This window comes from Heloderma suspectum, chromosome 17 (genome assembly GCF_057233095.1).
Source record: "Heloderma suspectum isolate Gila_16-S chromosome 17, 16-S_ref, whole genome shotgun sequence".
NCBI classification, from domain to species: Eukaryota; Metazoa; Chordata; class Lepidosauria; order Squamata; family Helodermatidae; genus Heloderma; species Heloderma suspectum.
Genome location: NC_139474.1, coordinates 18039185 through 18181125, shown reverse-complemented (window position 1 = coordinate 18181125; position 141941 = coordinate 18039185). Strand labels below are relative to the sequence as shown.

At 47.4% G+C, this 141941-nt stretch overlaps 4 protein-coding genes across 4 annotated transcripts; 2 read left to right on the top strand and 2 right to left on the bottom strand.

Moving 5' to 3' along the window:
• The first annotated feature begins 15969 nt into the window (after positions 1-15969).
• Positions 15970-30270, top strand: ENSA (endosulfine alpha). The gene is made up of 3 exons (XM_084824350.1): positions 15970-16147; positions 25344-25472; positions 26231-30270. Exons 1-3 carry the CDS (start codon positions 16091-16093, stop codon positions 26399-26401), a joined length of 357 nt encoding a protein of 118 aa, XP_084680476.1. The 5' UTR covers positions 15970-16090; the 3' UTR covers positions 26402-30270.
• Positions 30271-43021: 12751 nt separating this feature from the next.
• Positions 43022-48964, top strand: MCL1 (MCL1 apoptosis regulator, BCL2 family member). The gene is made up of 3 exons (XM_084824349.1): positions 43022-43788; positions 46579-46826; positions 47328-48964. The coding sequence occupies exons 1-3, from the start codon at positions 43065-43067 to the stop codon at positions 47442-47444; spliced, it is 1089 nt and encodes a 362-aa protein (XP_084680475.1). The 5' UTR covers positions 43022-43064; the 3' UTR covers positions 47445-48964.
• Positions 48965-87157: 38193 nt separating this feature from the next.
• RFX5 (regulatory factor X5) lies at positions 87158-101588 on the bottom strand. Its single transcript, XM_084824346.1, has 12 exons — positions 101540-101588; positions 101219-101267; positions 100524-100575; positions 98705-98841; positions 97701-97734; positions 97430-97512; positions 96392-96511; positions 96028-96144; positions 94145-94226; positions 92085-92283; positions 90541-90635; positions 87158-89153 (listed from the first exon to the last, which is right to left on the bottom strand). Exons 4-12 carry the CDS (start codon positions 98827-98829, stop codon positions 87957-87959), a joined length of 2052 nt encoding a protein of 683 aa, XP_084680472.1. The 5' UTR covers positions 98830-98841; positions 100524-100575; positions 101219-101267; positions 101540-101588; the 3' UTR covers positions 87158-87956.
• Positions 101589-107345: 5757 nt separating this feature from the next.
• On the bottom strand, positions 107346-134055 carry LOC146334631 (methanethiol oxidase-like). The gene is made up of 11 exons (XM_084824348.1): positions 134006-134055; positions 133409-133521; positions 121034-121219; positions 116266-116386; positions 115462-115644; positions 114011-114189; positions 112942-113020; positions 112504-112625; positions 111057-111149; positions 109931-110049; positions 107346-108250 (listed from the first exon to the last, which is right to left on the bottom strand). Exons 1-11 carry the CDS (start codon positions 134010-134012, stop codon positions 108088-108090), a joined length of 1365 nt encoding a protein of 454 aa, XP_084680474.1. The 5' UTR covers positions 134013-134055; the 3' UTR covers positions 107346-108087.
• Positions 134056-141941: the final 7886 nt, after the last annotated feature.

The following is a 141941-nucleotide window of genomic DNA, read 5'->3' as shown; positions in this document are numbered from 1 at the left end:
TGCCTCCTACAAAGAGGGGGGAAAGGGAGATTTTAAAAAGGGTTAGATGACTTCAGAGAGGATAGATCAATGGCAATTGGATATGATTTCTAAAATAGAACTTCTGGGTTCTGGGGCAGTCTATCTTTGAATATCACATGGTCGGAACAAACAACAGGAGAGGGCTATAGACCATGCTCTGTTTATGAACTTCCTGTAAGCATCTGTTTAGCCACTTTTGAAAATGGGCTTCCAGGTTATATGGACATTTGCTCTGATCTATTTTCACATCAGTTTCAGATTATTTCTTCAAGTTTGCACAACAATTCACATTTTCTGCTTATTTCTCCCAATACATACACTTTTGTACATGAATTTGCTTATATATGCATTTTTGCAAGCCGTTTCCCCCAATACAAAGCATTTTTACACTATTTTTCCTGGTAGAACTATTTTTGTGAGCACTTTCCCCTAACATAATGCATTTTAATGTTATTTTCCCTAATAGATGCATTTTTCTATGCACTTTCCCCTAATAGAGGCATTTCTGTACACATGCTTTGATTGGAGGGCTCCATCACAAAATTCAGAGAAGTGTGAATTTTAAAGGATAACTGAGTTTCGGTTCATGTATACAGTTAGAAGTGCAAAGTTAGGGAAGTTTTCATTAAGAATACAAATGGAATGAATTCCTTTCCCATCCCTAATTTACACATCTCCAAATGTTATGACTTGAGATGCCACCCAATTAAAAGAAAATTGGTCTATAAATTGTGTGAGGTTCAATGGATTTAAATCAACTGATGGAGTCTACATAACTGTGCCAGTGAATGAAAGCCAGGTTTCCAAAGAAAAGAGCGTACCTTGGTTGTTTTTAGATGGTGCTCACATCTGTTACAGTCTCCACCATCTTAGAAGAGGCATTCTTGTGTGTGTGTGATGCTTCTTATCAAATGGTATTAGAAGAGGCATTCTCTCCTGTGTGGGTGAAAAAGAAAAATACCACTTCTAATATGCTGAATGCTAACTACAAGTTTATTTTACTTATACTTCCTTTAAAATGAACAACACCCTGTGGTCTGCTTAACCTCAGCCACCTTTTCCCTTGATGAAAGAGTTTTAAAATGTACTTGATGATTTGTTCATATTAGATCCACATCCTGCTGCACGACCAGAATGAATCCTAAATAGGGCTGAACGAGAATTTCGTTTGGTCTGCTTTTTTAAGCAAACCTTCCTAATTCGCACGTCCCGGACTGATACCCAGATCAGTTATCCTTCGGAGTGCTCCCGTCTCTGAATTTTGAGATACGCTCCTCGGCTCAAAAATTGCGTACAAAAATGTATGTATGTGGAAAAGTTGTGTGCAAAAATGTATGTGAGAAATTTGCGTGCAGAAATGCATGTATGCTGGAAATATATGTATGTTAAGGAAAATTGCATGTGCAAATAAGTGCAACTTTTGGTGTGATTTAAAAAACAAACAAACCCACACAGACTGATGCAGACATTGGATGGAACAGGTTTAGGGTTGAATCCAGGCGAACCTAACACAGACTGGATAGACTGATTCATTCATTCCCAGTCCTCGAAGCAGCTTTTAATATACAGTATATATATATTTGCTGTGGAATCTAACTGATGGATCAGCTAGACGCTGTTACCCTATTTGCGACTTGCCTTGAGTGTTTGAGATGATAAAGCAAGCGAAATCTCTGGCTCAGTCAATATACTAATCATCAACCCAAGTCGCTGTATATATAACCCGTTGACTCCAACGTAGTGGTGTTGTGCAGAAGCCATCAAGGCGTCAAACAAACGCATAGGTGAGAGAGAGAGAGAGAGAGAGAGAGAGAGTGTGGGGTGGGTGGGAAATAGCAGTTTTGCCCGTTGCCATTCCCAAAAATCACACAACGAAGTGGAAGTAAATACAGGACATAGGAGAACCCTGGACTGCCGCCAACTGGGTATCAAATGCCACCTACATTCTTATTATCCGCTGAGTATTGCCAACTTTTTGCCCAGACCTGCGCTTCTACCTTAAAGAACAGCCGGACATGCCAGCATTTTGAAGGTGAAGCTTTTACTGACATGGGGACAACTAGGAAAACAGCTTCCCCTGTTCAATTTCTGCACGTTGGGTACCTTTTTGAGCGCCAGGACCAGGGCCAGCCAAAGCGGCCAGCCTTCTACCTGACAAGGCCTTGCGGAACCGCTGCCCAGCAGTTAGGGTCAAACAACACAGTCCCCCAGAAATTTCGGGACTTCGGCTCACAAATAAATCAGCAGCTCTCGCAGGGCAGAGAGCGCCCCCTGCTGACGGTCACCAGCGGAACCGCTTGCACCGTGAGGCCTGCCCACGCCACACCGCTGGGAGGTCAGCTGGCTGCCTGATGGCAGGGGCTGCGTTCAGGGGGACAGGGGCGTGCGTCATCTGAACTGTGCAACCACTCCTGGGCAAATGCATTTTCACTCATGCGGCCTCCCGGCACAATATGTGCTCTGTCCTCCCCCCACAAGCCCCTGACTCACCTGTGCCTCAGTTGCATCTAGAAGGAGGATCACCAAGGTGGGCCGAGGAGACGGAGGATGATATGCAGAGGATCCAGCCAGAGCGCACGATCGTGAGGCTGAGCATCAACGGAATCCCCCCTTAACCTGCCCGTGTATCTCCTCTCATTTAAAAAAAACACAGCCCACTGATGTAAAGCACACACAAGCATCACACACGCACACACACACATACACACACAACACACTCACTTTGTCCTCCTGGCAAGTTAAAACGGCTCCAGCGTGGCACGGGTGTGCAAGCGAGTGAGTCCTCGAGACCCAGAAACATATTGCAGGGTGGTTATTGATTTTCATCCCCCCCCCCATCCCCTTCCAGCAGATCAATGCGGCCCCAATCAATACACCAAGCGGGAGATTCACCCATGTGACACACGCTCAAACATGCGCTCTTTTTCTCTCTAATACACACGCACCCGTGCTCATGCACACCCGGGCATGCAGAGAGCGGTGGAGCTCTCGATGACAAGGACAGCCTGTGTCTGGGGGGGGCGGGGGGGAGACACACCTTGCCTGTCCCGCACCGCAAAGGCCGAGCGTTTCTTAACTCGCACTCTCATACTGCCCAGATAAATAGGACTGTGCCGAATTAATTGGCACAAAGCACACAGCTCCGATGCAGCGAGGGCCACACCGGCACGAGGCACAGTGCCACGCATTTGAGACATCTTACTCATTAAATGGTTTGGGACCAGGTTATCTGGAGGACCGCCTGCACCTATACTAGGGACGTTGAAACTCTTTCAGCCTGAGGGCCAAAAGCCATTTGGGAGAAGCTCTTGGGTGCCGCGTTCCTGCGGTGGGCGGAGCCGAAGGCAAAACTGCCGGTAATGAAGACGTTTGTCCCCAGAATCTGGTTGCTCATGATAGACTGCCTCAGAACGGGGAGGTTCGGTTTAGCAGTGATGGTTAATAACTCTCAATAGACCTTTCCAACTCCATGAATTTCACTAATCCCCCCTCTCCTGGCTGCTTTTTATTATTTGACCTTGTCATGCTGCTCTAAGGCCAGCCCTACCATTAGGCAGAGAGAGGCGACCACCTCCAGCAGCAGATCTGGAGCTGGGGTTGCACAGAGAGTGGCAGCGAGGTGTTGCAGGATAGAGCTGTGTGTGCCACGCAGGCTGCCCTTCTCCCCCTAAGCTATTCTGCTGCCCTCAGGTGCCCTGTGGGACACTCTTCCATCACCAGCGTGGAACTAAGATTCAAGATGGCTGGCCATCTGATCAGCTACTGTACGCAGGATGGAGGCAGCGACACTATCTTGTTCTCAGGCAGCAAAATGTCCTGGGCCGGCCTTCTTAAGCTCAGCTTTCCCCAACCTGGTGCCCTCCAGATGTTTTGGACCACAACTCCCAGCATTCCTGACCATGCTGGCTGGGGCTGATGCGTGTTGAAGTCCAAAACACCAAGATGGCACCAGGTCAGGAAGACTGCTATAGCTGTTCTCAGTTAAAAAGCTGTTCTTTTTATCATGAGCCATTTTGGATTCTATGGGAAACAAACAAGGTCTACAAAAAACAAATGTTTGAACGAGCCATTGCAGGAGACCGACCATCACAGACCGACGCATTTTCACATCGCTTCTAATACGGAGAGCCGGTTCGCATGTTCAGCCAAGTCCCACCGTTCTCATGTGGAGCTTTCCAAGGACTTTGTCAAAAAACCTCATCTGCGATAGCTAGATAAAAGGGGTGATTTGGGTGGGTTCGTTTTTTCTCTCTCTCTCTCCTTCAATTGTATTGATTTTAAGAGCCATTTCAAGTGAGTCTTCCAACCGTCTCAGCCCCAAGGATCTTAAAACGGTTGACTGTTTTTATTTGGCCCCTCAATCTATTTTAAAATTTGCGGTGCTCCGCACCACCCAGCCTTTTGCAAGGAGGTAAAACCAATGATCAGGATATATCCGCCGAAGGCTTGTGGAGAGCCATGGATGGAGAATTGCAATGGGCAAGTTTCTCTCTCTCTCTCTCTCTCTCTCTCTTTCTCTCTCAATCTCTCCCTCTCTCATTTCATATGTTTCAAAAGTCACGATGCACTTTCCAAGGTGGGGAGCAGGGGAAGCACTCCCATGATGGAAATAGCACACAGTTTCCACGTATTTTGCGTGTGATCAAGTATGGAATACCAAAATCAGTTTCAGTGGTGGCACAGAAGTGACATGCTAGGTTTTGTTTTAATTGCGGTGGGAGGGGACACTGTACTTCCCAAAATGCTGTCAAAAGTTGTGGAGGCACAGACAGAGAGGTGTAGGGCCTCAGATCTACATGGGGTTCCACTGCCATCAACTTTGGAAAGGGTCTCCACTCCGTAATTCTGTGTGCGCTGGGGTGGGCTAGGTCGCAGCCGCTCAGTGCAGTGAGGGAAAGGCACTCTGGACATGCTCAGAAGTATGGAATAGCACATATCTGTTTCTTTGGGTGCTTCCAGATGAGGCTTTTAATGTGCCAACGCCCTCTTTTGTTCATGGAATGTTATGGGGTGTATGTGCCAGACATCATGATCTTCCATTTGTAGCCCTTCTGTGTTTTCTTAAGGGAAGAAAAGATAGAATAGCGGCACAGTGACTTTTTATTGTTAGCAACAGGAGCCCTCCGTCTCTTCAACGGAGAGACAAAACCCCAGTAAATGCATGTGTTAAAAGAGGACACATGAAAGTGGTACATTCCCTCCATCTACTAGGTAAAGCTACCCAATTTAGTTCTGTTGCCTTCTTTTCTTTCTACCAAGTATGTCATCTAAAATGATCTCCAGCTTTGTTGATCATAAAAACTGTCTATTTTTTTCTCTCTACTTCAGTTTTCCACCTACCCAGAATCCTGTGTGTTCTGCCAAAGGACGGAGACAAATCTGGGTAATGACTGGATTTTATATTTTCAAAAGGCGGCCGGGAGTGGGGGGGTGGGACGACACAAGTATTATTTCTTTCTTCATCCCAGCCACCCTAGAGAGAGTCCTAGGTGCAACCAGACACCATTACAGCACTTAGTGGAACCTAATTTGAACATCTGCAACCTCCTGTCATGTTCAGACCTGTGACTAAGTGCACAGCCATTGTGGCTTTCAGTATCAGCCACATTTTTCCTCCCCATGCGTTAGACTTAGAGCCTATAACTTGTGTATAGGCCTATAACTTGGTATAGTTAACTTAGGGTGCAATCCTATGTGTGCTTAAATAGAAAAAAAAGTCCTAAAATTCCCAGCATTCCCCAGCCAGCTATGCTGGTTGTGGAATGCTGGGAGTTATAGGACTTTTTTTCTGCCTAAACTTGCATAAGATTGCACCCTTAGTTAAGCGTGCTTTTTTTTTTTTTCTTTTTAAGAATGTATGTGATAACTGAATGTGAAATAATATTACTGGCTGAAGGCAGAGTTAAAAGTTGGCCAGAGAGGAATGAGCTGCAAACAAGAGATAATAGAAACAACTTAGAAACAAGTCATAAGCTGTTCTAGCAAAATGCTCTCCGAACACCATCATCCTCTCCTTCAAAAGATAATGACCGTTGCAATCCTGAGGGCTTGAGAGACCAACGTGGACACTACATGATCCCTGTGTGAGTCCCTAAAACAAATGACATAACCAACCAACCAACCCAGGAGCAAAAGACTTTAACTGACCACCTAGAAGGAAGGAAGAAGAAGCAGGAGAGAAAGAGGCCAGGAGGTTTATCTACAAACAGGGCTGGCTCATGCAGCTGACTTTTCTTCTTCTCCCAACACATTTAGCTTGGATATGGCCATTCTAGGCTGTGTATGCGAGTATGAAAGAGACTAACCAGCCCATAGCTTAGGGAAGCAGACTTGCTTGTTCTGTTTTGTTTGATCCCTTTGTGTGAAATGCCCTCAATAAAAGTTACATGCATAGTGTTAACTGCAAATACACGTGTTGGTATCTCGTTCTTTCTAATAAGGTCCACGCGACTGGGTAACATGTAAAGCCGCTAAAACTAGTGCGTAACACACTCACCCTTTTTACCAGCTAACCTGATGAAGAGTTCTGGAGAACTCGAAAGCTTGCACACTATTTTGTGACCTTTGGGTTAGCCTAATAGGGGGGGCCGCGGTGGCTTAGTGGTTAAGACGCTGAACTGCAGACCAGAAGGACAGCAGCTCGAGACCCGAGTGCTGCATGACGGAGTGAGCTCCCGTCTTCAGTCCCAGCTCCTGCCAACCTAGCAGTTTGAAAGCAAGAAATTGCAAGTAGATAAATAGGTACCGCTTCGGCGGGAAAGGTAACAGCATTCCGTGCACCTCGGTGTTCAGTCATGCCGGCCACATGGCCACGGAAGCATCTTCGGACAGCGCTGGGTCTTCGGCTTAGAAACGGGGATGAGCACCGCACCCTAGAGTCGGACACGACTGGTTGGGGACACCTTTACCTTTTTACCTTTAATAGGGGGCTGGATTTTGCTTTTCCTATGGTCAACACAGCTACCTTTGCTTTTGACAGGAACAACAGTATCTCAAAGAACGTTTTTTTTTTTCTATTTATATTGTAGGAGCATGAAAAACACTCCCCATTAAACATTTGGACACCCTTTCTTTCTTTCCTTCCTTTCTTTCCCTTCCTTCCTTCCTTCCTTCCTTCCTCTCTTTCTCGTTAACTATAGCTTCATCAGTCAACATGACACCTTCCAAAGTTACATAGGCAAACACAGTCAGTACTCTGCCTCCAAGGATCTTACAGTCTTTGTTGTTTCGGCTTGTTCATTCTTTTGTTCTCGCAGTGCTGACTTCGAGAACATCCTGTCCATCCTAAGCGTCCTGCTAAGGAAAGGTGCAGTCACTTCATCCCAGCAACCTGTTTGTGATGCCTAGGGGTATCAGGCCTGGATGGTGCAAAGTGAACAATGGCGAAGACAGGAGTACTTCTGAGCATGGCCAAAGTGTTTTCCTCTTATCCCTGGTAACAGCCACAATTGCTCTTGCAGATGTGGGATTAGAGTGAGCAAGCCTTCTGGGACAGTCAAGTGTAACCACCACCTAGGCCCATCTTTCAGAAACAGAAGTGCTACAGGAAAGCCTAGAGAGAAAGATACTACCTTGCAGTGTCCCCTGCTTTTGGTGTCTGATGCAGGCATGGAAATGCAACATTACCACTGGAAAAAGGGAACAGATCCTGCAAGAAGAGAGGTGGGTGGCGTAGAACCCCCTCCCACACACACAATATTTATTTAGGGAATGTCTTTCTCTCTCTCTTTTTCTCTCTGTCTGTCTTCCCCCCTTGCTGAAAATGTTTTATCGAACGTCCCCCAGCAGCCAAGAACTTCGGAGCCATCCAGCAAACAGTCCTAATTCTTGTCTTCCCCGTTGCCATAGCTGCAGCGCAATTCCGGGTGTATTGATGTTCTCCCATTGATCTGTGCGATGGTGCGGTGTCTGGACATGAGGCCTGGCCATTGTGCTGGGGAAGCTGACAGACACCAATCAATACCACCCTATGTCTCCCCTCCCTGCCATTTTACACACACACACACACACACACACGTTTGCATCGCCATCGCCTTAGGTAAGCTCTGCAGGCTACTCCCTCACCTGCGCTTGATGTAATGTAGAGAAACAGGGGGCAGATTTTTTTATAACTGGGGAGGGGTTTCTTGTGCAATTCCTTTCCATTTCTCCTTCTCTTCTGCTTTCTCGCTTCCAAAGGCGAGACTGCATTTATCCCCGGAATATTTCTTTCTCTCTTGAGACCTAGCCTGCTAAATACATGAGTTTATCCTCTCTACATGCTACTCCCTGGCTCCTGGCTCTTGGTCGCATGCTAGCATGACCAAGGATCAAAAGCCAGAGCTGGACCATGCAGACAATGGGGCTATGCACATAGCAGCCACTTCAGTTCCCACTGGGTCCTGTTGAGTTCTGAGGGGCAAAATAAATTTACAAGGCTTTGTTGGGGGGGGGGTGTTCCAAAAGCAGCCCCCACTCACAAGAAACTGGGATCATAGGTCTGAGGGCAGCTGTAGCTCCACATCCACCCTCTTACTATATGTTCTCCTATATAAGTGAATGGATGTTACTTATACCTATTGGTGGAAAATGAAAACGTGGTATTGGGGGGATGCTCTTTTGGGGCAGGCAAGCCCTGTCCCCCAGCCCTGACACTGGGCTGTCCAGCCTCCACTTAGGGGCACACCCCATTATAATGATGGGCATTTTCCTAATAATAAATTAGACCTCTGAGCATAGGCAAATCCTGTTTCCCTCTATTCCACTCTAACCAGCCCCAGCATATCTGGGAGTTAAGCTAGATTTTAAAGCATTGGACAGAGCTGATACTTTCCAGAAAACAGCAGCTGGCATTCCCTAAGGCCAGATTTAATGGACCAAAGCCATGGCAGAAGAAATACACTCTGCACATGCTCTGGGGCATGCAAATTAAATGGCAAATTCAATCCAGTTTGCACCCTAGTGCCTTTTTGAAAACCAAAGTGCCCCATTCCTGTTTGTTTTGCAACATGCTGCTTTCGCTTTCTCGGTTCTGGCAGGGCAAAACCTGGTTGTACATTGTTTCTGCCGCATCTGGCAAGGACAATGCTTTCCGCAGCCTTCCCTCCCTCTCAGCGGCTAACGACGTTGCTAATAATAACGAGCCACTCATTAAAAACCTATCCTCGATTTTTGAGTGGTAACAGTGGGAGAGCCTCCTCATCACAGTTTGTTTCTTTAATGGCCATCTACAGCAGACTTTAACGTCACCCGCAATGTGAGATGGAGCTGCACAAAGGATGTGATTGGACCAATTACGCAAGATTATGTATCCCGCCCCCCCCCCAACCCAGCATTCTGGCCTGATTAATCTGGAATAAATACCTCTCCCAATTTCTGTCCTCATAAGCACTCAGAATCCCCTAATCAGACCAAAGATCCATCTAGCCAAGTATCCTGTTTCCAACAGTGGACAGCCTGATGGGTCAGGGAAGCCCGCAAGTAGGGACACGTGCAGAAATGCGTTTGGTTCATATTTTAATACAAATGTAACTAATTTCGCACTTTCAAACCAAAACTCGGTTACCCTTTGAAATTTGCACCTCTCCAGATTTTGCAGTGGGGTTCTCCAATCAAGAAATGTGTACAAAAATGTGTATATTAGGGGAACGGGCATACAAACGTGCACAAATTGGTGGGAATTATGTTAAAAATTAGTTATAGTACTTGCAAAAATTGTGTATATTATGCAAACCTGCGTACAGAAATGCATTTTCTTGATGCATGTATTTTTAAAGACCCCCTTAAAGAAGATAACTCACGTCGGGGGCCCTATTTGGGGCAAAAGGTGATTCCTACGCTTATAAATAAAGGAAAGAAAATGTATTAGAAGAAATATGCACAATGATGCACATGAATTTTCATGTAAACTTGTTCTTTTAAAAAATCCTCAAGATGGAACCGAACGGAAGATTGAGAAAAATTTTCAACGTTCTGGATGACCGCAATTTATGATTGGAGAATGAGAAAAGGAAAGAAACTGAGATTGACAAATTCATTCACCCTGGCTTGCAAGAAGGGGACAAAGGTGAAAGCCAAACCCCTGCTGCTTGTCCCCGGGACCTGATATTCAGAGGTAGACTGCCACTGTATATGGAGGTTCTATTTAGCTATGGTAGCTAACAGCCATGGAGACGTGGGGCTCTCCTCCTCCTTGAATCTGCCCATTTCCCTTTTAAAGCCATTTAAGCCAGCGGCCATCGCTTTTTCCTCTCCTTGCAAGGAAGGTGCTCCAGCCACTTGATGCTTTTGGTTGCCCTCTGTTGTATCTTTTCCCAGCTCTCTTAACCCCTTTGCACATGCAAGCTACCACCAGTTGCTGCAGTCATCAGATGATGGCCTGTCTGAAAACAGGGGTGGGCGATCTAGGATAGGAGTGGAAAGCAGGTGGATCTGGATCTACTGGGAGATCACTGGGAGATCTCCCAATTGTGTGACAATAGCAGCACTGAAATGATTTCCCATTCTCACCCTGCCCTAAATTATACTGCTGAAATTAAGAAAGCTTGGCGGGTGACCAGAAGCAGGCTTTTGCTTGGAAGGAATGCAAGCTACTCCCATTTAATTCTGGTCCTCAGAATAGAATTCCTGGGCTCACAATCCTGTCTTTTGCACCTAGCTCCAGTTAGATGCTGGGTTCTAGAAAAAACACACCATAATAGATCCCACAGGCCTGCTGTCTGCCCACCCCTGCTCTAGGAGACCCATGAACCAGTGCATGCATCAGTTCTCCACATCCTTGGCTTCCTTTTTATTTTATTTCATTTTATTTCATTTCATTTTTAGAGGAGGTTTCTACACCTTATGGTTCCAGAAAATGGCGATAGGATTTGCAGAGTCTGATACAACAGAAGCTTCACTGGGACAGGAATAGGCAAAGAGTATCCCGTGGTCTTCTGACCATTTTCAGCAACTGTTGTTTGCTGGCAGAGGCAGACTTGGTTCTTTAATAAATGGGAAACACTTTGGAGGATCACAGGGACTCTAGCCACAAAATAAACCAACCAAGATTGAAGTCAACACACCCCGGACACAGAGCATGCATTAAAAGGGGGGGGGGGATTCCACGCTTTTACTGCTTTCATCATGGCTAGCGTCAGAGTACTGCCTTGTTTGGCCTCAGCTCTGAGCTTAAGTACTTCCCAAGCTCCCCCCTGTAAAGCAAGAGGGGGCAGCAATGGCCAGGTTGGGTTGGGGGCTCGCTGACTTACTTTTTGTAGGGGGCTCACAAAAAACTGGAGACTGGCCCTTCCCCTGAGGGCAACAAGAGCCACCAGTTCATTTTCTGGCCAGCTTTATTGAACCTTTCATGCGTGGCGGGCAGGAACACCACCGGTGTAGATCCCCTTGGCATGCAGTTGCAGAAGTAAGGGAGCAGCTGAGCCAGTTGCGTTTCGGCCTGTCAGCTGTCAAAGGGAGTCCTGCCCAAAGAAAAGGGGAAGACGGAGAGGAGCAGGTAAAGGGAGGCTAATCTGACTTCTCAAGAGGTCGCCTGGAGCGAAGGCTTCTGTATAGCTTCGGTGCTTGCCAGTGTTCAAGCCAATTATGGATCGAGCTACGGATCTTCGTCTGCCTTGCATTATTGAAGGCAGTCTAAATTTAGGCCCTCGACTGAGTGCTGAGCCTCTATTTAGCAGTTTGACTCTGCGTTCCCCTGAATTATTAACTCCACTTTCTATCTGCCTGGTTGCACCTGCCCGGTAGCCCACTAATAGCTGGCTTTTAATTTGTGTCTATCTCAACTCCGAGTTGAATAGGAGGAGTTCCTCATTTCTGACAAGCTGCTGTCAGCTTGCAAAAGGATGCTGGCCCCCTCGGGCGGCAGGACCTGAGACTGCAGCCTGGAAGAAAGACGGCTGCGGCTCCTTCCAGAAAACTTTATTTGAACCTAGTATTTTTTTGTGTTCTTTAATGGTGGGAGCAAGTTTCCTGGTTGAACAGAGTTCTTATTCAGGCAAAATCAGTGAATAGGAGGCCAATTATTTTAGGCTGACATTTAATTAGGCATGCGGCATGCTTTTAAGACAAAAAGAGAGAGAGGAAGTAACACAGTATTTGTAAATGGACAACTACATTTCTTCTAATAGTGAACTCAGCTGGTGGAGTGCTGACAGCAAAAGCGGAACCACTGAGAAACAAGAGCGAGGTACCAGCAGGCTCAGGAGAACCCCAAGGTTTGCAGAAATGCAAAAGTGACTGTCTTGTTTCTGTTGTATGTAAGCCACTCCGGGATCATTTTTGGCTGAGAAACGGAGTAAAAATGCTTTCAATAAGTAAATAATAACTACTCTGGGAATTACTGCACTAATCATTTACTTCAGGTCATCACAAATCAAGATCCAGGATGCAAAAAAGTGATACAAAGAGTTATACCCCACTCTTACCTAGGGCACCCACTTCAATCTTAGGACAGTAAATAACCAAATGCTGACCACAAGGCTGAAATACCTGGAGCATGTTTTTTGGCTTTTTTGTAAATGATGGCCCGTCTTTTCTGGTCTCCATTTTGCCCTAACGGCCAACAATGAGATCCCAGCTCCACATCTAGCATGGACCATTAAGCACAGATTGATTCTCCCCCCTTTCTCTTTCTCATTCCCCACTCATGCGGAATGGTTGAATGAGGTGGCGAAATCTCTCCCACCGGAGAACTTCTTTTCACTGTGAAGAGGCGGCTCTCTTTGATGCGGTCAGAGGATGTCCAAAGGCTGCTTCTCTAGATTCTGCTTCTGCTCGTGGTGTGCCCGGTGTGCTGATGGGCCCGAGCAGAGGCCGTCTGCAAGAAATAAATGGCAAAACAATCCCTGTCAAAATCACAATAAAAATAATTAGACAAAGCAGTTGCGAAAGTATTTTGTCCTCCCGTCATTTCAGAAATAAACAAGTACCAAAGAAACTTTCCTTGCTTATGCTCAGGGGCACACTGGGTAGCATCCAATGTTAGTCCTATGTAGAGTAGACTCATTGAAAGGAATGAGACTTAAGTTAGCCATGACTAACTGAACTTCCATTCGTTTCACTGGGTCTACTTTATGTAGGACTAAGATTGGATGCTACCAGTTGTCCTGATGTCATTAAAAACATATTTTCATTGGGGGGAAATGGGCTTTGTGTACACCCAGAGGCACATTTCCCTGAGATTATTTAAAACGGATGCAGAATCTCAGGCCCAGAAATCAAATGCAACCCTCCTGGGGTTCAAATCTGAATATTATTTTATTTCATTTGTGTTCTGCCCTTTCACAGAATCATAGAATAGTAGGGCTGGAAGGGGCCTACAAGGCCATCGAGTCCAACCCGCTGCTCAATGCAGGAATCCAAGTCAGAGCATCCCTGACAGATGGCTGTCCAGCCTCGTCTTGAAGGCCTCCAGTGTGGGACAGCCCACCACCTCCCCAGGTAATTGGTTCCACTGTCATACTGCTCTTACAGTCAGGAAGTTTTTCCTGATGTTCAGCCGGAATCTGGCTTCCTGTAACTTGAGCCCATTATTCCGTGTCCCGCACTCTGGGATGATCGAGAAGAGATCCTGGCCTTCCTCTCTGTGACAACCTTTCAAGTACTTGAAGAGCGCTATCATATCTCCCCTCAGTCTTCTCTTCTCAAGGCTAAACATGCCCAGTTCTTTCCGTCTCTCCCCACGGGGCTTTGTTTCCAGTCCCATGATCATCTTCGTTGCCCTCCTCTGAACCCTCTCCAGCTTGTCTGCATCCTTCTTCAAGTGTGGTGCCCAGAACTGGACACAGTACTCCAGATGAGGCCTAACCAGTGCTGAGTAAAGGGGAACTAGTACTTCCCGGGATTTGGAAGCGATGCTTCTATGAATGCAACCCAAAAGAGCATTGGCCTTTTTTGCAGCCACATCACATTGTTGGCTCATATTCAGCTTGTGATCGACAACAATTCCAAGATCCTTCTCACTTGTAGTGTGGTTGAGCCACGTATCCCCCATCTTGTAACTGTGCATTTGGTTTCTTTTTCCTAGGTGCAGAACTTGGCATTTATCCCTATTCAATGTCATTCTGTTGTTTTCTGCCCAGCACTCCAGTCTATCAAGATCCCTTTGAATTTGGTTTCTGTCTTCCAAAGTATTAGCTATCCCTCCCAATTGTGTGTCATCTGCAAATTTGATCAGCATTCCCTGCACCTCCTCCTCCAAGTCATTAATAAAAATGTTGAAGAGCACTGGGCCCAGGACTGAGCCCTGCGGTACCCCACTCGTTACCTCTCCCCAGTTTGAGAAGGTCCCATTGATCAGCACTCTTTGAGTCCGATTCTGTAGCCAACTGTGGATCCACCGGATCGTTGTTTCATCTAGCCCACTTTGAGCTAGTTTGCTCATCAGGAGATCATGGGGCACTTTGTCAAAAGCTTTGCTGAAGTCCAGGTATATGATGTCTACAGCATTCCCACGGTCAACAAGGGAGGTTACTTGATCAAAAAATGAGATCAGATTTGTCTGGCAGGACTTGTTTCTGACAAATCCATGTTGGCTTCGAGTAATCACGGCATTGTTGTCAAGGTGCTTCCAGATGGATTGCTTTATGATCTGCTCCAGAATTTTCCCAGGGATTGATGTCAGACTGACTGGTCTGTAGTTCCCAGGTTCCTCCTTTCTACCCTTTTTGAAGATAGGGACAACGTTAGCCCTCCTCCAGTCATCTGGCACTTCCCCCGTCCTCCGTGATTTCTCCAAGAGAATAGACAGCGGTTCTGAGAGCTCTTCTGCCAGTTCCTTTATGACTCTAGGATGCAGTTCATCTGGCCCTGGGATTTGAACTCATCCAAAGTAATGAGGTGTTCCTTGACCATATGCCTGTCGATCTCAAGCTGCAATCCTGCCCCTTCAGCCTGTACTTCGCCTTTGCCAGCGGGGTCATAGACCCTCTTTGGGGAGAAGACTGAGCCAAAGTAGGAATTGAGCACCTCTGCCTTTTCTTTGTCATCTGTTATCGTTTATCTTTTTCTTTATCGTTTATCTTTTTCTTTGTCATCTATTATCCTAAAGGTTTTCATCTGTTATGAAAACCTTTAACCAACTGGTTTTCAAGGTGGCTAACAACAAGATCAAGAACAAATAACAAGCAATACAAATACAATAAAAACAGCAAGAGCAGCAGATGAAAACAATTAACAGTACAATCCTCTGCATATCTACTCAGAAGCAAGTCCCACTGAGTTCAGTGGGGTTTACTCCCAGGTAAGTGGATATAGGATTGCAGCCTAAAACTCCAGAGCTTAAAAGGCCTGGGCAAATAAAATTTAAAATATTTGCTAGGAAAGCCTCTCTGAGGAAGGCGTCCCGCTCAGCGAACAAGCTCTCTGCGCACGCTCAGATACATTTTGCATCGGGTCATTATGAAAAACTGGTTCTGCCGCGTGGGGAAGCACTCTGCACATGCCTCTGAGGCACCTTGCCCTGAGGTCGTTTTAGATGAACTTACTCAGCTCAGGGGGGCATGCACTCTGCACACACTCAGAGGCAGTTTGCCCTGAGGCCATATAAAAGCCTCCCTTCTGCCTACTCTGTGCATGCTCAGAGGCACTGCACCCAGTACTTTTTCTTTACACTCTTACTGACACTTTCTGTCAGTTGGACCAATCGGATGATGCCCCGCCTACCGGCGGCTCCCTTATTGCCCCTCCGAGCCACTTCCCTTATTTCTATTGGCTGAGGAAAGTGCCCGTCTGATTCGAACGTTTTCTTCCCCCCCACTTTTCAATTTTTTTCCCATTCGGGGCTCATCTTTTTTCGACCGCCCTGCCAATCATGGCACAGAGCCGTACTTGATTGGTCGGCCGTGATGTCGCCCGCCTCCTGGAGTTCGCCTCGCGATGCAATAGGCCCGCGGCTCGTCGATCACGCTGGGGCTGGGGCGGGGCCAGCGTTAGAAAGGGGGCGGCGAAGGAGGCGGCGGCCATTTTGGCTCTGCTGTGAAAGTGACAGGAGAGCGGGGAAGAGGGCGCCGGAGTGGAAGCGCCGGCCTCGCCTGGCCCCAGCGCTTCGACCCCTCTCCTTGCTCGCCCCCCCCTCTGCTCCCCGCGCCCCGTCATGTCTGACACGCGCGGCGGCGGCGGCCGTTCTGACGAGACCGGCGAAGAGAAACAGGTGAGGCCGGGGCGGAGGAGAGCGCGCTGGGTCCGACTTGCGGGCGTGTGTGTGAGGGAGAGAATCCTAATTGGTGTGGCGGCCGCCACTCCTCCCAAAGCTGCCCTCTGGTTGGTTGTCCCCGCGGAACGCTCGCTGCTCATTGGTTGGCGCGTTGCAGCTGCGCGGCCCTTTCCGGTGTGTGGGCCCGTTGGGACCATAGAGATTAGGCGGGCGGGAGGCGGCATGATAGACGTACGGAGCCCGTGTTTCCGGTTTGAAGAAACGCGCCCATCGATTCTTTCTATCCTTTCGCATCTCTATGATGAAAAGCTCTATATACTTTTTAATTAAGGGGTGGAAATCCAGTTCCGTTTGAGGCTGGAAGTGCGGATAAAGGCTGAGATGGCAAGCCTAAATTTTTTTTTTTAAATCCTACCTCTGTACCAGCCCCCCTCTGCCCCAACTTGGCGTCCCCCGAGTGTGTTGAACTAGAACTCCCATTATCCCTGGCCAGGGCATGATGGGTGTTGTAGTCCAACTCACCTGGAGGACGCCAGGTTGGGGGGTGGGTGGGTGCTCTGTATGGTAAGAGCTCTAACATGGGCACTGTGTGTGAGGTGGGGGTATAGTTCCCTGAGTGGAGTATTATGGGGTAGTGAGGGTGGTTAAGCATTTAGAATGCCCTTGAGCTGCAGGTTCGAATCCCCAGGAGGGAGATGCTGATGAGGGAGAGAAGAGAGTTGGCAGCAGCGTCGTGGGAATCTGAAATAAAAGATTAATCGTGTCTTATCCTGACTTCTGTTGCAATAGTATCGTATGTAATATATCCGTGCTGTATTGTTATTATTGGTTCTGCAGTGAAATGGAAAAGCCTGGAGGGTGGCGTGGAGCAGGGTGGGCAGATGGTGGATTGGGATCTACTGGTAGATCTTTGGATCAGTTGCAGTACATCAGCAGCAATTCCTGACTCCTAATTCTTTAACTATGGCAGCAACAAAATGGACCTTCCCCCTACCTCCTCCATGCACCCTAAACTGTACTGCTGAAAAGACGCAAGCTTGGGGTGATCAGGAGTGGGTTTTTGTGTGGAAGGGCTGTGAGCTGTTCTGTAGTGGTACTCAGAACAAATTCTTGAGCTCATAATTCTTCAATTGTAAGTATATATATTTTGCGCCACCCCCTGCTTGGTGGATATTAAGATTCTAGTTAAAAAACAAAGCAAAGCAAAGTAGATCCTGCAAGCCTGAGGTCTGCTCATGCCTGGTGTGGAGTCTGCAAGTCTCTTCAGTTGTCTGAGTGTTTAAATTTATAACCCAGGCCTCTGCAACATGGCCAGAGGCTTCTGAGTGGTGAAAGTAAGGGCTACTTGTTACTGCAACCCCAGAATGAATTAGCAGACGACTTGATCCAGCTTATTCATTCATTCATTACATTTTTATACCACCCATTTGCTGAAGCTCTCTAGGTGGGTTACAAGACAAAACTTAAAACCATAAAATACAACAACATAGTAAAGCATAACATAAAACCATAAGTTTAAAACAGAATAAAACCAAAGTAGTAACCAAGACAGAAGGCAACAGCAGTTCAAAGATCTAAAAACGCACTAACACCGCTTTTAAAACTGAAGGGCTAAAAAGCCTGGGAAAATAAAAAGATCTTCACCTAGCACTGAAAAGACCACAATATAGGCACTCTCTAGGGAGGGCATTCCACAACTGAGGAACCACCACTGAAAAGGCCCTCTCCTTAGTAGCCACCTGCCTCACCTCATTCGGTGGGGGCGCCCAGAGAAGCTTAGGATAGCATCACACTAGGCAACCCACATGGACAATCATAAAACATCAGTTCAGTCCTCCAGAGCAGCAGTTCATGGTCGGAGTGCCCTTTTTGCTTCTACTCCCCCCATTTCCTTACTTGGGGCGGGGGGAGTTCTATAGAACAGCTTTCCTGCATTCATCATAGGCAAGGAGAAGCCAGTAATCCATCACTTTGGTCAGTTAAGGCATACATTCAGAGCTAGAATACCTGCAAGACAAGGCACGGCGTGAAAATTGTGTGAAGTGAATAGAAGTGGATGTGTCAGCAGACAGGTGAAGATGGGACTCTACGTTCTGCATGGCTTAATGGCTTAGGTGAATGCTTCCGAGGAGCCCCGCCCCCCGCTCATTTTTTCCACACATGTGCATGCACAAAATAAGAGAGGATGGATCCTGCATCCTTTTTCCTTGCTTTTTCCCTTCCTCTCTGTGCTAGGCATGTGAAAGCTATCCCATACCATCCTAGAAAAGTTAAGGAAACTAGAAGTAAACATTTCCAGAAAATAGCTGAGTTAGCCTATTGCAGCAAAAACAACAGAGTCCGTGGCACCTTAAAGTCTAACAAATTTATTATGGCATAAGCTTTTGTGGACTATCGCCCACTTCATCAGATGCATAGAGTATTATGGAGGGTTCTTTGGCCAACTGAATTCATTCACTGGCCCATGTTATAGAGGAAGACCAGGTTTACAAATAAAGCCACAAGTTACTAGTCCACAAATAGGCTTTAATCTACCCACCTCACAGTTCATGCCTATGGTAATTTATGGCGCATCGACAGCCTAAGAGAAATGGCTGCCTTCTGATTTACAAAGCTTAGCTGTCTGTTCACCTGGAGGGGACTCTTTATTTGTTACAGGTGACCAGGCTATTTATAGTATAATTAGGTGGGTGTCAGCACTGTGTCATGGTCAGCTTCCTAGTGTGGAAACATTCTGGGGGAGCTAGCAGGATTTTGTCCCAAGCTATTTCCTGCACGTGACAGTTCTGTGGAAGTTCAATTAATCCTGTTTTTCACCTATTTTTTTCTTTATCCACCCTGGGCATATCTATACTATAGACATATTTGGCTTATGCTGCTTTTTCTGTCACGTTTCTTTTCCCCACCCCCCAAATAATCCTGAGAATTGTTGTTTAAAGAGGGTGCTGGGAAATTTCCTCTGTTAGGGGGTTTTTAGTGCCTCCCAGAGAACTGCAGTTCCGGTTTTTAATGTCTCTGTGTCCACTGCATTCCGGAAAGCTACTCCAAACCTGAAAGCTACTCACATTGTGCATTTCTGCTGTGGCTGCCCAAACTCATTGGCTTCTTTTGCAAGACTACTATGCAAACGCTGGACATCACGCAGAAGATGAAATGACATTGATGTTCACTGCTCTGCCTATGGTAACACAAACTCCCTAACCCTTTGAATGGGTGAGAGATGCCTGCCCTTAAGAGCTAGCCAAGAATCTCTCTTTCAGACGATGCAGGATTTTTCCAGTTTCGTTCCTGCCATGGCTGGGAGCCCTTGTGGGACTGGAATCTGTGTGCCTAGATCAGAGGCCCTGATTTGCCCTCAGGACCCAGTTTCAGAAGTATTTGGCCACTCGCTGGCCCTTTGTCAGTAGTGGGCTGGTCTTAACATGTCCATAGCCATCTTTGTCCAGCGCACACCTGAATGGCAATCTTGGCAAAGGGGGTGGGGGGGATTGATCTGAAACTGCCTTATGCCAAGTCAGACAGGTTGATCCACCTAGCCTGGTACTGTCAACTCGGACAGGCTCTCCAGGGACTCTTTTCCTGCCCTGTTAACTGGGAAGGCAGGTGACTGGACCAGGGATCTTCTGTGTGCAAAGCAGGTGCTCTGCCACTGAGCGATGAGCTTGCCTCCACGTATGCTGCTTTCCCTATCATAAATCAGGCCGTTGCTTCATCTGGATCAGCCTTTCCCAATCTGGTGCCCTCCAGATGTGTTGAACTACAACTCCCAGCATGCCCCAGCCGGGTGGGGGATGGTGGAAGTTGTAGGCAAAGACATCTGAAGGATACCAGATTGGAAAAGACTGACCTAGCAGCGAGACTACCATGGCCTGCTCCCAGCAGCTCTCCCATGACAGCTGGGCATAGTGGGAATCGCACTCCAACCCATCTGGAGGGCACCAGGTTGGAGAAGGCTGTACTAGGAAAGTTCTGCAGACTCTAAGGTAGGGGTTGGTAGCTGGCGGACCTTGGGTCAAATCTGGGCCTCATACTCCCAGCCTAGATTTCTCCCCTCCCCTTGCTGGAAATGTTTGGTTTTGGACGTAGAGAAGGGGGAGATGTGCTCTGACAAAATTCTGTTTCTCTGCAGGGAAGAAAAGGGGAATGTGTCTAATGAATCCTCTGGTTCCAAGACAATGTGTCCTCTGATGCTTTGGGGTGGGGTGGGGTGGGGGAACCATTTGAGCATACAAAGCTGCGTTATACAGACTCAGACCATTGGTCCATCTAACCCTGCAAAACTGTCTATGTTGGCTTGGCAGTGGCTTGCCATGTTCTCAGTGAGACGTCTCAGGCTGGCTAGATATTAAACTTTGGACCATCTACCTGCCAGGCCTGTGCTCTGCCACTGGCCCCTGGCCCCTTTCTGGCTTGCCGCTGCTGGGGACAGAATACTGGGTCCTGAAGCTGAAACAAACAGCTTGCCCAAAGACAGGCTCAAGTGTTTCTGGCAGAGGCAGAGCAGGTAATTGCACTTAGCCCATTCAGATGTGCTCTCTGTTTCTGGTGTCAGACTTTGGCATATTCCTCTCATTTTCGGCAGAGACCCCGTCTTCATCCGTAGGTGCTAACTGGGAGTCCAGCCTCCAAAGCCAGACCATTGGAGCTGGGGGTGGGAGCACCTGATGGGGCCTGTCAAGCCTGGGTGACTCATTTGCCCCAAATAAATGGCTCAGAAGCCCTGCCAAGCTCAGAATGCCTTCATGGAGGGCCGGGCAAAGCTCAATGCCACGGCAGCGTTTCAGGGAGCAAGAACCACCAGCAGGGTGTCCAGCTTGACAGGAGCAGAATTGACATCGGTCAGCCTCTGTTCTCTGGCTTCTTCAGGCTGTCAACATCATCAACTTCACTAGGACGAGGTCAAGGTTGTGTGATAGGAAGCTCAACTTGGTTTGTTTGGTTTAAGGAAAACAAAGCAAGTTTATCAAAGTGAAGGTCTCAGTCCCATTTTCTAAGGGCATTTTGACCATGTGCCCCCTCCCACCGCAAGATAAAACGATCTTGGAGTTTCTGGAGAGACTTGGTAAAATGTCATCTTGTCCAAGCTCTTTGGCCCACTTAATGTTGGCACCTAGGAAGCATTTTCCCCACCCCCACCGCCCTTATCTCTGCACAGGGCCTGCTCCCTAGAATCTGCAATATTTTTTCCAGTCTTGTCTCTGATGTTGGAAGGACCATAAGCGAGGTAGAATTTAGCATGGACACTTGGAACAACATTATCAGCCATTGCGTCTTTTTTAACAAACTAAGTTTCTAGCCGTTATGGATGTGGAGAAAAGTTCAGAACCTTGTGCACAGACATTGTGTGTCAGTGACTCAGAAACTGAGGGTGGGGGGAGGAGGAGAGAGGGGAGGAGGCAATGGCTGGGAACAGTACCATCGGTGCCTTTAATTTTTTGGCCTCTTTGCCCATTCACAGCCAAACCCCCTCTCGCTGTGTCCCACTCCCGTTCCTCTTGCTCTACTCCTAGCTTTGAAAAAGACTTAAGAAATTCTGTTTGACCCATCTCAAAAGGATAGCGTAGAGCCAGAAAAGTTGGAGAAGGGGGCAACCAAAATGCTGAGGGGGCTGGAGCCCCTTCCTGATGAGGAACATCTGGAGCATTGGGTGGCCTTCGCAGTTTTTCTTGTAAAGACTACTGAGGGAGTATGGTAGAGGCATATACAATTGTGCATGGTGTAGAGAGGAGATGTTTTTTTCCTCTCTCCAAACACTAGGGACCACCCAGTGAAATGGAATGAGCGCAGTAGTTGCAGGATAAAGAGAGAGGTCTTCACACAACTCACAGTCAACTTACAGAAGATCCAGGAGATGGCCGTTAACATATGGGGAAGGATAGATCTGTCAACAGTGATTGGCTGTGATGGCTAATTGCAGCCTCGCTCAACCTGGTGCCCTCCAGATGCGTTGAAATGCAACTCCCATAATTCCCAGCCAGCATGGAATTATAGGAGGGTTGTGGGGGCAGCGGTGTCTGAGTCATCTGCTTTTTCGGAACACTGCCCACTGTATAGCAAGGAGCTCAGCCGCAGCCTGGTGATGGAAGCAGTCAGCCATGCCCCAGAGATGGGGTGTCCTTCTGGCTGTTTCTTTTCATCCAGTGCTTAAAAGAGAGGAGATGCCTCTGGTTTTAAGGATCGTGCAAAGCATTCAGTTCTAGAAGTACATCCCATTTGCCCATGCCCAATCACAGACTATTCATCCATCACCATTATCAGACAACAATAAAATTCTTGCCTTTTGTGCTACAAATTAGTAGCAATGCCCCATCACCATTGGTTGAAATGCTGTGATGTCATGGAGTCCTAAGGGGCTTGCAGTGTTGGCAGGAAGAAGAGTAAACAGATGACGAGAGCTGTGTGGGCCAAGGAGAAAGCAGGAGGGGGGATTTTACATATGGACTGGCCCTTGGAGCCAGATGTTTGACTGCACATTTCCTTGTTAGAGCCTTTGAAACCGTACAAGGTGAACTGGAACTAAGGGCAGGATATGGCTGATGGTGACATTTGAACTTGGATATGTTTTCCGGGCACCGACATGGTCATTTTTGGGGTGCCAAGTGAAGATGTACTTTTTTCCCCAAGCATTTGGACATAAGTTATGGGCCAGTTGTTGTGGGCTGCTTTTGTGGTGTTTATTCTAGGCAGGCAGACAGGGCAGGGAGTGGAGATTTTGTCTACTGTATTGTTTTTAGATTATGTTTTTATTACATGCATTTGTATTACTGTGCTGATTATAGCTTACGTTGTTTTTCTCTGTTCCATTATGGATTTCTGTATGTGTGTGTGTAAATCACTTTGAGACTGCTTTTTGCTGTGGGAAGCGGAATTTTAAGCATAAGCATAATCTGTTGGATGCAAGTCCTGCCCTCGTTGCAGTGATCTCTGCTAGGAGGTGTAGGAGGGTACACAAGGCCTGCGGCGTCCCTCTGGAGTTCTGCTCAAGTCCAGCATCCTAACCCTATTTTTCAACTTGTCCTTGGCAATGAGAGTCCCTGAGCTGAGCCGTTTTCAGCCCATCGGGGCTGGCCGTGGGGCTCTGTGGCAAGGAGAGAGAAGAGAATCATTGTGACCTTCTTCACAGGGGTGTCATGAGAATGAGCCAGGGAGTGAGCAGGATAATGCATGTTGCCCTTCAGAAATGCTTTTTAAACAGTGAATAACACATTACAATCTTGAGAAAGAATATGACAAGCTTTGGGCTTTCATTTATGTTGGGACTTTTCAAAGTGACCAGATTCTTGTCTTAAGACAGCACATGGCTTTGTTGATACCTTTCCTTGTGTGTAGGTCAATCTAGGAATCGGTCTAAACTAGCCTTCCTCAACCTGGTGTTCTGCATATGTGTTGGACAGCAGCTCCCATAATTCCAATGGCCATGCTGGCTGGGAATTATGGGAGTTTCTGTCCAACACATATTCACGGCACCAGGTTGAGGAAGGCTGGTTTAGATGGCCTTTGCGTTCCATCCACTTCTGTGCTTCCACTGTTGTGGAGAGAAGGAGGTCACCTTACCAGGCTGATACTTTTTTTCACAATTGTGTGCTTGTCTTGTAGCCTTGTGTAGGATTTATGGCTCCCTTTTTTCCATACAGAAGGCTTTCTGGTTTGTTTAGGGATCATGTGGATCTCTTGCTTGGTCTTTCATGCTGGACTGGCTGGCCTCCTCCTTGAGTCAAGAAGGAAGCTGGCATGTGCAGTGAACAGCTGTTGTCACTGTGTTCTGGGATTTGTTTGGGCGGGGGTGGCTGCAAAGTGATATGAAATGTCAGCCTGTCCTATCCCAAATCATCCAGGTAGGTAATGACAGATTTGTAAAAGGCAGTTCTTCCTTCAACAGACTCACACGCAGACTCACAGCCCTCTATAACATTGAGAAAAGGCAGTGCACACTCAAAGATGTCGGGATGAGCTGGGTTTGTTAGACAAGGGGCAGCTCACTCAGTTGTTGGAAATGCCGCCCTCCAGCATGCCAGTTTGTGAATAGTTCAGGATGTTGTAACCGGCATCCACAACTCAACAAAGGGCCTTCTGGCTGAGAGGTCTGTCATGGACATGCAGCGGTGGCCAGTGAAAGCGGAACTTGCTTCTGTCTGGGTTTGGTAGTACTGTTCTGCCTCTTCATATCTCTTCCTCTCTTGCAGTTAGTGGAGCAGAGCAGATTTGCTTGATCAGAGTGGGGGCGATGAGAAATCAACCTCCATATTTTGTGTTTACATTGTGTTTTGATTCCAACCTTTCTTGAAAGAGCCGTACAAGTCGTTACCCCACCGGGATCCTCACAGCAACAGCAACTCTGTGAAGTAGGTTGGGCTGAGAGGGAGTGACTGGCCCAAGGTGGACTTCATGGCAGTGCAAGGATTTGGACCCGGGTCTGTGCCCAACACTCCAATCCATCTTGTGCTGGCTGGGGATGATGGGAGTTGTAGTCCAACACATCCAGAGGGTGCCAGTTTGAGGAAGGCTGATTTAATTGCTAAGCCACAGGGGATTTCCCCCCTTACTCTTCCCTCTCCTAAGCAAACTTAGATGGACCCTCATCTCTTGGGCAAACTGCATTCTCACAGACATCTTCACTCTGAGTAATGCCTATGCGTGAGAAGGTTGGGGTGTAAGTCTTTAGTTAAATATCTAGTGCGGATATAACACTTGATTTCTTTGCAAGCCCTGGTTTGCTCATTGAGAACCAGCCTCACAAACGCTCACTTCGCATTCCCTCTTTTCCCCTTTCAAAATCAAAATTTCTGTCCACTCTTCCCTTATTGGAGTTAGCCTTACATGTGCCTAGACATGAACCATGTTTAATTGCTAACCGAGTTCTCTTGTAACCATAGTTTGCAGATTGGGAATGGATGTTTCTTCCCCTGCTCTCCTCTGTTCCAGAGCAAAAAGTAATAATTCCCCTCTACTCCCGTGTACACATTTACCACTTCATGGGTGAGGAAGTTAACCATGGTTAATGCTAACCTGCTTTCCTCACAGTCATGGCGCGCAAACCCACGTCAAGCCACACTCTCTAGTGGAGATTTGCAAGGAAGCTACGCTTAGAGTTAACTGTTGTCAGCTTTAGAGCAGTTGCAACGTAAGTTCTGTTTGCATGGGACTTAACAGTTTGAATTCGTCTCTTGATTTCTTGTGCCTTTTTTTCTTTTAGGATACACAAGAGAAGGAAGCTGTCATCCCAGAGAGAGCAGAGGAGGCGAAACTAAAAGCCAAATATCCAACCTTAGGACTTCAGAAGCCTGGCGGTTCTGACTTCTTAATGAAAAGACTCCAGAAAGGGGTAGGGGTGCCCCCAGAGGCTTCTTTTTGAAAGCTGGGAGGCTGAGGGATCACTCTAGGACTGGTGCTGGCTACTAGCCTCGATAAGCTGGAAGCACAGTGTCTTCTGGATGGTGCTATGGAATGCTGGAGAGTGATGTTGGGGAGGCACAGGGGTTGGGGGAGGTGTTGCTGTGTTGGTCTGCTTGGGCGCTACTTTGGGGTAGGTGGCTGTTACAAGAGAACCTTCCAAGCCAGTCGGATCGTCAGTCCGATCCGACACATGTTACACCTCTGTAGGCCCCGTCCACCAGGAAGTTCCCCTGCGCAAGCCCCATTGAGATGGACATGCCAAAGCATCTCTCAGGGTTAGGATCCCCTAAGAGACCCAGAGGCCATTTTGCTTGCCCCAGGGACTTTCCCTGCCCCCCAGCAGCCTTGACGATAAGCAATATTACCGCTGGCTCTACTAGCAAGACAGTTACTCATCAAAAGGATGATGGGGGAGTGGAAGAATCCTGCGAGTCGTTGCTAAGCAACTGCACGACAGCCCCCTGATGCTTTTGGGTTGTGGCAGGTTAGCTCTGAATCCTCCCTCCCATTCTTCCTTTCAATAATTTGTGACAGTGTGGGACTGACTGAAGGGCTGTTCTTTTGCTGGTGGGCCAAATGGTGGTGTTTCCTTGGGCTGAATTTGGCACCCTCTGCTTGTTATTGGTCTCCCTTCTGGATCTAAATTCTTCTTTGTATTCCCCCCTGCCACCCTTCTGCACCTTTCAGCAAAAGTACTTCGACTCCGGAGATTACAACATGGCCAAAGCAAAAATCAAGAACAAGCAACTACCAGCTGCTGGGACGGACAAGAACCTGGTGACGGGCGATCACATCCCTACCCCGCAAGATCTCCCGCAGAGGAAGTCATCCCTCGTCACCAGCAAGCTGGCAGGGTAACCTGCCATCCCAATGGGGTTTTCGCTTTCCGTTTCTGTTTTGAGGGTATTTTGGTTTTTATTTTTTTGTCAAACCGATTGAACTTTGCTGTATCATAGGGCTGGGATGCACAGAACTCTCATAAGCTGTTGGAAATATTTGTGGCCATCAGAACCAGAAGCTGGAACAGGGACTCATTTGCAGAACTGACTTGGATTTTCTTGCAGCCAGCGCTGGGCAGGGCACCGTGCAGTGGATCCCCGGGTCAAAGTCTGCTTTTCTTTAGCTTGCAGTTGCTCTTCCCTATGAGGCAGAGGAAAACCACACTGAAATAGGGCCCTGCCTGTAAGCCTGTCCTTTGTTGCGGGAGCTGGTCTGCAAGCAACAGAGGGACCCTAAGAACAGAATCACAATATTAATCACAAGAATAAGACTTAACATTTATATAACACTTTGCAGGGGTACCAAGCGCTTCGTACACATGGCTGTAATCCTTACAACAGCCCTGCGAGCTAGGTCAGTATTTTCATCTCCTTACGGCTGGGGGGCGGGGGGGGGGGAGTGCCTCAGCTAAGAAAAAGAGGGGCTTACTAAAAGGTCATGGCAGAGACAAGATTCAAATTGGGGACTCCTTGAGCCACATCACTATACCAGCTCTCTTAAGGAGAGCCCTGCTGGTTTAGTCCAAGGACCCATCTAGCCCAGTATCCCCCCCCTCCCCCCAGTGGCCAGCCAGCACGCATCCAGGAAGCCCGTAAGCAGGGCATGAAGCCCAACAGACCTCTCCCGATGTTCATTCCCAGCACATAGTGCTCCAAGATAGTCTGCCTCCAAACATGGAGGTTCCATTGAGCACTTCTGGCTAATAGCAGTTACGAGGCCCTGTGCCCCCCAGAAAGCAGCCTGAGCTGCTCTAAACCTTCTCGAAGCTAGAAGTCTTGCACAATGTCCCCTTAAGTGCAGGGGTGGGCAGAAGGTAGATCTCTAGATGTTTGGGACTTCCAACTCCCAGAAGGCCCTGCCAGCATGGCCAGGGGTAAGGAATGCTAGGAGTTGAAGTGCAGAACTTCTGGGGATCTACCTTCTGTCTTCCCCCTGCCTTAAGGCACAGGTCGAGATGAGCGTCCATCGTGCCTCGTGGCCTAATATGGGCACACACGCTGAAGGAGGCATATCCCGCGCCCACTTCCCACGCCACCCCAAGGAGGGCCTGCATCTGCCCTCAGAGGCCGCCCGACCTAACCTTTGCCCACATGGATCTTAAGATGGAAGCTGCCTTCCCCAAGCTGGTGCCCCCAGATGTGTTAGACTGCAACTCCCATCATTCCCAGCCAATATAGCCTTTGTCAATATCACTTCTGCAGGCTCTAAAGGACATAAGATCCCTGATAGGATAGCTTTTATTGGGTAAACATAGGTAGGTGTAGGGAGCATATGGAAAGTTCTCAGGACTCTTCAACAACCAGAAGCGGAGTGCTTTTCCAGCCCAGGTGAATAACTAGTTCAGGCTGGGGGTAGATCAGGGTCTCATCACTCCTCCACAAACTGCAGATGACTTGCAGCCTGTTCCCATCTCTAGAGCTCTCGCTCAGCCACAGCCATTGTTTGCCTCCGGGGCAGACACTTTGGCGGCCGGATGTACGCTGAGGTCTGCCAGCTGCCAATCCCTGTCCCACATCTGTCTGGTCTGGTCAGTTTTGTTCCCTAGACAGCTTTTGGGGGCAGGGGGTTGGACAGCAGTTTGTAAAATCGGGCTATGCCCTCCCGCCTGTTTTTGAAAATAATAAAGTTCTGTGCCAAGAAAAACAGGGTTCTGCATTCTGGATCAGTCATGGGAATTGTAGGGCCACACAAATTCTCAATGCTTTTCAGTCATTATGATTATTGGGTGGGAGAAATCTTAGTCAACCATCCATTGCCTGGCTTCTGACATTGCACCAAAATATTGCCCAGCGTCCTTTTGAGCCTATTTTCGTAGCCTTGAGGACTAGGAACTTGATTTTGTTTTCAACTGAATTCTGGGATTCTCAGGATACTGAATTCTACACCCACTTCCCAATGCCACCCTGTACCAGATTACAGGATTTGTACAGCCCTGTTTAAAGGCCGTGAGACTGACTTGGTCAAAAGTAACCCTGACACCAATTTTGTTCTTTAAAAGTCAATTTTAAATTGGTTTTTTAATTGGTTACAAATAAATATATATCCAATGCAGTTAGTAATCATCAGTAAAATAGCTCTTATGCCTAAGGAAAGCAGGTTAGATTCATATTTGAGAAGAAGGAATAAATAAGATAATCATGGTCAGTATAATACAACCACTTGAGATTAGGGCATGGATAGTGGTTGAACACTGTCCACTGGCAAGCATCTTGAAGGGTGTATATGTCAGCTTGCAAAACCAGATTCTTTTCAAGATATTTCTGGATATTTGAGAAATCAGTTTGGCTGTCACCACGTGGCTTTGTGGTTGTCTGCACTGTGATGCTTTCAGTTCTCACTGTATTGAACTCCTTTCCCCAAAGATCTTTAGCTGAGTGTAGCCACCACATGAGAAAGTGCTTCCTTGGCTCCTTGCACCCCCTCCAGCACTTACTGGATTTTCAAATGAACAAAATTTAGTGCCTTAACTGGGATGAGTTGTCACTGAGCTGGGACCTTAAAAGTTTGTTTCTGGCTCTGACAGCTGTCATCAGACCTGAAGAAATTTCTCCTCCAAGCTGTTGCTTTCCTATCACCTGCCCTAGATCTCTGTCCCAGCAGGATCTTTTGAGTTCCCAGAAGTTATAGGTTGGGAGGACCATGCCGTCAGCCTGTGGTGAAGTAGAGAGAAGCAATTGTTCCTGATGACAGTCCATAAGAACCTTGGGATACTTAGAGTAGGAGTGCTTTTAGTAGAACAGCTCCTGCTCTAAGAAAGCACAAAATACCAATGTGCTGCAGAAAAATATTAATGTGCAAGTTGCTTTTCCCCAAGGCTTTATAATGGCCTACGGTAGTTGGGCAAGCAGAATTTTGCCTTGTTCGGCACAGAGCTGAGCTTCTGAATGAGAAACAAATTTTTTAAAGGCAGGGAATCATGAATCCTATTACACTCCTGGGCTATTGCCTTGTAAGGACATCTGAAAGTTCTGCAGCCAATTTCCTTAGAATGGGAGTGACTTGTTGCATTCTGCCTTCTTAAATTGGGGACTCTTCAGGCTTATCCTTGACAGACGAGCTGTGGGGAGGACACCTTGTCCCTGTGACCGGTAGCAATGCCGCCCAGCCCCTCACTATTGTGAGGGATGTTGCTGTATAGGACCACCTTTCTCGCCAGCCTGACTTCTTGCCCTTAAGGACTAGAAACTTTGAAATTAAAGATCTGGGAGACTATATTCTGCATTTGCTTGCAATCCATGCAGCCCACATGCTCTGTGTTTTGGTCCTTGCTGGTTGCCTGCCCCACCACCCGGTTGGCAGGTGAGATCCCAGGGCCTGCGCAAGCTGGCTGGTCTGTGGCCTGGATGGACTGCTTTCCCCCTTTCAGGGACATATGCCCCTCTTTCCCAGGGGTTGCTTCCCCAATGCCTCTGCCCCAGGAACGTGCTGTCAGTCTGTGTCTGAGGATCTCCTGGGCTGCAGGTTGAACCCAAAAGGTTTTGAAGTGTTCAGATGGCTTTGGCTTAGAGGTACAAGAGGAACGAGTTTTCTACCTTTGGGTTTTGACATCTGTTCTTTTTCTAAACTGAGCAGGGGCAGGCTGAGTACTAAGGTGTGTGTGCTTGGGGAGTCTGCACAAAAAAAGCAGTAGAAAAGCAACAATAGATTATTAAAAGAGGATTGCAAAAGTGGCTTGCCTGAGCAACCAAAAAAAAAAAAATATTGCCTTGCATTGGCCCAGAAGTCCCTGTGGGTCTTTGTACCCTGGCATGTGCTTACAATCGGGGACGGAGAGCCCCAGGAGTGGAACCAGGCTCTCCCCCATTCCCCCACATCGGTCTCTTTGCAGTTTTCCTCCGATGGCCCCTGTTCATTCTCCCAACCCCAACCCTGGCTCTTTAGTCTGCATCTCTGTGGGATGTGTCAGCTATAGAGCCTCTGTGAAGGAGGCTTCCAGAGGCAGGGGGATGAAACCAGCATGGGAATCCATCTGAGGAATGCTTTCACCCCGTTTTTGCATGCCGTAGCAGCATCCCCCTCCCACACATACCCCAAGCAAGCCGGCGTTTATGCAAGGAAGGGGTGTGTGCATGAGTGGAGATGTGCTGGCCTTGGGTGTGTCCATATTTTTCCTCACCTGCAGCGGCCAGGAAGGTCATTATGTATGAAGCCCAACTGAAAATATGAGGCCGTCAGGTTCCCCTCGCAAACGCAAAGATGTTTCTGAGCTCTGGATAGGTTCTCTTAGGATGCAGGACTGCACCTTTAGCCTAGGCAGACAGCCCAGGGCTCACAATGGATTAGCTTTCTATTAATGCCCCTATTGGGGAGCTAGGATCTGGGGTGGGGAGACTCAGGATCTGGAAGGCATCTCCTCTTTTCTAAATTCCTTTTAACGCCACACTCTGTTGCTCTCTTTTCAAGTGTCCCATCCTGATTCAGATGCGGGGAGTTCTTCCGTCTTTAAATTTTAATTTAAAATGTATTTGACTGCTCAGGCACAATAATGAACTTGGTCGGTGGAATAACTCCCAATTATTACCGGAACACTAACAAAAGCATTAGTTTCTCTCTGTGTTTCTGGATTACAGCACTGTCTTCCCTACCTCCTACCTTCCCTCTTCCTGTTCAGGTACTTCTGTAGCTGCTGCCTCTACGTCTGTCACATCGGGTCAGGCCTTCTCCAATCTGCAGTCCCTCACGATGTGTTTGACTACAACTCCTACCACCGACAGCCAGCATGGCCATGTGGATGGTGGGAATTGTAGTCCAATGCAACTGGCTGCATTAGATTGACCTGTCATGAAGTTGTCCTCCCTTGCTCATCCAAGCTGTGCATCTTAACTTTTCTGTGAGGCTTTTAGAACTGGTCACATTTGGAGGTGGGTTCTTGGTTTCTTTCTCTTGGCTCTTTCACAAGGCTTCTCTTCTCTCCTCAAAAGGCATCCCTGCTTCCTGTTCCTGTCTGTGTCCTTGGAGCCTGTGTAGTCTCCTTAACCAATCCTGCTGTTTGTCCCAGCCATATCTGTAAATAGATAAGAAACATATATATAAATATAAATATATATATAATTTTTTACATCAGCTTCATCTCTATCTTGTAGTGATTGCTTTTTTCTAAAAAAAAAAAAAAAATGCAAAAAGCCCCATCCCAACCGCCCCCAGCAGCCACCGCAGCCCTCCATAGCACGTCACTGACTATCTGTCAGCTGTTCCATTAGGCCTTCATGCCACAAGCTTGAAGCTTAAAGCTGCTCTTTTGGGCGAGGTGGTGGATTTGGGGTCCTCCAACTTAGTTTGGGTGTTGGGCAATTCTAGATTGTGTGTTACAGTATCGAAAGGGGAAAGAAGGGCGATGGGCGTGAACATTTGAGTGTGATGACGTTTGGAAATAAAGTAACCTTGTCTCAACCCATAGCTGTGCCATTTTCTGTGTTATCTCCTGGCATAGACCCTGTTGACGTGTGCCTCTTAACTCCTGGTTCTCCTTCTGAGGTAGCTTCGGCATTAACTGGGATAGAATGCCCACTTGGTTCTGTTAGGGAGTAATCCCTATCTAGACAGGCGGCCGCCTCCGAACTTGGAGGCAACCGCCTATCCAAAGTAGGGCAGGAAAAGCATGGAGGGGATTGTTCCCTCTGCGCTTCCCCTGCCCCGCTTTTTTGGCTAGACAGCCAATTGTGGCTGTTTAGCTGCGGGAGGACGGAGCGGGGAAGGAGGCTGCTGTACGACACATAGGAAGTGTCGTACAGGCAGTTATGCTCTCCTCACCCCGGAATGCCTCCAGCCATGCCCCTTTCCGGCCAGTCTGTGCTCCCCTTGCAAATGTGGAGGATGGGGCTGTTCCATGCTGCCTTGGAGGCAGCGCGCAAGTGGGGGGAGGTCAGTTCTCCAGGAACCGACCTTGGAGCACAGGCTCTGAGGTTGGTTCCCAGAAAACAACAGATCCTATGGCCGTTTAACCGCTGTCTAGCGGCCACAGGATTGCTCCCTTAGTTACTCAGGGTTTCCCATGCTGAGAATTTTATAGCTTCCTCATACTTTGGTTCCAGCAATACAAAGGAGAAAAGATGCCCTTCCTTCTAGGGCAGGTTATAAAACAACACTCAAAATTTAGTAAAATGACATATACCTCATTAACAGACATATCCATAAATGAGATAAAGCACCAGCAGCAAACATTTTAGCCTAAACTTTTCTATAGTCACACCTGTGTGTTCCTTACCTAGAGCCACTGGCAGCGATGGGCTCTACCAGGCCTCCTTGTTAGGAAAGAGCTCTCAGCAGCGGCCCCATCTCATAGAAGTCCTTGCTCCTTCCCCTCACAAACTCGTGAGCAAATCGATGCTGGATCAAGACCTCTCCTAGAGACCACTTCACACATATTTTTAGGTGTACCTCTAAAGACTTCACACACGAATGAGACCATAGTGCATATGGCTGCGGCTCACTGTTTTGTGCTCCTGTTGCAGAGAACATGGATTTGCTGCAGTGTAACGGGAGGAATAGCCCACGGAAATCTTAATTAGGCCAGGCCAAGGTAAGGATTTGTAAGTAATGATGAGTGTATTCTGAGGCTGTATCTGAAAAGAAGTCTCTGGCAAACTGGAATCCTAGGGCGGCACCTTGAGCTGCATGTCCAAGCCATCCTGTGAGCCCCCAGCCCTGGAAGATCAAGATGGTATGCAAGCCTGTGGTTCAACACCCCTGTCCTGAGTGAGCTGGATCGGCTTTTAACCCTTAAAACACTACTGATGCAATCCCTACACCATGCTAATTGTTGAAAACGAATCCAACAGAGAGCCGTTGTAATTGTCCTTGTGTCCAGCAGAGGGTGGAAGTGGCTGTCTGACGTTACATAAACCTCAATCATCCTGGAGCCAGGAAGCCAACATCAGCTGGAGGTTGCTTTGCATTTTCGAATGTTTAGGTCATCACATTCTGTCTGGGAAGCGTGAGGATAAAAGGGCAGAGTGCAAAGGGCTGGGAACTGCTCCCTGAGCCAAACTTCCTAGCTTGTTTGCAATTTGGGATGGGTGAGCCACATGGCTGCATTTGGAAGCAACTTCTGATCCTGACAATTCAACCTCCTCTCGAGACAGCTTTTTCTGCATACCAAAACATCAAGTTGTTGTTTAAAAACCCACACATATTCACCGTTTCTTTTGTTGGCCTACTCTCCTGATGAAACTCCAGACAAACAACGGTCAGCTGTAAATCTAGAAGTGTGCACCTGTCCAGTTTTTTCAGGCTGAGTCTCCCTTGAAATTTGTTCCCACCTGCTAGCAAACTTCTGCTGCTCTCCTCTGAAGAACTGAAATCTCTCCCTAAGCCTGTTGTGTGTACAGTGTCAGCAACTGCATCTTTAGAGGCAGGGCCTGGACAGTGGCCTGCTGTGTGTGTTTGTGTTTTAAAAATGAGCCTCTCCTGTTTGCTTTCAAAGGTTTAACCACTGTTTTCTTTTCCCCGGGTGCTTCCTTGAACCCTGTGATTAAGCCGGAGGGTGTAATGCTTCTCATACCACACTTGACCAGTGCAGTGTGCTAAAGGGAGGGGAAGGTGCGGGGCCGGGGGTGGGGGAGGGTCACCCACCCAGGCTTGTAAACGTTTGAAAACCAAATTGCTTAGGACCAGCTCCTGGATCTGCAACAGGATGGGAACTCCATGCCCAATGGTTGGGGGATGGGGGACAGGGACTCAGCCTTGACCCACCCATTCTCCCTCCCTTGGGGAGAAGCCCAGATAGGTAGATGGAAATGGCTGTGGTTCGTTGGGAACCTCTCTCTCTCTTTTTTTTTTTTTTTTACTTTTGGTCCACCCAGCCCAATATTGCTGACTTCCCATTCTGACTGTGTATGTATCTCTTTCAGTGAGTATACTCTGACTGGGAGCAGCTCTCTGAGGTCTTAGACAAGGCATGCTGAGATCCTTTAAACTGGAGATGCAGTCCCAGCTTCCTTAGGGGAGGGGCCATAGCTCAGTGGTAGAGCTCCTGCTTTGCATGCAGAAGGTCTCAGGTTCGATCCCCAGCATCTCCAGGTAGGTCAGTAAAAACTCTTGCCCGAAACCCTGGAGAGCCACTGCCCATCAGTGTCGACAGTACTGAGTTAGATGGAGCAATGATCTGAGATGCTATAGGGCAACTTCCTCTGTTCCTAAAGAGGATCCTGGGAGTTATAGTGTGGAGGGGGATGCTAAGCATTCTCTGAAAAGTCTGGAGGGACATGGAGCACTGTCCTTTTACGCTCCACTTGACCACAGCTGTGTACATGGCAGGAAAGAAGACCACACAGATATGAGAAGCAGCTCTACCACCTCCCCTGCCCCAATTTATAGGGATCAGAAAATATGGACTGTTCCTGGGAAGTCAGAACAGCTGGGAAATATGTGGTTCAAGAAATGAAACTGCAATAAAATTGACAGCACAGCCCCTCTATATGTTGACCCCAAAGTAAGCCCCACTGTGCTCAATGGAACTTAGTCCTGCGTAAGTATGTAGGGTTTCCGTCAAAGTGTAACCCATAATATGGTTCCCCTTCTTAGTAGGTGTCACATTGCACTAAGGTTTATATGAAAGTGAAACTTGCATGCAAGGCAGGTTTTTTCCACCCTTCATTTGGTTTGAGAATACACTCTGGCATCAGAAACAAGGGGTCTCAAGGTTGGGTAAATCTGAGGGGTTGGCTTTTGCCCCTCTACCTGCCCCAGCTTTGTTTGCATTGCGTTACCTCTTTGACAGCGTTCAGCAACTTTTGGAATTGGGGGGAGGGGGGGTATTGCAAGATCACGCCATTTCTTCCCCCAAGAAAAGGAAGGAAGTGTCTTTCTCTGATCTGCTGACTCTGAATCCCTAAATAACTCAAATGGAATGCATTGTCCAAGGCCAGCCTGGTGATGCTCCAGGCTCTGACATTATAAATCAGAGTGCTTCAAAAAAGAAAAGAGGACTGGGAGTGAAACCCCAGCTCTAGCAAAAATAATGGACATTCCGTGGCACCTTAAAGGCTCAGGAATTTATCTGAGCATAGAGGCTTGAAACGCATTTGTCCAATTTACTGTATCTAATTGAAATGCATTTAATACAAGATAGATCTGAAAAGCTGCATGTGCTCCAAATGTCCTTCTCTACGAAGGACACTTATTTTACTGGTCCTTGACCCTGGTAAATCACTCCCTATTTTTGGTTTCTGTTTCAGGTGGGGGGAGGTGGGCTTTAGGGGATGATAATACTTTCAGGATGAGTTGTTATAGGATTCTTCCTCTAAATGTCTAGAAGTTAAAATTTCTGAGAGGGGAAGAGGTAGCTGCATCTTCAATGCACATGCATTTTAGTGCATGTGCATGAACTCTAAGGCGTGGTGCCATTTCACATCCTGCAACTGCTGAGGTATATTTTGAATTCTTGGTAATCTGTTGTAAGGCAATTAGATTTTTCTCATATGATCTTTTAACCAAAAGAACAAATTCCCTCTTGGCTTCTAAACATGACTTAACCCAACCTTCCAGGTACCCGCCACATGCTTTGGACTACAACCCCGAACAGAGCCATTTTCAGGATTGATGGGAGGTATAGGCAACCCCATCCGGAAGGCACCAGGGTGGGGAAGGCTGACCTAGCTTCTTTAAGTCTGCACCTTCTGCATAGTACCTCCTCTGCCCAGCCCGCAGATGATTTGGCCTGCAGCAGAAGGGGGAGGGGGGACCAGAGATGTCAGAACAGGCTTCAACATTTCAGGCTGCAGGTGGGAGAATCTCATTTTTGAAGGCTCCCTATGTCAAAAACTTCTTGCAAGTAAGCTAACACTTAAAGAAGAACGGCACAGCAGGAAGTAGGTAGGGATACAACCCTTTCCCCCTATGGGATACCATTTTGTGGACTCAGGCCATCTGAAGAAGGTTGCTGCAGTCCACAACAGCTACCACGATGAATCTCTTCATCTTTTACAGGGGTGGAGAACGTGTGGCCCTCTGGATGTTGGTGGACTGCAACTCCCATCAGCCCTTGCCAGCAGAGCTAACAGCAAGGGGTGAGGGGCGTTGCAGGGCCAAACGACAACTGCAAGTCCAAACATTCCCCACCCCTGATCTTAAAGGTACTGCATTCAGTTCTGCATGCTGCACTTTCAAGGATATAGACGTGGATCAAATTCAGAAGGGGGGATAGTAAAGATGGACAGGGGTATAGGAAACAAGTCTTATGAGGCAAGGTTGAAAGAACTGGGTATGTTTAGCCTGGAGAAGAGAAGGCTGAGAGGATGTAATAGCCTTCTTCAAATCCCTAGGTTTGTTTCAGAGAAGAGGGCAAAGTCTTTTTCTCTGCTGCTCTAGAAAGCAAGACTCGGTCTGATAGGTTTAAATGACAGGAGGGTAGATTTCAGTTGAGCATTAAGAGAAACTTTCTGATGGGAAGAGCAGTTCAGCAGTGGAGCCAATTACTTAGAGGGTGGTTATGGGATCTCCCTCAGTGGAGGTCTCCTATTGAAGGTGCTCGGAATGGATTTCTTCGATTGAGCAAGGGAGTAGACAGCCTTACAGACTGTCTCCAAATCTCTGATTCGATGCCACGAGACTCTGTGTCATTTCAGTTTTACTCTTTAAGGCTAAAAGGGCAACGGACAATATACAATCCATTATCCATGCATCCCAGTCCAGATTTTTAAAATTCCCACATGTTTGTTCCCACAAGCTGAGAATTGCCTCCAGGCAGCTTCCCTTTTAATGGGAAGTCACACCTTTGTTGGTTCCTATGTTCTTTCTCTATACTGGTGTGCCACCAGTATAGACTTATTGGCCAAGCTGGCTCATTCCCATGGAAGTCTAAGGGTACAGATGAATCCAGGGCCCAATTGACACTGAGGGGGACCCAGGCCCGTCTGTCACATGCTAGAAGAATAGGTATAACATCATCTAGGGGACACCTGCTTTTTTGGCACTGCAATAAAACATTAAATGGTTTAGTTTAATGAACCATTTAGTTCATTAAACTAAAGCGATGGCTCCTGTGCAGGGCTGGATTAACCATCATGCTAAATACTCTTCAGAGTTGAGACCAGCCAGATAAAGACCTCGAATGGGAAGCATTTCCGGCTCATTCTCAACACACAGGGATTCTTGATAGCCTAAAATCTAAGCCATAGCGGAAGATCTATTGCTGGATGGAGAGGGTGAGAATATGTAATCCCCCCTCCTGCAGCATAATTTAACTAGTTCTGCTTGGTAGAAGTTCTTGAGTTACTGGTCCACACCCAGGGCAGGGCAAACATTCCCACAGGAGCAGTGCTATTGCTTGGTCAAAGATCAGCAGTAATGTCCCTAGAAATGATACTTCAGAGTAGACTTTGTCCCTTTTGTAATAGCTTTTCTGATGAGTTGGCTTTAAAACATGACTGATAAAGAGGTTTATGAGGAGCTATTATATATTTTATTATTAAACAGCTTGTTAAATTTTTCAATATAATACAAACTGTAAACGCTTCCCCCATCTCCCTCCCCTCTTAATCAGTCTGCTTTATTGTTGCTTTCTTTTGAATCAGAAAAACTCTAGATCCAGGATTAGAGAAGAGGAACGGGGATTTGAATACATGGGGTGGGGCAGAGAGTTGTGCAGAGCACACAACTCAGTCAACCTGTTGTCCAAGCGCAACCCAAGGCCCCCTCCAGTTTCACATGCTTCTCTGCCACCATGAGGACCAGAAATTTGCTCCACCCTCCTTGTTGATGAAACATAAGATTCACAAACAGCTCTTCTTAAAATATCAGATGGTGTTTTCCTGCTGTGCGTGGGGGAGAGGGAGGAGAGAAAAGAGCAGGTCTATTAAATGCTTCCAGGACTGTGTTTTGCTAATCTATTTGCATCTTTCCTAAAATAGAAATCAAAAATTATGACTGGCAGTGCCAAAGCACAACCCTACGCAGGTTTAGGCTTGTTGTGCATCATCTTTATGACACATGAACACAGTATGTACTTTTTAAAAATTAGGTGTGTGTTGCCATTTATTTTTCTTACTGTTCTCCAGGTACTCTCCCACAAAAGGATTATTATGCAATCTCAAATGACCTGTTAAAAATGCTTACATCACAGCATGGTCTTTCAAAGACACTCTCTGAGCTTGCTGGGCAAATAAATGGCTGATTTGCATCACCTTTTGCAGGGAGAGGTTGAGTCGCAACTGAAATTCCAGGTGGACCGTCCTTTCTTTCTTTCTTTTCTATACTGAAGCTCTCTGGGCAGTTCACAAAAACCTTTAACAGAGGTGGGTCTCAGGAGGAGGGTTAAATCTGTGTGCCAGTGTCTTCTCTAGAGATCTAACAGTCCTAGAACAGGGTTCCCCAAGCTTTTTGGCTCGGTGGGCACATCTGGAGTCAAAGACAATGCATCCCACCAACGTGGCCTTCTACCAGGATCTTTTGTCATACTTACAAAAGTTCTTGAGCTTGTTTCATCTGCCAAACCTGTCTTCCCAAACTCGATGGAAAAGAAATATTTCAGATTTTACTGAAGTATTTAATTGACTTTTATTAGTATTTTTTAAATTGCCTTGCTGCTTTGAATATATTTTACATATAGAAAAGTGGGGTCTAAATAATATGGAAATAAATCATTAAAATAAAATGGCCTTCTAATAACATTGTTTGCTCAACTACTCTAAATGTATGGTTTTTAAACATACCTTTATCGAAACATTTATTGATTAGCATATCAAACAAGAAATAGTCTGCCTTCTTTTAGGAGTCTCGAGAAAACCATCTTTACTGAAGTTTTGAGATGCGTCCATCTGTTTATTGGCAACTCATTTTGGCACTTTGGGAGATGAAAAATAGAGTGCCGCCCCTAAAGTGACCTGCCAAGGAGAAGCATGACCATAATATCTGCTTATTCCCTCTTGCCTTTGGTTGGCAACCCGGAAGCCAGCTAGTGGTAATGAGCAGGCTGGACTTGGTCCTGAGAGACTCCAGTGGCTGGCTCCAAATATTTGGATGTAATGGCCTAGTCAAGCAAAAGCTGCTTAATTTGTTAAGATTTCTCTATTTGGTTGCCGTCCCCAATGTCTCAAATACCCCATGGTATTAGTGTTTCATGGAAGGCCAGGCATGATTGACTATTTGCATGCCTGTTTCTGCGGAATCAGCTGGTACTGTTATAAGAAAGTCAGCTGTGGGGGTTGCACAAGTATAAATATATGTCAGTTCCTACAAAGTGGAGAAATCCTGTTGTACCGCAGAAAGCTACTGGGTATGCACGGCATCTTGCTGCTTGGAAAAACAACAGCAACTGGTCGTTCTCCTGAATTCTGGTGGATGGGAGTCAGTGTTTTTCCATTAAAACCATTGAGTCCTGGATGCACACCTGGCAAAGGGACAGAACATTCTACATTGGGGTGGGGAACCGCAGGCCTGTGGGCCAAATTCAGCCCACCTGGAGTTGCAATCTGCCCCTCAGGGGTTCCCCATCTCGCGCTCTCTTTCCTCCGACTGATTTTGTTGTTTTCCTGGCTTTTGTGTGCTTTCCCACCACCCCCATTCTAAAAAGTTGAAATGAATCTCCTAAAGCTTAGTGACAGGCAGTAAAAGCCTTAAAGCTCAAAACATGCTGGTATTTTTGGCCCTGCTCTCTTTCCTTTCAACCCCACCCACCGCTAGTACGTGGCCCCTGACAACTTCTCCAGAATTGAATGTGGCCCTTGGGCTGAAAGAGGTCCTGGGTTGTGTGATGCTTTTGTGCGACAGCAAAACAAGGCACCCCCAAGTGGGCATGAAGGCAACAGCTCTCCATGGGGGGATGCCTTTCCTAACAGGTATGAAGGACCTACTAAGAATGGTAGTAGCAGCCCTCTCCTGTGGCTCATCCTCAGCAATCGGCCATTCAGTGGTAGACTGTCTCTGGACTTGGAGGTTCTGGTTAGCCATCATAAGTAATCATAGCGTTTGCTAGACGGCTCCTGCTGCTGCTGCTGCAGGAATGTGTCTAATCCACTTCTAAAGCCACCTCAGCCTGTGGCCATCACCGCATCTTGGGGCAGTCATCTGACCCAGACTTGTACACAACAACTCGGCAGAACAGATTTACTGCCCAATTGGATCCATATTTACCGAGAAGTCTCTCTCTACTTGTTTATCCTTTTAAGCTGAAAACAGAAGTCATCCTCACTGTGGCTCCTGATGCTGTCAGAAGCTGCTGCTTCACCCCACCCCACCCCAGTCATTCTGTGGATTGTGCAATTACTGCAAACTGGGGGGGAGGGAGAGAGAATGGAGGAGGGGGAAGGCCAACCAACCATGATTGAGGGTTAGAGTTTTGGCTGTCCCCCCTTCTTACAAGTTTTCATACAAAGCTGCCAGACCATGGCTACCTCTAGCCCAGGCTCGTGTTTCCTGCCTGGCTGTCGTAGGAGGTTCTCTCCCCGCCCCCCCCCACCCCAATCCTTTGAACTGGAAATGCCCAGGATTGAAACCTGGCACTCCCTGTAGGCTAAGGAGGTGCTCTTTCATGGATGCATGGCCACTGGTTGCGGTAGCACAGCCTTCCCCAACCTGGTGCCACCCGGATGGGTCAGGATGACTGCAACTCCCATTATCCCCAACCAGCAGGGATGATGGGAGTTGCAGTCCAAGCCATCTGGAGGGCACAGGCTGGGCCAAGCTGCTCTATGGCCATTGGTCTCTGTTGCCTGGGATCTGCTGCTCTGTGTGGTGGGGGCCTCCCCCGCTTTCATCTAGGAATGTCGGGCAAATGCACCTAGGACCTTATCCGAGCAAATGCTGTGCTCTTCCGCTGAGCTGGCCCCCACACGCATTAATGCACACTCATGTGCGTGGTTCTATCTTTTGCTTTGGGGTTGTTTTTTAACGGTGAATTGACAGCTGGAAATTTCCAGAGTTTGTTTTTGTTCTAATTTCTTGAAGGAGGCGGGGGGGGGGAGTTTCCTTCCTTCTCTTGCTCGGTTCTTCTTCTTTGCCCCCTCCCCTTTGCCGTCATAACGTTACATAAGAACACCCCGCCTGCATTTTCTGTGCATGAGTCACGGCGAGGAGTTTTTGCAGGGTGGGTTTTCCCCCTCCCTGACCCGTGCTCTGTTTTCTGCCCCCCCCCACCCAACCCTCTCCTCGCCCCTTTCCTTCGATCCAACATCCCCGCATCCTCCATCCATCCTTCGTGGGGGGTCTTCCTTCCTCCGTCACTTAACAAAAGGCCACCTTTCACCCACTGAGTTACTTCCCCTCTCTATCGTCGGCCCCGCCCCTCTCCCCTGACGGTCAATCACTGGACATCTGTCAATCACCGAATGCCATTTAGCATCTCCCCTCTGGGTGGAGATCCGCCCAGGCGGCGGTCCCGCACGCATCCACCTAGGAGTCAGCCCCACTGAACTCAATGGGGCTGGCTTCTGGGCAGGCATGGGTAGGATCGCGCGGTCAGTCATCCGTCGGGCCGGTCCCACGCGTGCAGGCGGTTTTCCCCTGCCGAAGCGTGCACAGGATTGCCCTGCAGTCATGATTGTCCGTAGTCGTAATTAGCGCAGGCTCGCTGGAATCAGCGGGGCGCAAGTCAGCCATGACTCATTTAAGCCCCGCTGCTACGCGTCCGCTACTGCAGTATGGCCAAGTCCGGATCCAGCCCTTACAGCGCAGTCCTCCGCAGTGCACGCCTACTCACGCAAGTAAGCTCCACTGAGTTCAGTGGGATACACTCCCGGGCCAGAGTGTATGGGGTGGAAGCATCAGATATTCGAGTTAAATATTTGCTGAACCCTGACGGGCATTTTTTACACGGTGGTTAGGGGCCGGAAGTCTTCACCAGCCTCGCCCCCCCCCCCCCCGTCCTGAGATTTTAACAAGGGCTTACACTGCAGGGCTATTGTAAGCCATCCTCACTTTCAGTCGCTCCGCTGCCCGTGTCTGCGGTGTGGGAATAACAGCACCGGTCAACACTGCGGGGCCGTTGTAAGCCTTTCTCCTGGCCTGGCCTGGCCTGCAGTCTGAAGTTATAACGGGGGGCTGCACTGCAGGGGCGTCGTACGCCACTTTTCCCTTCTCCCCGACATCGCCCCACCCCAATGTAGCGATAACAGCCTGTATTTGCAGGAGCGGTTTTTAATAATGTTGCATCAAAAAAAAAAAAATGCTTCCTATGAATTAAGACCCAAGCCAGAAAGAGCATACGCTCCTCCCTTTGCTCGTATCATTTGGGGGGGTGGACACCCTGGCGTCCAATCTCGCAGCTCCCCCGAAATCGGGGGCGTTAATCTCCATTAATATGAACGGGACCCATGAAAAAGCGGCGTCTCGATGGGGACTAGGAAGTGACCCGTGCAGGCAACAGGTTGGTCCACTCTACCAATCCGGGCGTCTGCGGCGGCCCATCCTTGGCCCCGCCCCGCCATCTCCCGGGCCCCGCCCTTCAGCTCTGCCAGGCTGGCGAGAGGAGCTCCTTAACTTACGTAGCCCGTGACGTCAGACGCCATTCCTGATATATATAGGTCCCGCCGGGCAGGCGCCACTCCCCTCTCCACGGCGACGCGACTGGACCTCCGAGGCGGCCGCCATGTTGAATAAGGCGATGGTGTTGTATTGCGGGGACGCCGCTAGCATCGCCCCGGCCTCTCCCGCGGCAGGCGGCGGAGTCGGAATGAGTGGAGGCGGCGGCGGCGGCGGAGTCGGAATGAGTGGAGGCGGCGGCGGCGGCGCCCCCAGCCGCCTCCCCGAAGGCGCCGCCGCGCTGCCCGGCCGGCTCCCTTGGGGGCCCAACGGTTTTCCTGAGGGGGGCCTCGCGCTGATTGGCGGAGGGCCTCGCGCGGGGCCCCTGGCGCTGATTGGGCCCCCGGAGGGCCCGCCCGGCGCGCGGATTGGCGCGGGCCCCGCGCGGCCCGGCGCGCTCGCGCTGCCTGAGGGGGAGCTCGACGGCTGCGAGCCGGACGGCCCGCTCGTGCCGTCGCCCACCCTCTCCCTGGCGTCCTCTCAGGGCGGCGACGCCGAAGCGGCGGCGGAAGACGCCGGCGGCCTCCTCGCGCCCCGCCGCCGCCCGCGCCTCGGCGGCGGCGACGACGACCTGCGCGACGTGACGCTGGAGGTGGTGGGCCGCTACCTGCGCGAGGCCGCCGGCCAAGGCGCCAAGGGGAGCGGCGGCGCCGGCAAGTTCCTGCAGGGGCTCGTGGGCCGCTTCGGGACCGCCCAGGGCGGCGGCGGCGGCGAGTGCGCGGCTCAGGCGCTGGAGACGCTGCGCCGGGTGGGCGACGGCATCCTCGACAAGCACCAGCTGGCTTTCCAAGGTGGGGGAGGGGCGAGGGGGCGGGGCCCTGTTTGTTTGTTCGTTTATTTATTTATTGCGTTTGTGTCCCGCTTTCCCACTCCTGTGTAGCCCTCGAGGCGGCGAGCCGCAATAGGGAGTATATCGTTTTGGGGGGGGGGGAGGGGGGGCGCCTGTTGGGGGGGCGGGGGGGAGGAAGCGAGAGACAGCTCGTTTGTTTATCGCATTTGTAGCCCGCCTTTCCGCTGCAAATGGCGCTCCAGGGGCGAATAGCAATAAATTATATAGGCATTGGGGGGGGGGGGGCCGCCGCCGCCGCCGCCTGTGGGGTAGTAGTAGAGAGGAATCCGGAGACAGGTTTTATTTATTTATTTATTTATTTCATTTTATTTCTATACCGCCCAATAGTTGGAGCTCTCGGGGCGGTTCGCAAAAATTAAAACCGAAGAGCGCACAATAAAACAATACAAAATACATAAAACGTTAGAACTACGGTAGACAATACAGCCAGAGCAAAACCTAGCAGCAATGCGGGGATTTAAAATACAGATTTAAAACAGCAAAGCCAGAAGTCTGAAGAGCTAAAATGTTAAAATGCCTGGGGAAGTAAAAAGGTCCTCACTTGGCGCCGGAAAGAATACGATGTAGGTGCCAGGCGATCCTCACGAGGGAGCGCATTCCACAGCCGGGGTGCCACAGCAGAGAAAGGTAGGGAGGAATTGGTGGGCGTTTTTATTTATTTCTAATGGCGCTTGTAGTCTGCCTTTCCACTGCAGTTAGTGCTCAAGGGCATGAACAGCAATAACAGTCAGTTTTTATAATTCTATAGGTGGCTGTGACAACCGCCTGGGTGGTTATGTGAGGGAGTGGAGAGAAAGTGGGGGTTGTGAAGGGCTGTTAAGGAGTGAGTGATAGAGTGTGGGGGGTGCCTGAGGTTGTGTGGGTGGAGAGAGGGAAGAGTGTGTGGGGGGAGTTTGTCTGGAAGGGTACGTGATGGGGTGTCTGGGGGGAAGTGGTGGAGGTAGGGAAGGAGCTAAGCATAGTTGAGGGGGTGTTGGGAAGGTACCAGTGGGTTTGGGGTAGCAGAAGTCATCTATAAAGGGAGGGACAGAAGAAGCAATGGAGTATGTTGGGGTGCAGTTGGTTGTCCGGAGGGAGGGGTGGGGGTGCTGTAGAAAAGAACTGGAGGGGTGGCTGAATAATTTAATCCACAGATCGTGCATAGTGGAGAGAAGGGTCACTGAAGGGATAGCTCCAGATGCTCCAGTTGGAGAGCTGTGGATTTGAGCCAGGTTGATAAGAATTTTGTGCAATAAAGAGGTTTTGGACTGGATCTGATCTTGAGCGGGCTTCAGTCTTGTGAGACCACCCTGATAGCCAGAAGAGGCTGTGTGTATATGGAGGCTCAGCTGTAGCTCAGCCTCTCTTTCCTGGCCTCCCCCCTTCCATTTTGCTGCAAGGAGTCATTGTGAAAGCACCAAGCCCAGCAGAAACGAAACTGAACTTCGTACTCTTGACAGTGGGGGAGGTGGAAAACCTAGCATGCAGAAAAGATAATCTGGTTATAGATTAGCTTTAGCTCTTGCTCACATCCTGCCCTGCCTAGCAAGTGAAAAATAACTCACTGTAAACATGGCGATAAAAGATTAGTGCCTGCATATGAACAACTAACTTCCTTCTAAGTTGCTCTGGGGCAGGTTTGCTGTTCACTAGTAGTTTGCTTTTTGACCTCATTCTCTTTGGACTGATCTTAATATGTTAGAGCAGCCTTCTCCAACTTGGTGCTCCCTGTAAGTTTTGGGCTTAAGTCTCATCAGCCCTAGCCAGCATGGCCAATGGTAAGGAATGCTGTGAGTTGTTCAAAAATCTGAAAGGCATCAGATTGGAGAAGGCTGTGTTAGGATATTAAATATTTAGAGTTGTAATGCAGCCTTAATGGGACAAGAAATGCTTCTTTTGAAATTTGACAGCTGTTTGAACATATTTTCTGTATAAAACATATGTTACATCCTGAAGTCGTAATGGCATAGGCTTCACACAGAAGGTCATATTTGTTTCCTGGATTAGAAAGGGCTAAGATTTGGCTCACTCAGTTCCATGGGAACAAATTTCATGAGCATATGTTTACTGGCTGGCCTTAAGCCTTCTGAATAATTGCCTCACCATAGTGGAATAAAGAAGCTGCTTTGGGGCAACTCCCAAATATGAATTCTGACTTCCCTGTTCCTGAATCTTGAAAATGGAAATGAACCGGTTTAAATAACTTCCTGTTAACTTCTGAATTTCATCTGTCCCTGAGTTCCTTAAGTGGCAGTAGCTAATAGCTTGTAACAGCAGTTGAGTTCTGCTTAACTTGGGGAGCAAAACTTATTTTTAACAGTAACAAGATGTGTCTTGAAAACAAATCCAAAGCATTCTTACCCACTATGTGCCCATAGTACTGGAAATAGTAGAAGCTACATTGCCAGATGCTAGTATGGGATTTTGGATTAGGCTGCAGCTCTCAGTTGGAATATGTAGGAGATCTGTGAGTTTTTGAGTGTTGCAGAACTCTTTGGCAGAAGTGGGGAAGCACTGATCTGTTAGTCTGATGCAGCTATCGAACGTTCTGGAAGTGCTGGCACTTAATTGTATTCTTGGATGGTTAAACTTGTGCACACTTGAAGTTACAACCCTTACAGCCTTCATTCTATGTGGAAGACAGGGTGGTGTTTGATTCAGCAATATTTAGAACAGGCATAGTACTTTCCTCTTCCATGGTCTGTATTCCTGGAGTGGTTGTTTAATGCTCACTCTATCCTTTCTCATTCAGGAATGCTTAAAAAGATGGAAATCAAGAAAGAGGATGACCTGAAGACTATGTCAGAAGTTGCATCACAAGTTTTCAGTGATGGCATAACAAACTGGGGGCGAATTGTGACTCTCATCTCTTTTGGTGCCTTTGTTGCCAAACATCTGAAGAGCATAAACCAGGAGAGTGGCATCAATACTTTGGCAGAGATCATCACTGATGTGCTGGTGACAGACAAACGAGAATGGCTAGTCGACCATAATGCCTGGGTAAGTGAGTTGCAGTGGGGCTCAGTGCTCTTGTGTTGCCCCTTCATCTTGTAACTCTTCCCAGGTGGAATCCTTACATGGGAGACCCTGAGGCATGTCTGTATTTTGATCATCCAGGGAATGCTTTAATGCTCCAGCCAGAAGCAGCATAGATTTCAGGGTTGCCTCCCATTTTACTCACGACAAAGGTGTGAACACCTATGTCTGGAAACGTGTGTGGATGTTGCATAAAAAGTCTACACTTCAATTGGTTTCCCACACAATCTGTGTACAATCGCAGAAAATGCATGGAGAGGGGGAGAGTAAGACTCCAGTGTAGATCTTTTTCTTCCCTGCAGTTTCTTGGTATACAAAATGTCTTGAACACTGCGCAGTATCTTGTCTGTCTGACTGTCTTGTGGTAGATAATTGCATATTGCTGTGAATTCTCTTAAGCCATCTGGATCACACTTGGTGCTGTAGGTGCTTAAAAGCAATTAACAATTCAATTCTTTTTTCCAGGAGGGGTTTGTTAAATTCTTCCATGTAGAGGACATAGAAGGCAGCATCAGAAACGTTCTGATGGCTTTTGCAGGCGTTGCTGGAATAGGAGCAACATTGGCATACATGATCCGGTGAGCCAAAGAGTGCTCCCAATGTGGAGCTAGCTTGGACTATCCTGTTCCTGCTGTGACTAGAAAACTGAGCTGTTCTTTGAAAGTTGACGGGAGAATAAACACCTGGAAATCCCATGGAAGGTTTGGTTTGAACTGTCAGTTATAGAAGGTTACCAACAAGAATGTCTTTGCAAATGGGCATAGATCTTTCAAGGGAAGAAATGTGCACTTTGCTTCCTCAAGAAGCAACATGATGAGAAGCTAAGAGGACTGAATGCCTGTGTAGTGCAGTTTTGGTTGTGAACTAACCTGCACCTGCATTGGGCTTAGTATAAGAACTGTCGGATATATTAGGGAGTGCTCCATTTGCACAGGACTGTGATCATAGGCCAAATGGTTTCTAAATTACCAACTTCTGAGGAATAGTGTTAGGTCCGAAGTACAAGATGCTTTATCCGGTGTGCAAAATAAGGACCTTCAGGTGAACACTGAAAATGCCTTTAACATAGTCGGCACAAGTGTGATGTGTCTGCTGTGAAGAGAGAAGGCCTGGTGATCTCCAGAATCTGACCATCTCATTGTATCCTCATAAAGGGCTGCCCCTGTTGTGTGTACCCTTTCAGTTTTGTTTCTTGTCCTCTTCTACCCTTCTCTTGGAAGCGTACACTGCCATAGCTCCCAAGATCACATTGAGCTACATAAAACATGGAGCACAGTCTGTAAATATGTATGAAGATTCAAGGGCAAGTCTGTTGACATAATGTAATGTAAATACATGACTGAAACTGTACAAAGTGTACACTCTTAAAGAACTTTATCTTTGGGAAAGGTTGTAAAGAGGCTTTTTTAATAAGATTAAATTCAGGTTTTCCAATTCTCCATTCTTTTGCCCCCTTAGAAGACACATGCTCTGAGCCTTTCAGAAAGTTCTCTTATTTGCTCAAGTTCCACCTTGTTTCAGTGAAGTGATTTCACTGTATTGACTAGCTGGCTCCATCGAAAGACCTTTTCAAAAAAATGTTTTTCCTTTCTCTGGGTGGGGAAGGAAAAGTATTTTGGATTAAGCTTTTTTGTTTTTACCTTCATGCTTTACTTGACCCTTGCTTTCTTTAAAGTCAGTTTTTAAAGCTAAACTTGCAAGTGAATGATGTACTTGTTTCTAAGAATGAAATGACTCCAGTGAGTTAGCGATGTAAGACCTTAAGACACAGGCACAAAATGAATCTAAATCCTTGAGAGAATATGAGACAGGCTTGTAGACTTGAGTTCCTTGAACTCTATTAGGCAAAATGGCTTCAGTTATAGGAGCAAAAGTTTTAAGTTTTGCAGTTGGGCTAGATTGCATTTAGTCTTCACTGTACTGTTAGCTTTGTTTAGACCAAATTACAGCAGATGTGCGAATCTAAAGCAAAGCGTGGACTCATGGTGCTATGATCAGACCTGCTTGTTTACATAAACCATGTAATAAAACAATTCACAGGTGCTGTGGTGTGTGCCTTCTGTTGAGGCAGAAACATGAAATAAACCATAACTGAATTTGTATCTTCATACTGTTATTGGCCGGCCTATCTAAGCCTGAGTGCAGTGTCCTTCTCCTGCTCCTCTTACTTGTTGCCACTAAAACTCCAAGATGGCTGCCTACAGCAGCCCCAGGCTGGCCTGCTGGCTTTTTCTGGGGAAGCAAACAGGGATTGCCAGAAATACTTTGGTGCTAAAAGGCTCTTTTAGCCACTAGAAGGGCCTTACTCCTTACACTTGGCTCTTACTCAGACCTGTTGATCTAGGATTCCCACACTGTCTGGCTTTAACTTCAGCAGTATGACTGGTTCTTGTGCCTTCAGTGAATAGTGATCTGCTTCCTGGATTTGGTTGCTAATTTTTATCACTGCTGTTTCCTTTACCCATAGTTCTTGCAGCATAATTATGCCTGTCTTCCCCTTTCTCTGTGCCCATAGGGCAACTTTAGTGGGTCCAGGGCAGAACCCCATACACACAACCCCCTAGGAGCTGTGTGTGCTGCCCAGCAGCGGTGACCAAAAGCTGTGCCATATTTTCAAGCCAAATCGCAGTCCCAGGAACCTTTGCTTGAAAGTAAGGCACAAGTTCCCCATGCAACTCAGTTTCAGGCAAAATAGCCCATTTTTTCCCCTACCACTAGTGGCAAATTGCTACTTATTTTTCCAATGTCCAATTGGGTCTATAGGGATTGCATAAAAGGCCAGCGGGTGCCTGTGGCTCACAGGCTGCCCACCCTGTTCTAGGGCAAAGAATGTGAGTGGTGGGTGGATAATATGCTGTTAAAAGTGTGATAAGTACTTGGGGTAAACTCAAAAGAATCAAAGTTTTCCTCAAAGAATCTTGGATTAAAGTCAGTTACCCTTGTACTTTAAAAAGTATTTTCATGTACTTTGATCACAAACCAGTGTGTTTAAAAGCCTATGTGCCTATGGCACATTATGGCATTATGCAAAGCTTTGCCCTGGAAACATGCAAATCTACACTTTTGTGGAGTTCTGTGCTGTGTGTGTGTGTGTGTGTGAGAGAGAGAGAGAGAGACAGAGACGCAGAGAGGGAAAAGTGGTTTCCTGGATAGTCTAGGCCAAGCAACCTTTGAAGTAACTTATTTCACGTAATGGGAAATCTATGTCAAATGGGGACACAGCTCTAGCCAACTGTTTGCACTAGCAGGACAAATACGTACTCCCAAACCATCCACATGAAGTATCCCCAACCAGTCAGCAATACATTTCTGCGTATCTTGCCAACTCTAGTAGTAGTAATAAAGAGTTGCTGCCATACTGCTGGTACTCATCTTGCCTTTGAGACACTATGACAATATTCTCACATTTAAGTCTGCAAAGGTTTTCACCTAAAAGAAGTGATTCATAGCTACCAGGGGGGGGTTTGCCAAAAGAGAGGCCATCACTTCCCTCCTATGAAAGTGTCCTCAACATCTTTAGCTGGTAATGGATGGATGAATGCTGTTTCCATGGTAATATACTTCAGCCATAAAAACATAACTGATGCAATCAGTTATTCTGTGCCACCTGCAGGAAGAGTTGTCATGTTGCTGGACTACACAAACAACCTGCCAACTATGAGCCTGCCTGCGCCATCTTGCTTAAGTTGTGGGAAATCCACGAACAGCCTTTTGGACAAACAACCTTTGTCCTGAAATCACGGTGATCTTAGGGATTCGAAGTAATTTTTGATGTGATCTTGAATATTATCCTAATGCAGTTCATTTATCCCATATCCTTTTTATGTTCACCTTTTATGTTAACGATATACTAAAAGGGGAAAGTTTGTTTTTCATAACTACATGTTTACAGCTAAGAAGAGGGATTTTGTGGTTATGAGTTTTATCAGGGAGTTCCCAGTGTTACCAAAAAAAACCCATGTGTTATCCAGACCCATAACAAATTGACACTGGCACCTAGTCACTTGAACAATTTTCCTGGCCTTCACTGCTGTCTGGTCTAATTAACATTGACTGGAGTTTTTTTTGCATTTCTTCTCCGAACCAGGTCTCTATAAATCTGAGCAAATATTTTTCAGTCTTGCAGTACACAGATGGCTGTTTGGAAAATTGAGTTGGGTGTGGTGCTTCAACTTACTGGCCATTCTTCAGAGCAAATAGCAAGGTCATAACTTTTTTTTTTAAGGGGGAAACATGCACATTGAGTGCGATAATCACATGAAAGGAAGCAAAACCGGATTTCTACGGTCTGGCCCCTTTGCAAGGTTTTTCTATCCTCCACTCCTAATGTAGCCTTTGCCAAAATGAAAATCACTTTTGTTCGCTAGAACTCTTCAGCATCGGTTGAACTGGTAATAGGTTGTGTTCATCTGAACAAAAGCTCTCCAGTAGGAGTTACAGAGTGTATCTGCTTTCTCTGCTATTCACACATTTACACACCCAGTTCACTGTGTAGAGTGTATTGATCTCTGGGTATGTTCATGTAAGTGAAAAAAAAATCAGTACAGTCTTCTTTTGGACTCCAAGATACTTTTACTACTACTAGAGCTTTTTGTTGCCATAGCACTCATCTCTGTAACCATGAGGTCCAGATACTTACTGCAAAGATGAGATTCTTAGAAGTCCAGTGAATGAACACTACACTAGAAACTAAATTCTGTGCCATGTCTACGTAAAGAAGTCTTAGCATTATCCTAGCGATGGAAGAGGTTAGCGATTTGACTCTAGCCAAGTACCAGGACTGAATGTAACTCTTCTGCTATTTGGGGGAATAGTTTTTTGCTGTAAAGTTGGCTGAACACATCTATTTTTTTTAGTGTCTTGACAAGATTTTTAAAAACAGTCTATCATTTTCTGTGGCCCCAGTGAAGTTGTTAGGGCATAAGGCATTCCTGTAGGCGTTACAAATATTCTTCCCTGTTAATGTACTTTGCTGGGCCATTTTCTCATTGTGCCTTTTAACCCAGCCAGGTTAAATTTTAGACACTCACACAGAGCAGCTGCTTTTAAATGTCCACCTCCATTGCCAGGGTTTTCCAGTTCAGGATTGGCTGTGAGGATGACGGTCTAAGGCAGACAGGTGGTGGCCATAATCCCTGATCCCATAGCTTGCCTGACCTGTATAGATTATTATTGCATTCCCATTTTATACAGTAGATTTTGCTTCTGTAACTCATAGCTCCTCTCCTCTTAATCACACATAGCCTTCCCAAATTTGGTGTCCTCCAGATAATTTGGACTTCACTTCCCATCAGTCCCTGACAGCCTGGCCAGTAGTCAGGAATTCTGGGTGTTGTAGTCCCAAACATATGGAGGACATCTTGGGAAAAGTTGAGCTATACAGAGCACTGAAACTCAAGCCCCAGCTATGGCAAATCTTATTCAGTAATACTTCTGTGGCCTTTGATTTCGACAGTCTTTGTCCACAAACTTTCAGCCATACCCTTGTAGCTGTCATTAATTTAGTAGAAAGGCAAGCTAAAAAAAAAACCAATAGAAATAAACCATAAGGGCTAGAAACTTGATATTTAAAAAAAGAAAGAAAGCTAAGGTGATCAGCTGAATTCTGCAGTTTACATGCTGTAGAACTGTGACCCTTACAGAGCAGCCTTTTGCAAATTGATTTTGCAGCCTTGTTTTGCTTCATTAGCAAACAGTTGAGCAGATGGCTGGCACAGGAAGCATAGCTTTCAAGCGATGCTGGACTTCTGTACCATCTTTGAAATCTAAGGGAAAGATCCTAAAACAAAGATGCCTTTCCATTTGCTTACTTAGGGATTCATTTAGATCTTGTTGATCCTTTTCCAGGGTTCTCTGTCTTGGACTGTTTCTTCCTTTCACCTTGTCTGAGATCTAGCTGATTCATAAGGGATCCAGCCGTTTCCATAGATGCCTAGTGCAGCTGCTTTTAGTTTTCTGTTCCAAAAGCAAAAATAAGCCATCCAAATGTTAACACCATTCCTCATTGGTGAAGTCATCGCTGTTTCTTTTCCTGTAATAAGAGGACGTGCAAATAAATGAAAGGGAAGCTTTTATCCAGGCAAGCAAGGATTCAATGAGTCCTTCAGGGGCTGCCTGAGAGGGTGGGGAGCATCTTTGCTAGTGCAACCCCCTCCCTGCCCCCCCCCCACTCAGTTGTTTCTCCCTGTTAATACTTCTACGTGAGCTTTATGCTGGACTAAATTGGGAAGTCATACCAGTGCACTCGCCATCTAAAGTGTTACCCAAAGTTTAGATAGCTGAAGCATATTCCTTGTCGGAATTATAACTGGAGGACTCCTTCACTCTTATGCCTCAAAAGGTTTGCTTGACGTACGTGTAAGAATCACGCAACAAGAGCTCTGCCAGATCAGACCAAAGGTTTTTCTAGGCCAGCATCCTGTCTTCAATAGAAACCAGCCAGATGCCTCTGAAAAGCTTAGGGCTGGGGTATGACGGCTGTAGCCATCCTCCGTAGGTCTCCAGCATCAAGTACTCAAAGGTATATAGTCTTTGTTCATGGAGGTTCTGTTCCCAATGTTCATGAGAACAAAGAGTCAGCCTAAGTGTCCATCAGGCCATGAAGGCAACAGCCCTTTCCCATTAGTGTCTGCCCCCACAACTGGTTTTCAGAAGCACAAAGCCTCTGAACACAGAGCTATTATGGCGAAGGCAGTTGATAGACCTATCTGCCATGACTTTGCCCAATCCCTTTTTTAAATTAACCTCTCATAGCATCTTGTGCTCTGCTGCATTCCATAAGTTAAATTCTTCCATTTTAAATGCCTAATGATCATCTGGGATCTATCATTTCCGTTTTGACTGTGTCCTTGTGTTACCGGCTGTCTTGACGATATTCACAAGTTGAAAGTGAGACTGACAGTGGAGTGTGTTTCACTTCTGTGAAAGCACCCTGGAGGGCTGAGGAGAAGAGGTTTCAACCCACCAGGCAGATGTCTTGGGAGGCCTTATGGTCCTGGGGGTATCTCAAAGAGGTCTGTGCTGTGTTACTGGCCAAATTCTTTCCCAATACTAAATGCTGCATACCAAAATCTTCATATGGCTGATAAGGCAACCCTCACTGATACCGTTTCTGTCTCCGTATAATAATAAAGCCTCCCCACCACTCACTCGGTGAAGGAACTGGTTCAGTTAACAACCATTCAAATGAACAGTTTGTTTATTATCAACAGTTTGTTTATTACCTGTGTCTCCGTGGGGCAAGCCCTATTTGCTTGGCATTGGCTGCCACCTAAATGGCTGTTTTGAATTTCAGGCAGGAAGTGCCAGTTGAATGGCACTGGGGCTGGAACCTCTTGGTTTATATTTGGGCCCTATTCAAGATGGTGGAAGGATGGAGAGGAGCCTGGACCTCCCCTGGCAACTGGGCTTGCCTCCCTGGAAATGAGTAATGACTGTGGAGTTTCTGCAACAATAGGACCTAAACCACCAGGATGGGCACACGGAGGTGGGGTGGGGGGATGGCTATGAATGAGGCCGTAAATGTCTCAAAAAAAGATGTCTGAGCAGACAGCAGGAGACGGCATTCCGCAAACATGAACTCACTCTTGGGTCTTGGCCAGGTCTGAAAGGAGAACAGCTCTCCTTTAAAAAAAAATAAATCTGTTTTTCTGAATATAATTGGTTGTCTGAGTTGCTGAGGTTTTAAAAAAAAAAATCCTAGCCATCTTCTTCTTTTCTGGGGTCTGTGGTGAATCATCCTCTTTTGTTGCTTGCTTTTTTAGATGACAAAGCAACTGTTGCATTTAAAAAGGGAGAGAGACATGTGCAAATGCGGCCCCCTTTTCCTGATGGCTGCATGTACTATCCAGATGGTGTGGAGTGGCTTCCTTCAATATGGCTAATAGGGCCAGTCTCTAAAGTGGCGTTCATCAGCCCTTGCTCCGTTAGGATCCATGAATCTGCTTTAAACAGCTAATTTCATGTCTTCTCCTTTCTTAGAACAGTATTCTCTGTCATGTTCTCTTTTTCTTTAGAGGCTATAGTCTCATGATAGAGACTATAGCTTCTATAGTCTATAATTCTACCAATTCAGTAGAAAGCTGGCGCTGTATTTAAGAGCCAATGTGGTGATATTTTCTAGTGTGCTAGACTGTTGAGTTTGGGTTCAAATCCCTTGTCAGCTCTGACACTCGCCAAGCGCCTTTCACAAGTTGCTATCCCCCAAGCTCATTTACCTCACCAAAGTGTTGCCACAATAAAACCCATGTTCGCCATCTTGAGCATCTTGGAAGACAGGCCCAACATAAATATATTGTTTGGGTTACCAGGTCCCAAGGCACGTTCTGAAGCCTTTCCCAATTACAGATCCTATAACTTGTGCACTGAGCCTAGGCCAGACTTCCCCAACCTGGTGCTGTCCAGATGTGTTGGACTGCCACTTCTATCATTCCCAGGCAGTGCAGTCCAACCCATCTGGAGGGCCCCAGTTGGGAAAGTCTGGCCTACAGTGACCACAAGGCTGCCAGTTGTCCTGTTAACAACCTCAGTGAGAACAGAATGGAAGCTAAAGCACATGCAGGTTTTTTAAAATAAAGGTGCTCTTGGTACAACTACGGTGTCTTCTGAGGATTCAAACTTGATTCCCACTTATCCAGTCTTGCCATCCAAAATATATCCCTACCAAAGATGGGTTTTTTGTTGCGTTGCAGAGATCTTTCCCAGCTGTGTGTTTGTGTCTTCACATGTTTTGGAAGGCCATCTTTTTTTTAAAAAAAAGTTGTTTAGTAAAGACAGTATTCTTTTTAGTTTCCTGACAGCCATCTGACGTCACCACCATTGAGCATTTAAGGCTTTGCTGAATCGGCAGGGCTTTTGCTAAAGGCTCATTGCAATTGGAAAACATACAGTTACGTAGGTCACAGAGTCTGCTGAAGGGGGTTATCTAAGTGCCTTGTTCTCTACATTTGACTACTGTAGCAAAATCTCATGCTGCACTGCTTCTGTGACGCAAACCCCAGTTCCCCTGGAAAGATCTGAAAAGGATGACGAGGCTACCCGGGAGGCAAGACTCATTCATCCTGGAAGATGAGACTGATTCATCTCTTGAATGTTGATGAGTTTGGAAGATTTCCTCAATAAGGGATGGAATAAAGCTTGCACCGTTGCATCAGGATGAGACTTTTGACTTGTGTGTAAATAAGTTGTAATACAACTGAGCATGGAAGGCGCTTTAGTTTTTTCATGGCTGTTCACTTATGATTGGATCCTGATTTAGTCGTATTTACACGTGACTAACTTAATTCCCTTTGATTTCACTGGGTCTTCTCTTAAGTATGACTAAATCTGGATCCAACCCAGAGTCAGTTGATAACAATGGTTGTTTGATCAGGCTCCAACTTGTTTATATAATCTGTTGAAGAACAGAGCCCCCTAATAACTGGGGACTCTTTTTCTCACCAACGCAGCACTAATTTGTCTAGGGTTTTGTTTGCTACCCTCCTGGTCTGACCTTAGGGTATTTTTGTTACAAACTTCAGACCGTTTCACTGGCAAATTTCTCCTTCCAAGGGCCTCTAGGAATTATAGTTTGATGTGGATCCTGGGTGCCCATGCTAGAAAATAGTCTGTGCCATTCCAAAAGTACAGTGCCTAGAGTTGCAGGGCAGGGGGGAAGCTGACATAGTGGACTGGAATTTCTAGCTTAGGTGTGGCTTAAGGCAATTAGGCAAGACAGAGGTAGATAAACCCAATATAGAAGCTACATCTCCCCATGTATAAACTCTTGGATTACTTCAAGAGGTTATCTAGCGATGACTATCACCTGTTGGATGTTGCTTACGATTTTGGCTGGGCTTTTTGGTTGTTGGGATTAAGCCGCTGTCGTGGGGAGAGCTGTGGAGGATTTATCTATGGTCTTTTGTTCCTCTGATCGTTTCTAGGGAGAACTGTACCATATTGTCCTTCCAAAGCTGGGCTGTTTTGTTCCAGCTAGCAAATCTCTTGGGTGCAAGTAAATATTTAGTGTTTTCTCGAATTTGGTATGAGTCAGAGGAACATCATTTTCTTAGAAATAGGGGGGAGGGAGAGAGAGGTTCTGTGAACCTAACCTTCGGGACGTGCACAGGATCCAGCTGAGCTCAAGGAATTGCGCCTCATTTAGCAGAACAGGGGAGATAAAACTGCTGGTGAGGCTTATCAGCCGCACACATAAGGGGAGTGGGAAGTGAAGTTCAGCCTGCATATTTGATGCTGCTGGTAGCAGCTGAGAACAATTTGCTGTCTCTAAAGAAACACAGAAATACAACTTTCCCTCCTGGATCAGACCCATTCAGCCCATGGACACGGTAAGACTGCAGGGAAACCCAGAAGCAGGCCAAGATAGCAGTGGTTTCTTCATCGAATCTTATACCAAGGGGTATGTTGCCTCGGAACGTGCAGGTTTCATTTAGCTGTCATGGTTAACAGCCGTCAATAAACCCACCCTCCCCGAATGTGTCCAAATCCTTAATTAAAGCCATCTTAGCCAGGGGTCATTGCCGCATGTTGCAGGAGCACATTCCACTACTTTATTCTGTATCGTGTTGTTCTGTGTCATGTGAAGATGCTCATCCTTTCGTCCACTACCAATCACTTCCATAGATGACTCTCGGTTCTGGCAGGTGTTATGGGGAACTCTCCTCTGTGTTGCTCCTGCCACAATTATGTACATCCTTATAAATTATCTTCCTCCCACCCCATAAGCTAAGAAGCCGTTCACTTCTTTTCATAAGGAACATGCTCTGTCCCCACTCCTAGCTAGCTCCTTTTCTGACCCTTTTCCAGTCCGACTCCCTTTTTAACCAGGTGAGCAAAACCGTTATACCCTCTTCTATGCTTTCCTGCAACACTGCTCTGTGTTTCACTTCTGCTTCTACAGTGTTCATAACTCTCCTGCCTTGCTCCAATCCTGCCCACACCCCAACACAAAGTAGCTAACCAACTAATGTGTTTGCTCAATTGCATCCCAATCGTCTTTATGTTTAGAGACAAAGGACCAAACATTTCAGAAGCAAAAGCTAGTAGTGTGTCCACAGGCAGGGCAGATGAAAAGGAAATGGCCTTGTTTGCTCCATAATTTGATAACTGGGGGAAGAGCATAGAAACAGTAATATACAAGATCACCCAGAATGGCACCTCCAGGAGCCAAGGGCTTGGAACCCAGTGCCTGGAATGACTTTGCCAGTCCCCAACTCTAGGTAACTGAATAGATTCCGTTCAGGCCATTTCAGTTGTAAGAGAGACTAAACGTTGATTTAACATGCTTTTATGCAGATTTTAGAAAGTATACATGAGTGACTCCACAGCTGAGCTGTGGAGGCCATTTAACTTGTTTATACAGTCAGGTGTAGTAACAATGGTTATTATATCAATAAGTCATCTTGTTTACATAATCAGTTAAGGAACAGAGCCCCTTAATAATTAGGGGCTCTTTATTTTCTTTGTTTCTACTATTTTAAAAAACTAAAAATGCAAACTAAAACAAAAACTGAGTTGTAATTTTTCTTACAGTACATGATTATATATTTAAATCTAGCTTGCTTGTGACCCACCAAGTCAAATACAGCCCACCGACCATGAATTGTGGCCTGATGGGTGATTGACAGCATCCCCTTTTTTATCATGCCAGCCCAGGGAACAAAAAAAGGGAGATTTACTGGGTTGCATTTAGCTCAGTGGGTCACAGGTTGTGCAGGCCTGCTGTTACCAGCCTGATCCAGATAGTGAGCACAGCAAAGCTGTGAAAGGTCATTTTCATGTTACATGATCTCAAACATGTCTCCCCAGAGACTCAGTTTCACAGTCAGAGGTTTGAATTCGGGTCCCTTGCATTGAAAGCAGACACTCTGTCGGTTGCACCACACTGACTCCAAGTTGCGCAGTGTGATATCAACTTTGCTGACATCCATCTGTTCCAGGGTCGAGCAGAGTTTATCCTCGTCCTGCTGACAAGGAAAGGGGATACAATTCCAGATCATGCAGAGAGAAAGTCCCTTTGCCTCACATCCCTGTTGTTCCAAGCCAGGGGGGAAACACATGCTTACAACAGATCCTGAATCAAGTGAGGAACTGTCCTTACATTTCCCCATTTTACAGAGGGAGAGACTGAGCTTTTCCCACAACTCATTCCAGGACCACAAGCAATGTGTTTTCCCCCTCCAAAACTGCCCTGAGTGATGACTCAGCTTATGCTAGAATGCCGAGGTATCAGGGATGCCAGCTGGGTAGCATTTCCCACCACAAGAGAATTCTTTTCGGTCTCGCTCCGGATTTCCTCTGCTGTTTGTTCAGCCCCTTGGCCACCCATCTGCAAGAATGAGGTTAATTGGGAGCTAAAAAAGAGCAGAGTCTGGAAGTTTCAAACAGAAAGCAGGACAAAAGGAGCTTTTTTTAGAGAGCTGGCTGAACCCAGATTGCAGATGGCAAGAGCAGGCCAAGAAAACGGTTAAGCCTGGCCCTGCCATCTGCTCCACTCTCTCTTTTGCCCCACAGCTCTGTCTCTGGCAGCTGCTCCTTTTGTCTGCCCCTCTGCACCAGAGGCGTAGCCTTGGCACCAGTACACTATCAGTTAGATGCTCCCTGCCTTCCCCCTCGCTCCAACAAAATGAAAAAAATTCTGTCCCTATGAAAGAGCACAGCTGGCTAAGGCCTCTTGAGCAGAAAGAGAATAGCCAGGTTGCCAGGTGGCCCCCCGTGTATAATAATGAATATCAGTTTCCTCAAGAAGAATTTTCACATCTCTCCCATCTCTGCACACCTGCCCAGCATTTTATTTCAGCCACTGTTTGTCCCTAGAATTATCTAGGGACAAACACCTGGGTTAAAAAACAAAAAAACATACAGTGTGAAGGGGTCCCAAAGCTCATCTAGTCCAACCACCTGCCGGTACAGGAAATTTGCTGTCGCTGCTGCAGCCCTGATAGGTGTCCATCCAAGCTCTGGCTGAAAACCTGTACCGAATGAGAGTCTACCACCTTCCAAGAAGTCGGAACAGCTTGAAATTCCCCTCAGTCCCAGTACATGTGAAAAGAAGACGCTTCAAGTGCCTCTGAGCATGTGCAGACTGGCTTTTCCACGCCGCTGATGTGACACAGGTAGATCCCACCTGAGGAGGCGGGGTGTTTCGTTCAACCCTTTCCGAGTACCCTTCCGTCCTGTCGTATCATGAGTACCTTCAGCCAGTCAAAGCACATCTGGGCTCCCTAAGGGAGGCTTTTTGTGGGTAGGGCATGGCCCCAGTGCCTCCTCTAGTGTGCCTTCCGTTCTGCGTGGATTTGAAATATCCCTCTGAACGCACCACGCGTGCACAGGGGCCTCTCCCCACATCATGCGCCACCACACGTCTGCTGCCCCAAGGACAAAGGGGAGGCTACATCCCTTTCTCCCCTCCCCACATGGTGCACGTGGACAAAGTGCACCGGCGGGGGAGTGGGGGAAGCAGAACAGGTTTATAAGGGGTGTCCCTCCTCCTCTAAAGCAAGGATCTCTGAAACAATTTTGATACATAGCTAAGAGGCAAAGGGGTCTTCCGCTACTCGCCTGCACCTAACTTTCCCAGATAAAAGGATCACAGTGCCATGTAAGAAGGGTGCCTTATCGCGTTAGGGGTTCTTAACCTTTTTCCAGATCAGAATGTTAAAACGAGAGGACATTGTATCTCGCAGAGATCTTGCATATCTCATGGAGAAAGAGGTCATTATTTCAAGGATATATTGAAATAATATATTGCATTGCTTATTAAATGCAAGAGCCCTCTTGTCTTGTACTTTTAAAGTGGCATGCACAGTGTAATAATAATAATAAGCCGCCATCTATTTCTGACTCCCCAAATGCCCTTCCCTATATCACACCTTATACCCTAGCCTTCTCCAACTTGGTGCCTTCTAGATGTGTTGGACTACAGCTACCAGTATCCTGCAGCCAGCATGGTGGGAGTTGTAGTCCAACACATCTGGAGGGCACCAAGTTCGAGAAGGCTGCTATAACCCATTCCTTCTCCACAGGATTCCTGCCCCAGAAGCTCTCCATCAACTTTTCAAACATGCCATCAGGGCTTTTTTCCAGAAGTAATTTTATGGCATCTGAAGCCCCACATGCTCAACAGCACAGCCTTGTACTCTTTGCTAATTAATTCAGAGTAACTGGTTCCTGCCTTTCCACGTTCTGTATGCACTCCTGTAATTCCCTGTAAAAATCTTAACGGGGGGGGGGGGGGCAGCTTCTTACCACCTGGTAATAACCAACATGATTTTGAGCATGGCACTGGAAGAGACACAGCTAGGAGCTGTAGTTCAGTGGTAGAGTCTCTGCTTTGCATGCGGAAGGCCTGAGGTTCAATCCCTGGCATCTCCAGGTAGGCTGGAAAAAATCTGTCTCTGAAATCCTGAATTGCTGCTACTAGTCAGCATCAACAACAGTGGACTCTATGGACCATGGTCTGATGCAGTATAAGGCCACTTCCTGTGTCTAAAGGCTAATCTGCATTAAATAATCTTGAATATGTGCATAGGATCAGTGGTTAATTATGGGGACATAAAACCATAGGAGGATCCCAGCTGGCTCAGACCAAAGGTTTATCAAGGTTTATCAAGCTCCACCCTCCTGCAGGAAAATAAAACAACAATATTGGAATGCCTTAGTGTAAACAAATCTATGGCACGATCAAAATTGGGTGAAGTGGGTGCAACTAATATTCCTCCACTTCTCATACTGGGGAGACCATCCCCACCCCCCAATATAGCTCTTAAATTACATTTCATCTTCTTGTGCAATCCTATGCATGTTTAGACAGGAAAAATCCTACAACTCCCAGCATGCCCCAGTCACTGCCTTGCCCTTAACGCCTTTAACCTTCAGCATCCACTTAGCTCTGATTGGCTGACTTCTGGCCAGCTGTTCTGGCCTCCCTTGTCTTCCTTGCTTGCTTCACATCTGGATTTGGCTCCTAACTGCCAAAGCAAACCTCAGTGCTCTCTCCTTCTCAAACCCCCTGGCTTAAAAAATAAAGAATATTTTACTTTTTTTTCATGGCGCTTCTGTTGAGATGAATGCCTCCTTGTCACAAAAAAAAGAAGGGGGCACTGGAGGTCTTGCTTCTCCAAATTGTAATAAAACCTTATTAAGGTGCTAGAAATCTGCAGCTCTGATGCCAGGTGGGTGATTGGGATGGGAAAGAGGCTGTGGTTCCTTGTTGGTGAGGGCACACCATATGGGGATCGGGATGGTCTTGTTTCCTGATTATTGCTTCACTTCTTCCAGAATTGACCTTTGTCTTTGACAGCAGGTTCTGTGGTTGCTGGGCTCTTGACTTAAATTATTCCCTTCTAATTTAACAAAACAAACTTCTATTGAGTTATTAAAGGAGCAATTCTGTGCATGTTTTTAGACAAAAAAATGTCCTACAACTGCCAGCATGCCCCATGCTGGGAGTTGTAGGACTTTTTTTCTGTCTAAACGTGCATAGATAGGATTAGCGTCAACCAGTTCACATTCCTTGAGTTATCATTGTCACATAGATGAACAGAAGAAGACAACGTGTGCATGCACAGTTCTGACAAACTCTATCGAAGCTGTTAATGGAATCTCAAATAGTTTATACCCCAAAGAGGTCCATTGTATCTGTTAAAGCAGCCTTCCCTGGTGCCCTCCAGATGTCCTGGCCGGGGGATGATGGAAGTTGTAGTTTAACACATCTGGAGGGCACCACGTTGGGGAAGGAATGTCATTTATGTATGTTTCAAAAAAGCTGCCTAATTTTATTTTTTAAAATATATTTCTGGGGTGCAGTCTGAAAGAGGCACCTCATTCAGCCACCTTCCTGAAGCCAAGCTTGTCTGCATTCAGTCAGTGCCTGGAGAGAGGGAGCTGGTTTTGTGCCAGCCTCATGCCGTTTCTCACAAGGCTTTTCCAGGCTCGGAGAGAGGGCCTGAAATCCGCCCCCACCCTGTCTCCATCCTGCATTCTTTTCCTCTTGGCTAAGCTTCCTCCTCACTCCAGCCTCCCATCCCTTGGCAGGCTGGTCTGTTTGTCTAGCTCTGGATGGAGGGAGGAGGACGTGACCTCTCCTCCACCAGGCCTCTTGAATAAATCAACACTTGGCAAAGCCTGAGACTATAGCAGAGGCTTCTTTGATCCCTTCTCTGCCAGTGTTGGGGCAAATACACAATAGGACATTAACCGCAGCCTAGAAGAGATGATGGAGGGGGTGGAAGAGAAGGGGGAACATTCCAAAACCAGGAAAATCAATGCTTATGCTAGTGGCTGGCTGCTTTTAAAAAATGAGCCAGCTTCAGGAATGTCATTAATCTATTTCAACTGTATTTTATGTCAACTTCTCTCCCACCCCTTCTCAAGGCAGTTAATGACACTTTAAGAAAAGGACAACGGAATGGGGTCTTGGGCCATTCACAGGGCCCTGAACCAAGCCTTAAAAGACAGTCCAGAGAAGAAGTGTTTTCTGGTGCTTCTCAGCCATGAAAATGAATTTTATTTTTTTGGTTTATTGTATTTATGAAATACCTCATAAAATTAATTTTCTCTAAGCATTGTACAATAAGAAAATTGATACAAATAAAATCACACTAAAATCGACAAATGTGCCAACACGGCATAAAATACAATATCAGGTACGAGAGGTAAAAACACTGCAATAATAACACAAAAATACTAAAATATTTTAAGGGATGTTAAAAGCCTGGAAGAACAGGAAAACCTTAGCCTGACACTGGAAAGATAGCACTGTGGTCACCAGCTGAGCTCCCCTTCAGAGAGCATTCCAATGCTGGGGAGCCACCATCGAAAAAGCCCTCACACCCTCCAAGCCTCAGAATGAAAGAGGAGCACTTGAAGAAGGGCTTTCATGGATGACCTTCAAGTATGGGCAAGTACATAAGGGAAAAAGCGTTCCATCATGTACCAGGGTGCCAAGCCATGTAGAGCTTTGTAAGTCAGAACCAGCACTTTGAATTGGTCCTGGAAACTAACGGGGAGGCAAGAAGGCACCAGTGTAATATGCTCGTAGCACCTGGTCCCGGTTAGAATTCTCGCAGCCATATTTTGCAGTGCTGCCCCATAGACTGATGTGGAAGATGCAGAGTGGCGGAGGATGGGCTTGAGGCGGAACAGGAGTCCCCCTGAGTCCATTCCTCCAGAAACCGTAACATTGGGCCTCTCGGCCCAGAAGGATACCATGGCTGACAATATCGAAAGTCGCTGAGAGATCCAGGAAAACAAACAGCAGGCCCCCATCCATTCCATGGCATGGGTCATCCACCAGGGCAGCCAAGGCAGTAAACTAGAAACACTTGAAACAGATCCAAATATAGCACTGTCAATGGCCTTGGCATTTTTAGAGAGTAACGTAAGCATGCGTGTGTGCGTGCGCGCGCGCGCACACACACACGGGAAAGGGCCTTGCCCCAACTACCATCCAAATTTCCTTGCAAATCACCCCTAGCATACAGAGAAGGTTCAGGCCATCAGTTGTCAGGAATGTGCAGTCCTGGCGTGGAGGCTTTCCATGCCAAAAGGGCAGACCCGTGTGGCAAGCGGCTCTCTGCACGTGCCAGTAGACTCCCGCATCCTGACTGCTTCCAGGACCGAGTTTGTCTTTAAACCAACCTCTGCTTTTTCTGAAATCGAAAAGAAGGCAGTATCTGGTTTACCCATCGCATTAGTAACTAGCAGTCCTAGCTAAGAGGGAGAAGCCCGCTGTTGTTTATAAATAAACAAAACACCCGAAGAGGTGTTCTCTGTCCCAGTGAGCTTACACTCTAAATTTAATCACAACAGTTGGGCAGAAAAGACAGACGGGGGAAGAACAGGGTGACAACAAGACAATGCAAGACAGGGTGAGCCCCCAGAGCTATTAATATATGTTTGGAGAGAGAGGACCGGAGGATATTTCATGGTGGCAAGTGCTGCCCAGCCATCTATGTTTAGGTAGTATGTCTCTGTTGCTGTTTCCGTCTGTCACCCTTTGCATTTAGGCCTCCTCTGTCAGCTGCAGGAAGTCAGTTTCAGATGTGCAATTTGTGTCTCCAAGCGAGACTGCATTTGCAGGGGCTTAACTTGAGCCCCCTGGGAATCTATTTTGATAGCAGGGCTCCGTCTTGAGAAATAATCTTATTATTGTATATTATTTATACAGCACCATTTGCGTACGTTCCAGAGTGGGGGGATAGTTGTGTTAGTCTGTTACAGTAAAACCAAAAAAAGGTGTTTTGTCTTTATAATAGTAATAATAATAATAACAACAACAATCATCATTATTATTAATGATGTAAGGATTTGTGTTGATTTTTTATGCTGTAAAGCATCATGTTTTTAATTTATGCAGTAAAGCATTGTATATACACTAACATAGGCAAAAAGGACCAGTTAAAGTTTCCAAACTGTCTTTAAAGTTAGCCCCACTAGAGCCCAGTTCTGGCCACTGCATTTTAAGAAGGATATAGACAAATCAGAACAGATTCAGGGGAAAGCAGTGAAGCTCCCCAGGGGAATGGAAAACAAGTCCTATAAGGAAAGGCTGAAAGAGCTAGGTCTGTTTAGCCTTGAGAAGACTGAGCGGGGAACGTGATGTTTCAGTTCCCTGAAGGGCTGTCCGAAAAGAGGAAAGATTTGTTCTCTGCTACCCAAGGCAGCAGGAGTAGACCCAAGGGTCTAAAGTGACAGGAGGGTAGATTTTGGGTGAACGTTAGGAGAAACATCTTGTTAATAAGGGCACAATCCTATGCATGTTTAGACAGAAAAAAGCCCTACAACTCCCAGCATTCCCCAGCCAGCATGGGGAATGTCTAAGCATGCATAGGATTACACCCTGACTGTGGAACCCAGTTACCTAGACAGGTGGTTATGGGCTCTCCCTCTCTGGAGGTCTTTGAGCAGTGGCTGGACAGCCGTCAGTGGGAGATGCTTTAGTTCTGGATTCCCTTCATTGAGCAGTGGGGCTGGACTCGATGGCCTCCCAGGCCCCCTCCACCTTTAGGTTTCTTATTCTATTAGCTGTGTGGTACTTTGAAGACTACTGATTTATCATGGCAGGAGCTTATGTGGGCTTGAGACCACTTTTTTCAGGTGTAGAGTGCTGTAGTCCATAAAAGAATTCCGCCCCAGTAAAGTTGGTAGTCTTGAAGGTGCCAGAAGGCTCCAATTTTTCTTTATTAGTGTACACCAGCCGTCCCCAACCTGGTGCCCTCTAGAAGTTGCAGGAAGGCCTGTCTATGCAGTGGTTTACACTCCCCCCATTTTAAATGGGATGTATTCTGAGGCCAAGAGGTGTGCATGTTTGGAAACAAGGCCTGTGAGCTCCCAGGAGGGTGACCGGGGGGGGGGGGGAGTGCATTGCAGGACCAGGGCCCCAGGAGCAGGAGGGAGGCCTGCCCTGGAGCACAATGTGGGAGGCTTCCAGCAAGCTTGCCTACTACCGACCCCTCTCATTTTCAAAATCAAGGGTCCTTAACGACACCTTCTTACATTATTCCTGTTTGTAATAGAAAATGTAACATGCCCCTTTATTCTGGGATACCCCGTCTCTGACAGAGGGAACCAACTGCTTATTTGAAGGGGCCAAGAGGGACATTTTGCTGTACTGGTAAGTCTGGCCCTGTTTGGGGGGCTGTGGGGATGCAGACTGCTGAAATACAGGATGTAAACTTTGTAATACAACTTCTTACTTCCCGTTGCAAGACAGAGCGGTGGCTTTTGCAAAACATACATGCAAGGGCTTTTGCAAAACATACACGCACACACTTTCCGTGAATGCTTCCTATAACTGGCTCAGTTGCTAGGCAGAGCAAGCTGTGTTGTGCTGGGGGGGCGGGGGTGTTGTAACCAGGCTGATCAGAGAAAACACAGACCTATTTTTGCAGTGGTCCCCCCGCCCGGCACCCATCCCATTTGATCCTTTCCTTGGCATTATTTGGCCTCACTCTGAAAGCAGCTTGATGGTGGGCATAGACAACTCCTTTTGCCTGAAAGAAAGCTGTGAACAGCTGCATGACAGGCAGAAATGCAGCCGGTGCAGTTGAGTTTACCGGTATACTGCCTCTGTTCATGGTGGTTCTGTTGAGCGATCAAGTGCAGCTTTTCCCTAGTGTAGCAGCGAGGCAAAGGAATAAAACTGCTTCCATTTAATTTCTGCCTGCCCTACAGCTGTTAAAGGCACAGAGGCCCCCCCCCCCCCCAGGGAAAAGGTGGCAACCAGACACCTAGCATGGGGCAGGGATTGGAGTTTTGTGGGAGAGAACAGGGTGCAGCTTGGAGGCAGGACTCCTGGGTTCTCTGGAGTGGGGGTAGTGGGTCTGAGAGGAGAGAAGATACTACTCCAAATCTCCTTAAAATAAAACAAGGCTCTTGAGTTAGTGGTTGGGCAAGACTAGAATCATAGAATAGTAGGGTTGGAAGGGTATTTTCTTATGTTCTTTTAATCTTCACACAATTTATGGAATTTGTTTGCACATGATGTGGTGACCGACACTAGCTTAGGTGGCTTTAAAAGGGAGTTAGACAAATTCACGGAGGCTTGTCTACTGTTGGCTATTCGTCATGATGGCTATGTGGAGCTTCCAAGTTCAGATCAGTTTTCTCTTTGAGCCTCAGTTGATGCCAAAGAATAACAGTGGGAGAGGGGCATTGTTTCGATGCTCTCCTCGTGGGCTTCCCAGAGGCGGTGTCATCCATCCAGGCTCTTCTTGTGTTCTTACGAACAGGAACGGGACCCTTCCAGGGATGAGGTCGAGTCCTGTTTGCGTAACTTCAGTGTTGATTGCTGATGACCTTATTGAAGATGGAGGCAAAATTTGGAGACTGGGGAGTGTCTTTTAATTGCACATATGGGGTGGGAGAAATGACAAGAGAAGCAGCGGTTAATTATTATTTTTGACAAAGCAGTGCCGGGGCTCACATCTGCTAGGAAGCCATACCATCTGACCTCAAAGCCCAGCCCCCTTATCCCAGATATGGGGTTGGGTGCCTTGGTTATTTGGCAGAGAAGAAAATTCATTCTTCACATGCTTGGTGGTTTTCCCTTCATCTTGCCAGATGCATCCTGGCATGTAAAAAAATAAACAAGTTCTGGGGCTGAGCCTCAGGCATTACGTTCCCCAGGACATTAGTTCCAGGGCCTTGGCCAGACCTCCCAAGTCCTTATCACAGGACTAAAAAACATGCCCTGACAGCTCAGAAACCAACGTTCTTCAGGAGCGCTATTAACTTTATTTACCCTAAACTAGAAAATCTGGGTGCATCCTTCACCTCCTTTAAAGATACTGACTTGATCAGGGGGAAAACCCAGTCTGCCCAGACCGGGTCCTGTTCTTTAAACAAAATTTTAATGTGCAGGCATCAGCAGATGAAGCTGTCCAGAGCAGGCAGCTGAACACAGACACCTCCTTTGCCACAGAGGCCCAAGTGATGCCTTCCGAGAGGAACAACAAAAACCCTCATCCTTCCTCCCTCCCCACCCCCTGCTCTTTTGGTATTGATTCGTTGTCTGGTTTCATTTGTGCATTAGCTCCTTTGCAAAATCCTCAATTTGTAATGACAGGGTAGGATTTTATTTTGTAAAAGGAGGTGGACTGGAACTCAAACCTGCCTCAAGCCCCCCCCCCCCAATCCGTCTCCCTAATTGCAGATGCATAGGAGCTGGTTGCAATTGTTTGGGGGATCATTGGTTGGTTTGGATTTTTATCCCACTTTTCAGCCCAAAAAAAGCTCCCAGAGCAGCTCACAAAGATCAGTAATAAGCAAGACCCTGCCCTCAGGCTCACAATCTAAGAGACATGACACAAAAAGAAAAATAATTGGGAGAGAGGAGGAAAACAAGCAAACTTGGGTGCTAATGCTTGGTTAAAAAATTCTTACAATGACCAACTGGAATGGAAAACCGTTCCAGAAGAGGAGCTGAGCTGAGCTGCGGGCCCTGCTTCCCTCCTTCTCAGCCTTTTAGACTGGGGGGGAAATGTGCAAATGCTGGAAACCCAAGCGGAAAGGAGCTGTGGCCACAGGAAGGGCGCATGGCCATCTGCCAGTTTTGACCTGTGGGCCTGAGGCAAAGCTGTGCTTGGGGCTCTGAGCTTTACAGTATTGCCCAAGACAAAAAAACCTCCTTCCTTATTGCAAATATTTGTAATTTAGGTGACTTGACAACTTGCACGTACACACTAGACTGCAGTTCTTAGTTTTTAAAATGAAAAGTGCCGGGGCTCAAAGAGACCCAGAATTCATGCTGTATTGCTTTGGGAACATCAGCCTCCAAACCCCTAGCTGGTTGCGGGGCAATTGTTATGCAGTAACAAAAGATACTCTGTACATGCTCAGAACACTGTCCACTTTCTTTTTATTACTTGCCATGTCCTAGGGCTGAAAACTCGGACATTGGGAAGAGATGCTGGGGCTGTGCCTTAGAAAGCCTCAGTTCAAATGATGGCTAAAGGCACAATCTTATGCATGTTTTGACAGAAAAAAGGCAGTTGTAGGCCTTTTTTCCGTCTAACAGTGCATAGGATTGTGCCCTAAAAGACCTTTTTAAAAAACAGTTTTAGATTTACTGCTCTACAGGGAAGTAGGGAAGAACAGTGGAGTTCTTCCCCCGCCGTTTGAATCCATGCTTAAAGGTAAAAAAACCAAACAAACTTGCATCTATGAAGCCCACGTGTGTTGAATTTAATCCGTGACATTTAACACAGCAATACAGTGTTGTGCACGATGCAGTTAGGGGTTCACTGTTCGCGCTGCTGAAACTGTGAAATCCGGCTGCCTTTTGACAAAACCTGCCCTTTCGGGTGCATGCTGCAGGGCTTTTCCCTTTTAGGTGCGATATGAGGAAACCTTCCTTTACAGAAGAGAGGGGGCGAGGTTTTGGTGTGACAAAAACCAGCCCGTCGGGCCTGGCTTGATTAGCAGAGGAAATGTGAACAAGGGAGACCTTCATGAGGACAGGGCTGGGGGGGAGGAGACAGGGCGGGGGGCAACACACAGTGCCTTTGTGCTTTCGCGGGCCACTAGATGCAAGGGAACATTCGGAGGCTTGCCAGAACTAGGAAGAAGCACCAACTTACCCCAGCATAAGTTGTGCCAGGGTGACCCAGGCACCGTTTGTCTCCCTAGAGAGAGATAATTTAAGAGAGATAATCAGGGTGGTGTGTTCTTTGTAGCTGCAAACAACACTGTAATTCTGCCCCAAGGTGACCCAGAATTCTGGATAGCCAGATTCTGCAACTGGGATGAATGATTTTCTTTCTTTCTTTCTTTCTTTCTTTCTTTCTTTCTTTCTTTCTTTCTCTTTCTTTCTTTCTTGAATTGGATTTAGCTTAGGGATGCAGAACCTTTCAGCAGAAGGACTGAATTCCATTTCAGAAAAGTATTCAGGATCTGTGTTCTACTGGTGCAGGGGGCTGAAGGCAAAAAGGGGCAGGCCAAAATACAAAAAAATACTGGGATATTTCAGCTTAAAGCTCTCAGCGCCAGTCACTAAGCGTTGGGAGAGGCATTTCAACCTCTTAGAATGGGGACAGAATTGCACAACAGCCAGGAACCCACCAAACAGTGGGTGGTTGGGGGAAAGGAGGTGAGCCAGGAGAAGGGGCATGGCCATCTGGAGAACCCCGGAGGGCTGGATTGGGACCCTGGGCATGAGATTCTGCATCCCTGCCTTAGCTCGTCACTAGAAAGAGAGCTAGGTGGGGTGCTGCTCCAGCTGTTGAGATTTTGGTCATTAGATGTTGCTCCTGTATTTTCAAGTCTGTCTTCTCAGCCATATGGTCTGGAATCTTGGCTGTTTAAAAAATAAATAAATAAATAAATAAAGGGAAGTTGAGAGGATGCTGAAACTTGTGCTTGTGCATGCCAGTGTAGGGGAGAGAATACTGTATCCCTTTTCTCTTCGGCCCACTTCAAACATCACATCCAGTCTCTGGTTGGGAAGAGTCGGTGGGCTGATTCATGTCATCATTTCCCCTCTCTTTCACTATATGCAGTAACCATGGTGTGCCATGATGACCGAATCTCATTTTTAGAAATGAAGCCCCCTGATCACTGCATGAGATAAATTCCGCAAACCTAGAGTTACCACTTCTTTTTTCCCCTTCCTAGCAGAGCTTCTGTGACTTTAATAGTTGTATGACGATAATTGAGCAGGGGAAGCATCTCTCTTCTCTCTTTGGTGCTGCATTTCCATGGTGGGGTGGATGGGGGCAGCCGGAGCTGTTCCTGTTTGATTATCTGCTAGGCACTTGGAGCAGTTGAGAAATGCAAGGGCCCTGATTCAGTAGTAGTTTCTGGCCTTAAGGATAAGATTCCCCCTTCTTGGCTGTTCCATTTCTTCATTGGTCTGCTTTTAAACACTGTAAAGCGCCTTGGTAGAGAGGCAGTGTAGAAATGTATTAAATAAATACAAAAGACACAAAGGAATCAAAAATAGCAGCCAACGGCACACACACATTGAACCATATGACATTCGGAAAAATTTGGCAGACCGCAGCAGATGCATTTTCAGTGCAGGGGTTCTACTTTGGAAACAAGGTCGAACCAGAAAACATGGGGAGAAATTCAGATGGGGAGAATTCCGGAAGCAGGCAGCCCTGCTTGGCTGTCAGGGGGGATGACCACCGCCTCCAAAGAGTCATGTCCAGCCAGCTCTATGGAGCCTGGGTGAGCCCTGTGGCACGCATCCACATTATCTCACAGATAAGGAGCCCAGCTCGGGTGAGGACATGTCTCTTGCTGAGTTCGGGCCAAGGTGTTTATCCCCTCTCCAAAGCGAGCAATCCCAGATGGGACTGACATAATTCTGGAACTCTGTTGTGCATGTGGCGCTGGTGGGGTTGCAAAGTGTGCGTCGGGGTTGGGCAGGGGTCCTCACGAGAAACTGAAACATCTCCTCATTCACACGGTATACTCAGACAGTAGGCAGCTGTCCCGTGGACCACTCAGCCTGTCTGCCCAAGCTAGGCTTTCCCGGGGCCCCTCTGGTTGCACAGGGATCCAGGTCTTACCAGCCCTAACCACCAGGAGATGTGATATCTTCACCATACTCTCCAAGCCACAGAGTATTTCGTTTCAGCAACTTCTTCAGAACCCTATAAAGCCGAGGTTGACAACTGAGCAAGCGTGATGGAAGACACATCGCTCATGCAGTGCCTGCTTGGGTGGGGTTGTGCCTAGGAGCCGGTGCCTCTTTTTCCTCTGTAATGCAATCCGTCCTGGTTACGTCACAACTGCTTCCTTCTGCTTCCCAGTGGAGAGCAATACAGCAATTAGAAAGGTGGAAAGGGTGGCTCGCTCTTTAAGCAAGCCATGCAGGCTGTTTTCTCATCTCCGATTAGGGCTGCCACCTTTTCATAGTGGCCCTGCTCCGGTGGCTTTAGCAGTTGCCTGACATGGAAGCTTCTCCAGGCATGGAGACAGAATGATGGGGAAAACATGCTGCCTGTTGACTCTGCATCCTTCCCAGTGCTCAAATTAAGCGGCCGGGGTGGGGTGGAGGATGACAGGACTTAATTACGTGCACCGTCTTAGGAGAGTTCCACCCTTAAAGGCAGTCTAAACATAATTTTAAGCAAATAAGTAAGACTTGATACACACACACACACACACACACTCCAGTTTTAGCCAAATCATGCCTTCTCCCTGTAGCTGTTTTTTAAGTGGACTGGCACAAAAGGTAAAGATACAGGCCTCTTCTGACCTCCCTCCCCATTTGTCTCCACGCTTGTAATACAAACACGGATCCCTCTCTTCTGTTGCCTTCCTCCCTAGAACAAGGGCTTTGCTATAATGCCCCATGCACTTGGATGGTGCACTGCCATTAAAATTCCCAACATTTCCCACTGCTTCAATCTTAAGACATGCCGGTAAATGCCAACATTCACTAAGCTGCAGACATTTACCATATTGTATATACCCTTTTGTGTGTGATCCCAGCAAGCTTCATGGCTGAGCCAGAGGTATTTAAATTTAAAAGCAGCCTTCCTTAACCTGGGCCCTCCAGATGTTTTGGACTTCAATTTCCATCAACCCCACCAGGCGTAGCCAGTAATCGGGAATGCTGGGAGTTGTGGTTCAAGACATCTAGTGGGCACAAGGCTGGGGAAGACTGACTTAAAGAAACTGCTAAATTGGGAGGGGGAGCAGTACTCAGGGGGAGCCCTGCTCTTATCTCCTATCTTGAGGGACCCTAGGCTGGGCTGGGAACTTCAACAGGCCATAGAACCGCTATCCCTGTCTTCACTTCTTTCTCAAGAGAGAACCAGCTAAAAACACAGGCTGCTGGCTTGCACAGCTGTTCCATGCCAGAAAACCTGTGGGGGGACTGCACCCCCCACTCTCCGCTTTGCCCCAGACACACACACACCAGACCTTCCCTTCTTATGGAAAGCTAACATGTCAGGAAAAAAAGCAGAGGGCCACGTTTTGACATAAGGAAGAGCTACATATACAGCGGCTGCAATCAGGTCATGTCAGCATGCAGGAAATGCTTAGTCTTTTGCTTGGGTTGCCAACCACCCACTTTCTTACCAGACCGACCAGTAAAACCACATTCTGCCCAGCAACCAGCCTGAAAGGGCCGTTGATTTCAAGCAAAGGGCACACGGTTCGGGCCTCAGTGTTCTCTGCTTATTCCATCCATCTACAGAGCTCCCAAGCTGCATCCCCCTGAACTGTGGGGAAGATTGCCAATTTTTCAACCGGCCTCTGTAGCTGCAACTTGGAACAGCAGTACCTCCTGAGTTGTAGGGGATAATGTTCATCTCCCTGTCCTGTAAAGCAGGGGTAGCAAACCTTTCCTGGCCAATGTGGACATTTTCCCACCAAGCATGCAAAATGCAAAGCTATACATGTTTACTCAGGAGCAAGCCCCAGTGCAACAGCCCTCATGCCTGCAAAAGCACAGCTAAATTTTGTGCAGGGGATTTAAAGTTTCATTGCCTTTAAATACCCTCTTATGTCCAATCACTGATTGGCGATAACAGTGGAAGAAGCTTGCAAGCTGGATAGAAAATCGCCGAGACCACATCTGGCTCGCAGACCAGAGGTTCCCCATCTCTGCTGTAAAGCTTCACCAGCTGATTTCTGTGGCTCAGGCTGCTGCTAGAGGCACAGGAGGTCTGGTTCTTTTTCTGGTCTCATCCCTTGGGAAATCTGTCTAAATCTGTGCCCCTCACGCCATCTTGCAGCAATGAGTTCCATAAGCTTAATAACGTGCCGTGTGAAGGCAGACTCAGTATATGTCTGCTACAGATCCGCCACTCGTCGGTTTCAGTGGGCGACCCCGGGTTCTGTTCTGATGGGAGAGGCAGCTCTCCGAACTACCTCCGCACCATGCCCGGGAGGCCAGGAAATTTGGCCCAAGGTCCCCATCGCTGCTTTTCGTGACACTCTTCTCCGCAAGACGCTTGCGCAAGCATGTTTGTGGGCAGGTGCTGTGGTTCCAGCTGGCCTTGTGTGTGATGTACACAAAGATTAAGAGTCTCCTGCCAGCAGAAGCCAGCTGGTGGATGGAGTACTGCTGCCTTTGGACAATCAGCCTCTCCTATCAGGGCGAGGCATTTCTTTCCCCTTGTTGCTTCAAAAACTGTGCATGTTTCTAGGAGGAAAACACACACACACTTTACGATTTTATAACGAACATAGTCCACGGGGAGGGAAAGAGCATTCTCAGTGGCCCCATTCATGTCAGCAGAGCTTAACTGCAGTGGGGCGTCACCTTTCCTCAGTGCCAGCTCAAAGCACGTGAATAATGGAAAATGAAAGCACCTCTCTGAGCAAGGCTGCCTTTCTCACCCATCCCAGTAACCCCAGCCCTTCTTTAAGAGTTCATGACCACATCCCTTAATTGACCTGCTGAGCCAAAGCCTTGCTTGGACATATATCCTTATTTTTTGCCCATTGCCACAATAACTAAATGGAGCCTCCATGTTCAGAGGCAGTATGCCTCAGAGTATCGGTTGCCAGAGGTGAGCAACAGGCTATTGCCTTCATCATGCCCTGCTTCTGGGCTCCCCAGAGGCATCTGTCTCGCCACTTCCAGAAAGAGCAGTGCTGGGCTAGATGGACCCAGCGGAAGTACTGGAAAAAAGTTTAGAATGTGCAGTGGAGGGTGCAGTGGTCAGTTTTCTGAGAATCTCAGCTTTCCTTTCTTTTTTGAAATCAAAGATCAAGTTTCTAGTCCTTATTGTTGGGAAGTTATGTTTGGACTGGGACATGTGAGGGAAATGCCCACTGACATCTCAGAAGCCAGAGGAGAAAGCGTCTGCACATCTGGCGGGCTGTTAGAAACAGAACAAGGGGCAGGATGGGCCTTATCCACTTCTTATGTATGCTGCAGAGCATGACAGAGACTCTGGAAGAAGACAGTGCCACGGAGCATGCAAAGAATGGCTTCCTCCCACCACTGGGTGACCAAAAACTAGGATTCTGGGGGTAAGCGTGAGCTAATGGTCCCTGCCTCTTTTTTTCCTGTTCTGCGAAAGGAAGCCCTGCTTTGTCACGGTGTGTCCTTCTCTGCTGCAGCAGGCAAAAGTGAGTCAAGGGACCAGCAGAGGGCTGGTGATACAAGGCAGGCCTGGTCCCACATGCCTGATCCTGTTGCTGCTGCTCACCCAGTGGAACCAGGACAATCCGTCGCTCAGCTATGCGTGAGAGCTCTTGTTGGTTTTGCTAGGAACATGCCGTCCTTCCCATGTGCTGATGCTAGCTCGATTAGCCTACTCGTGCTAGGGTTCTTTGCAAACACACGCGCGCGAGATGTGCTTGCTGACTTGGCAGAACTGGGACCAGTTGCGCGTACACACACGCCCGCCAACAAGCCACATCCACCCTGTGTGCTGCTGCTGTTGCAACTCTAGCGAGGGCCAGCTTAACTTAGTCCATTCCTCCAACTATAATCAAGCCCAGCTCACGTCCCTGCACTTGTTCCTGTCCACCCGACCCCGTCCTCTGTTGTCACCCCCACTGTCTACATGGTAAGCTCGCTGAGAAGGGGACCTCTCTCCCCCCTTTTTGCTTGCTTGTTGGAGAAGCTTGGCAATGCAACATAACACACGTAGGGTGCTCTGTTTATCGCTGGGAGCGGGGCAGGGCTGTCGCTCAGTGGTAACGCGCCTGCTTTGCCTGCAGAAAGTCCCAGGTTTGATTCCCAGCAACTCCAGGTAGGGCTGGGAAAGAGCCCTGCCTCTGAAAACCGCATTAAGCTAGATGGGTCAAGCGCAGAAGGCAGCTTCCCATGTTCTCTGTTAGCCCCATTGCCACGATAGCGTGAAATGGACGCCAAAGCTCCCCGTGGTGTTTTGATTGGCTGTTCTGTGCGTGCGAGGGCGGCTCCTGTTGGGCCCCCTAACACAAGTGCCCTGGGTCCAAACGGTCATCCCCCAAAACTAATCTCTGGTGGCGGCCATGTGTATCTGAGCGGAACCACCGTATCGCCATGCTCACAACACAGCCAGTCCAGAAGGTTACAATGGCTGATGGTATCAAAAGGCCCAGGAGAATCCACAAGGATGCACTGCCACGGTCTCTCTCCTGGCACAGGTAATCCGTCAGGGCAACCAAGGGGGTTTCCATGCTAAAACCAGAACTGATACCCGATTGAAATGTGTCTAGAAAATCAGTTTTATCCAAGAGACTCTGGAGTGGAACAGCTGCCACCTTGCCCCCAAAAGGGAATATTCATGACTGAGTTGTAGTAGAGTCCAGATGAGCAGACCCCCTTCAAAGCTGCTGGGACCAGCCTTCCTCACGAGGAGGCTTTAATTACTTCCTGGACCAAGTCAGTCAAACCCCTCTTGCTAGCTGTTATTAGCCAAGTTTCAATGGTTGACTGCTGGGTGTGCTTGGGAAATGGGATGCTTGAAGGTTACTTCCCAGGCTGGTGGGATTGTAAAATGGTGTTAGGACAGGGGAAGACAATGCAGAATTGGAATGGGTCACCCCACCCCATGGTGTGGAATGGGTGCATATACTTTGTATATAGAGAGAGGAGCAAGAGGGAGAAATGAGGGGCAATTCTGAGTGGAAATATAAAAGATCTGGAAAGGGATGGTTTGTGGGAGGTTCTCTCACCTTTCCACCAGGTGCATTTTGGGTTTTTTTTTTTAAGATGTATTTCAGCACACCCATGGTTTCCAACTGCCTCAAAATAACAGAAAACCGCATTGAGATAATCAGAATTATATGCCCCAGTGAAATCTGTTCATCTTTGTTGTGTTTTGCTTCAGCACAAAGGGGCCGACACTATTTATTTATTTATTTATTGCATTTATACCCCGCCTTTCTCCCTCTCGCAAGGAACTCAAGGCGGCTTACATTATCCTCCTCCTCACCGTTGTATCCTCACAACAACAACCCTGTGAGGTAGGTTGGGCTGAGAGTCTGTGACTGGCCCAAAGTCACCCAGTGAGCTTCCATGGCCAAGTGGGGACTAGAACCCGGATCTCCCGGCTCCCAGTCCGTCACTCTCACCACTACACTACACTGGCTCTCAGTGTATTGCCCCTTTGGGAAATGATGGTTGCTTTTTAGATGGGACATCCCAATTAAAATATTATTTCCGGGGGCGGGAGCTCAAAAAGGTTGGGGATTTAAGAGAGTGGGGAAGGGGTTGATGGTGGGGTTTGCTGTGCTGTAATTGGGGAAACAAATTGTGGGGGATGGAATTCTTCAGGGTGTGATATGAGGGATCCCAAATGATAGCTTTGGAAATTAAGTTCAAAAGAAGTTTTTAGACTGTAAGAGCTTTCACAAGCCATCCTCCACCTGGCCTGCCTGACATGGAAAAAAAAACCCAGCCATCTTCCGCTTTACCACTGGTCCCCTTCCTGCTAACCTGTAGGTGATCCCCACTTGGCCCAGGTGATTAAGCCTGTGCCTATTTTCAAACCATATTGAATACTGCTGCTTCAGTGACTTGGTTGGAACGTTTAGGAATTGGGGAAGAGAGAAGTGGAGAGGCTGTTGTGCTGTTCTCTGGGTTGGGGCCAAATGCGATGGATCTGGGAGTTAGAGGAGGAAAATCAGTATGTGTTGTGGGAGGGGGGGAGAGGTTTAATTGTAATACTAGGCAATACTGGGTATTACTGGGCTGGAATCTCAAACAAACGAACTAGGGAGCAAGCCCCAAAGAACACAGGGAGACTTACTTCCAAATAAACATGCATAGGATTGCAGTGCAACAGTACTTTCAAGGTACGTTACTTACATTACCTAGTTGCAGTCCTCACAACAACACTGTAAGGGTAGGTCAGCATTATTATTGTCCCCCATATTGCTCAGAGAGAGAGCGAGAGAGAGAGAGAGAGAGAGCGCTCAGAGAGTGGCTTACCTAAAGTCACCCTTACCCAAGGGAGGTTAAGACAGAGGCTAGAACTCAACTAAACTCTTCCTGCTTTGCATCACCAGTCTCATGGCCCCCATGCGCCACTATTCCTATTTTTCTGGTTGGTTGTTTTATTTGTGAAACATGATGTTTCAGTTCATTATAACCCACTGGAATCAGGTAAGCTAAAAATCCCGAATAAATAGATCTTCCAGAAGTAATTGGACATCAAGCGTAGTGTTCAGAAGTACTTCCCAAAGAGATCAGAGGTCAGCATCAATGCAAAAACACAGAACACTAGTTTCTGGCTCAGAGAAGGTGAGGCTGCAAAGGAATGCGAAAGGATCAATATTTTTTTTATGCCCCCACCCCCACATCCAACCACAGGCTGTGTACACATCCATGAGGAAGGCCTCCTTCTGTGCCTGTGGGCCGTTGTTGTCGTGGGTGGCAGGTACATACTTGTTGAATTACTGTGACTCCCTTGGAGGTCTCCCCCACCCCCAGTTCACGAAGGAATGCAACCCTCTCTGTTCATCTGTAAGTTTTCCCCTCCTTAGCAACACAAACTGTTCCCGTGCTGGGAGGTTGCGCTGACATGGAAACTCTTGCCTGCTGGTGGGAAGTTGAGCGTCTCACTCGGAAAGTCTTTTGTGCGCTGAAAGTGGCTCTCTGATTCATGTCAGCGTGACAGGCCGGTTCAGTTCTTCTTGCCGCCCCCAACCAGCTTAGCGCTGCAGTGTGCATAACCAACCTGTTTCTGAGAAAATGCCCAGGTTTGAACTGGAACGGTACAGATGCAGAGATGGTCAAAATAAGTTTTGAGCCCCATCTTCAGGGAGAATCATTGCATGGCCCCCGAGTCCTACAGACCTGGAGAGGCTTAGAAGTTTTCTCCCAAGCCTCTCCAGCCCTGAATCTCCCAGAAAAAGGAGAATAACCTGTTTTGAGCCATCATGTGAATGGGTCAAGGATCAAGTGGACGGGATTGCTGGAAGAAGTCTAAAATCATGGTGAATTTCTCAGTGGCCTCCAGTCCATCCTGTGCTATGTGTGTGGCAAGGTTCAGTGGGGTTCTCTTACAGAATTGCTGTTTAGCTTCCTCCTTCACCTCTTTGCCAGGAGGAGATGCCTAGATCAGAGTTCATAAACAGAGGAATATGGTTGCAGAGAATTGCAGAGAAATTAAGACCCAGAGTCCTTTTCCACTGCTGTCCAATTTCCAACAGAGGCCAGCTTGATACTTCTGGGAAGCCCACAAGCAGGTTTTGGAGGGGGTGGCTGTCCTCCCCTGTCCCCAGGTATACTGCCTTCGAGCAGGGAGACTCCACATAGCCTTCATGGACTAATAACCATTGATAGATCACTTCTTCTCCTTGCCTTTGGCGAACCTCTTTTTCTGAAGAAACCATCCACTCATTGTTTCTTGGTCTAAACTACCTCTCAGGTGGTTGTGAGGGTAAAACGTTGAGGCAGAGGAACAAAGAGACACAAGGAAGCCTGATCTCCTCGTCCGGAATGTACTGCCCATTCCTTTCTCTGGGGGAGCCCCCTAAGTTCCCACTGCGGTTTTCTAACAGTGAAGGAACTAACAATGAAGGAACTCTGGCATCCAAATTCCCTCATCCTTTTGCTCTCCCATTGCTGTGCACAGGCCCGGATGTGAGCACCAAGATGCTAAGTTAGCTATATGATATCTGTAGATGCGACCTTCTTCCCATCCTCTCCCCGCCCCCCCCCGCCCCCCACAAAGCCCTGGAGGAGCTGGAAAACATTCTTGGCATAGCAGTTGCAGCTTATATGAATCAGCAACGCTTAGGATTGCAACAATATCTATCCTTCCTTGCTGGGGGCCATTGGTGTCTGTTCCACCTGGCTGGCACAAGCCAGCCCACCCTGTTCTTGAATTTTTGCCAGTGTCTTTTACCATCTCAGAAAGAAAGACCTTTGTTGTCCTTTCTCGGTTTATAAGTCAAGTTTTTTAAACTCGTCCCATTTGCCCTATGATTTTGGTACAGGGTTGTCCGATTCAGTGCCTGGGGAAAGGCCCTGTTCGCTTGCTGTTGCTCAGAAGGGAGGATTTGGTTCCCTGCAACTTCTTTCTGTTGCTCCAGGGCCCCGCGGGAGAAGCCAAATTGCCAAAATCCCACCCCCACCTCCCGCTTCTTAGCAACTCTTCAAGGCAGGCATGCATCTGAGAAATGACAGGATTTGGAATCTTGCATGCCCCAGTTCGAAATGTCAGCTTTGTTTCCTGCTGCCAGGTTTCACGTGATCTTGCGACCCCCTGTGTTGTTACTAGATAGGCAAGCTCAGCCCTGTGATTTTTCAGGTCTGGAAGATGTGCAAGACATCAGTGCCTCTGAGCATGTGCAAGCCGTCTTCCTCCAAACACACAAGTGCGTGCACACACATGACTCTCTACAGCCAGCTGCTATACATTTGGAACTAGCATGCATTCTGGGTAGACTTCACCATCCCACCCACCCCCACCCCGCTTTTAGATGTTAATTAAGCACACCTGACTGTCTGCTCTGGCTGGTACCATCCCACCATGCCCTTCCCAAGGCCACCTCATAGGACTGAACCTCAAGAGCACCCCCTAAGGGTCTCTCCCACCTGCAACACACCCATGTTTCCTTTCCATCTCAGCAGACACCCTTGTGTTTAATTGTGTAAATGCCCATTTTGTGTACATCATGATTTCCCCAGGCCACATTCTTAGCGCATGGAATATATGTGTCTGTCTATGTAATTGAAGGAACATTAGTTCTCCTGGCAGTCATAGCCTGTTTTTCCACAGAAGATGAATAATAAGAAATATTTTTAACTCTTCCTGAATGAATAGGCATGTGAATATTCCTTCCACCTTCCATAGGACTCATATTCATTAAACTTTGTATACTGTGTTTCAATTTTTTTAATATCTCTAAACCGCCCAGAGAGCCTCAGCTATGGGGTAGTATAGAAATGTAATTAATAACAATAATAATAACTTTTTAAAAAAATCTTATTTCAGTTTTGATTTGTATCCCAAGGGCCCCCAAAGGGGCATTTCAATTAAATGTAAAAAAAATGTGATATAAAGCCCAGGAAGCAATAGCAACAATATAGAAACATATGCTTTATTTATTCCATTAATATATTCCACTATTGCTCCCCAAAACACCCTCCTTCTTCCCTGGCATCCCCCCCCCCTCCACCATTTTATCTTTACAATAACCCTGTGAGGTAGGTTGGGGGTGGTGACCGGTCCAAGTTCTACCTAGCTAGGTTCCTAGCTGAGTTGGGGGCCAGGGGGATTTGAGAAGGGAGGGACTGTTGTTCAGTGGTGAAGCATCTGCTTTGCATGCAGAATGTTCCAGGTTCAATCCCTGGCATATCCAACTAAGGGTGCAATCCTGTGCATAGACAGAAAAAAGTCCTACAAATCGATCAGGTAGCTGGAGATGGGGAGAATACAATCCTGGAGAATTGTAGCTTGTCAGAGTCAGTCCTACTGGGCTAGCTAGACAAATAGTTTGACCATGGCTGGGTGCTTCCAGCTGAGGCTTTCATGATGCAATTGCCCTTCCTCATTCATGGAATTTTACTGGGGGTCCAGACGCCGTCATTGGCTGTCTTTACGGGAGGCATTTATAGTATATTCGTGACTGGCCGTCTACGGGAGTTTGCGGGTCTGTTACATGACGCCGTCGTCATCCAGGGCCCCTCCTGCTCTATCCCCGGCAAAAAGTGTCATTAAAAAACCCGTTTAAATGAGATATTTAAATACAACGGGGTACATGGCCATTTTTCAGCCACTACATGGCGCTGTTTTTCATTGACAGATACACGGGCTGCTGAGAAAGGCCATTTCCTCATCTAATGAGCCAATTCCCATCGCGCCACAGAGATGGAAGAAAATGCTCTGGGGGACGTGCAGGTTTTCCTGTTATGTAGAGATGCCCATTGTCTCCCATCCATAACGCTCACGGGTCCTCGCCTCACTTCTCCCATCTTTTTTTCTTGCCACAGAAAAAGTGCTACGGTAGGAAAGACAGCTGTGCAAGGCCTTTGGAGTGGTAATGCCAGCAGCCATCCCATCAAAAAGCTCCCCTGGTATAAAGGCTGCTTCCTATTTAACCCAGGTCTCCCCAGCCTGACGCTAGTCAGACTGCAGAGCCTCTGAAATACCAATCCATGCCCCCTTTCCCCTGACTTCCAATCATTTGATGCCTTCCCGGCTTTTGTGCAGTTTTCTCCCCATGCTAAGTGGTTGAAATGCCTCTCCTACGGCTCAGTGACTGGCAAGAAGTGCTCAAAGCTAAAAAAATGCTGGTATTTTTTGTATTTTGGCCCCACCCCCTTTGGCCTTTGGCCACACCCACCACCCAGGAGAAGGTGGCCCAGGAGAGCTTCTCCAGAATGGAATGTGGCCCTCCAGCTGAAAGAGGTTCCCCACCCCTGCTCTAAGTAACCGCTACAGCATGCTAGAACCTGGATCAAATAATGTGGTTTTAGATGTTGAGGGGCAGGGAAGAAAGCTTTTTTTTTTTTTTAAGCAACAATTGAGCAAGCCTCTGCAAAAAGGCAGGTATTTTTTCAGGGGAAGCTTTTACCCTTTGCTACATTTGCACATGAGGAGAGACAGAGAGTGGGGGGTGGGGGGGGATGTACGTCACCACTGGTTGATCATTTGTCCTGTGTAAAAGACACAGGAACCCAGCCACAAAAGCATTTGACAACTCTACAAATCTCTCTCTCTCTCGTAATTGTTTTGCAGTATCCTCCCCGTGGCCATGGAAGTGGGTTTTTCTGTGTTTTAAAGTTTCTAATCTTATTATGCAGAGAAAGTGTGTGTGTGTGTGTGTGTGTGTGTGTGTGTGTGTATGTGTGTGTGCTGGAGACTGGAGAGGCACAGAAAAGACGCAGAAAAGGGGGAGATGGAGAAGAATAGGATAAAAGGCAGTTGGGGGGCACGAAAGAGGGAGTCCAAGGGGGGAGCTAGACGAGCGCTGGGTAACATCTTACCAAAATTTAGGGATTTGCATTTAGTGACCAAATTAGTTTGTGCTGGATCTCAAGCCTGACACAAAAAATGTTGCCCAATATGTCTTCCTTCCCTTGTTACAAATTGTCACAACTTTCGTTCTCGCGCAGGGCATCTTGGTGAGATGTCTTATGAATGATACACGCACACAAGACAACACAGAGATTGGTGGAGGGGAAAGACCCGCGCTACGAATTCTCAGTCAGGATGTCTTGGAACTTTTTCTATTCCGACTGAGTGCAGGGGGAAAAAGATGGTATTTTTTTTTTTTTAATGAATAAGAAGAGGAAGAGGAAATTATATAATTACAGCAGGAAATAGCATTCCTTTTGTCAACATCCCTGGACATCGAAGAATGTAAGGCGGGTGCACTGGATCAGACCAAAGGCCTTTGTCCAGCATCCTGTTTAGAGGGGCCAACTAGGAAACCCACAAACAGGAGTGTAAAGGCAACAGCTCTCTGACTAGGTTCCCCCCCCCCCGCAACAACTGGCATTCACTGGTAGACTTCTTCTGAACCCAGAGGCTCCATTTAGCTCTTATAGCTGCTATTATTGTTGCCATTATTGTTTAGTATTATTATTTAATATTAATCAACATTTAAATCCCACCTTTTTTTCCTCTTCCTCTCCCTTCTATCCTTACAACAGCCTTGTGAGGTAGGTGAGGCTGAGAGTCAGTGACTGGCCCGAGGTCCCCCAGTGAGCTTCATGGCTGAGTGGGGATCAGAACCCAGATCTCCCCAGGCCCAGCCCAACACTGTAACCACTACACAGCCCTTGACAGACCTCTCCTGCCCCATGAAGGGGTCTAATCCCCTTTAAAAGCCGTATTTCCCCGCCTACGCCATGGTGTCACAGCTTACTGCACCACTAAGTTTGCAAAGAACTGCGGGTTGCCCTGTGACAGAAACGTAAGGATACGTACGTCTTCTGGGAGAGACCAGAAGAAAGGATCTGTATGAATTCCAAAATTGGGGTGGGGGGAGAGGCAGAGTCCCGACACTTAACAAAGTGGTCTGGACAAGCTTCCATGGAACTACGGGTAGCTGTTTTGCTGTATCTGTGCTCCACCCACCCAGATCAGCCCTGAAGAGCGTGTGGGCGGCAGAGAGAGTAAACCGGCTGGGCAGAGAGTTCAGATGCACCTGCAGAACCCGGAAACGGCTGTGTTGGGCCTGCCCCCTTTCCCCTCGCTTGGTCCTGCCCCTCCTAATTCAGGCGACGCTGGCCTAGCACTGGAGTGTCCTCAAGCTGGGCGACGCTCTGCGGCAGTGGCCGAAAGCAAGAGCTGCGGACCAGCGAGGTGTTTCGAATTCAGTCCGGGCCACAACGGCGGCCGGTGGTAGCACTTAGCAAGTTGCTGTCTTGGACTGCAGGGATCTCTGGCCTGACCCAGCGGGGCTCTTCTTGTGCTTTTAGGAAGGGAACCTCCCTGTTTAGAGGCAGTATATCTCGTGAGTTCTAGATGCCAGGGAGATGCAAAGGAGGAAGGGCTCTTGCCTTCCATTTCTGGACTTCCTGGCGGTGTCTGGCGGCAGTTTTGTTTTTTTAAGTTGATCCTCCTCAACTTGAAAAGAGAAAGATCTGCTTGAATTGATGGGGCTGGAAGGGACCTAAGTGTGTGCGCACGCGCGCGCGCACACACACTGATTTCCAGCATGTTGGAACATGCCGTCCCTCTTCCCTGAAACGTTGGGTTGGGTGCATTCAGGTATAAGCCAAGCTGGAATCCAATTTCGGCGGCCTTGTTTACCTTGGATCTGGCTGGGGGACGCTGGAGCTGATTCAGACCTCTGGAATGTGTCTCAGCGGGGACATAATGTTCAAAACAGGCCTGGGAGCCAAGCAGACATCATCCCAGCCACATTAGGGGGCTACTCCGCCCCGCCCCCCAATTTACATCAAACTGATCTGGCTCCTGGCCCTCTTTCCAAAACAGCAGCCAAGCCTACTCAGAAGGAAGGGATAGCAATGTCCTTCCCCCACACCTCAAGAGGGGATTCTCCTCGTCCTTTGCTCAAGCCCTCTGCTGCTCATGCGCGGTGGCCGTCACCCGTCACCCCAGGCCGTTCTGTGGCAAGGAGCATTCTGCACATGCTTCCAGGCACACCCCCCCCCCTTGATGACTAGCGTATCTAGGCTTGCAAGGCAGGAAGTCTGGCCTGGGTAAGCATGCATGCAATTGACTCCTGCTGGAACTGTAAATTGGTAAATGAGGTACATAAAATAAAAGTGGATTCGTAAAAACCACCACGTGGCTGTGCTCTGTTGCCTCCACCCACCGAAGGTAGTCCTGCCCACCTCTGGAATGTGTCCCCAGAAACCCTTCCATGGTTTGGATGTGGCCCTTAGGCCCAAAATGGTTCCCCACTCCTGGATTAGACCAAGGAACTAAACCCTAGAGTTGCAGTGCTATTGAAGCCAAGTAGCTGGGGGCCCGATGGAAGACGAAGCACCCTCAAAGGGTTTTTAATTGTGCATTTTTAATGCAATTTGTAATATTCCTACGTAATCTGTTTAGAGTTTTTATTATATTAAGTGGCATATAAGTATTATTAATAAATAACTAAATAAAGGCGGAAGAGAAGTATAATGAAATGAAATATCCGTATGCTCCGTGCATTCCCAAGGGTGTGAGGTTCACCATCCAAAGTAGGCTAGAGGTGGGGCAGGTCTCGGAGAACCGGCGTTTTAATAAAGCCCCAGAACCAAGCAACTTGGATTCAAATTTGGTCTAACTGCTTAAGCGATAGTAAAGCAAGTTGGTCAACTAGAAAGCTGGCCCCGATTAATCATTCAGCAGGTTATTATTTAGTATTTTAAAAGTGCTGCCATTTTAGAAGCGGTATTCCTTCCTGGGCTTGTGAGACAACTGTGGGCACTGCTTCTCAAGACTACTGGCATTGCCTCCTGTATGGTTTTGCAATAATAAGAGTGTTTGCAATAGCAAGAGCGAGAAAACACGGACACGTGTCCACACGCACGTGTTTGGGGCGGCGGGGAGCACAGACCACAGCTTCCTAACCAGTGGAGGCTGGTGACTCCGATTTCATGGGGCAGTAAATCCACTCTGGGTTTCAGCCAGAACTCCGAAGTAGCTATCCACAGTGCTGGACCCTATCCCCAAAATATGTTCAGCACCTTGGATACCTCCTTCAGAATTCTGATTGGTTCTGACCGAAACCCAGTGCAGATTCACCGCTCCACGAATAGTGGCACCTCCAGCCTCCGCTGTCCCTACTATATGTAATAGGCAGGCCTGGCTTCAGAACACCTTGTCCTCTGAAAAAGCCATGCAGTGATTTGAGCAGAGCAGAGCAGAGATTTGAACCCGACATCCAAACCAAACAGCTACCAATTTGAAAACCTGCCTATGTGTTGTTTGCAGTGCAAAGCAACATTACTTCTTGTTACCACACTGAGACATCTGACAATCATCTGACACTCTGAGACATCAGACACCAGTATACATTAGACACCAGTATCCACCCTGGAGGCTTCTTGGCCTTCTTTGGCCTGACATTTGTTGTAATCCCAGCCTGACAAGAACGGGGAGAAATTATTCTAGTCTTCCCAGCGGGATGTTCTGATATAGCATGGTAGAGCGGCGACGCTTAGTGGTAAAAAGATGTAATACCTTTAGGCCCAGTCAAATAACATAATGGACGAAGGGTGTTTAATCACTTTCAGCACGAGGTCCAGGTTCCATTTTGGAGAAGCTGTCTCGGGGGCCGTACTCTAGGGGTGGGAGGGCCAAAATGGGCATCGAATGACTGGTAGTTGGGGGAAAGGGGGCCTTCTTTTGGGGTTGAATGCCTACTGGGAGCAGTCTTTTCCCGCTGACTGCAAGAGGCACACATTTTAGTCTGGTCCAGAAAAGACAAGGAGCTACTAACACAACAAATACGACCATTTTAATTTTTAAAAAAAAAAAAATCTGTGCATATATTTATTCAGTATTTATAACTGAAACAACAGATGGAAAGGAGAGTGTTAGAAAAGGGGAACGGGATTAGCAAAGATTTCCAACTCAAACAAGCCAATACAAAAGAAACAGGGAAATTCTGGCAACCCCAGTTTTTTACACTGCACACAAAATGTCAGCGGAAGCACTAGAAATTGGGAGGAAAGCAAAACTCTTTGGGTGTCGGCTGTGAGATGATTGTCTCTAAACATTGCAGCAGAAAGGGAGCAGGGAAATTCAAAACGCGTTTTCTTTTTGCCAGATCCAAAAACATGTAATTCACACATTAAGATTCAAAATTTGAGAAAACGTTCCTTTCCCCACCCCCACAATCCAGAACATTCACAAGTCCAAGGAGAGGAATTTGGGGAACCGGGTCATATAATCTCTTGTTATAGACCTGAGCTGCCTCACTAATCTGAGAAGCTGCACAGACGGCTTTTCGCCTTCAGCACGGTTTAATCCTACCCCGCTTTTCAACACCCCATTATTAGTTAGGAGCATAAATAACTGAGATGATTCCGTTTTCCAGGTTGCGGGAGAGGAACCAATTCTTTGTGATACTCGGGGGCGGGGGCAAGCAGCTTGCGTGGGCATAACCTTGCAATCTTGTGGAGGACGATGCAACGTCGTTTAGCAAGCTCACATTGTAGTCTATTTTTTTTCCTACATGTGTGCATTAAAAGCAGGCAGAACAGGGATGCCTTTTGTGTGTGGGGGGGAAGCCTGGCGTTGGGATGCATAGGCTCGGGCTTGGGGGGGGGTGTTATCGACTGGGGGCCTGCATTGTCACTGGGCAGCTTGCGGTCTCTGTTGCCTTCCCCTGGTCTGAGCTGATCCGGTGCAAACGCACCGACGACGGCCGCAGGTTGGAGACGTCCAAGTGATCCTTGGAAAATGGCGAGCGGGCTTTGCTAAGGGAAAGGTCAGTGGGCTGAAGATCCGCATCCAAGGAGCTACACCTCTCCAGCCCGTCTGAGTCCCTCGCCGCGGCCGCTTGGGCACTGCTTCTCGGCACTGGTGCACCCTGAGCCATTTGCAAGGGCTCCGTCGAGGCGCTTCCTGTCTCCTTGGCCGGGACCGGAGGGGTGGGCTTCCGTCCTTTGATGACGCTCACCTGGGAGGGTAGGACAGCCGCTTTTGTGGCAGGACTGACAATAAGGGTGCTGGCCCTGGAGGGGCCCTCCCCACTGGGGCCGGGGGGGGGCGGCCCCCTGGCATCTCCCACCCGGACCGCCTCCGCTTCTGGGTTCTCCGCTTGCGCCCTTTGGTGGGAAGAGGGGGAAGCGGCATGATCTTCGTAACCCACAGTGACAACAATTATGTCAGAGTCTCCCTTGGCCTTGGCCAGCTGCTCTTCTACAGCCTTCTTCTCCAGCAAAGGGGGCTCATCCGGCTTCTTCCGGGGCCGCCCCCGCTTCCTCCTCGCCGTCACCTCCCCGGATGGATCTGCAGGCCGCTTGCTGGGGGCCTTGGCCTTCTGTGGGTCGCCGGGGCTCTGCCCAGCCTCACACCCGTTCACCCCTCCGCTGCTAGGCAGGGGCTTGGGCTTGGGTGGGATCTCAGCCCTGGGGGGCACCGCCACATTGAGGACCGGCATCATGTTGAGGACCGGCACAGCACCCGGTTGACCCACCAGGCCGGCGGGGCCGTTCACTGCCGGGGCCAGCAAAGCGGAGGAGGCCGGGCCCACGGAGAGAGCCATTTTGACTGTTCCCCCTATAGGCGTGGCCGTCAGCTTGGGCGCCAAGACCGGGGGAGAGGCATGCACAGCCGCTGCCCCTGGAGATACTACCAGTCTGTCCCCAGGCTGGACCCGGACCCGTGGCAGCAGCAAGGGGAGGCGGGCCACCAAGGCTTTGACCTGTGGGCTGCTGGCTGGCTTGGCAGGGGCGTCCACAGGCTTCTTTGCCTCGCTCCGCACAGGTGCGGCCAAGGGCTTGGGGTTGCTTTCTGTTTTGGCCTGAAAGGCAAGCAGGGGAGAGGACATAAAAGGAGAGGCACTGGTACAATGTGCCCATGTGACTTGGCCCCCAGTCCTCCCGCTGTGCAGCTGAGTACCTGATGAGGAGGAGGCACCAGCTACTTCCTTGGGGGTTGGACAGCCAGTGCCTCCCGGCCAGAGGACACAGCCCTGTCATCGCCCTCTGGCTCAGAGGAAGAGTCCCCAGCACAGCCTTGGGCTGCAAAATCAGATGAGGGCCCTTTAACAGTCCAGTCAGCTCCTCCAGGATGGGCGGAGCTCACCACACTGCAGGTAAGGTCAGCCTACATAAGGCTTCAGTTGGCCTTAGCTCCTTGCTGAGACAACATCCTCCTACAGTTGTCCCAGGAGAAGAGCGTTCCAGCCAGCAGGACCCCCTTGGAGCTGTCCGAGGTATTGTTTTCTTCTGTCCTGAGCTGGCCTGTTGTGCCTTGACTTGTCTACTTTGGACTGTATCTGCTTAATCTGACTTTGCCCACTGCAGCCTTTTTCTGCTTCCTGTTCTTTACCTGTCTTGATCCGACTGCCACCACTTGCTATTGCCGTTCCCTGCGAGCCTCAAGCAACCACAGAATGGGACGCTGTGGCCCTCGGCACCTCACGAGGTGTCAGGATCACGTACAGTGATAGGCTAAGAGGCCCAGTGTTGTAAGGCTCAGCAACAGAGGGGGGCTGAGGAACCTGAGAATCCTGGCTCCCCCACATCCGCCTTTGTCTTCCACTCTCTGGACTTTGCACTCTTTCCCCACCCACACCCCCAGTTCTAGCCTTCGTGCTACAGTTGAACAGGATGCCTGAACAGTTCTGGATCCCCCGCACTAACCCAGCTTGGCTCGTGGAATGAAGGGATCCTACTTACCTCGACGCACAGATTTCATCACCACAAAATGTGGTGATGTACTTATGGAACTCGCTGCTATGTGACATGGCAGAGATCCAGTAGCTTCGATGGCTTTAAAAGGGGGTTAGGCAAATTCATGGAGGAGGAGGTCTAATGGCCAGGGAGCTTCTATGTTCAGAAGCAGTGTGCCTGTGGGTGCCAATGGCTACAAAGCAATGGGGGGGGGGTAATTTTGTTCATGCCCTGCTTGTGGGCTACCCAGGGGCATCTGGTTGGACTGGATGAACATTTGGGTCTACCCAGCAGGCCTCTTCCTGTGTTTTCCTGGGTCTCCCCTCTCTAAGCCTTGCACCTTATCTACCTCTGGGGACAGAACTTCTGGTCATTTCTATGTGGCAGAATGAGAATGGCACCTGTCACCAGCCTTGCCTGGGTCCCAGCTTGCCCCACCACCCCTCTAACTGACTTAAGGACCCTCCTGCTACCGCCTTCTCTGCACTGTTCATTTCCCTCAGCATCTCTTACTGGAGGCTGCATTTTGGCTGTATTCTCCGGGGCTTCCGACTCAATCTTCTTTGTGGTTTGAGGGGCCCGTTTTTCCCTGTGGCTTTCTGTGGTTTCTACAAGCAGAAAGACTGAGTCAAGGAATCAGATCGAAGCACCTAGTTACACAGTCGGAGCATGTAAGAAAGAAAGAAAAATCCTTGGGTGGGAGGGAGGAGTTTGATTGCAAGGTGGAAATGTTTCTGAAACAAAAACCTCTCCTTGTTCCCCAAATCCACATTCTTTTTTTTACCCAGCTCCTCAAATACCTCCCAAGGATTCAACCTGCTGGGGTGGGGGAAGACATCTGGAAGCTCAGACTTGAGACTGCCATATTGCTCTCTCCCCATTTGCATCCCCTGCCTCCCCAGATGTATTTATTTAATTTTGTATACCAACCAACTGGCAGATGCCCTGGGGGCAGTTTACATCATCACCATCATCAAAAAGAAAAGAGCAAAACAATAATAAAATAACCAAAACAATAAATGTTGGAAGTATCAAAATACTGAAACGTCAACAAAAATTAAAGAGGCAGCAAAATTAATAGTTGGAGAAACAGATCAAAGATTAAATGCCTGCTGGAAGGAACAGTCTTGGCCTGGCATGTGAATGTATCCAGTAGCCTCCCCCAACCCGGTGTCCTCCAGACGTGCTTGACTACAACTCCCTGTTGGAGCAGTACGTCAATGGAACCAGTTACCTCAGGAGGCGGTGGGCTCTCCCAGACTGGAGGCATTCAAGGCAAGGCAGGACAGCTACCTGTCAGGGATGCTCTGACTTGGATTCCTGCACTGAGCAGGGGGTTGGACTCGAGGGCCTTGTAGGCCCCTTCCAACCCTACTATTCCATGATTCCACAAAGCCAGGAAATTGGAAGCTAAGGCCGAACCTTAACTGACATGTCCTGTGATCACTACTGAAGTTGTGCAATGTCACAAATTGTGCTTGCTCACAATACGATCTCCATGCACCCACACTTTTCCCTGGTCTAGATCTAACAAATCTAGATGGAGAGGATGGAGCTCCTGGACCAGCAAAGATGACTGGCAATTGACTGGCAGAGGATTCAGGCAGATGGACATAAGGGCAATACGACAATGGAACCCATTCCCTAGAGAGGTGGGGGGCTCTCCCAGACCAGAGGCATTCAAGACAAGGCTGGACAGCCATCTGTCAGGAATGCTCTGACTTGGATTCCTGCATTGAGCAAGGGTTGGACTCGATGGTCTTATAGGCCCCTACTATTCTATGATCCCATAATCCCACAGCCAGCTGTGGCTGGGTATACTGTTCTATACAGCAGGGATGCCAGACGGATCTCCTTGGGAAGGGCATTCCATAGCTGGGGAGGGGGCTCTTTTGCTGGTAGCTGCACTCCCAAGACGATCTTAGCAATCGGGCCAGGCGCCCCTTCACGAGAACATGTATATCCTGACAATTTGTACAGGATGCATCCAGCCCAATCTGCCTCAAATGGCCGGCCTGAAGGAGGCCCGAGTGGCGCGGGACGGACGGGGACCCCACCTGAGACCACCATGGCCATAACGAGGTCGGCGTGAGCCGAGCGGGAGCTGATGATGTGCTGCTGGATGAGGAACTGGGCCACCTCCACGATGTTGTTGAAGGACCGCTTGAGGATCTTCTCGGCCCAGTCGCATGTCAAGGCACAGGCCGCGTCCATCACTTCGTCGTTGTAGGACTGGACCAGCTCCGCCCGTTCCGGCTGCAGCACAGGAAGATGTGCGGTGAGCGGAGCTGGAAATGAGCCCAGAGCCACCTTGGCCCAATTACCCCCTTCTCCCAGTCTTCTCGGCAGAGCCGCCCTTCATTCTTTTAATTCGATTTCTATACCACCCATTAGCCAAAGCTCTCTGGGCAGTTTATGAAGATTAAAAAACCCCAAAATACAATATTGCACATAATATAAAAACCGTTTAGATACAAACATATAAGCAGACAGCATGCGCACGCACCCACACAATTTTTCACAACAATACAAAATCCCACGACTTGATTAAAAAACCTTGTAAGCTGCCAAATGCTTGAGACTATAGGGAGGCCTTAGCCTGGTGCCAGAAAGATAACAACGTTGGTGCCGGGCGGGCCGCATTTGCTTCAGGCAGGCAAAAGACAGAGAGAGAGAGGGATTCTAGAAAGGATGCCATCTCTTAGTGGCACAGGGACAAAGCACGGAAATAATGGGTTGAGGGCCAACCGAGAGAGGGAACTGTGAATTTTGGCAGACGTTCATCCCGCAGCCTTGAAGCAATAAAGGCTCTGCTCCTTATCCAGAACTGTCACTTGAGGCAATGGTGAACGCAGTGGCACAGAGCACTTTCGATCAGCTTAGGCTGGTGTACTAGCTACGCCCTTCTCTGGACAGAGAGAGCCTAGCTACAGTTATCCATGCTCTGAGAACATCTCGTCTGGATCACTGCAATGCATTATATGTGGAGCTGCCTTTGAAAACAGTCCGGACACTTCAGCTGGTCTAAAATAGGGCAGCAAGACCATTAACAGGGACTGGCCAATGAGCTCATATTACGCCAGTACTTTTCCAGTGGCACTGGCTGCCAGTCCGTTTCCGGGCCTGACTCAAAGCACTGGTATTAACATTCAAAGCCCTTAAAGGCTTGGGGCCAGGTTATCTGAAGGATCGCCTCCTCCCATGTGTGCCTGCCCCGACCTTAAGGGCATCATCAGAGGCCCTCCTCCGTGAGCCCTGCCAAAGGAAGTGGGGCAGGTGGCTACTAGGAAGAGGGCCTTTTCTGCTGTGGCACCCTGGCTGTGGAATGAGCTCCCTAATGAAGGTCACCTGGCACCTACATTGTATTCTTTCCAGCGCCAGGTGGAGACCTTTTTATTTTCCCAGGCATTTTAGCTCTCTAGACTTTTAGCTTTGCTGTTTTAAATCTGTATTTTAAATCTGTATTTTAAATCCCTGCATTGCTGCTATGTTATATTCTGGTTGTATTGTTTACTGCTGTTTTAATGTTTTATATATTTTGTATTGTTTTATTGTGTGCTCTTTGGTTTTACTTTTTGTGAACCACCCAGACAGCTTCGGCTATGGGGCGGTATAGAAATGAAATAATAAATAAATAAAATAATGATGGCAGCCCTCACTTTGTGTGGAGTTGGAACTTGGAGCAAGGCCTGAGAGGATGGCCGATGCTGGTGTAGGGGATGATCTTAGAAGAGGTGCACTCCGAGATATGTGAGACCCAGCCTGGCGGCTTGAAGGGAACCCGGAAGCCTATCTGGCGGCTGGAACAAAGCTGGCTGAATACATCCCACGTTGGCAATATGCACGGCAGCATTTTGCACTAGCTGAAGCTTCCATGCTATGTTCAAGGGCAGCCCCAAGCAGAGCATATTACAGTAGTCAAGCCCATGAAGGTTAAAGAAGCATGAATTTGACAGTCGTGGGGGAGGACAGATGTACCCACTGCAAGGGGCCAAGCTAGCTAAATGAACACCCCCACCTCACCCCATCAGTTCAGAGGGAGCCTACTTCTTAACACCAGACATGTGCACACAAGACAATACATAAGTCAACAACAGATGAGTTCCATGGGGCTTACAGTCTCCGTTTCTTTAAGATCGAGGCTGGGAAGGGGGGGCATGTTGACCAACGTCCTCCTCCGTATCCCGCTGTAGCAATATGTTGGGGCAGGGTTAAGGAGACCACCCAAAAATAACATGAACGTCCTATGCACTAAATGCAGTTTCAGGGGTCAGAGCCATGGTCTAGCCAGAGCAAAAGGTTAGCAGTTGGGTGCGGGCACACCAACATGGATTTCCAAAAAGTAACAGGTTCTCCTCTTGGGACTTCTTAGATCTCTGGGGCAGAGAACTGCACTCTGTAAAGCACCCCGTGCACCGATGGCACCACAGAAAATAACCCTGCCTCTGAATAGCTCTTAAACGTCTAAAGCGAGAGGTGCTGACACTCAAGCTCTCTGGGAATGCACAGAAGTTCCCTCCCCGCCTTCCCTAGGTATGGAGGCCAGCACAATTACTCAGTGTTGGGAGGGGAAGGGGGATGTGCTTTGCACCATCTTGGAAGCGCTCGAAATCAGCATTATTATTTTGTACAGGTAGGGGCTGGGTCTCGTCACTGAGGGCTAGTCACGGGTTCTAATTCACCCCTACCTCAACGCTCCCTCTCGTACAGATAAAAAGGCACTCCCGCCAAACTTTCAAACCCCTCCAGTTGCAGGGCTGATAACTAGCAGGATAAGCTGGTGTCAGGGTGGAAACTGAGCCCATAGAGCCCCAGAGCAGTTCTGATTCTGAGGAGGATCAGCAATCCGTGGGAGAGGAGCTCGCTCATCTCTCACAAGCACAGCAGCTGGCAGAGATTCCTCCTGCCAGCATTCCTGGGATAGATGGTGACCCTGGCAGCGAGAGAGCGCTGGAGGGGGGCTTGCTGGACACTCGGCGCAGACGCAGGGAGTGGCGACAGATGGAGGGCGCCGAAAGGAGGCGTACTGCTTGTTTGGCGCGCAAACAACGGTTGTGTCCCGAGAACCCAAGGGAAAGAGGGAGGATCTCTCCCTAGCCCATAAGTTCAGGGTCTTCCCGTGGTTCCCCTTCAAACAGGGACCAACTGCCTTACCTGCAGCTTAGGCTACTCTGCTATCTTTCCCCAGTGCTGTTCCTTGCTTAGTCGCTAGTGATTAGTATCTGAAAGAGTCATAAAGGAATAAAGCCTCGGAAAGAATCCTCGTCATCTGTGTCCTGAGTTGGCTATTGGAGGGGACTGCAAGAGGCAGCTAGGGCGCTCCCGACAGCGGGATGGGGTAATACGGGTTTCTTTAGGCACAAGAGGGGCATCACAGATAATATACTGTAATTGCACATTAGCTCCATGTCTGCAGCCTAACACACAATACAGCACATTCAGAACACGGCTGACGGGAGGATGAGAAGATCGCAGATGTTCAGTGCTGGCTAGCGGTAACTGCACAGCACAAATGCTTCTCAGGCTGTTTTAAATATAATTCTTAACTTGCGCGGGTGGAGGAGCAGCAGCAGCCCCTGTCCCAGAAAGTTTAAGGGTCCCTTCTACTACTGCAAGGAGGTCCGATCCGTCCACCCTAAAGGAAATCAGCCCTGACTGCTCATTGGAAGGACAGATCCTGAAGCTGAAGCTGAAATATTTTGGCCACCTAATGCGAAGAGAAAACTCCCTGGAAAAGACCCTGATGCTGGGAAAGACTGAAGGCCAAAGGAGAAGGCCAAAGGAGAAGGGGACGGCAGAGGATGGGATGGCTGGATAGCATCACCGATGCAATGAAGATGGACTTGAGCACACTCCGGGAGAGAGCGCAGGACAGGAAGGCCTGGCGTGCTGTGGTCCATGGGGTCACGAAGAGTCGGACACGACTGAACGACAACAACCCTTCTACTAACCACACCCTTCCAGCCCTACCCCATCTTGACGTCATACAGAGAAGGATATTTCGACTGCCCGCGTCCACCCAGTCTTCTTGCTTTGATGTTCGGGAAGATCTCCCTGATGATCTTGCCGAAATTCGCTGCGCTCAGAGAGCGGCTGCAGTGGTTGTCACAGTACCGCCTGCCGGAGGAGACAAAAAGGGCTGGGTTCACGCATCTAGGACAAACAACAACACCGCTACAGGTGGCAGGTACAGCCCTCACATTTCAGAATGTGTGGGCGGTGGGGGGAGATCACGCGGCCGGCCGCTCCCCCATGTCAAAAAGATCCCTTCTGCGTAAAACAAGGGGCTTCAGGGAGAAAGATTCTGGCCAAACGGTCCACATTTGGCCCCCAGGATTTCATCCCAACCCATGCAAAAACTTACTTGTAAGCATCATAGACGTCTTGTTTCGGCAGGCAGGTGTCTGGGTACTCCTCCAGGTGATTCCGGATCCAGGTGCAAGCATGCATGTGCTCAGCTGAGCTCAGGGAAGTGAGGTCCAAGCTAGCGGACCCGAGGGGAGAAGTGTTGGGTTTGGAATGCAGTTCAACGTGTGTAATTCGACGCACTCCACTCCATACCCTGCCACCGTATGTTCCGTTGCCAGGTGCATCCCTACATCTTTCCAACCTGGACACCCCCCTCAAGTCTGCCTCACCTCAGGTGCAATAACGTCTAGCAACTCGAAACAAACCCGCAAGTATGGGTCCTCAGGTACTGCTCCCTGCATAGCTCCATCTTTCAGATACATACCACATGCGCAACCGTACCTCAGTGTCTAATAAGGGCTAGAAACCTGTAATTTTATTGTCAATTCCATTATAAACCCTCAAGTTGCTGATATTTGTGACCAATTCTAAATCTCACCCAAGCGGGGAACAGCGGGACGCACGCAGCCTAAGCAAGGCTCTCTTCTTGTGCTCCTAAGGGGCTGTACTAGGTTCCCCCATCCCAATCTGTGGTTTGGTCCCATATCACCTCTGCAACACCCAAAGCCCCTGAATCGTGAGACCAGGGGGGTCAGTAGAGGCCTACAGCCCTCATCTGCCCCTGTGTACCACAGCCTGCCTCCAAGTTTCATTTCCACAGCTGCTGTTCTTTGCCCTTGCGACTGGCAATTAAGGTGGCCTTGACTGTAACATCCATGGGGCTGGATTTAGTCCGAGGCTGCCAGTTGCTGACTTCTGGATTACATTTTTTTAAACTAGCTTTCTAATTTCCTTGATCTTTTTCCTTTCCTTGTTAGAAAGGAGTGAGATTTTAGTAATAAATGGTGCCCTTCTAAAAGTTTTGTCTGTATCTCACACCATTAACGGACTTTAATCATTCATACAATACAGGAAAAAGTAAATTTCCACCTAAGCCAGGGGCAACATTGCACCACAGCCCTGATCTGCTAGACGCAAGACCGTGACCACTCACTTTTTTTCTCCCGAACTTGGGCCAGAAGGCAGCTGGAGGTAGAGATAAAGTTTGGCATGATCGGAAAACCTCTGGACGTCTTGCTGTTATCGCAGACCAAGAAGAGAGAGAGAGACACACGCGCCCAAATGACGAGGTTCATTCACAAATTGAAAAAGGAGTTAAAGTGCCCAGTGAATGGTTTGGGAGCACAGCACCTGAACCGCTGTGGGCATGATCTGGTGGATTACACCCCTAGAGAGAATGTAAAGAGCCCTATCTGCCCACTCACCAGTATGCAGTCGACTTTGCTCTGGACAGACTTCCTGTTAGAAACACAAAAAGAATGTATTAGTCCCTTTAAAGTTCATCCCTCCCCCTTCACCCTCTAAGGGTGTTTCCAGTTGAGGTTCTTATTTTATTTATTGACTTATTTGATTTATTAGCTGCCCATCTGGCCGGCTACCCGGCCACTCTAGGCAGCGTACAATACTAATAAATTTACCCAATCAACTGAAAACAAAAAACACTAACACTAAAAAAACCTAACCCACCCCAAATGCCCGCGTGAATAGCCAGGTTTTCAAAGCCTCATCAAAGAGAGGGCATGCAATTGTCCTGCCTTAAACATGGAATTTTGCATAGGAGCACAGGAAGCTGCCTTATACAGAGTCAGGACATGGGTGCATCTAGGCCCATATTGTCAACACTGACCAGCAGCATCTCTCCAAGCTTTCAAGCAGGAGCTTTTTCCAGCCCTACCTGGAGATGCCAGGGATCGAACCTGAGACCTTCCGCATCCAAAGCAGGGGCTCTACCTCTGAGCTTTGCCCCCTGCCGTAATGAGGAGGGGGCTTCTCCAGACAGCATTGTCTTTCATGGCTACATGGAAACTATAGATTCATGCTGGGGGATACACAGTGCGGGAACAGCTAACAGCTTCTGTCCTCTCCTCTCTGAATTTCCTAATCCCCTTTTAAGGCCATCACCACATACTGTGGCAGTGAGTTCCACAAGCTAAATTATGTGTCGCATGTCAAGAAACACTTTCTACTGTCAGTCCTGAATTCACTGTCCTTCTTTCTCAGGGAGTGACCCCGGCTTCTAATATTATGGGACAGGGAGCTGGCCCTTTGCCTGTCCCTCTCTCCTTCTACTCAGCAGGTGACCAGATCCCTAAAATCCTCCTCACCCTGTCGCTCTGCAGAATGTCTAAGGCAGGAAGAGAAAATGAGAGGGGGGAGAAGGGGAAGGAAGGGCACAGGAAGGAAGAGAAACAGGAAGCATATCCCTTACGAGATGGCACCCTTCAATTTCTGCAGTAAGGTGCTTGGCTCGGTGGGGGTGCCCTGCGAATCCGCCTCTAAAGTTTCGCTCCTGTTTTCCATGATTTTCACATACAGTCCGTTGTCTTCCGCCATGTCATCCAGTTCCTTGGTTCAAAGCGAGAAACAAGCCACACCCTTTAGTCCACACGTGGGCAACCCCGTGCCCGCAAGCTGCGTGCAGCCCTCGGAGAGGCCTTTGGTGCGGCCTGCGCGGGTACCCGAGTGAATGCTCTCCCTGAATCCAATATAACGCCGGACCTCACTCTGTTGTTTTCTGCACGGGGGTCAAGAGGTGGAGTCCAAACGTACCTCTTACAGCAGGGGTCCCCACCCTTGTTGGACCCCTGGGCACGTTTGGGAATTTGAGACCATGCTGTGGGCACCACCACCAAATGCCTAATCAGTGGAGCACCACTTCAGCGCCCGCCTGTTGTGACTATGGATCTTAGGCTGCGTCTTATTCAGTAAAAACTTTTGTTACATGTCTATTGGACATGGCAACAACTCTTCAATAAGGGATTGTTTAATTTGGCTAATTGCTGGTGGTGCAATACAGCTAATGCTTCTTTTAAACATATGTTCTGGCAACATCCAGTAGTTGCTTTTTTCTGGGAGGAGGTTACTACACAGATAAATTTTGCACTGGAACAGTCTTTAATATTCACTGAAGTACACGCTCTTCTAAATGATTTATCTGCTTCGTGGAAATTAACAAATGGTCAGCAGAAATGGATTCTCTGCACCCTTTTGACAGCTAAAAGACTGATACTGCAACACTGGAAGGATAAACACAGACCTCCTATAATGCAACGGATTAAGGACCTGACAACGCTTTCAATATCTGAATGGGTGGCATATAGATACCACCTTCAAATGGATACTGATTTGAACGTTTGGTCTACTTTTGTTGAAAGCCATGCACAATTGCTAGAAAGTTGTATGCATTGCATACAAATCCATATATGTATATTTTTTAAAAATGGAAACATAAATAAATAAAAAATTCAAAAATAATTTTTTAAAAAATGTTCTGGGTCCCCATGGTTGCCACTGGAAATTCCTGCGGGTGCTGTATTGGTGAACCCTGCCTTACAGGTTGGAAGAGGAGGTATGTTAATAAAACCCAGGACTTCAGACCATAATGCCTCACTGTCCCTAACCACCAGTCCTCACTCCCCTCCCAGAGAGGACTACAGTGGAATTGGACTACAACTCACATCATCCCCCTACAGCCATTGGTCATGCTGCTTGGGGATGATGCGTGCTGCACATCAAAACTCCAACCATTGTTTCGCCTCAGTCTTTAATGACAGACAGCAAATTGCCAGTTGAACCTTATTTTTATGTTGATTTTTCAAAAAATGTTTTTAATCGTGCTGCTCAGCTGACAAAGGCATTTGTGGTGGCCAACTAGATTTATTTATGTAATGTATAGCGTGCCTTTTCCACCAAAAATGGCATTCAAGGCCATTACATCCACTTTTTCAAAGCATGGTAAATTCCTTGGGGCAGAGAACTGTGTCGAAACTAAAGGCAAGGGAACCCTGGTAAAAGCCGGGTGGGTGGTGGAATTGAACGCAATGAAATTTACCTGGGAGTAAATGCCATTGAACTCAATGGGGCTTACTTCTGATTAGGCATGTACCGGCTTGCCCTGTTAAAATGTTAGAAGGTCTGGCTTTTATTTTAAATTCCAACTTCCCGTGCCGAATTGAGCCAGAACTTCAGCAAAAGGATCCCTCGTGTCACGTTTTATCAACTGTGCAATAAATGTACAAAAATCGAACCTGTCAGCCAGCTGGATTACTCGTTGGTCCTACGCTTTTTCTTCCTTCCTTCCTGTTTTGCAAAAGACAAGGGCGGGGAGGGGGGAGAGAGAGAGAGAGAGAGAGAAAGAAAAAACATGAATTCACCAGGGTTGCAAGGCCAACTTTATTTCCCCCTGTAAGATCCAGATGAGTTCTTAAAATCTAAAATTCCTCTCTCGCTTGGGCGGGAAAGTAAGTTGCGCGGTGCAATTTCCAAGAGGCGGTGGGAAAGTAGCAGTACCCAAAAAAAAAAAACCACATTTCATGAAGAGGGAAATTCAAATTAGAGCAGCCATATGTGGAAAGCCTGAAATACATATATATATATATAGAGAGAGAGAGAGAGAGAGAGAGAGGGGATGCTGGAGCGGGAAGTAAACTTGCATCACTTGAGATCAGAAGTCATCTCTTCCCACACTGCATGCTTTGGAAACCCTTTCCCGTATTTTTAGGAGACGCTGTTAAATACCGTTTTAAAATGCACATTCCAAGGTCCCCCAAGTAAAAAGCGCACGCCTTTGCAAAGCCCTCTCGCCCAGCCGCCGCGAAGACGTATAAAAGCCTCGATCCATTTTACTCTCATTCCCCCTTTCTCGAAACAAAGCCAGAGTGGACCTCCTACCACCCCCCAAAACTGCGAGCAAAATCTGCACGTCGGTCAAGACGTCGCTTACCTTCCTCTGCTCGAGGCTGGAATCCTCCTTTCCGCAATTTTTTTTTTTGCTTTTGGGGAAAAAGGAGCAGCCTGGATTAAAATGGCAAAAGGGGCATTTGCGAGTCCCCTCCCCCAAAAAAGTAACCCCAAATCACTCCAGCCCCCCAAGAGTTAATAGATGCAATCTATTGCAATCCTTCCTGGCTTGGATTTGGGGGGCGTTTGAAACGTGATTTGCTTGCAAAAAAAAAAAAAACAGAGATAAAAACCCTGTTGCATTTATGCCTCGCCAGGCGCCTTGGCACTTTCAATTGCAAAATAAAACAGAAAAAGAAAGTACCTAGCAAGGGTCTGGCGTGTGCGGGTTTATTCGTCTCCTTTCTCTGATTGGTTGACCCAGAGAGGATCTGCCCAGATACTGGGCTATTCTTTAATGCAAATGGCTGCCTCATGTTGGTCCACCCGGATACAACCCGAGTTTGGCTCCTGATTGGTCGGAGGGGTTTGGAAGTCTGCCTAGCAACTTGGTTCTGATTGGTGCAGGATCTGCCAGGGTAGAAGCCCACTAGAAGAGGGGCGGGGCGGGGAGAGACACTTCCAAGGCTGCATGTTTGCAAGGGCTGGATGCAGGAACAGCGACCCTGCGGTGTTGCACAAGCTCCCAATTCCTGGGTTCCAAACTCTGGGACAAAAAAGCCGAATAATAATAATAATAATAATAATTATTATTATTATTATTATTCAGGGGCATTTCCTCTTTCCCTGATTTCCCAGTAAATGGTTGAAAGGGCTTTTCGTGGCTCTCTGGGAAGATGCCACCCAGTGTGCAGGCTGCCATTTCACACATCCCGTTTGTGGGTGGAGGTCTGAAAGGTCAAGGTGCATCCTGGGGGCTGAAGTCTGGAGTCACGTCAAGCAGCGTGCCCATGCGGCGTGCCCGCTTTCCACTTGGCTGTTTTCACGTGGCCTGTTCGTGGGATGACCTCATGCGAGGTTTGCCCGCAGGCGCTGAGCACTGGTATGAAGATGGGCCCTCCTCGGAGCCAAGAGCGGTGGCAGCGACAAGGGTGATGAGGGAAGGGCTGGATAGTTGACGGAAGGGTTTCTTCTAGTCTGGCTTTAATCGAAACACAGCTGTCTTGGCTGCTGAATGGGCGACGGGACTGCGGCAGGACAAATCTGTAAATACAGCAGAGTATAGGAAAGAACCAGGTTACATAGAATCATGGAATCATGGAATAGTGGGGTTGGAAGGGACCCACAAGACCATCAAGTCCAGCCCTCTGCTCAATGCAAGAATCCAAGTCAGAGCATCCCGGACAGATGGCCGTACAGCCTCATCTTGAATGCCTCCAGTGTGGGAGAGCCCACCGCCTCCCTAGGCCAGGGGTTCCATTGTCGTCTTGCTGTAACAGCCAGGAATTTTTTCCTGATCATAGAATCATAGAATAGTACGGTTGGGAGGGGCCTACAAGACCACCGAGTCCAACCGCCTGCTCAGTGCAGGAATCCAAGTCACAGCATCCCCGACAGATGGCTGTCCAGCCTCGTCTTGAATGCCCCCAGTGTGGGAGAGCCCACCATCTCCCTAGGTCATTGGTCCCATTGTCGTCTTGCTCTAACAGTCAGGAAGTTTCTCCTGATGTTCAGCCGGAATCTGGCTTCCTGTCACTTGAGCCCATGATTCTGTGTCCCGCATTCTGGGATGATGGAGAAGAGATCCTGGCATTGGAATCAGCTATGGCAGGAACAAGGGCTACAACTCCCATAATCCCTGACCATTGTCCAAGCTGTCTTGGGCTGATGGGAGCTGTAATTAGCAAGGGGCAAATGTACCCTGAGTGAATTCATTATTTAACCGAAAAGGAATGGATTTTATTTATTTTTATTTTATTATTGCATTTATACCCCGCCTTTTTTCCTCTTGCAAGGAACCCAAGGCGGCTCACATTATCCTCCTCCTCTCCGTTGTATCCTCACAACACAACCATGTGAGGTGGGTTGGGCCGAGAGTCTGTGACTGGCCCAAAGCCACCCAGTGAGCTTCCGTGGCCAAGTGGGGACTAGAACCCGGATCTCCCGGCTCCCAGTCCGTCACTCTCACCACTACACTACGCTGGCTCTCAGTGTAGTGTTTCTCCCTGTGAGCTCAGACAAGTGTTCTCCTTTAATGCAAAGTCTTAAAGGTCAAGGTGCATCTTGGGAGCTGAAGTTTGGAGTCATGTCATGCAGCATGGCCATGGCCAAGTTTGGAGTCATGTCATGCAGCATGGCCATGGCCAAGTTTGGAGTCATGTCATGCAGCATGGCCATGCTGCGTGCCCGCTTTCTGCTTGGTTGTTTTCACGTGGCCTGTTTGTGGGATGACATCATGCAAGGTTTACTTGCAGTCGCTGAGCACTAGTATGAAGATGGGCCTTCGGAGTCCTCCTTGGAGCCAGAGCAGTGGCAGTGACAGTGGTGATGAGGGAAGCAGCTGAGGAGATTGCTTCAAGTAAGTTTGGGGGGGGGTAGGTGGTAGGACCACGAATAATGTAAGTTGGGGAATCTGTGCACTACTTTACTGCGTATGCACCAAAGCTCCCAATCAGTTCCAAACTTAGGACTTTTCTGCATGAGGCTTTTAACCCCTACCTTTACTGAGACTTCTGCTTCTGGATTCTTTGCAGGGTTAAGCTCAGCTCCTTCATACATGTTTTTCCCTGGGATTTTTCTGTCCCTGCCTTTTTACATTCCATTACACAACCACTAGGTGGTGGTGTGGTACAGTGGAATTGCACAATTACAGGCGGCTTCTATATTTTTCATTTACAAAAATACCAGGCTTTCCTCGTTAGGGGGTGGGGAAAGCAATAATGTTTGCAAAGCATGGGATTGGCCCTGGAGGATGATGTCATGTAAAGAATCTGCAAACTACCCTGAGTACCATGAATCGTGAGCATGCAATAAAAGCCTCGTGTAGAAAGGCTCTTAATAGTGGAATCGTAATACATTGATCCAGGCTTGCTTACAAAGGCGAACGTTACAGATGGATTCATTTCGACCAACAAGCTGACTAATTACAAAATTCGGAAGCATCACTGGCTGTAATCCAAAATATCTGGAGGACCCCAAGTTCCTGTTCCTGAGCTATGGGGACTGCAATCACATCTCCCTGTTACAGAAAGCGACTGCCGCTCCAAGTCGCATTGGGAACAGAAGGTGGTGCACTTTCCTCATTAGAGGTTTTCCCCCCCTCTCCCCTCCCTAGCTAAGGGTTTCCCAGAGAACTCAGCCAAGGATGTTCCCAAGCTCATATGTGCAAAAGACCCTTTGCAGAAGCAGCAGATAGGGATAATGTGGCTGCAGGAACGTCACCAAGTGTATGAATATCCAGTCAGTGTAGGCAAGCGGTGTTGGCAAGACAATGCACTAGCAGGGCCTTGGGGTCAGGAGGGGGCTTATAGATGCCATGGCTGACCTCCTGGTTGTTACCTTCAGCATCTTTAATTCTCAGTGTTTGCTTTGCACTTGAGCAAAGCAGAAGACATTTCTGGAGCTGACTCCCAGGAGGTGAAATAGCCCAGTGGGAAGCAAAATTGTGGGAGAGCCCTTGCTTTGCCTGCAGGAGAGCGCCTGCCACTCAGTCCAGACAATGCTGAGATGGAGTGGATCAGTGTGAGATAAGGCACCTTCATATGTTCCTTTTAAATCGCCTCTTTATCCAGTGGCATGAGGACTAGAATCTTTCTTTCTTGTCAGGGGAAGGGCCATAGCTGAGTGGCAGAATGCAAGCGGTACATGCCTAAGATCCCCGGATCATCTCTAGTGAAATAATCTCAGGGAGCAGGGCTATGGAGCTAGTGCCAGTGAGAAGAGAGAGAGAAAAGGACACTACTGGGATACATAAAAAGCAAAGGTAGCCGTGCCAACCATAAGAAAAATGCCAAAATCCATATTAGCGTAATACCTTTTATTGGGCCATTAACAAAAGAGTATCTGCCAGTAAAGTTGCTTTTCCTCAACAAAAGAACAACAAACACAAAACAAAGGAAATCTTGTTGGTCCATGAGAACAATTCTAAAATCCACCCTCATATCAATACCAACCAAAATATCCTCCAAATAGTGAGCAAACTTAGGAGGTTGGTCCTAATAAAAGCTGGATTTGGGAATTCAACAAAAAGAGTTTGAAAGGGACCCAGTGTGAATGAGAACTAATCAAGTACGTTGATTGTGTTCAGTTCGGCTTGAATGAAAAGTTGGTTTCCCACTTTTGTTGTTAATTAACATAGCTAAGCTGGGATGGTTGTGTTATCACCAGTTACCGCTGTTGCCCTTTGCTTATCTTAACGCTTAATTGCTTATCTCAATTTCTTTATGTAGAAATTGTCAGTGTGTTGATTTTTGGGCAATCTGGCCCCATAATTTCCTCCTCCCTTCCTATACTTTTGTATGTGTGTGGCTGTGTGTACTGTGTACCGTTCTACTCACCACACCTCAAAAAAGATATCGTTGAGCTGGAAAAAGTGCAGAAAAGGGCAACTAAAATGATCAAGGGGCTAGAGCATCTCCCCTAGGAGGGAAGGTTACAACAGCTGGGCTTGTTTAGCTTGGAAAAAAGGAGGGTCAGGGGAGACAGGAGAGAGGTCTACGGACTTATGCATGGTGTGGAGAATGTGGGGAGAATGTGACCCAATGGGGTCACCCTATGACGCTGATTGCGGGGAGATTCAGGACAGATCAAAGGAAGGGCTTCTTCACACAGTGCAGAGTCAAACTATGGGATTCGCTGCCACAGGAGGCAGTGATGGCCACCAATTTGGATGGCTTTAAAAGGGGGTTGGACAAATTCCTGGAGGAGAAGGTTATCCATGGCTAGTAGTCCTGATGGCTATGTGCTACCTCCAGGATCAGAGGCAGTGAGCCTGTGTACACCAGTTGCTGGGGAACATGGGCGGGAGGGTGCTGTTGCGCTTGTGTCCTGCTTGTGGGTTCCTGGTCAACAGCCGGCTGGCCACTGGGTGAACAGAATGCTGGACTAGATGGACCCTTGGTCGGATCCAGCAGGGCTCCCTTGAAGTGTGTGTGTGTGTGTGTGTGTGTGTGAGAGAGAGAGAGAGAGAGAGAGAGAGAGAGATCATGAAATTTATGAGGATAGCACTTCATGCATCTAAATGTTTTTAGTGTTTAAACTACTTAAACTTAAAGTAGTTTAAGTTTAAACTTAAACACTAAATATTTTTAGTGTTTTAACTACTTATCATTTGATCAGTTATATTGTTGTGTTGTATTTTAATGTGAACTGCTTAGGGATTTTAATCTATTAAGTGATATAGAAGTGTTTCAGTACATAAACCTGATGAAGTGGACGGGCGTCTGCAAAAGCATAAGGCTGCAAGAAATCTGTTAATCTTTAAGGTGCCACAAGGCTATGCTGTGTTTGACATAGAAGCCTAACGCAGCTGCTGTTCTTCAGACAGTTGTTGGTTTGCGTATAGAGCATTGGGGAAGAAAGCTTGTAGCTCAGAGCTGCCTTGCTTTGCAGGCTGAAAGTTCCAGTTTCAATCCCTGGCCGCCCCACTTAAAGAATCTGGTGGCTGGTGCTGTCCAGAAGAGACAAAACAGTGCTAGCTGGATAAGACTGTAAGAAGAGCCGTGCTGAATTAGACCAAGTTGGCGGGCATCGCTATATCTTGTGGGAGGGAGTTCCAAAGGTTAACAATTGGGGTTATATAGGCAAGGCCACCCATGACAAGCATCTTATCTCCCCCAACAGTTTTCTTTTTAGAAATTAATCACCGTCTCTGGCTTAACCCAGCTGAAACTCAGGGAACTGTGTTACTATCTGGACCTAAGGCCTGGTCTACCGATGCAGCAGAATGTGATAGTGGAGTCCTGTGGTCGTAGAGAGGACTGTACCACTTCAGGAGGCAAGTGGGGGAATGCCATTTTTTAACACTCTCCAGGTTAATTTTTAAAAAATGGCAGCAAGTAAATAAAGTAACACATCAGGGGGGAAGTTCTCTGTCATGTCTTCTCTTAAATCAAGGGTACAGAATGTCAGGCCTGCGGGTCCAATCCAGCCCATCTAGGGTCCCAATCAAGGCCAAAAACAGCAAGCTGGTTGAACTTCTTGTCTGGAAATAAAGGCAGGCACAGAGATTCCACCATACAAAGAAAACATTTTTTATTAGTACAGTTTTAACGCATCGGGTTGCTTGCCTCCAGAGCTGCCAAAGAATGCCCAAGAATCCAATGGCACCCATTTTTTCTCATGCCAGAAGCAAATATGAGTTACGTTTAAGAGCTGCCTTGCAAAAACAAGATGCTGCTTTAGCGAGGGGGAACTTCGATGGGAGAGAGGGGAAAGCAAGCAACCAGGCCCGCATCCGTTTGGGCACAGATCTGTTTGCACGCAGGACATGTCTAAGCCACAGATTTAAAGTGGTTTGCAGTGCACTCCTATGCACACTTAGCGTGGAACTCAAGGGAGCTTACTCCTGGGTAGACATGCCTAGGAGTGCACTTTTCATCTCCTCTCCCAGGATCTCAAGAGCAGTGGTGGTGGGTAAGCAAGGCTGATTTTAGAGCAACTGTCTCTTCGTCCAGATGTTTTGGACTTCAGCTCCTATCAGCCCCAGCCAGCACAGCGAATGATTGGGAATTCTGGGAGTTGTCGTTCAAAACATCGGGAAGGTACCAGGTTGGGGAAGGCTGTTTCAGAGGGAGTAAGAGCAGTGGGTGAGTCCCAGGGCTTGCCTGTACCAAGGGAACCGGACTTGTCCGGATCCAGTGAAGGAGTGCACTGCTGGCTCAGGAGAAAGGAGTGTAAAGCATAAAAAGCAGTGTAGCCGACTGTGCCCCGCCAAGCATCTCTCCTCCTCCTGTAACATTACGGAGCGGGCTGCTAGACCCAGATGTCTGAGGAGCAGTCTCCCCCAGGGTAGCGCATCTCATGAGCGCGAGCAGGACCGCATGGCTCCTTCCCAAAATCCACCAGGAAGTCCGGGTTCACAGACAGGCCGCCGTTCTCGGTGTCCACGTCGATCTGCAGCATGACCGAACCGTCCCTGCGAAAGAAAAAGAGTCCGAGGATGGAAGTGAAGCTGGGTTTAAAAAGCGCAGTAAACAAGAGTACCTGAACCAGTGGCGGCAGCGGCATTCCCTGGGCAGGGGAGAAGAACGTGGCTGTTGTCTGTTTAATTTGGCTCCCTAGCCTCTCCGCGCTTCTAGCTGCCTTTAAAAGACATACCTGTGGTGGCTCTGAAGCTGTGAAGATCAGTCATTACAGTTAGATGAAACCTCCATGTCCAGAGGCAGTATATCTTGGAAAGTCGGAAGCTGAGGGCAAACTGTAGGAGAGAGCCTATTGTGTCTGTGGACTTTTCTGGATGCTGGCTGAGTGGGCCCATGATGTGATCCAACAGGGTTCTTCTTCTATTCTCATGCTGACCCAATACATACTGGTGCCTGAGGTAGGAAATCCAAATGGCATGTCCCATCCTAGTAATTGGCAGAGGGCACAGTCTCCTAGGAGAACCTCTGGCACTGGCCTTATTGAAATGAATATGAGCTGTACAACAGCCCTGCATGGTAGGCCAGTACTGTTTCCCATATTGCCAGGTTTGGTCCTCCAATTTTGCAGGGTGGGATGGCTTAGCTCACTAACCAGATTTTGCTAAAGCTATCCATCATCTATCTATTTCCATATTTTATATACTGCTCCATATCCTGTAAGGAGGCTAATTAGGAACCCCACCCATATCTCATCATTTGGGAAGGCTCCCTGCTTCAGGTCCATAAAGAGTTGGGTTTGTGCCAGAAAGGCAGGGAGCTGGTCCAAGGTGCCTGAAAACTTCTCGGGGACTACCACTGGGCATTTTGCCTTCACAGGGGGTGGGGCAGGAGTGGGTGCTCCTGCCTGGGTGTGTAGAGCTCACACAGCTGCTGTTAGCATCTCAATTTGAGAGCAGAGGTGCGTGTTTTCCTGCTACAGTTGTTCCATGGCAGCTGGATTCCAGTCCTTGCTCTCCCTCTCTTATGTTTGCTTTTTTAGAGGATAGAGAATAAGCTGTCAGTCCTTGCCAGCTGACCGCAGCTGGAGGCAATAAATAGCAGCTGGTAACAGGGTCGTAAACCTGTCCATGGCTGAGAAAGGAGGCTAGAGCAGGGAACTTCACCAGTTCAGTCAAATCCGAGGCGATGTGGCAAAGAGAAGTCTGTTTTCCAGTTCAAAGTCCCAAACACAGGGGAACACGAGCAAGGCTGAGGTCCAGGTTCGGGGTCGAGGCGAGGCTGACAAGATCCGGCTTGTGAAAACAACGTTCTCCAGCAGCCTTGCCCCTGCCTGCTTCCTGCTTTTAACTGCAGCGTCCTGAAGAAGCTGCTTGCAATCTGGCCTCCGGGAGCCTCTCTGTCTTAAACGGACAGAGGCTCGCCTACGTTGTTCTTTTACATGCAGCCGCCTTCGCTCTGCTGGGGTCTTTGCCCTCTGAAACCGCTGGGGAGGCTGCAGCCGGGCGTGGAACATCCACAGGAGGGGAGGGGGCTCGGGCTGCTTCTGTGCTAGTCCCTTCCCCTGGGTCTGGAGCCTGCCATTCCCCTTCATCCTCGGAGGAGCCCGAGGGAGGCATGACAGTTACAGTGGTATAAAACAGATGTAGGTTTTTAATGAGGACACCCCCAGAAGCAGGGGGAACCTTCCTGCTGGTTTGCTGTTGGTGCCCCCCACCTGCAGAATGGTTCCTTACCTGACCAACTGAGGATAAAACTGTTTGTCCCAAGGCGTGTAAAGAGAGTTGGTGACGTAAAGCCTCGTGCCATCCAAGCTGAGCTGAAGCATTTGGGGGCCCCCATAGACCTTCCTTCCCTAAGGACAGAAAATGGGCATAAGTGGGTGGTTAAGAAACATGGGAAGTGCAAACAGAGGTATCGACATCTCCCTGATAGGGCTCCCATACACAGGCCTGCGGCAGGGAAGCCAAACAGGGGCTGCGTTCAGCTCTTACGCCCTGTTAGAAGTGGTTGCACCTTAGGCGGTAGAATTCATTCATTCATTCATTCATTTAATTTCTATGCCGCCCAACAGCCGAAGCTCTCTGGGCAGTTCACAAAAATCTCTGGGCGGTTCACAAAAATTTGGATACCATTACGGGTGGGAGACGAGCAGTTCTGACTTGAGGCTCAATAGTTCTCCGCAAGCCCCATCACATGAACAGGAACTTTGCAAGAGCAGGGCAAGGATCATAGAATCACAGCGTTGGGAGGGGCCTACAAGACCGTCGAGGCCAACCCCCTGCTCAGTGCAGGAAGCTTGATTCCTAGGTGGTCTCCCATCCAAGTACTAACCTGGGCTGACCCTGCTTAGCTTCCGAGATCGGACGAGATTGGGCGAGGGTTGCTACTTCACATATCAAAACGTTTTGTGCCTGTTTTGTGAATTAACTATACTTACTTGTGCTCTTAAGTGCAGTCCTAGACTCCCCCCACCCCTTCTGTTAGAGTAAGAGGAAGCCTGCTGCAGGCCTGTGCTAGGAACCATGCCAGGAAGCTGTATAGAATGTTGTATTTAAACAGCTGCATAGAAGCATGCCAAGAAAGCTGCCAAGAGCGGTGTGGAGGCGAATAGGCAAAGTAGGTGGCAGCTGGGGGCAGCAGTTGGATGCAACCTACGCCTGCAAACGGTGCCCCTGTGTGGAGCCCGAATGCAGTCGTCAAAGTTCAACAGACAACACAGCACCAGTCCTAACTGCCACATAAGCTGAAATGGAGGAACGTGGCTTCTAACGGATTCCGCCCCCCCACACACACACGTGTAAGCATCCTTAAGCTCTTCAGAGGTGTGCACCTCTGCCCCCTTGGTTGCGCGTCACTCACCTGGATCACAAAGGGATCAGGTTGACAGCTTAGCTCCTGATCCTCAAGAACGGTCACCACCCCGCCTTTTACGATGCTGCCCCCCACAAATACCTGGAAGCACAAGATTCCCCCCGTCCCAAAGAGAGAGGGTCAGTTGAGCTCAAGAAACAGCAGCGGCAAAGGGGAAGGTCTAGAAAATGTATATATTTATACAGCAATGAAATACATAAAAGCAGTTAAAATATTAAAAGCGATAAAAACATAAACACAGTGAAGCAGCAATAAAAACAGCAATAACAGCAACAATAAAAGCCAGCAACAAAAGCAGCACCAGCGATAACGGCAGTAACGGCAACAACAGCAGTCATATCAAGAGCAGGCCGTGGTAAAGTGATATGTTTTCGAGGCCTTCTTAAAAGCCTGCAATGACAGAGCACGGCAGACCTCCGATGGCAACTAGTTCCAGAGGTGTGGGGCCACTGCAGAGAAGGCCCTCTCACGTGTAGTCACCCACCTGACTGCTCTCACGGGTGGGCAAAGGAGAAGGGCCTCTCTTTCTGATCTTAAAGTGCGGGCAGGCTGATATGGGGGAAGGTGACCGCTCAAGTAACTTCGTCGCAAACCGTTTAAGGCTTTAAAAGTCTAAACCAGCACTTTGCATTGGGCTCGGAAGCACACCGGTAATGAGTGCGGGCGCAGTATAGGCATCATGTGATCAAATTGCCTTGCCCCCACCAATACTCGGGTGGCCACATTCTGCACGAGATGGAATTTCTGTACAGTCTTCAAAGGCAGCCCCACGTACAGCGCATTACAGCAGTCCAGCCTGGACGTCACTAGCACGTGGATAACTGAGGCAAGGTCCGTCCTCTCCAGATAGGGCTGCAGCTGGCGTACCAGCCTAAGCTGGTAAAAAGCACTCCTGGACACCACAGCTACTGGGGCTTCTTCAGTTACCTCAGAGTCCAGGAGGGCTCCCAGACTGCGCACGTGGTCTTTCAGGGGGAGTACAACCCCGTCTAAGACCAAATATCCAATGACTGGGGCTCCAACCATTGCTTTGTCAGGCAAATCGTTAGTTTAGGAGTCCAGAATGACTGGTTGATGGGAATGAACGGTTGCGAGGAGAGTCTTTCCCAACCTCGGGTCCCCCAATGTTGTTGGATTACAATCCCCATCTTCCCCAGCCAAAACACCCAGTGGCCAGGAATGATGGGAGTTGTTCCGACGTTCGTACATCATGACCCCACACTCGGAGGCTCAACAGCACCCACTTCACGGAGAGCCCTTGGCATCCCCTCATATACCTTGCAGACCTGAGGATGGAGCCCTCCTCTCTACCTCAGACTAAGAATGACTTCCCCCACAGCCCCAACAGGGCTGGCTAAGGATGATGGGAGCTGTAGTACAATAAAGCCAGAGGGCGCCGGCTGTAGACGAAAGCGGCTCTATTGCAACGACTTGCCTGGCCAACAAGTTTAGGGCGGTGAGGGTTAGTGATGTCGTACTGTCGGACGTCGCCGTGAATCCAGTTGCTCAGGTAGATGAAGCGGTCGTCCAGTGAAATGATAATGTCAGTGATGAAACCTGGAGGAGACGGAGGCGGGAGATGAGGTCAGGAGTAGCCTTCTGTTTCGTTTCTTGCTAAACCATTGCTTTTCTACAGGTGTTCAAAGCGGTACATAAAATGGAAACTTTGTGGAATAAGGCTTTTTTATAATGTTCAGTTGTTGGTGACTAGGTCTCTCTTTCTCACTCTCTCCCAATGGTGGATGCCAAAGCAGATAAGTTGTATTCAAGGAATGGCACTTGCTAAATCCATCTGCAAAGGATGCAAAAAGGTGTGTGTATGTGTGTTGTGCGTGAAAGAACACTTATGAACCTCCTCTTCCTTTTCACTAACCTGGCATTTCGGGGAAGTACCATCCTGTTACTTTCTTGTTTGGAATTTGGATCACTTTCTCCGCCGCCCAAGTCCCATCCTGTAGAAGAAAGGCACCTTGAACAAAAGATGGATTCCAGCCCCTATTTCATTCCCCCTTCCGCCATTCCCCACCCCAACGGTCTGTCCACATTCCAGGACCACTGAATATCCTACATAATTGGGCTGGTTTGGGGTTCCCTCCCCTCTTAGGGTTCCCCCCCTCTAAGTTTTTTTTAGTACTTTGCAAACCTTGGGAATTTCCCCAAGCCTCCCCTCCTGTGCATGGGTGTTGCTGTTTTGGCTGCATAAGGATCGGCACTCACACTGAACACTTGGAAATAGAGGGAATGGTAAAGGAAAAGATGGGAGGAATTGCTTGATAGCAAGTCAGGCTGTTGGCCTACAACAGCTGATTGGCAGCAACGTTCTAGGTTGGTAAGCACAGACCTTTCCTGATCCTTTGCCTAGAGATGCCAGGGACTGAACTAATTAACACACTAAGCTATAACTCCTCCCTTTTCCCATGCAACACACCTACACAGTGAGTACCCACTTCATTTTTCTCTCTCTCTCTGCTCCAAGGCAGAAAAGTAGATTCGTATCTCCATCTCGCTGCTGTGCTTTATCATTCTCAGTGTGAAACACTTTGCTTATCTTGCTCCAGATGGAAGCTAACAAAGTTCGTCTTAAATAACTTGCGGAGGAGTTAAGGGATTTTAAGGAGCTTGGCTTTGAAGGAGCTGCTCAGGTATTGCAATGCTATAAAATTAAAAATAAAATAAAAATAAAAAGATTGGCGGTTGTGGGAAAGGGACTGGGGCCAGGGGAAGGGGGCCACCTGGGGAACTACGGGTCTGGATTTGGCCCACAGGCCTGAAGTTCAACACCCCCGCTCTACAGGCAGCGGGTCCATTCTCCCGTGTCAGTGAAAATCATAGTATTTATGCAATCCAACTGTTTAAAGTGCCAAATGCCAGCAGTGGAAGACTTTCCTACACTCGTCTTCCCATTATTGTCAGCGGTGCCCAAGTCCCCCATTCCTTTTCACCTCTGTCTTGAAGAAGTGATGGATGGAGCTCTGCAGAGTGCAGCCCACCATTCCGTGCGCAGCGTCGGGGTTGTGTAGGAACCGGATCTCCAGCGGGGCAGAATCCTCCCCGACATCAATTGACTGGATGAGGCAGTGGGTCGTCCAGTCCCAGACGTTCAGGCGGCGGCCATAGCGCTCTGCGGATCAACAGGGGAGAACGATATCAACCACAACGCGACTCCAGCCATGAGCCTGCTCTACACAAGGAAACAGGCTATTCAGAGCAATCATGTCAGGTGCTGTGGACTCCAAAGGGTTTTCTACTCCAGTACATTGACGTATTCCCTGATGCTGCTGAGGACAGGACCAAATCTAATTGGCCTACCCAGTAGTAACGTATGGCTGTGAGAGCAGGACTATAAGGAAGGCTGAGCGCCGAAGAATTGATGCTTTCGAACTGTGGTGCTGGAGAAGACTCTTACGAGTCTCCTGGACTGCAAGGAGGTCCAATCAGTCCATCCTAAAGAAAATCAACCCTGAGTGCTCATTGGAAGGACAGATACTGAAGCTGAAGCTCAAATATTTTGTCCACCTAATGCGGAGAGAAAACTCTCTGGAAAAGACCCTGATGCTGGGAAAGACTGAAGGCAAAAGGAGAAGGGGACGGCAGAGGATGAGATGGCTGGATAGCATCACCGATGCAATGCATATGGACTTGTGCACGGTCCGGGAGACAGCGCAGGACAGGAAGGCCTGGTGTGCTATGGTCCATGGGGTCACGAAGAGTCGGACACCACTGAACAACTGAACAACAACAACAGGAGGGGAGATTTCAGTACAGCATTAGGAGAAACTTCTTGGGGCTAAGAGCAGTTCAGCAATGGGGCAAATTGCTTAGAGGGGTGGTGTCATGAACCCCATCCCTCAGGTCTTCCAATGTGCAGCTGAGAATCTGATAAGGACAAGGCACAGGCTATTTCCTTGGGGGTAGGACAGTCAGTGCCTTATTCAGGGCTCTCTGGGCCAGAGGACATCATCCTGCCATCACCCTCTGGCTCCATCTTCCCAGCCTCACAGAAGTCTCAGGCTACAAAATCAGGCAAGGGCCCTTTCACAATCCAGTCATTTCCTGCAGGGGGGGGCAGAGCTGACCACATTACAGGTCTTGTCAGCCTACATAAGGCTTCCGTTGGTTTTAGCATCCTGCTGAGACCACATCCTCCTATAGCTATCCTAGTAGGAGAGAGTTCTAGCCAGCAGGACCCCCTTGGAGCTATCTGAGGTCCTATGTTCTTCTTGTCTTTATCTGCCTTCCTGCCTTGATCTTGCTACCAGCTTCCCCTGCAAGCCTCAAGGAACCCCAGAATGGGACAGGTGGTTATGGGTTCTCCCTTGCTGGAGGTCTTCAAGCAGGTGGATTTCCTGCATTGACCAGGTGGTTGGAATAAGTGGACCAACATCTCACTCACCTTTCCTCAGATCCTCTGGGTGTAATCCATTAATAAAGAACTTTGGCACTCCCCATTCAGTGCTGATCATGACATTGTGCCTCGGTTGGTACCAGAAGTCGTATCCTTGTGGGGGCTCGTCACCAGGGCGTTCCCAGGTTCCCATCACTTCCCAAGTTTCCGCATCCAGAAGGATAAATCCACCTGGTGTCACAACGACAGCAGCCACCATGCTCAGAACAACAGGTATTGATGGAAATTAACATGTGCTAACTATACTGGCTTGAGTTTCTTGGAGGTAGTGTGTGGGGGGGTGAGGGGCAGAGTACAAATGAATTCAAATAGGTGCAGGGAGGTGTGTATGTGTGTGTGGGAGGGGCTTCCATTTTCCAAATTCAATGGGAACACTTTTGAGAAGGAAGGTAGAGTCCCTCTACCATGTTCTGTACATTCAGGACCAAAGCTTGGCCTCCAGAACCATTGCTACAAAAAATAACACCCCACACTTGAATGCTGCTGACTCCAGACACTCAGATAGATGCATGTCTTGGCTTGTGGCTATGCCACAAGACCACCCCCCACCCCCATACTCCCCCCCTCGACCCCAAGAGTAAAGATGGTAGCAAATCCAGACAGATCAACGATCAGAAGGCAGAATGTTTGCTTGGCAGCACAAGGCCTCTATTTGCCAAGCTCTGCTCTCAAATATAAGATCCTGACTTTACGCCAAGGACCTTGAACTGCTTTCAGCAGTTGTTTCATGTACCGATTTGCATGAGCCAACCCCAACTGAGATTCCCCCACTGAAATCCATACTGCCGATACCTTTTCCATTGCCAAGCGGATCCCCCAAACAGCTGATCATGACCTCTCCACTTCCCAGACAGTGAGAGGTGTGTGGGAAAGCCAAGTTGGTTTTCTGGAAGACTTCTCTGGGTTCGATGACCTGCACGGAGTTAGGGAGAGAGAGTTTGTAATGTAGCTATATTCCTTCCTTCCTTGGGCTAACACAAGGTACATTTTCTTAAGATCCAGGATTCAGCAACTGTAAATCAAACCCAAGGGCTGTCGCAAGTGATACAGTTAAAGAAATCTCAAGCTTTAATCGATAAACATGTGGGACCTGCAATAAAACTCTGGAGTGTGAAGTGCTTCTGTTCAGAGTTCTAGCCAGCCAGCCATGCCTTCTTCCAAGATTAAAAATCTCAGACTTCAAGTTTTATTTGTAAAGATTGGGGCGGGGGGGGGGGAAGTTTCCCAATTTTTGGATTCCCCTGAGCTTGCTGATATCTCTTTCTTGTTTCTCGTTGACACAGTTTTGATTGTCAGCAGCTATCTGTTAGAGGGATCTGTTGATTAAATTTTGCATAAATATGCATATGGGGTAAAAACTGTTCTGAAACAAGAAGCAACTTGTTTTGGTTTTTTAGCTGGATGATGCGTGCAGGTGACAGCAAACATCCTCTCCCTCCTCCATGAGAGAAGAACAAGGATTCCTCTCTGAAGGTGGTGCTTGCTATTTCCAGTCTTAATAAGCACTTACATTTTACAAATTATTGTATGAAACATGCTTCCTGATTAATAGGGAGCATCTGTTTAGTCAATGAGAACATTTCACAATTGATGAAACCTAATCAATTAAATGTTGCAGCCTGGATATGAACCTGATGCATTGTGTGTTTCACAATGAATCATCACTCAATACATCATTGTGTGTTTCCATCTGTAGACTGATTCTTCAGCCACTCCCTCTTCTGCCTTGTAAGCCTTTTCATATGTCTCACTCCTCTCTTTGTGTACCCCATGTAATTCTATTCAGATTCTCTTCATTTCAATTTCCCTTCAGTTATATCTTAGATTAATGCACCCCACTTTAGATTAATGCACCCCACCTCAGCTTTCCTAAAATTCAGGGTACGTGTTTGACTACACTCGGCTTTAGCTTCCCTTAGAACCAAGAACTCAAGTATAACATTGTCTCTTTTTCCCCAGAGTTCCTGTAACTGCTACTTTATCCACTAAGTCATCTCTGTTGGTTAGGATCAAGTCAAGGATAGCCCATCCTCTAGTTCCTTCCTCTACTTTCTGTAGGAGGAAGTGATCCGCCACACAAGTCAGGAATTTCCTGGAGGGGCCATGTTTTGCAGAATTTGTCTCCCAACAAATATCAGGGAAATTGAAGTCTCCCATTACTACTACATCATGCTTCCTTGAAACATTGGCTATCGCTTTTCAAAAGTTTCATCCTCGTCTTCTCCTTGATTGGGTGGCTGGTAGTAGACTCCGACCACCATGTTCCTTTTATTCTTTGCTCCATTTGTTTTTATCCAGATGCTCTCGATGGGGCTACCAAGCTCATCCTCCTGTATTTCTGTGCAGAGATAGTATTTTTCACATACAGTGCAACCCCACCTCCCTTTCTGTTCCTCCTGTTCTTTTTGAACAAGTTATATCCTTCAGTTGCTGTATTCCAGTCATGAGAGTCATCCCACCAAGTCTCAGTTACACCTATCAAGTCATAATTTCCCTCTTGTATTAAGAGTTCAAGTCCATTCTGTTTGTTTCCCATACTCTGGGCATTAGTGTATAGACATCGAAGACCATGTGCTTCATAGTCTGGCTTTCTTCCTACATGTTTCTGAAGACTGTTATTGGGCGCTATTAGAGCTGTTCTCCCTGTTGCGGTGCATGAGCCTTCGTCCATTGTTACCCCCAACTTTACATCTCCCTTCCCCGTAGGATTCAGTTTAAAGCCCTCCTGATGAAGTTCTTCATGCTGTGGCCCAACACATTCTTCCCATCCTTTGTGAGGTGCAACCCGTCCCTTGCCAGCAGCCCATATTCCAGGAAGTATAGGCTGTGGTCCCAGAATCCAAATCTCTCCTGTCGGCACCACCTTCGTAGCCAGTCATTCACCTGGAGTATTTTTCTTTCCCTTTCTGTCCCTCTTCTAACTACTGGAAGGATGGATGAGAAAACTATCTGGGCCCCAAAGTTCTTGAGTTTCCTTCCCAAAGCTTCAAAGTCTGACGTGATCTCTTCGTAGCTCCGCTTGGTGGTATCATTTGTTCCCACATGGATGAGAAGAAAGGGATACCTGTCAGTGGGCTTGATGAGTGCAGGCAACCTTTCAGTCTCGTCTCTAATTCGTCCTCCCGGGAGACAACATACCTGGCGAGTCCACAGGTCTTCGCGACATACTTGGGTCTCGATCCCTCGCAGCAAGGAGTCTCCCACTCCTCCTCCTCTTCTCTTCTTCTTGTTGTAGGCCTGGGTTTCATCACCTCTGCTTGACTGACCTTCAGCCTCTTGCTCACTCTCATGCAGGTTCCCCTGCAATTCTTCCTCTGCAGCCTGTCCTCCAGTCTCATCCTCAAGTACCTGGAATCGGTTCCACAGCTCCACTGCTTCCACTGGAGCAGAGTGGCGTCTAGTTCTTCTCCTCCTAACTGTCACCCAAGGAGTATCCTCTGCAGCATTTTTCCTCCCCTCAGCATTTCCCACTTCTGCCTCAGCTTGCTCTAGCTCTTCAAGCTTCTGGTCTTCACTTCGCTGCTGTGGTTCCACCATTCTGTCCAAGAACTCTTCATGTTCTCTTATTCCCCGAAGGATCAACAGTCGCCGCTCCTCTTACTTATTCTTCCAGCAGTGTGATCAACTTGCACTTGTTGCAGGTGTGGGCCATGTTGTTCTCAGGCAAGAAAACAAACATTGCGCACACCTTGCAGGTCACCACTGCTGGAGAGTCTTGTCCTTCCATAGCCTCTTTTCCCTTTTTGTGTCTAGCTTTGTGATTGTTCTAGACTAGTCTGTGCCTGCTGCTCTACTCACTAGAGGTTAAAAGCAGAGTCCCACTGGTGTGGAAGTGTGTGTTACAAGAAAAATATTTTTTTATAAAAATGTTAGGGGCCTCCCCCTTGACCTCCCCTGCCAAACTCCCCTGGGCAACTCCTGCTTGCTCCCCCCCTGTTCGCTCGCTCTGGTCGTTCGCTCTCTGAGAGCTTGCTTGCTTCTGTAGTCCCTGAACCAGCTGGAGCAGCTTCTTCTGCTCTGCTCTGCTCAGCTGGGAGGCGGGAAACAGACTAGCAGTAGTAGAACACTGGGTGGGAAGGAATGGAATGGCATATCCTGAACACTCTGCAACACTTCGTTGCTGCTGTCACGTGTATGTCTTTATTTTTTGTCCTTTCTAACCAACTCACTTTACACATTCTTCTCCATTTCAAGCACACACACACAGATTCTTTTCCTCCATGATAGACATGATTTCATCGGTTATGTGTTTCACATCCATATCAAAATGTCCTCCACATGTACATTTTTATAAATTTCCTTTTTGGAGAGAAACGTCTCCCACCAACAGGCATTCCTTCTCATAAAATGTCTGCCTTACCACGCATTTCATTTCTGCTCTCCATCCTTCATTCTCTGCTTCCCAGATAGTGAAATTCTGATACACAATCCACTCCCTATGTACGCATCCATTCCAATAAAAGTGTGTGTGTGTGGTGGGGGGTCTTCTATTTGTTGCGAAGACATCTGTTCTATTCATTTCTCTATAAAATGTAGTTAAAGGCGGCAGGGGGTGGGGGGGAAACCAAATTCCATATATTTCACATGTTCTGCCGTTTTCCTTCTGTATCTGCCAATATCACTATATCATCAACAAAACATAGTCAATTTATTCCCTGTGCATTGTTATTTTAATAACGCCTGAATCTATTTCTTGTTTCATTTTATTTGTCGCGTCCTCTAAAAATATGTTAACAATTCTAGCAAAAGCAAACACCCTTGACGGATGGAGTAAGCTGATCTTGGTGCTCTGTTCAATATCGTTTACTCTAATTATAGCTTCCTGTTTGTTTTGTTTTTGCTATGAATTATGCATTATTTTGCTGTCCTCCGTAATCTATTTTTTTCTTCTGCAATACAGTGAACATTTTAGTCCACCCAATAATGTAATTGAAGGGCTTATTCTAGGCCAGTAAATAAGATATATTAGATCTCTGCCTAGCTTCTACTCTTCTACCAACATTCAGATTACAAGGATGGCTTCTTGTTGCAGCAGATTTGGGGGTGGGGGGTCTTCCTGTTGCCTACCCCTGGACTAGAGGGACCCACATCAGTCCAAACCAGCAGAGCTCTTCAGTTCATGTGCTCTGTTGCATTCCTGCATGGCAGGGGTGGGAAAACTGAGGCCCTCTGGATGCTGTTTGACTCCAGAAACCATCATCCCTGATCACAGGCCCTGCTGACTGGGGCTGATATGAGTCAGAGTCCAACAGCATCGGGGGGTACAGCTTCCCCACCCCTGATGTACGGTATAATTTATTTTATGTTGTGAGCCCTTTTGAACATAGCTTGTACATATAATTTATTTTATGTTGAGTGCCCTTTTGTGCATAGCTTTAGCTTCAGTTGCGCCGGGCTCTTACTTGTCCCTTTGCCACCATCTCCAGAACTTTCTGAGCGCTTCATAACCCACTTCCCAAATGCCACATCCCTCCTCCTCAAAACTTTCAGCCCCGGTTGATCCACTCCCCCAACCACCCCGTTCCTGAGCCTAGCTTGCACCCCTCCTAGTCAGACTTACTTTATACAGCCTGGGAGCCCGTAGATCGGTCCCCGTATCCACCACATAAATCCGGGAAGAGCCCAAGCAAGGCAGGACCAGGCGGTTACGCTTCTTGCTGGTGTCCCCGAAACAGCTGCTGCAGGCGTTCCAGCCCGTGTGGTGGAGTTCGTCATCTATGTAGGGCATCGGCAGGCGGTGTATCACCTATCGGGAAGACGGGAGGGCGGTACATTTTAAAGCAGGGGTGAGCGACACGCTGTCCATGGGCCTCATGCGGCCCCTGGCCTTTTTTGCCCGAGTCACCACTGCCGAACAAAGAAAAACAAGGAGCATTCTCCCTGCATCCCTTATTTTAAAGAGGGAAAACAGCTTTTTTGCTGCTGCTGCAGACTTCTAGTGGCGGTGTATATGTGTGTGCAGCCCATGATGGGTTCCAGGGGAGAGAAATTGGCCCCCGGGCCCTCCGAAGTTGCCAGCCTCTGGTTTAAAGTGACCTTCCCCAACCCTGGAGCCATCCAGGTGTCTTGGGCTATGGCTCCCATTATCCCCAGTCAGCGCAAACATTAGCCATGCTGGCTGGGGGGATGTTGGGAGTTGTGTTAGGCAGCTTAGGCGACATCTGAAGGGTGCCAGGCTGACCTAAGCATTTGGGTGGGTTCAAAGAGGAGCTGATAAAACCACACCTCTGCAATACCCATAGATTAATTGTCATGGCTTGTGCGACACACCCCAACTGAGATTTTCTGTCTTTGAATATGCCATTTGACTGGCATGTTCCCTCTTCTTCCCGGTTCCCTGTAGGCTTGGATCCGCAGAGCCTTGAGCTCTCTCTCTCTTGCAGAGTGCAGTTTTCCTGCCACCTCTTTCCCAGAAAAGCTACCCCTGAGGGCTGAGAGTCCCTCTGGAACGGCTTCCGATGTGACACAGGGACATGCAGCAGGGTGGGGCTGCTTCAACTAGGGCTGGATTTGAGGGGCTGTGCAGCCAGGGGCTGCTCAAATGACCACTCGGAGGGGGATGAGAGCACCAGGGCAACAGATGCATACTCCGTTTTATCCCTGTCGGCGTGAGGGGGCTGCGATTTAAGTGAGTTGAAAATGCAAAACTGGGTACGCTTATAGTTTGTTTCCTTGTTTGTTTTTAAATCAGGATTGGCAGCCTTTGGTTTGTTTTTGCTCTAACATATCGGAAATGCAGAAGCACTCGTAAAGCATGGAATGGTGGTTGAGGACGGGAAAGAGAAATGTTGTTATTTATTATTTCATTTCAATCCATTGATTGCATTTCCATACCAGCCAATAGCCGAAGCTCTCTGGGCGGCTCTCAAAAAATACAGATCACGATACAAGATAATAAAAACACAGTATAAAATCTCTAACCTACAAAATGTAAAACAATTTAAACAGCTAAAATGTTTACAATAAAATACTGGACCTGATAGAAACAACTGAAATAAATACCCCATCGTATGGCATCAAATACCTCGGAATAGAGAACAGTCTTAACCTGGTGCCAAAAAGATGACAGTGTTGGTGTGAGATGGACATCACTGGCAAAAGCATTCCATGTTAGTTGTGTGTTTCGAAACTGAAGTAATACACGGCCATCTAAAAGCCATCTACCCCATAAGAGCCTTCTGCTCATGGTCTGGTAAGGAGCCATGTTGTCCTGGCAGTGACGTGCGGGGTCCGCAGGTCGCCTCTTTCAAACAGCTGTGAAAAGGTTGAGAAACCTTCCCCCCCCCCCTGAAAATAAAGGGGAAGCCTGCAGTACCATCTGGATGAAATCTTAGAAGAACAGCTGCCTTTGCGGAGGATGCAAAGGGGCTCAAAACTAAGGTCAGTCGCCGGAGATCAACACCTACTGAAACGCTGTTTTGAAACTCTTAATTAAGAGAATATAAGGACGGGCGTGCTCTGATCTTAGATAGTATTGGAAACTTAAGCTACCAGCAAGCACCATTCGCACAGCAAAAAGTGGAAGTATGGCAGTTGTATAAATCTAACCTGAATTTTACAAGGTTGCAGAATTTTACAAAGTGAATTTAGCTCAAAAGGTCCTTTCAAAAGAAGAAAAAAGAACGAGTAGTAAGACTGCATTTTTGAATAAGTATTACAGTCTAATTAACTTTCTATTTCTTTAAATCATTGTTTGAAGGTTATAATGTTTGAATTTATATGGCTGAAAGCTATGTTTTTGTCCAGTTGCTTTTTTCTTCTGCATGACCTTGAGAAAGCGACGGAGTCAAAATAAATAAATCTTTGGCAGAAAGCCTGGAATAGGCTGGAATAATATCAACTTGTGGGCTAAAGGAGTATTGCTGACACATGTTGGATGTTAAAAAATCAGCAGCTTATGAAAAATCTTTCTTCTTTTTATGTTCTTTTTTTAAATCTCTTTTTCTCCTTTTGATACTGAGAGAGATCTCTTTTGGCATTGGAGGATCAAAAACTTACTGGATATCCAGATAGATTAATTTATAAAGGAAGTAATAAAGAAGATAATTGAATGAGTGCTATGAGTTTGGATAAACCAGCAAAGGATAACAGAACAACTCATAGTAGAGCGAATACCTGGGAGATGCCTACAGAACAATTAAGTAGAAATACGAAATCCAGGAAAGGCTCTCTAAAAGAGACTCTGACGGGAGCTACGAAATTATTGGTGAAAGCAACTTCTATAAGCAAGGAAGAGGTACCTGAGCAGAAACAAGTTATACAAAAGATGGCTTTGGATGAACAAACAGAATAGTACAGATGCTATAAGCAAAAAGATGGAGGCTTTTGAACTACGCATAGAACAAAGGATGGGCACTATATATATATATATATATATATAATTTTTATAAATGAAATAAACAATACCAAAATTACCAACAACCTAATCAATACTTCAGTTTCCCAACAGTACAATATTCTGATGAGGACACCACAATAACAAAGAGAGAAGAAAAAAGAAGGAAAAAAGAAAAGAAAAAAAAAGGGAAAAGGGAGGAGGGAAGGAAGTGAAGAAAAAAGAAAAATTCCCTCCCCTTCCCTCCCCCTTAAACTCCAACACCCCCCGGCCTCCAATGCCATTCTATTTTAAAAACTATATCTCTAACCTTAACAATCTTACAGTTTAATAAACAACCTTACATTTCTATATCATATCATCAATCTTATATCAAAGAAACAGATCTACAATTCATTCCCAAAAGCCTATATTATTAGTAATAATAATAAATATATATAGTATTATATAATAATAAAACTTAATATAAACCTTCAACCATCAGTAATATATTTTATACTAGATATATTATCTATTTTAAAATAAAAATATAAAGAAAAGCAAGAACAAATAAAAGATGAAAGAGAGTAAACCAATATAAATATAGTCATTTATCTTCTGAATTAGCCTGGATCATGTAGACTAAACACAAACAGTTAACAAAGCTTGTTTAAAGATTCCAGGTAATGGGGTTGTAACAGAATTCTCATGCATTTGTACGTTAAGCCATGCCTCAGCCATTTCATGATTTAGAAACTTCTTCATCTGACCTTCAGACACAATACAAAGTGTAGCAGGATATTTTAAGTAAAATTGTAAGTTCATTTGTTTTGCCATATTCTTTGCTTTGATAAATTGCCTTCTTTTATTCACCACCTCTTTGATGTAGTCTGGAAATAACATAACTTTATCTTGTTTCCAGAAAAGGCTTCCAGCCCCCCTTGCCAAATGCAGGATATAATTCTTTGTGGAGACTTTTGGAAATTGAGCTATGATCGTGTAATCAGACCCTTTAGCATTTGGCACACGAAATGCCTGCTCAATATCAAGTAAATAATCAGATGGAATAGGGAATATCTCATGCAAAAGTTTATCCACAAAAATAGGCAATTTTACATCATTAGGCAGATTTTTAATCCCAATAATACGTACGTTGGATGTTTTCGTGAAGGCCTCCAGTTGAGAGATTCTATCAGAGATATTTTTAAAACAAATTTGTGTTGTAGTTTCATTTCCTGCCACTCGGTCTTCAAGCTCATTAATTTTCATCTCCATTTTTTGCCGTGATGCATTAATTAAATCTACAGCTCCTTGCAGGGCAGTGATGGAATTTTGGATTAAATCCAACCTTTTGACTTGTTCCATAAATTACAAAGATAAGGTCTTTATCAGCGTAAATAATTCCCCTATATCTTCTGTTTTCGACACTTTTGACACAGAGGATGCGGGGGGAGTAGATGCCAGCTCCCTTCTGCTCCTCGGCACAGACACGTTTCTCTCAAACAGATCTTACAGGTCCTCAGATGTTCTCAAATATTGTTAATGTTTCTTAAATCATCCCTCAGAGGTTGTTGATATTTCTTAAAGCATATATTATTATGGAACACGTCAGCCCTGTTTTCTCCTATAAAATAGGAGTCTCAGTACAGCTTTTGCAATGGTAAAGCTCTGGGAAGATAATCCTGGAATCCAGCCCTCCCACTATCTTGTGGGGGTTACTTTTCTCCAAGATGTTTTCCAGAGCTGCCTTGCCCCCCCCTTTCGATTCCAGGGGGGAGATGAAAAGGTTTTTCAACCTTTTAAAAAGCTGTTTGAGAAAGCTCCCATGGAGATCCGTGGGAAGCTGCCAGAGCGACATCAGTCCCAGCCAGAAGTCCAAAGGATGGGCACTTTTGAACAACGTATCGAACAAAGGACACTTTGGACAACGTATAGAAAAATGGATGGAAAGGCAAGTATTGGAACTAAAGGAGGAGATTAAAGACACGAAGGGAGAACTGAGACAAGAATTTAAGAAATTAGATGATGCATTAAATCAAAGAACAGAAGAATTTAAAATAATGACAAACAGAGTGGAAGTACTGGAAAATAATGCAGAAATTGTAACTACGGAGTTAGAACATGAGCAGGATGCCTTAGCTTGGTTTGAGCTTAAAGATAAGGAACACTCGTTACGGAGAGATTATGCATTTTTAACAACAGAACATTTTTCTGAAACAGAAAAAGATCATGTTTAGATGGGAATTCCCAGAAGGTGTGGTCTTCTCTTACAGAGAACAGAGATTTAAGTTGAACTCAGTTCAAAAAGCAAGAGAGTTCCATCGAACTTATGGAAAAATTTGGACAGACCTACCACCTGATGTACAAGAAGAGGACAGCACTCAGAGTTAGGGATGGCAGAGAATTCCGCCACAGATCTCGGGGAGGCCGAATGCCAGTGCATTTGGCCCCCCAAAATCTGTGGTGGAACAGCCTGCCCTCCTGCCCCCCCTGCCGATCCCCCCGGGACGAGACTTACCTGGGGCTGATCTTCCGGGCGGCGGCAGCCCCGCCGGCAGCTTCGGCGGCTGCCGCAGCTGGTCTTCCAACCGGCTGCCACCGCCGCCATTTGCAGGTTTTTGGTTTTTTTTTTCACCCACGTGATAGGCTACGTAAGTTTTTACGTAGCCTAAAACGTCTGGGTAAAAAAAAAAAAAGGTGTACTCAAATGGTGGCGGCTACGGCCGCCGCCATTTGCGTTCCTTATTTTGGGCCGTCTTAGTCTACGTAAATAATTACAATGACTAAGACGGCGAAAATAAGGGGAACGCAAATAGCGTCCACTACGCTATTTGCGTTCCCCTTATTTTCGCCGTCTTAGTCTACGTAAATATTTACGTAGATTAAGACGTCAAAAACAAGGAACGCAAATGGCGGCAGCTGTAGCCGCCGCCATTTGCACATGCGGTTTGTTTGTTTTTTTTCCCCAGAGCCCTCCGCGGCCGGAAATCCGGCTGCAGACGGCTCTGGCCTGGCTGGGCCTGGCCGGCTGCTGAGCCGGCCAAGGAGGATTCCGGGGGGGGAGGAACGGAGCGCCTCCCCCCCATCCAGGATTCCGGGGGGAGGGACGGAGCGCCTCCCCCCCCACCATCAGCATAATCCACGAACAGGTAAGTGATTTTCGTACATCCCTACTCAGGGTGCAACAGGTGGAAATTAAGAATGTACCTTAATCTTTTTTAAAAAATGGATTATAAATTTTTAACTTGGAACATTAATGGGGCGAATGCTTCTCAAAAGAGAAATAAAATATTTTATTATTTACAAAAATTGAAACAAGATATAATATGCTTACAAGAAATGCATATTAGGAAAGAAGATACCAAATATTTAATTAATAAAAAATTAGGTTAAGAGTTTATAACTGCAAGCCGAAAAAAGAAAAATTAAGTAGTTTTATATTTTAAGCCACATTTGGGACCGGAATTGGTATTGTCAGATGAACAAGGTCGTTTTGTGGGAGTTAAAATTACACTGAATGGTGCATCAACGTTGCTTTTAGGGGTTTATGCACCTAATGACCACAGAGCAGAATTTTATGAGGATCTCTTATCCAAACTCGTGGATCTAACTTTTGACAGTTGGTGTTTAATGGGAGATTGGAATGAGTTGATTGCACCTCAAATTGATAGAATATTGGAGAAAAAAATAAAGAGTAATCAAGGGAAATTACCTAAAAGTTTTTTTTAATTGATGGACAATTTGGCTTTAGCAGATGTATGGAGATATAAAAATGGAAACTCCAAAGAATATACATATTTTTCAGAAAGACATAAATCTTTTTCAAGGATTGATATGATTTTCACAACTAAAGAGCTTGCTACAAATATTGGCAAAATACAAGTTCTACCAAGATCATTTTCGGACCATAACCCTATATCTATGTCATATGTGAAAAGAAGCACTACTTTTAGATGGAGATGGAATGAAATGATATTTCAAAATAAAAGTATCGTGGATGATACTAGAAAGAAATTGAGAGAATTTTTTGAATTTAATTTGGACAAGGGAACAAATATCCGAACAGTATGTGATGCAAGTAAGGCCTATATGAAAGGTTATGTTATACAACAAAACACGCAACTGAAAAAGAAAAGAGAAGAGAAGGTACAAAATATTCTAAAACAGATAAAGGAGAAAGAAGAATTCCTAAGGAAAAAAATGGGAAAGGCAAGTGTCCTCCGACAGATTAAATTATTCCAACAACAATTGTCGATGTTAACAGTTCAGGATATGCAAAAAAAAGTAAACGTTGTAAAACAAGCAAATTTTGAATTTGCTAATAAACCAGGAAGATGGTTGGCCTATAAACTTAGAAAGGAAAAAGAAAAGAAAAGAATTGTGAAAATAGGTGAAAGTGCCTTTTATCAATATTATTACAATTTGCATAAAGGACAGGATATCTCCCCAGAATTAATGGATAAATAGATTCATAAACAAAATTTACCAAAAATCACTAAGGAACAAAAACAAATGATGAATGGCCTAATAACAGTAAATGAAATGGTGGAAGCAATAAAAAAATTAAATTGGGAAGAACTCCAGGCCCAGATGGAATATCAGGATTATATTATAAGAAATGTGAAGAAGAAATTTTGCAACCGTTGAAAAATATGATGAGCAGTATTTTAGAAAAGGGGGAGATACTGGAAACATGGAAAACAGCATATATAACATTAATACCTAAAGGAGGACAGGATTTAACCTCGACAAAAAACTACAGACCAATCTCATTATTGAACAATAACTATAAGATATTTGCAACAATTTTGGCAGAAAGGCTCAAGTTAATATTGCGGGAGTTTGTATATGAGGACCAAAGTGGTTTCTTACCAAGGAGACAGATGAGAGATAATGTAAGAACGGTCTTGAATGTGGTGGAATATTTGGAAAAACATCCAGAAAAACAAGCAGTTCTGATCTTTTTAGATGCAGAGAAAGCATTTGATAATCTTAACTGGAAAATTTTAATTAAGGCTTTAGAGGAATTGGACTTTGGAGAAATCTTTATAAAATCGGTGAAATCGATCAAAAGGCTCAAATAATTATAAATGGGGATTTGACTAAACCTTGTGAGATACAAAGAGGAACAAGACAAGTTTGCCCATTGTCACCGCTACTGTTTATATTAGTCTTAGAATTATTGAACAGAGATATAAGACAAGATGATCGAATTACAGGAATAAAGATTAAAAAGGAGAAATATAAGCTGAGGGTTTTTGCAGATGACTTGGTGTTTATGTTGGAAGAACCTTTAAAGGGAATTACCTTTTAAGCAGTGGCAGGGAGATATAATGAAGTTTATATGGCAAGCAAAAAACCCAAGAGTTAAAATAAAAATTTTACAAGATGCAAAGGAAAGAGGTGGCTTGGGATTACCAGATTTTAAAACCTCTTTTTCTGCCTGCTGCTTGATGTGGATGAAGGAATGGGTGATGTTGAAAAATACAAGACTTTTAGAAGTAGAAGGACATGAATTGAGATATGGGTGGCATGGTTATTTGTGGTATGATAAAACAAAAGTGCATGTAGATTTTATCCATCATTATATAAGAAGGGCTGTATTAAGAATTTTAAATAAATATAAATTAAGGTTCTATCGAAAAATTCCACATTGGATATTTTCACAAGAAGCAATGCATAGAAGAGAATTTGATAGCACACATAAAGAGATAACATAAAAAGATTTACTGGAATTGTCACAAGGGGAATATAAGTTAAAATCAAGGGGAAGCTTATTGGAAGAAGGTCATGTCTGCCAGTGGTTTTCATATTTGCAAATTAAAGAAAGGTTTAAAATAGATGAGAAAAATGGTGGATTTGAACAAATAGAATCTTAGTTTGAAACAGCACTGTGTACAAATGATGAACATGTTATTGCTGAACTGTATAAATTACTGTTAAGGTATGAGACAGAGGATGAGCAAGTAACAGATTGTATGATAAAATGGGCACAAAATGTTGGTCATAATATATCAATGGAAGAGCGAGAAAGTATGTGGGGAAAAGATTTAAAATTTTCTTTATGTACAAGTCTTAAAGAGAATTTTTATGAGATGATGTATAGATAGTATATGTCACCATTTAAATTGTCTAAAATGTATAAAGGTGTTTCTGGAAAATGTTGGAAATGTGAAGATCAAGAGAGAACGTTTTATCATTTATGGTGGACTTGGAAAAAAGCTAAAACGTTTTGGAAACGAATACAGTCTTTAGCTCAAAGAATATTAAAGACTGCTATAGAATTAAAGCCAGAAACTTTTTTATTGGGACAAACAGATAAACACGTAAAAGAGAAGGGGGAAACCCTCTTTCGCTACATGACGATGGCTGCAAGGTTATTGTATGCACAAAAGTGGAAGAATGAAACCATACGAGTGGGTTATACGAGTGAGCGAGTGGATCATGAAAATGATGGAGCTGGCCAAGATGGCAAAACCTACTATTATAATTAAAGAAGGATCAACAACTAAATTTATGTTAGATTGGAAACCTTTTATAGAATCTGTACAAGAAATAGAGAAAAATGATATCTATGTACGTGGATTTTGAACCTTGAGATGGTTGATTCTCTTTTTTCTGTTGTTAAAATTAGGACAGAAATGAGATAATGTCTGTGAACTCAATGTACTGTATGATAAACAACTAAGATAAGAACTAGAGAATAATAATAAGCATTTGTTGTGTAATGGGAGCCAAAGGTAGATATCTTACAATCTTAAGAGATATTTTAGTGTATGTGTATTGTGTGTTGATGTTGTTGTTGTATTTTGTTTTCCTTTAAAAAAATAAAATAAAAAAATTATTAATTTTTTCTTCTGTTCATGTTCGGACTCCCCTTAAATCCTGGTTGTGTATCTCTTGACTATTTTCTCTCCACACATTGGGGCAGCCCCGTCTGCAATCTTGACTAAGCGGCCTCCAGTTCCTGATGGCTCCTGGCTCCTGGCTCATCACACAATTCTCAAGCTGCGGTTCTTTTGGGAAGATGCCAGAGTCAGACATAGACGACACCAGCAAAATAGGAAAGAGGGCTCCAGGGATTCTCATTATAAGTATGCAAATGAGCCCCAGGTCGAGAACTGCCTTCAGTTTGGAATAAATGACTCTGTTAATTTGACTCGAGTTAATTGTCCCTGGATCTTAGTAAGCCTCCTAGGGTTTCTGTGTTGGCTTTTTCCAGTCGTTGGCAAAAACGAAAAAGGCTCCTAGATATTGCACCCGTAGAAGATTAGACAAAGTAATGGAGTTTATAGCTATCAACAGCTACTGGTCATGATAGCTATGTATTACCTCCAGGATCAGAAGCAGTATGCTGGGGAACATGAGTGGGAAAGTGCTATTGCACTCGTTTGTGGGCTTCCCAGTGTGACATCTGGTTGGCTGCTGTGTGAACAGAATCCTGGACTAGATGGACCCTCAGGCTGATCCAGCTGTCCTTTGAAATTCTGAAGGGGTCCCTGCTATTTCTTAGAAGCGATGATACGTTTTGACATCACTGCAAAGCATTTTATGGGACTGGACCATTTGAAATATTTCATGGATAACCACAAGCAATACTGAATGGAGTTCCTTGCATGCAGAAAACTAGCATGTCAGAGAAAGGGTCTGGCCCACAGGGAGGAAGTCTTCTCCCCCCCTCCCCTCAACACACACACACACACACACACTCCCTGTGGGGCAACATTCGAATGCAGAACCCACAGTCTGAAACAGAACAGGTGTTGCTATGTGATTCTGCTTCATCTGTCAAGGGCCTTCAGCCCTCTCTCTCTCTCTCTCTCTCTCTCTCTCTCTCTCTCTCACCTGTTGCCGGCAGCAGTTAATTAGAATAGCTATCCGCTGAGTTGCATTTTTGGAATCTTAGACTGCTGATGTCTGCCTTAAATCGCTTTTAAGCCTCGCCTCTATTTCGACTTCCCACAATGCTGCAAAGTCCCACCAGCTTATACTTGAAGTAGGGATTTTTTGTTACACTTTGGCTGACGTTGAATCACGTTCGCCGTTGGGATGCTGGTTCTCCCTGTTTGGAGAGATCCTTTTGGCGCTCCCCACAATCCCTTTTGTTTTATCCACCCTAAATCATTTGGTGTCATCTGGAAGGAGCTAGACGCTTAAAAAGGGTGGCAGACAGGCTTGATTAGGATTGTCTAAGAAGCCAAGAAGAAAGGCCACCCTCTGGGGATAGAACAGGGCCCACATCCAAGAACAGCATCACGGCGTCGTCAAGAAGATGGTACCTTGTGAAAGCCTCGGAGGGCAGATGTGACTCTCAAAGGCCTGCTCGGTTTCTAGGGAAGCGCCTCGATATGTTCATTATCCGTGTTCGTTATTCCCGATACAAAGACCTGTGCTGTCTTTGGGAAGCTCTCAAACAGGGAGCGGAGGGTTCTTCGTGTCCATCCAACATTTGGATCACCTTAAAACCATAGCTGTGCTGGATCAAACTAAAGGTCCATCTAGACCAGCACCCTGTTTCTCTTGCCGGACAGCCAGATGCCCTTGGGAAGCCCATGAGCAGAATGTGGCGGTAGTAGCCCTCACCCGTTGAATGGCAGCTGCTCAGGGGCAACAGGGTAGACTGCTTCTGAAGCTGGGGGCTCCACTTAGCCCTCATGGCTAATAGCCACTGATCAACTTCTCTTCGCTTCTCCATGAGTTCTTCTAAATCCCTTTTGAAGTTGTCTGAGCTAGCGGCTGCCACCACATCTTGTGGCAGTGAGTTCCAGAGGTGGACTAAGCACTGCGTGAAGGAGTACCATCATCTCTTTGTGTAAAGGCTGGAGTTTGTGGGGCGGGGGGGGGGGGCGATGTTCAGTTTGGGAGTGGGAAGACAGCTCTTGAAAGGAGTTATAATAGAGGTGTAACATTATGAAGGGTTTGGAGAAAATCAACACAGGGGACTTGTTCTCTCTCTCTCTCTCTCTCTCTCTCTCTCTCTCATATGATACTAGAATTTGGGGTGTCCTAATGAGATGGATTTGATGGGTGGTGGGGGATTGAAGACCAGGGGAAAAAGGATCCTCCTTCACAAAACACGCAGTTTATTTCAAAATATGAAATTTTCTACCAGAGAATGTGGTTACGGCCCCTGGCTAGCATGGATAGTCTTAGAAATGGATTAGACAGGATTAGTGGGATATAGACAGCTATTGGCCCAGCTAAACAGAACTGCCAAATAAAGGGGAGGTATACACCTGGGTACTGAATGCTGAAGGACAGAACAAAAGCGAAGGGCTTTTACTTTCCTGTCCTCGTGGCCTTCTGATCTAGCAGGGCTCTTCTTGGCTTCTTTTTGGCCATCATAGTTAGGAATGAAACCTCCACGTTCAGGGGCAGTACACCTTAAAGTACCTTTAAGATGCTGGGAGACAACCCGCAGGGAAGGTGATTGCCATCATGGCCTGATTGTGGGCTTCCCCACGTCATCTGTCTGTCCACAGTCGGAAACAGGACAATGGGTTTACTGGACGTTTGCTCTGGTCCAACAGTGTGTTTGTTTCCTTCGGATCCCATCTCTCCTGGGCTCGAGGTGGGTAACAAGAAATTAAAAGATCTAAAGTAAAAGATCTAAAGCGATACCTGGCAATAACTTGGTGATTCTGGATCCACATCAACTGTGGCCAGGTAGTCCGGTTCTCGGGTCCCAGTGCCGGTTAAGATACACGGCACGTAGATCAGCTTCTCTCTAGGCCCTTTGAAAATAAAGTCCACAGTCAGGGTTCCATGGGTGGAAGAAAGTCAAAGCTCTGAACCAGCTCAAGCCAAGCATTGCAGAATCTTTCTCGAGACCTGCTTGTCTATACAGTCATGATATTATTGAGCTTGAAAGGAGGTCTCCCGTTTGGGGGGAAAGGGGTCAACTTTGGGGGAAAGGAGCCAATTTCAGCATGGCGGCCCGCTGCCTTTGGAACTCCCTGCCCCTGGAGATCAGGCAGCCGCCAACACTGTGTTCCTTCTGGCAGCTCCTGAAAACAGCATGGTTCCAGGAGGCGTTCTTTAACTGACCAGTTACGGTTTGTATTGGCATTGTGTTTTTAAACAAGTATAATTTTAATGTGGTGTTTGAATCTTTTTATTCTTAAACTGTTTTATTTCTTGTGTTCGCCGCTCTGAAAGCTGTTTTAGGTATGGTATATAAGTATTGTAAATAAATACTAATAAAGAAACATGGCTTACCTTTCATAGCATCCAGAGGTGATGCGTAACCAGGACCATGACACCCACAGTGCCCTGTAATTTTGGGAAGGGGGGGGGGAGATCTGACATTATTTACAGCACAGCACAAGAACTGGGCCAGACCATGGAGGTTGCTGGCTCTGAGGCCGGTGGGGCGGTGAATCCACTCCGGTTTTGGTCAGAACCAGCTTCGCACTTTGGAGAGCTCCTTTAGGGGTCTGACTGAAACCCGAAGCAGATTCACCGCCCCCTTGGCCTCGGAGCCACCAGCCTCCGCTGGGCCAGACCAAAGAACGATCTGACCTAGCGCTCTGTCTCCAAAGGAGGCCAGCCATTGGTAACTGACCAGCAGGAGCAGGACAGGATGGAGACCAGGCATCCCAGGTCCATCCCAACCATTGCTTGGGCTTCCCAACTGAAATGTTTTCTTTGTGGAGCGATGGGTGGCAAAGGGAGAACTCGATAAGGGTCCAACAACTGAAGCCAGGGATCAAGAGGGGATGGATCACACGAGGGGCAATGGCATGGCCTTCTGCGGGGAAGCACCAGGTCCGCTTGCCTTATAGGCGGCTCCCGCAACCTGGTGCCTGAACTAGGGAGCATTTGTTTTTGTCGCAGTGCCGGATGAAGCCTTTGCTCCGTGACTCCTCTGCACCACCGGTGACCTCATCTGCCTCCAGTCGCCACCCATGCATGAATGCGCTCTGAAATAGGTCCCAGGCGGGAACTCCCATCTCAGTCCATCTTCATTGCTCCTTCTCTTCCTCCGACAGGTGTGTGTGTTTTGCAAAATGCCAAGGGAATGACTGCAGGCTTCGAATGTGGGAGAGGCCTTTGCGTTTAGTCTTTCCCAGTCGTAGGATCTGTTGGCATCTCTAAGCAGGAAGCGGTCAGACAGGACCCAGCCACGCCAGCAGCCGGCCTGGCAAATCCTCCTCCTGCTTTTTCCTCCCTCCTTGAAAGCCACCTTTTCCATGAAGATTTTGGCACAACGCCTTAGTCCTCAAGCACACCTAAGTACGTGCAACTGAAATAAATGCCAATTCTTCCCCTGCCTATTTATTTGCTTAACTCGTTGCATTTATATGCCGCCTAACTGGCAAACTGTAAAAAAAATCAAAACAAGTGAACAAGAAAGACAACTGTAAAGATATCAAAAGAATTCAATATTAAGCATTAAAAATGTTAAATATGTTAAAGAGCCACCTGTCTACCTCCATCTCTCCCCCCCCCCGCTGCCCCCATTCCCCTGTTGTCTCCCTGGTGTCGCGCTTTAGATTGTAAGTGCCGTGGGGCAGAGAGCTTTCCTCTTGTACCGTGTAACGCACCATGCACATCAGGGGCAGGCAAGCTTTTCGACTCCGAGGGCTGCGGGTGCTGAAGGTTGGGAGCTGCACCCACTTACAAACACACGTGCACACGTTCTCTCTCCCCACACCCATCTCAGCATGCAGGGATGGGGAGTTTTAAACCTCCCCTCCCTGTGTGCCAAGATCGCTTCTTGCCTCCCCGCACCAGCCCCACACAGCTGGGCAGCGGAGGGGACGTGCGAGTCAAACGGGGAAAACTGAGAGGAGCCACGGCTCTCCCCGTGCGCCTGCTTACCCACTGAAATAGCAACTGTGCCGGAGGAGATGTCGTGGGAAGAGAGTCATCTCCACATACCACCTTGCCCATTTTAACCGCCCTCCTGACAGGCCATGCTGGCCGGAGCGCAATTCTGCTGGGAAAGACGGTGCTCCAGGATGCCTCTCTTCCCTAGCGCCTTGTGGTGCAGGGGGGCCTTTAGCCATCAGGTGGTGGCAACAGCTTGGGCACCCACCGTGAGCCACACGGAAGGCCTCTGTGGCCATGGGCTGCCCCTCGGTGTGCTACGATTTGGCCTCTCCGTAGCGTGTCTCGTTTGCAAATGCTTTTGCGGTTCTTTACGGGCTTTGCACCCTTGCGACAATCCAGCAGGATAGGCCGCTGTTTATGCACATTGTAGAGGTCGATCCCCCTTCATGGATCACTGCCTTGTTGTGGCGAAGGGGCTTCCGTAACTCAATGAAGCCATAAGCTCTGCCGTGCAGGGCCACCCAAGAGGGACAGGTCATGGCAGAGAGTTCTGACAAAATGTGGTCCACTGGAGAAGGAAATGGCAACCCACTCCAGTATTCTTGCCAAGAAAACCCCATGGAACATATCACAAGGCTAAAAGATATGACGCCGGAAGATGAGCCCCTCAGGTCGGAAGGTGTCCAATATGCTACTGGGGAAGAGCAGAGGGTATTTCCAAGTAGCGCCAGAAAGAGTGAAGCAGCTGGGCCAAACCCGAAAGGACACTCAGCTGTGGATGTGTCTGGTGGTGAAAAGAAAATCCAATGCTGTAAAGAACAATATTGTTTAGGAACCTGGAATGTAAGATCAATGAATCAAGGTGAGCTGGAGGTGGTCAAACATGAGATGGCAAGATTGAACATCGACATCTTGGGAATCAGCGAACTAAAATGGACAGGCATGGGCGAATTTAATTCAGGTGGCCATCATATCTACTATTGTGGGCAAGAATCCCTTAGAAGAAATGGAGTAGCACTCATAGTCAACAAAAGGGTGGGAAAAGCAGTACTGGGGTACAATCTTAAAAATGATAGAATGATCTCAGTACGAATCCAAGGCAAACCATTCAACATCACAGTAATTCAAGTCTATGCCCCAACCACTGAGGCCGAAGAAGCTGAGGTTGATCGGTTCTATGAAGACCTACAACACCTTCTAGAACTAACACCAAAAAAAGATGTCCTCTTCATCATAGGGGATTGGAATGCTAAAGTAGGAAGTCAAGAAATCACCGGGATAACAGGCAGGCATGGCCTTGGTGTACACAATGAAGCAGGACAAAAGCTAATAGAGTTTTGCCAAGAGAACATGCTGATCATAGCAAACACTCTTTTCCAACAGCACAAGAGGCGACTCTACACATGGACATCACCAGATGGTCAATATCGAAATCAGATTGATTATGTCCTTTGCAGCCAAAGATGGAGAAGCTCCATACAGTCAGTAAAAACAAGACCTGGAGCTGACTGTGGCTCAGATCATGAGCTGCTTCTTGCAAAATTTCGGCTTAAATTGAAGAACGTCGGGAAAACCACTAAACCGTTCAGGTATGACCTAAATCATATCCCTGATGAATATACAGTGGAGGTGAGGAATAGATTTCAGGGATTAGACCTGATAGACAGAGTGCCTGAGGAACTATGGACGGAGGTCCGTAACATTGTTCAGGAGGCAGCAACGAAATCCATCCCAAAGAAAAAGAAATGCAAGAAAGCAAAGTGGCTGTGTGATGAGGCTTTACAAGGAGCTGAGGAAAGAAGGGAAGCAAAAAGCAAGGGAGAAAGGGGGAGATATATCCAACTGAATGCAGAGTTCCAGAGAATAGCAAGGAGAGACAAGAAGGCCTTCTTAAATGAACAATGCAAAGAAATTGAGGAAAACAACAGAATGGGAAAGACTAGAGATCTCTTCAAGAAAATTGGAGATCTCAAGGGAATGTTTTGTGCAAAGACGGGCATGATAAAGGACAAAGAAGGCAGGGACCTAACAGAAGCAGATGAGATTAAGAAGAGGTGGCAAGAATACACAGAAGAACTATACAGGAAAGATCTGAATGTCCCTGATAGCCATGATAGTGCAGTCACTGAACTTGAGCCGGACATCCTAGAGAGTGAAGTCAAGTGGGCCTTAGGAAGCATTAGTAACAACAAAGCTAGCGGAGATGACAGTATTCCAGCCGAGCTATTTAAAATCCTAAAAGATGATGCTGTTAAAGTGCTGCATTCAATATGCCAACAAATCTGGAACACTCAACAGTGGCTGCAAGACTGGAAAAGGTCAGTTTACATTCCAATTCCAAAGAAGGGCAACGCCAAAGAGTGTTCAAACTACCGCACAATTGCGCTCATTTCACATGCCAGCAAGGTGATGCTCAAAGTCCTACAAGCTAGGCTTCAGCAGTATGTGAACCGAGAACTACCGGAAGTACAAGCTGGGTTTAGAAGAGGCAGAGGAACCAGAGATCAAATCGCCAACATTCGCTGCATCATGGAGAAAGCAAGAGAATTCCAGAAAAACGTCTATTTCTGCTTCATTGACTACGCTAAAGCCTTTGATTGTGTGGATCACAACAAACTGTGGCAAATTCTGAAAGTGATGGGAGTACCAGACCACCTTACCTGTCTCCTGAGAAACCTGTACGAGGGTCAAGAAGCAACAGTAAGAACCAGACATGGAACAACCGATTGGTTCAAAATTGGGAAAGGAGTACGACAAGGCTGCATATTGTCACCCTGCTTATTTAACTTATATGCAGAGTACATCATGAGAAATGCCGGGTTGGATGAATCAGAGGTCGGAATTAAGATTGCTGGGAGAATTATCAACAACCTCCGATATGCAGACGATACCACCCTAATGGCAGAAAGCAAAGAGGATCTAAAGAGCCTCTTGTTGAGGGTGAAAGAGGAGAGTGCAAAAGCTGGTTTGAAACTCAACATTAAAAAAACTAAGATCATGGCATCTGGCCCCATCACTTCCTGGCATATAGAAGGGGAAGAAATGGAAGCAGTGACAGATTTTACTTTCTTGGGCTCCAAGATCACCGCAGACGGTGACTGTAGCCATGAAATTAAAAGACGCTTGCTCCTTGGGAGGAAAGCTATGGCCAACCTAGACAGCATAGTAAGAAGCAGAGACATCACCTTGCCGACAAAGGTCCGTCTAATCAAAGCTATGGTTTTCCCAGTAGTAATGTATGGCTGTGAGAGCTGGACTATAAGGAAGGCTGAGCGCCGAAGAATTGATGCTTTCGAACTGTGGTGCTGGAGAAGACTCTTACGAGTCCCCTGGACTGCAAGGAGGTCAAATCAGTCCATCCTAAAGGAAATCAACCCTGAGTGCTCATTGGAAGGACAGATAATGAAGGTGAAGCTCCAATATTTTGGCCACCTAATGCGAAGAGAAAACTCCCTGGAAAAGACCCTGATGCTGGGAAAGACTGAAGGCAAAAGGAGAAGGGGACGGCAGAGGATGAGATGGCTAGATAGCATCACGGATGCAATGAATATGAACTTGAGCACGCTCCGGGAGAGAGCGCAGGACAGGAAGGCCTGGCGTGCTATGGTCCATGGGGTCACGAAGAGTCGGACACGACTGAACGACTGAACAACAACAACAAGAGGTCGATCTGATCGCCACTGGTCCAGAACCAGCGAACCCGTTCAGCAAGCTTCTGAAACGGCATGGTGTGTGTCTGGGGTGGGAGTCCTAAACACCCTGGCACCTATGTTTGCCTGACACCTACACTGTATTGCTTCTGGTCAAACCTTTTGATTCTCCCAGGCAGTTTAGCATCTCTGCATTGCTGCTAGGTTTTATTCTGGTTTTATTCTGGCTGTATTGTTATATTATGGTTTTAATGCTTTTATATTTTATATTGTTTTATCTTGCGCTTTGGGGTTTTAATTTTTGTGAACCGCCCAGAGAGCTTCAGCTATTGGGCGGTTTAGAAATGAGTGAATGAATGAATGAATGAATCAAATAAACATCTCAAAGGCACCAGGTTGGGGAAGCCTGCTCTAATTCCTGGCAAAAACAGGATTGCACTCTGCACCTGCTTGTCCTTATCCATTGCCAGGATTTAGCCTAGTGTTGCAAAAGAGAGGTGGGTGCTTAGTCATGGTAATTCCTGGGTCTGGTCGGTGCCCGGGGGTGGGGTCATGACCTCCTAAACCAGGAGTCTATGGAGGGGAACCCAATGTGGAGCCCGTGGGCACCCACAAAGTTTAAAAAAAATTCCCGTTTTTTAAAATATATGTACATGGATTTGTCAGCAACTATTGATTGATTGACTGATTGATTGCATTTATACCCCGCCTTTTTTCCTCTTGCAAAGAACCCAAGGCGGCTTACATTATCCTCCTCCTCTCCATTGTATCCTCACAACAACAACCCTGTGAGGTGGGTTGGGCTGAGAGTGTGTGACTGGCCCAAAGTCACCCAGTGAGCTTCCATGGCCGAGCGGGGACTAGAACCCGGATCTCCCAGCTCCTAGTCCAACACTCTCGCCACTACGCCACACTGGCTGTCTCAACTATAGCAGTGAATACATATGAAATGCCTACATATGAAAATACAACTTTCTAGCAATTACACATAGCCTTGCTAATTCCCACACAGCCATTATGTGACTCGCCACGTCCTCCAGGGAAGCCATTTTGTGGTGGCGCCCACAGCAGTTTCTCAAATTCCCAAATGTACTCAGGGGTCCAAAAAGGTGGGGGGGCCCTGCCCTAAACCTCGTGCGTCATGCCTTTTTAGATTGCAAGCCTGCAGGTTACACTGATTGCGCATCTGCCGCTCCAGGAACCGCCTGGGCTGAGGAGCGGGATAAAAATACCTAAAACAAACAAATAATAAAGAAATAGGTGCTTCCAGGCAAGGCTTTTAACACGCAATCGCCCTGCCTCATTCACTGAGTTTTATGTGGGGTGCAGATGTCGTTGACGTCTTCCGTTTCGCAACCCTCCTGTGCAGTGGTGTGGTCAGTTTGGAAGTGCAGGCGCTCATCGCGACAGTCTTCATAGCGACACTCCCGAGGAGAGTCCAAAAGTGTAGCAGCTCTGTTGATCCATATCAACAAACCAGTTCTGGGAATTTTCCTCTCCATCAGGAGCAGCTCTTTTGTCAAGCTAATTGGTCTTCATTGCCCATTGAAGACCAAGACACCCACCCCCTCCCCAAATAATTTGCATTCCAAGAGGGAACGATATATTCTTTCTAGGAAAATTCATTTCCCCCCAGCTAGTGAGGATTGCAGCTAAACTCACAGGCAACAGGAAAGCCAGCCGGAGTGGCAGAAGATGTCAGCTTACCTGCTAATTAAAAAAAAGCACGGGTGCTGTATCATTGCAAGTCATAAGAAGAGCCCTGATGCTGGATCAGACCGAGGGTCCATCCAGTCCAGCATTCTGTTCACACAGTGGCCAACTAGCTGCCCACGGGAGACCCACAAGCAGGACGTGAGAGCAACTGCACCCTCCCACCTGTGTTCCCCAGCAACTTGTGTACATAGGCTCACTGCCTCTGGTACTGGAGGTAGCACATGGCCATCAAGACTAGTAGCCAAATTCCTCCAGGAATTTATCTAACCCCCTTTTAAATCCATCCAAATTAGTGGCCATCGCTACATCCTGTGGTAGCGAGTTCCATAGTTTAACTATAGCGCTGTGTGAAAAAGCCCTTCCTTTGATCTGGCCTGAATCCCCCACCATCAGCTTCATGGGATGACCCTGGGTTCTAGTATTTTGAGAGAGGGAGAAACATGTCTCCCTGTCCACATTCGCCTGGGTCCAGTACACCACTCCTTCTGTAATTTCCATCTTTTCTCTTTGAAAAGATGGAGAAAAATCCATTAAGAAGGAAAAGATGGAACTGGGGCACCACGCCTTTTGATCAGTGGCACCAGGATGCCCTTCCTGGACCTGATGCCATCCTGATGTTTTGGACTTCAGCCCCCAGCGTCCCTGACCACTGGCTATACTGGCTGGGGATGATGGGAGTTGAAGTCCAAACCATGTGGAGGGCACGAAAGCTGCACCAGGAGCAATTTGTCTGGAAGGACCCAACGTCTCTTCTGATGGGATCGGCTGGGATCGGCTGGGAGCTGCCCACAGTGCTGACTCTGGCTTAGAGGGGCCTGTTTTGGCTGGATGTGGACTTCCTTGACTGGGCTTTGCCTGTTCTGACTTGGCTTGACTCAACCAGCCTGGGAGAGTCTCTGTTTGACTGCTTCCCCTTTCCCTCCATGAGCCTAAGCACCAGCAGAATAGGATACCTGGGTATCCTATGTACACCACTTTGCATTCCATGATGGCCAAAAGGCAGGCTGTGAATG

What these genes read in the sequence shown, in the direction of transcription:
- ENSA (XM_084824350.1), top strand. Translation starts at nt 16,091, where the DNA reads ATGTCTGACACGCGCGGCGGCGGCGGCCGTTCTGACGAGACCGGCGAA. An exon ending in AGACCGGCGAAGAGAAACAG is followed by an intron (nt 16,148 to 25,343) that starts GTGAGGCCGGGG and finishes TTTTTCTTTTAG; the next exon opens with GATACACAAGAGAAGGAAGC. An exon ending in TGAAAAGACTCCAGAAAGGG is followed by an intron (nt 25,473 to 26,230) that starts GTAGGGGTGCCC and finishes TGCACCTTTCAG; the next exon opens with CAAAAGTACTTCGACTCCGG.
- MCL1 (XM_084824349.1), top strand. Translation starts at nt 43,065, where the DNA reads ATGTTGAATAAGGCGATGGTGTTGTATTGCGGGGACGCCGCTAGCATC. An exon ending in GCACCAGCTGGCTTTCCAAG is followed by an intron (nt 43,789 to 46,578) that starts GTGGGGGAGGGG and finishes TTTCTCATTCAG; the next exon opens with GAATGCTTAAAAAGATGGAA. An exon ending in TAGTCGACCATAATGCCTGG is followed by an intron (nt 46,827 to 47,327) that starts GTAAGTGAGTTG and finishes TCTTTTTTCCAG; the next exon opens with GAGGGGTTTGTTAAATTCTT.
- RFX5 (XM_084824346.1), bottom strand. Translation starts at nt 98,829, where the DNA reads ATGGCGGAAGACAACGGACTGTATGTGAAAATCATGGAAAACAGGAGC. An exon ending in CCAAGTTCGGGAGAAAAAAA is followed by an intron (nt 96,512 to 97,429) that starts GTGAGTGGTCAC and finishes CGGGTCCGCTAG; the next exon opens with CTTGGACCTCACTTCCCTGA. An exon ending in GGTGGACGCGGGCAGTCGAA is followed by an intron (nt 94,227 to 96,027) that starts ATATCCTTCTCT and finishes CCCTGCCCCAAC; the next exon opens with ATATTGCTACAGCGGGATAC.
- LOC146334631 (XM_084824348.1), bottom strand. An exon ending in CCCAGAGGATCTGAGGAAAG is followed by an intron (nt 114,190 to 115,461) that starts GTGAGTGAGATG and finishes GTTGATCCGCAG; the next exon opens with AGCGCTATGGCCGCCGCCTG. An exon ending in CTGATCCCTTTGTGATCCAG is followed by an intron (nt 110,050 to 111,056) that starts GTGAGTGACGCG and finishes TTCTGTCCTTAG; the next exon opens with GGAAGGAAGGTCTATGGGGG.